A 131,893-nucleotide genomic window follows, 5' to 3' on the forward strand; every position below is an offset into this window, starting at 1 on the left:
ACATTCGTCTGTGAGCAGCTGTGTGTCTGTGAGCAGCTGTGTGTGTGTGCGCGCGCTTCTCCTGTCCATCAGGCTTTGCACCAATGAGTGGGTTGGATGGGATGTTCCACGTGTCATGTGACAATGCCATCATGTTGTGTTACACCTTGCCTTGCTCAGCCAATTAGTTAATGTTTTGAAACTGTGGACTAAAAGATGATGTTCTAAGTTTACTAAGTGAGAGGGGAAAAACACCACCAAGTTCATACCACCACCTCCTGCAGCACCTGTATTTGTCTTGGCAGGCTCCCATCCTCATGCGGACCACACCCAACTGTTTCACATGAAGCAGGGTGCTTTGGCTAGGTTGTTGTAAAGAGTGCGCTAGTTTGTTTAGGAAAAAAAGATATTTCCCTTTTTAATGAAATGTTTGGGACCAGGATAGCTGCATTACTACAGCACCACCTAGTGGCTCAGTTAATTAGACAGTTAAGATCAGATTTCTATTTTTATAGAACAGACATCCGTAACCATCATCAGCAGTTACTTTATTACTAAAATCAGTATTAAAAATAATTTTACATTTAGTAAAGATATTGACTAACCTCCAGGGACCACGTTTCTGGTCCTTCTAGAGACAGAAGTGCATATTCAAGTCAGTGAAGGGACGCAGCTAAGCAACTAAACTTTTTCCTAGTAACTGATGCGCGTAGACACATTTGCCGTATCATTCTCATCCAAATTCTTTCATTCAGTCTCCTCGGAGCTGCATTTAGAACTAGGATCTCCGCATAATTCAGCAGCTGCACCACTACCACACCTTTTTGAAAACATGTTTAAGGAAGTTCCTGGTTTCCAGTAAAATTGCATATCGATTCCTGAACAATCTTTTAGCTACAATGCAGTTTTGGATTTTGTTCTTTTGGACAAAAAGGGCTACAGGATTGCTTGAATTTACTCCATGGTCACAACAGCGGAGATACAGACCTTATTCTCTTCTGACCTACTCTGGGGCAAAGCAGGAGTAAGTCACCAAAGTCGATGGAATTTCGGCAGTGTAGATCTGAAGTGGGGAAATCAGGCCCAATATCAATAGCAGAAGGCTGTTATTTTTTTGCTAGTACACAAACAAGAGTGAGTTTGACAAATACATATAGGTCTCTCCACTCCCCATATCCTGAATTTTGTGAAACTGGGAGGTTTTAAGTTAAACACATTCAGCTCGCTGTACTCATCAGACCAAGTTCACCAATCTCTTCAATACTAATATTCGCTGTGAGTTTTGCCTAAAAAAGTAATAGCTGGTGGTAGCTTCTGTGCAATTACATTTACTCGAAATCAGTTCTCCAGTCCACACAGATTCACTTGAGATGTTGCACATAACTTCATTCTTGGGCTCCTGCCCCTGCAGCTTAACAATATTAAAACAAAGATTCCCTCAGTGAAATACACGATCATGTCAGACTGAAAGATCATAGACCTTGATACAGTACTAAACTAATTTTTTTACATACAAAAATAATTATACAGAGGGATATTTTCAGCAGAATACAATCTTTAAATATTCAAGCGAATTTACAAAGTATTTAAAAGCAACCTGATGGTCTTTACTGTGTAGTCTGATTTAATACATCAACAAGGGCCAGTGTGGAGACAGGTCATTAGCATAACCACTGTGTGCTTGGGGTTTATTATAACAGAAGACTTTAACTACTGCAGTAGCAGGAAGGAATTCACAAAACATTTCTTTATGAAAACCAAAACCTGAAAACTAACAAAAACACACAAACAAAATTAAAATGTACTAAAATTTAATCATTCATAAAAGCTGTAATTTAATCTGTGACAGTAAAACACAAAAGCAATATTAGAGTTGGTTTAGTATATTATATATTTTTGCTTCGAAAGCCATAGAAATCAGTTATCCCAGTTTTTTCCTATAAAAGACCCATTTTTCCAAAGCATTATGCACAAACATTTTTAATTAGAATATAATGGCAGAATGAAAATAATGATATTCCATAACTTTTAAATATAAAATGAAGTCAATGATTCAAAAAGTTATTTGCTGCAGTGAGTTCAAAGGGAAAATTCATATAGTATATATCTATATAGTAATAGATATAAAGTATAATGGTTGAACATTTTTAGTGCTTGACGGGGAAGGATGATGATAAAAAGGTCAATATGAAATAATTTTAATTATAGTAGCAATATCTAACATTTGAAATGCATCCATGCTCTTTTGTATAATTATCAACTAGAGTCAATTATATTTATTTTCACATCTGTTAACTGCTACTGCAAAGGAGAAATACTATTGTCTTAATTTCCAAAAGATATACACAGAGCAATTTCTTTTTCCAGGGACCTTGTGCAAACCATTATAAGATCTAAATTCTTCACATAATATATAAAAACAGGAGAAGCCTCTTCAGATATGTTGTTACTTTGTCATTTTTTGACATCTGGAATGCTGGCACTTTCCAACTGGGCAACAGTTCTTCATTCCTGCAATCTACGATTTGTAAAAGGAAAAAAAGTTAGGGTCTTTCTTAGATCGTCATAGAGATGAAAGATCTTAAACAAAGGCCCAAAGATCATTGCTAACAATTGGCCACAGAAGGAAAAGCTGAGAACAAACATACACCACAATGGACAGCATTCTGACAAAAAGGGGTTATTTCACTTCATCATTGTGATTTGTTTCCACTGTAACTTCTCCATATGCATTTAGAAGTAGAGGAAGAGAAAAAATTGGATTCTTTAGAGACTGTAAACTCTTTGGGACCGAGATTTTTATTTTGTATGTGTCCACAGTGCAGTGCCTTGAAGCCCCTCTCCTGATTGGAACACCTGGGTACTACTGTCATAGCAACATGGTCTGCATTTCATCTGGGGCTACAGTATTCCAACTCATCTGGCTTGTATCCATTCACTAATGCTGGAAATCAGGAATGCAAAAAATGGCATTGCTGTGGTGTTATTTCATTAACAAAATGGCTGACTGGAAAGATCCCTTATGGTTTTCTTTAAATGGATAAGGAGTTAGAGACCTCATTAAAGCCGCTCTTGAAAGCTTGGGTTGTAACAAATCGATTAAACAAATTAATTAAGACGAGGCTCACAAACAATGGCAAGCACAGTAGAGAATCTGATATTTTGAATATCTGTCTCAGACTTAAACATTTCCATTAACACAAAACTAAGAGCAATTCATCAACAAAACTGCATATCCACATTTTTACCAGTAATTTATCAGCAGCATGTAGTCTGCGTGTATACTCACTTTACTCCAAAAGTTGCAAGTGAAACACACTGGCTACACCACGTAACCAATCACAGTGTTCCATTTGTTCCAGTGAAAAGGATACTAGCTGCAAAGCTGCTGCCCTTAAGGACCAGCAGCAAATGACTTCTAGTACTGACAGACCAGCAGATGGCACCTCTTCTAAACGTCACGAGGTAGGTGTGTTAAGAATGGAGTCTGCTTGGCTGATGATACACTGGCTAAATTCAAATCCATAGCCTGAGGTACAGGAAAGGGGAGAGGTGTCTGGTACTATTTGTACCATGCTATTGATTTTTTTTAAACCATATTTCTTTCCCCTCTTTACTTGTAAAGCATTAGGGTCTAGCCTGCAAATCACTAGGAAAGGATAAAGGTAAACTGCATAAAGCCCCAGACCACTAGGAACCAGCAAGGTATTCAGGTGACTGCTCCAACTCTGACCAATCTGAAAGCTATTTAAAGATGAGACATGTTTACATTTCATGAACTAAGTACATGATAGTTATAGAGATTAGAGAGACCCAGGACACACTGGCTGGGCAGAGGACCACTGATTCATGCAATCTTCAGAAATTAAACAAGTCATCTTAGAAATCTTTTGGGAGTTAGTTTTTCCCCAAAGATACATGGCTGCTGCAGGACCAAGCGATATACTGCTTCTCCAGATAAACTCTACCTGTACAATGTTAGCAGAGTTGCAAAACATGCATCTATTGATAGATTGGGGGGGGGGGAAAGCAAGATACGTTGTTGGTAAAGTTTAAGGCAACTTTAAGGAACTGAAAGCCCAGAGCAGCAGCTGACTATGTCCACTTAATGCTGTCTCTAACTCTTTTAATCTAGCTGGGCTGGGCTACCATAGGTCGCACGGTACACAAGAGCATCTGCTTTTCTGGGGTCCTGAGACAGAGGGCGCTCTGCATTGCATCAACAACAACGTAAGATTTTTCTTGTTTTCTGCAGATGGCTCTCCTGCAGAACGAAGTAGTTTCTGGACTGGAGGGGGAGATTTACAAAGTAGCATATGTACAGCCAGCACAGTAGCCTTAAGGGTATAGTGCATGGAAGCAGTGTCACGCCAGTCTCTGTGTAGGAGCACAGGCATGTTTCTGTCCAAAACATGAAGCGTAAGGAAGGATGGTCTCCTTTCAGGAGCACTTTATACCAATGATTGTAGCACAGAGCATCCTGCCGAGATACGCAGGAAGATTATTTATGGCTCGTGTCCAACCGCGGTATTTTTTTGGTGGGCAACTTTTCATTTCTTTGCCATTCAAACTCCTGCCTCTCCCACCTCAATTTGTGATTGTCCATATATCCCCTCAGGCTGCGCAACAGCGGCAGCCACCCCAGAAGCCACAGGAAGGCCACTAGATTTCAGCAGGGGAGAAGAGGGCAACCAGAGGGCTCTGGGTCTTCCTTGCCTCTCACCTGGCTCAGAGCTGCTGCGTGAGGTGGGTCTTAAAGCAGCAGGCATGACTTTTTTTTAGGCTTCTTCTTTTCCACTGGTGTTTTTCTATTTATCTGTCTGACCAGGTCATAAAAGATCTGAAAGAGAAAGGAGCGTTTAGCAAACCACGAGTCACACAACACTTGAATTGCAGAGGAGGCTAACTAGGCTGGTTGGCAAGTTGGTACGTTTCCTTGGTGGCTGAAAACTCAAGTTCTGGAATTAAAGCTTGTGTTTCATTACAAAAGTTAAGGAGCAGAACATTCAGTGTCAACTTGGGTGAGCGCAGGGGGTGCAAGAGTGACTTAAAGCTCACCTTTGCCTCCTCTGCTCCTAGTGCAGGCAGGTCCCCCTGCTCCATGTCAGAGCAGCACAGGGCTGCAGTAACTGATATCAGGCAGCAAACGGCCAAAAGAAGCTGAAGATCAACTTAAGGCAGGGGTATCCTGACTCTTGCACCATTCCCTCTTGGAAGCTGAGCAGGAAGTGGAAAGAGGCCCAACACCACTGGGGATCATCTTTAGATAGGAGCTACCCTCCCGGGGCTGATTAATATGGCTTCAGGGCAACATTACACCAATGCCACAGCATAAAGTAGCTTCATCATATTGGAGCATCTGGCCCTCAAGTTGCTGCCTCGTCTCCTAAAAACCTTCCTTCACTCTGCTCTGTGGGAGATCTGCATTTTTCAAGTTCTGCTTTTGCAGTACACGTTGGGGTTATCTGGTGACTTACCTCATCCCTCTTCTCTGTCCCAAAATCGTGGGGAACCCCAGACTTGGCTAATCAAATTAGCACGAAAGAGCAACAGATAGCTGCCGTGCACTGAAAACTTCTCCAGAAGGCACCAGTCTCAGTGTCTCCTTACTGCTGTATGAGTGCATTTCTTGTTAACTCCCTCTGCTACAGTTTGCTCTGCCTACAATGATACTTAGCAGCTTATTCATGGCAAAACTAGCTCTGCAGGGATGTTTGGAGCTATCTCACAGTATCAAAGAGGATTCTTTATCCCCTCGGAAACCCCCACCCAACTCATTGTTTATTTTTTCCTTTTCCGATATGGCTGATGACTCACAAATGCCTGCTGATTCCAAGGAGCTTTAAAGACAAGAAAAAAATATCTGTAGAAATGAACCGCAGCATCTGGAAATGGAATATTTTCCTGATATTATCTCCTTTACTGCACTGAAACATAGTCAACTGGTTTTAAATTAAACGATAAAGCCAGCGTCATGGTCAAGCTTTAAAAATAAAATATGTTAACAGTATTTAACCAGCCTTTCCCCTGCTAGTGACAAGTAGCTTCCAGTAAAGTATTTATAAGCCAGGGACCAAGATTTTTGGTGCCCAATTGAAACATCTTTAAAAAAGCCTGAATTTCTGAAAGTGCTGAGCAACCCCACTCTGAAAAAGAAGCCGCCTAATAAATCTAGCTAGGCAGGCAAAAATGGAGGTACCCAACAATCAGAAGTCATATTGGAAAAATCTAGGCTCACACTGTTAGGTGTTTTTAGTGGACGTGAAAGATTATTGCTAAATGTTTGCATAGAAGATCACAGCAAAGGAATGACATTCCCTCAAAGAGTCAGCTAAATGTAAGAGTGATATAAGCCACCACAAAGGTGAACTTTGAAGATCTGCTAATGAGTATGTTCAGCATCATCTTTTCAAAGAAGATGCTCAGAAGTTTTGTGTACATGCAAGGTTTAACAGTCCATTTTCAGATAATGGCAAAAGGAATTTAATCCTCCTCGCCTCCATATTTGAATACATTTAAAGAGCATCAAATCCAATATTAGCCAGAAAAATCAAAAGGTTGAATAGCCAAAGTGTTGCCCTTAATAACTCCAGCCTAAACAAACATGTAGCATAATAGTTCACTTTAGAAATGGAGTGTTCCTTCTCTTTGCTTTTCCCAGCTTTTGTGTGTGTCACAACCAGATTATGAAAAATACATTTGTGGTATTGCCTCCAATTCACAAAACGAGAGTGTTGTGGCAGTGTATCCCGTCAGGTTCAAACACTATGGGGATAGGTGTCCTGGAAACTGGAATATCTGGTACAAAGACAAATTTCACAAAACTGATTAAGCTGCCACTTGTGAGTCAAAGAAATCTTAGTTCCCATGACAATGGTCCCTGAATAAATGCATGTGTAAAGAAGCAATCTTGGGTAACTGGGGGTTCAGATGCTTGCCTGGACTATATAAAGATTAAGCCTACAAATTTTGTTAAAAAAACAAACCCTATAAAGCCCCATTAAACAGAGTGCAGACATTAATGTCCATGGTAATCGTCTTCTCTATGACATGCTAGTGGAGTGAATACACAGAGAGGGAATGGCAATATCTTGGTTCACTCATTAGGGATGATTTTATGTAACGGTCTTGTGACTGCATTTGATGCGGTCTCTCACAAGTTAAACATATTCATTGCATACAAGTGAAACTCTCTCCCTCCTGCACAGTTCCTGGTGTATGTTAATATGTTAAGATGCCTCTGGCCACAGAGTTCTCAGTCATCAGTATGTCGAGTGTGGAAATCTTATGTATTTATAAAAAAAAAAAAAAAAAAAAAGGGCTTCTGACTGTTCTGTGAAGCACTCTGCAACTGATGCCTTGGGTTCATGGTATCATTTACACTGCACTGGGGTCCACGTTTTACTACAATTTTAATGTTCACTCAGGGTTGAGTTAACAGTACCCTCCATCTGGGGCTGACTCCGACTGCCACTTGGTGCAGCATGGCGTGCCCTTCTCCTTCTGACTTGTCACCTTTGGTGCTTTGAACTTCACATGAGCTGCCAATCCCAGGTTCTACTGCTTTTCCTCATCTTTAACCCCCCATTTGGGCCCACCTTGAGGGCGCTTCACCCTCCATGGCTGCAAACCTGGGCTCTGTCAGCCAGGAAATGCTCAGTAGAGGCTAAAAAGCTCAGTATTGCTGGAGAGCAAGTGGAGCCTGAATGCCAGAGCCTTGCCACCACAGAATGCTATGCAAGGTACACCTATTTGCACAGGTGTTTTCCAGTTGAACCTGTCACAAACTGCCCTGACAACACTCTTGTGCTGGGACTTGGTCACAGTAAAATAGCAGCTTAAGAGAGGACGACGATGTGTCTGTTTGGTAGGGCACCAAGATACTACAATACAGCTAATCAACATATGTAAAGCAAATTAATTTTGAGCAGAGCAAACAACACGACTAGAAATATGCTGGGAAATATGCAAACGCCAGTATTCTGAAGACGGCATCTTAAGAAGTTACATACCCACTTGGATAAAGCTCATTTTGGGTGAAATCCCTCCATTTATACCCTCCACTTCTGGCTGAAGTGCTGTGCAGGAGCCATTTACACGGAGATGAATCTCACTTTTTGGTACTTTGGAGAGACTGAAGAAGGGCATTTCATTACAGTGAACGGAATACAGCTATTGTACCCAAGATCAAGACTCCAGAAGCATCCTAAACCTAGATGATCAAGGTGTGTACAATGGTCTGAACGCTGTATTAGTGATATTTCTATGGGGGTGGTGAAGTTAGAATACACAAAGGACAAAAGTGATTCACTATTGCCTAGCAATGGAACAGCTAGTACTTACCTCATTAACATTGATTTTAGACTTTGCAGACGATTCTAGAAAGGCACAGTTACACCATTGTCTTGCTAAGTTCTGACCCTGTTCTTTGCCAACTACGCGTTCATCTTCCAGGTCACATTTATTGCCAACCAGAATCATTGGAACCTGTGTGGAGAGACCAAGGAGAAGCATATGAGCAAACACTGTTCCAACAAACACACACTGCAAATAACCTGGACTGGCCCAGAAAAGCCATCAGGGACAAAGGTTATTTCTTCAAAAATCCTTGTCTCTGTTTGACAGGGCTACATTTCATAAGCACAAGAAAAATGATATAAGCTGGAGTATATAGTCCACAGAGTTAGAGCTACATTGAACTCACAGACTAGACTACAGTTCAGGGACTGCGGGAAAGGGGCTGAAGGAAAACTGTGGCATGCAGCCACCATGACCAAGTTTCACTGACAATTAATCACACCGTCTAACAAATGGAAATACTGCAGTTTAGGAGGTTACATTATACAAGGCTTATTTTGAGGTCATCCACTAACATCACGCTAGTCAAAAACATAATGTATTGTTGAGATGCTTTCAAGCGACAAGAGGTTAAACTGCATGCCATCTTAACTTATGTTAGACAACAGGGTATACAGCATATTTCCAGAGATATATGCTGAATGTTGTCAGCCCTAGTGACCCGGCAGTCTGTTGTCAAGCCATAGAAAATAAATGGGGCCACCTTTGAAAAACACTGCCTTGATTTGGAACGAAAGGGACTAGATGCATGCACCTAGGAAAAGATTTCCATGGCCTTCCACATGTGCGGTCTCTTTTCCCATTAGGAGTGCAGGACCATGCTGCATTAACAGTTCTATGCACACAAAAGGGAAAGCCTCCTGCAATAACGAACATACTGGACAATTTCATGTTCATATTATAGAAGTAATTTAGCAAAAATTGCAACTAATTGTTTGTAACAGACTCATAAGAATCGTGATTAGTAGGACTGGATGAAATGCCATTTCTTCATTTAATTACACTCATCTTGTTTTAACATCAAAAACTGCTTACTGCCTTTGTCATATGAGTAACCCGCACCACTGTATCCTAGGCCCACTGTAGTGAAGCTCTGCTCAGGAGGTTCAATGAGTAGAAACAGCTGTAGGTATGGCACAAAATGAGGGCAAACCATCTGCTAAACAGTCTGATGAAGGAGCTACCAACTGCTGGCTGTTTGAGGAGCCACCTGCCCATTCCCTCAGGAGGCAAGACGTGCCTAAGGGAGCCCAGGGTCCCTGCTACATTTCCTGGGGAGTGTTACAGGAACAGCAGTGCCTTCAGAAAGTGACCTTGGCTACAACACACACTTGTTACTGATTTATTTACATTAGACAGAACAGAATGGAGTAGTCTTTACACACATCCAAAGAGCTGGGACAGTTTTTCAACAAACATGAAAGCAAACAATGGATGGAAATGAAGGGTTTTCTTGCACACTGGGAGAGGGCCAGTAAAATTCTTTTCTACTGTAAGTTCTTCAGGGCAGGGACTGTATTTATCCTATATACTGGACAGAGCCACGCAGGTTATCAACATTCAATAAATCAAACATTTCCCTTTCTAAGAATACATTCCCCAAAGCTTCCATGGCAAACAATCAGATGATTGTTTTGACTGTTTGATTGTTTCTACAGTTTTGACTGAACTAATTCTGAGTGTTTTTAATGGTTATCAGATTGTCACAATCCAATACCATGCGACAATCTGATAACCATCAAAAACACTCAGAATTATGAAGTGAGCTGTAGCTCACGAAAGCTTATGCTCAAATAAATTGGTTAGTCTCTAAGGTGCCACAAGTACTCCTTTTTTCAAAAAATGGGAACATTTTTTCCAGCAGGCTTTAGCAGTAAGACACCTTTGAGGTGGTAACAACATGTGAATTTCAGAAGACTTTTCCTGTTTCCCCTCAGCCTTGTGTTCTATTGATGGATATCCCTGCACACCACCAGGGAAGAACACATTTAAAGTGACAGGGAGGAAAGCCAAAAAAGAGTTGGTAGGACTTCATATTTAAAGCATAAAAGAATGTTAAAGAAAAGAGCTCTCACAACTCTACAATGTCTAATCTGTTTTACATCTCCTGTAAATGAACTCTTTAAGCAACTACAATATAGTACAGAAAGTCCTGGGTTGCATACCATTCTTTAAATCCTGCATTTCATATAAATCCCAGTTCCTGAAATACTGAAATGGAGTTAAGGTAAGAAATCTCCAGCTCCTTGAGCATTTTTAAGCACACAGGTAACATCAAGATCTGCACTACATTCCACTTCTGCATTTTACTTACATGCACAATGCATACACCACTGTTTCCCCATAGCACTGTAAGAGACAAAATTACAGAACTGCTGATAGTGGGTGTGCATGCCATTCCCTTTCTGCACACAAAACTGAGCCACAAAACCTGTACTTTCTGGATGGAAAATAAGTTGCTATACGTTTCCTTCAATAATGTATATAAGCACTATAAAATTTCAAATTACTTTTATTATTTAGACTTAATTTCGCACAGAAATGTTCTTAAGCAGAGTCTTAGTCAACTACATTTAAGACTCATTTAAACCTCAAAACAATATGGTTTCAAAAGAGATCAGACAACATTTTATTTTTGGGAACTACGTTTTGCTTATTATAGCAAAACCTGAAGTCATGAAACAGAAACTGCAGGCAAAACAAAATCTCTGTTTCAGATCAAACCATTCTACGATACACAAAATATAGATATTCACAATTACATATGCTTAATTAGAATCTCTCTCATTTTGTATGAGACCAGAAGAAAATATCCATTTTCCCAGACATGGACACTGATGTAGAAATGTAAATATCTGAACACATTCAAAACTAACCAAAGGATGTTAAAAAGCGGTACAGCAGAAAAACGGAACACATAAATGAGGTATACATTTGTCTAGATATGGGGAGGTACGAGACACATGGTTGTTTTAAATGTCAAGAGTTAACTAACTGCTCCATACCAATGAGATTTCTAGACTTATTGCAATAAACTGAATTTGATTAAGTTTGGTTTTGATCATTTTGAAATTCAAACAAGACAGCAATTTATACTTTTCTTGCACATAAAACATTTAACAGTTAAAATGCTGAAATTTTAAGAGACTCATTCTGCTAGCACTAAAAACAAGGTCATCTATATTCTTTTTCTCATGAGTACAAGGAAAAAAAAATCTTGTTGGAAATTTGAATCCATGAACTAACATCCAACTAATTAAAATCAATAAGTAAGTTTTAATTATCATGAAGCAGAATTAAAGTAACCGTGTCCATTGTTTGATTAATTTGACCAACCTATGCTACAAATGCCACGGCAAGCAGTGTAGCTGGTTGAACAGCTCAGTGCATTGACCTAAATGCTAATAAAAGAATCATGCTACCAGCAAGCATAATCTCCACGTAATGAAGCTTAGTTTTATTTACATAAAAAGTTTACCAAGTTAAACCAGAGAGGGGATCAAAATCATTTAAAAAGCAAAGTAGCCAAGGTTAAGGAACAATGAAGATTTACTGGTAAATACAAAAGTTAAGAGACTACCCTCAGTTTCAAAACACGTTTAGCACCACGGTAAGTTTATCCTTCAGAGCAACCTACTGGATTGTTCAAACAGCTTTTTCATGAATGGCTATTTAAATACAATGCCTATGGCTTACTTATGATCTGGCCTAAATATGTGCAACAACTCCAGCTCTGTTTACTGATCCTCAGCATTACTCTTAACTGGATGAGTGTAAGAAGATAAGGTAACAACATGTAAATGAGAAGCTACCTCTAGCATCCCAGCTCAGCTTCAAGGACCATATAAATGACTGAAGCAATCCAGCTTCAAAGAAAACAGTTACTTTTGTCGTCAGTGGTTAAAATCTTTTTCACGCCCCTCAGGGTAAATCCTTGAAAAGATTACTAACTGTATTAGTCAGAGTTTAATTTCAGCTTCCTGTCATCTAAACATAAAATGATGAAGGTCACAAAACTCTACAATTCAACCCAACACTGTCCTGTAAAACATCTGCAACTTCAACTCCATCAGAAGTTTTAGAAATATAGACTTATTTAGAAATATAGACATCATGAAACACAGAACCATGCAACAGAACTAAAGCCTCTAACGACAGGAACAGTTCCATCCACAGGGTCCAGAGGCACAGCATTATTGCATATTATCTCCTCCTACGATGTACAGGCTGATCAGTACTTTGCCAGCTAAAGGATTCAGTGTACGTTCTTTTTTAAATCATTCTTCACTTTTTTTTTTAAGTGTTCTAAAAATTACCTAACCAATAATTAATTTCTATCATTAGCTGAAAATTTTTCAAAAACTAAAAATAAAATTATTTATTCCACAGCTGTTAGACCCTCTTGGGACTATAAGGTTTTTGGAAACAAGGACTCTTGTAATAGAATAGTGGGAGGGACAAAGAAAACTGTCCTGAGTTTATAAGTCTCAGGAGTTTTAAAAGCTATATATAAAAGTAGACCCTTGACACACACACTTGTAATTCAGACTCTGAATATGCATGTTCTCCCTGAGGCCAAAATTCCCACATCTGGGTGCCTAAAGTTAGGATCATAAACCCAGCCATCTAAATACAAGTTGCCAGATTTTCGTAAGTGATGAGCACCCACGTATCCCACTGTAATCAATGGGAGATGCAGGCTCTGAGCATATCTGAAGTCAGGCCACATAAATATGTAGGTACCTAAATATGGACTTAGACCAGTATGAAAGTTTTACTCCCAAGTCCCTCCTCCCAGGGCTACCATACACATGTTCAAGTTTTCTATCTAAAACCACTGTAACTAAAAACAGTACTGCGCTCAGGAAACAGCCCAAGACATCCTGCTCTATTCAACCTTAGCAACGAGCTTTCAAGATGAGCCAGCAGGATAAATATACGATTGAAAAAGTAGCTATTGACAAACTGCCAGTCAAGTTTAAATGATATGCTGTTCCTGCAATAATCACAAGTTGATGGCCTTAATGCTCAAAACCAACACTGACAGGTTCTGAAATACAGCAATGTTTTTTTGTTCATTGTAGAGTAAGCAGCAATGGAAACGGAACAGAAGCAACACAACCTCACCTAGGCCTAAAAAGGATTTATAAAAGTTGCTGCCCAGAGGGCCCTGAAGACTAAAATCCTCTCCTTCAGGACACAGATAGAAACACAGGATTCTCCAGGGAACTGATAATGGGATACAAAGCCTTTACCCTACTGGTCAGTAGTGATTTAAAGTAGTTACCCATTTGCCAGCTGTTTGGTGGCCAATGTGAAAACGACTTCTTGGTGGGCAGGTATACACATCAGAAACACTACCACAGATGAAATCCTTCTCGGCAGTCTCAGCAGAGACCACAGACCAAAAGGCCATGGAAACTGGGTCACCTCCTCAACCCTAGATGCATGCAGATCACATGCCTTGGACATTCATTTCTACAAGGTAAAGATCACAATGAAAGCACAAATGTGGTTGGTACAGGTAGCTTGTTAGAGACTTACAAATATTAACTGTTCAGGTTTGAATTCTGCAATACAGTTTGCTTATGCAAACAGAAACCAAGCTACTACTCAGCGTCTAGAACCAAGACTTCCTGATCAGCAAGTGCAAAATGAATTTTTATTCCCCAGACCAGCTACTACATAACATTATCACTTAAAAGGTTACAATAGGTGCATGACAAATCTCCACTCACCCTAAAATCACTCAGTTGATATTAATGCAAAGTAAAAAAGTATTTTCAATCTCCAGTGAGGACTGGGGAAATTTTCTTGCAGAAAGAAAACTGACTTTGACCCAGTTTATTAAGACAGGAAATTGAACATGTTTTCAAAATAAAGTTTTTTAAAAACTAGTCACTGGCCCACATGTGACTATAAGCTCTTTGGGACAAGCTGTTTATCTGTATTCTGTATTGTTATAGCCAAACAAAAACCATCCAACACACACTGAAATAAGCGAGTCCTTGGTCTTGGTCATGTCTCAAGCGAACTCATGGGGAGAGGGGGGAAGGGGAGAGGGGGTTCAGTATTCACTAGAGCAGGGGTAGGCAACCTATGGCACATGTGTCAAAGGCAGCACGCAAGCTGATTTTCAGTGGCACTCACACTGCCCGGGTCCTGGCCACGAGTCCGGGGGGAGGCTCTGCATTTTAATTTAATTTTAAATGCCACTCTTAAACATTTTAAAAACCTTATTTACTTTACATACAACAATAGTTTAGTTATATATTACAGACTTATAGAAAGAGACCTTCTAAAAACTTTAAAAGTTATTACTGGCACGCGAAACCTTAAATTAGAGGGAATAAATGAAGACTCGGCACACCCCTTCTGAAAGGCTGCCGACCCCTGCACTAGAGTAACAGATCATACAAAACACATCTCTGCCTCATGCAATATGACCTAAGGCTATGTAACTAAGCACACTTCTCAATGCTGCCATTATTATCCATACAGCTGGAATAAAGGTAAGAAGCTTGGCTAACAAGACTTCTTCCCTCCCACATACTCAAGCTCTTATTTCAGTGCTGGTTGCCTCATCTTTAGGCCATACAAAAACATACGTAGAGTTAAAAGAAAGCTTGGCAACACGCTTTAACCAATTTTATCCATCACTAAGTTTGTGACCCACTGCAAAAATTCGATTAATCTTTTTGGTGACTAGGCTGAACACGTCTTTTCCACTTATAGCCCAGGTACAACACATTCAGGATGATTCTTCACATGTAAGCTTCCTCCTCACTCTATGGGAAAATTAGAGGAAAAGAAACTGAAGTACAGTAAAATGTGTTTAATTTTTTAAAACAATAATATTCTGATATAACCCATCTAGAAAAAAGAAAATGCCTATACTGGCAAAGACTATCAAAGTTAAAAACCAACTAAGGACAGATTTCCAAAAAAGTTCCGCAACCAGCATTTTCCATTGTTCTCACCAGGGCCACCTGGATGCTGAGCATGTCTGAAAATCTGGCCAAGTTGTTTGTATGCCCAATGGGAGAAGAGCTCTTTTGAAACAAAATCTACCCCTAATTTTGGATTCTGAGCTCTTGAAAATCTGCTCAATAAAGTCAATGTAAAAAAAAAAAAATTAAGTTTTTCTAAAACATCTAGCACAAGCTTACTACACAGTAAAAAACATTCCTAGGCAACAGGAGTCTTCAGTCATCCATCAGCTTGCTCAAAAAAGCCAAATACCGGCTTGTTTACTTATGGACGGATTTCAATAGCTCACAAAGCAAAAAGTCCTTTACTTACATCTTCAGTGTCCTTAACCCGTAAAATCTGTTCCCTCAGGTCCTGTAAGTCATTAAACGTGGACTGTGCTGTAATAGAATATACTAGTGCAAACCCTTGACCGTTCTTCATATAGAGATCCCTCATTGCTGTAAATTGCTCCTGTAATCAAATATTTTAAAAGGTAATTAATTAGCTATTAATACATATAACAAACGTTTCAAAAGGAATCCTTTTATTCTAATAGAGATAAGAATGTAGTAGCTAACATTACATTTACATTTTTACCCCTTACAGAAATTCAGTGAAGCCTATGAATTTAATGAAAACATTAACTCAATTCCTTCCCTTCTTTCTCGCCCCTCCTTCAGGAGGAAAAACCCCCCTGTTAGAACAGACAAAAATAGCAAGAAAAAAAGGCAGAGGATGCTATAGAATTAAATCTGGTAAATATCTTGCAGTGATAAATATGGACTAATGTACATCTAGAGCATACTACTGTTAATATTTGGTTAATATTTGAAATACCAGTGCAAATGTGTTATTTCGCTGCCAGAGAAGCGACAGTCTGCAAATATGTCCTTGCTCTAGTACTGTGCAGAGACTGCCTAGGTGCCACACACTTGTGGTTTTTTTTTGTGAACACCAATGTGTAGAAGAAAGAGTGAGCTCACATTTAAGCACATGTAACTGTACAGCAGTCATTTGCTGCACGTAAATGGCTTGAAGGTTCAATGTGATGAAACATAAGGGTATGCAAGAACGGGCTGGAAAATCCAAGGACTGACCCAAGAGCTCTCTTTTGTACAAGTCAGTGAAAGAACCTTCACTAGAAATTCTAACCATACTTTGATTTCTATCTGCCTGTGCTACTTTCAACATCATGGTATCCAAGTGCTTCCCAAAACAAACAGCAATTGTGTTTTAAAACTCTTTTAAGAAGCAGATCCTCCTCCCATAGTGTTCTCAACCACTGGAGTCTGTTTGTTTAGTGACCCCCCCTCCCACAGGATGATAAAAAGGCTTGGTAGGCTTTCAGGAAGCTCGCCTCTTAGTGGATGCTAGGAGGAGGGGGATGACAGGGCTTCCCCCAGCATGGAACAGCTGGGCAGCACAGAGAAGCAGCAAGAGGGGCAGTTGATCTGGGCAGGAAGGGATTCCCACAGGAGGCACAAGGCCCTTACATGCTCCAGTAACATGGGCTATGGGGGTGGAAGGACATCCTCAGCTGCTGTGAAGGAGAAGCCTCTCTTCAAATTTGCGCTCTGGACAGGCTGCTGTTTCATCGTGCCCTCCTAACATGGAAAGCAGCTGAAGGAGAAAAATGTCCCTTCCAGCACTATCTGAGGAAGAGCCACAGCATGGAAGGCCCTGTTTGTTGGAGGAGGGTGCTTTAAGAAAGGAGGAAGCAGGCCCAAGTGCAGCGGCTTGACAGGGAACTTTCTTTGTTTGAAAAAAATAAATACATCATAGTTTCAATGATTCAGGACCTTCAAGTCGTGTCCATTGTTAGCTTATGGAATGGTGTGGTTTTATGATGGTCATCCCATACCCACCTCTGTCCTCTTATAGCTTGTTACCATCCCTCATGTCTCTGATTGCCAGCTCTTTGGGGTAGAGACCATATCTTTTGTATGTGTTTGTACAATGCTCAGCACACTGTGAACTCTGGGCAACACCACAATACAATACATTACGAATGATCATCCCTAAATTCTAGCATCGTGTTATAAAGATACCAGTTTATTCCTATGCAGAGTTGATAAGGTGTTTAGAATTTGGAGGAACACTAATCTATTCATATCTCATCTGTGAGAGAAATTCAGCTGGGTAACATCTACAGTCACTGAAGAGACAAGGTGGGTGACGTAATATCTTTAGTTGGACCAACCTGAAACAACCTTTCAAGCTACACAGAACTCTTATTCCAGTCTGGGAAAGGTACTAAGAGTGTCACAGATACACACAAGATCGAACAGATAGTTTAGTGTAAAAGTAGTTAGCACATATTATAAGAGACCATTCAAGGTGTAGTGGCCCATTAACATCCCAATAATCATAGGACAAAAAAGGTTTCAGAGTAGCAGCCGTGTTAGTCTGTATCCATAAAAAGAACAGGAGTACTTGTGGCACCTTAGAGACTAACAAATTTATTAGAGCATGAGCTTTGGTGAGCTACAGCTCACTGCATCCACTGCATGCCTCCGATGAAGTGAGCTGTAGCTCACCAAAGCTTATGCTCAAATAAATTTGTTAGTCTCTAAGGTGCCACAAGTACTCCTGTTCTTTTTTCGAAAACATAGTGATTGTGTGCAGTTTTCCTGGGTTTGGCCGTGTTCAGGTGACAGATTCACCACACTGGCTTTTGGGTTACTTAACAAAAACACTGTAGTTTAGTGCAGCTGCAGTCAATCTAACATTTTCTTTTTGACAGGATGGGGCTATTTCACTGACAAATCCTTCTAAAATGCAACTTCATTTTTAACTTTAAAAATTCTATATTTTAGATTTTTCTTACTGTCCCTGCTGTATCGAGGATTTCAAGCATACACTGTTGGCAGTCTACTTCCACTTGCTGGAAAAAAAGGAAGAAACAAACAGTAAGAAAAAAAAATATAATATGCTCAAAAGTGTGCAAGTGAGAGACATATAGAATTACAACCAAAGAGCCCTTTAACTTACGTTTTCCTTCATCCCTCCTCAAACCCACAAAAAAACAAACTTGTTAAATTTTCCAAGTGTTCCACTTACTAAAAATAATTTCAGATTAAAGAGGGTAATTCCAGAAAAAGCAACTCTTGAATACGAAGGTTTTAACAATTTTTTCGCTTTATTGTCATGCACAAAAAGCACCACTTTCGTTTTCTGGTTTGGAGCCTTTAATCGTGACAACAATTATTCTTATCTCTAAAAAATGTGGTTCTTTACATCAATCTGAGTGGAGAATGCAGCTCTAAGGATAGAATTACATCAAGCCACTGTATCAAGGATTCGAACAAGAGCTTCTGCTTTGTAATTGCAAGCTCATTTCCAAAAAGGCAGTGAAAAATGTCATATGCCTTCAAAGTAAGCAACACTCATTTAAACTAAACAGTGAAGTGGTCTGTTTTTTTTTTTTTAAAACAATGACTATACTTCAGTACTTAAATCTGTGATATTTGTGTTATTTCCTTTACTTACAGTAGGAAACGTTGCAAACACCATGGCATGATAAATTCGGATTCATTTATTTTTAAATGGCAATCAGTGTTATGTCAGCATACCATGAACTAAGACTCCATGACATTAAGGGTATGGCTACACTGTGATAAAAAATCCTGTCGCACCAAGTTTTAGAGCCCGAACTGCGGGGCTAAAAATTGCAGTCTAGACATTCAGACTTGGACCTGAGCCCGGGCACCCTCCCCCTTCGCGGGGTCTCAACACCCAGGCTCCAATCCAAGCCTGAACATCTACACAGCAATTGTATAGCCCAGCAACCTGAGCCAGAGTCAGCTGACCTGGGCCAGCCGCTACCAAGCTACAGGTCTTTTAATTGCACATACCCTAAGGCCCTGATTCTGCAAAGTGCTCTATACTGGCACAGAGAACCAGCTGCATGGATCAGTTTGCAGGACTGGAGGCTAACAAGCCAACGTCACTACACTAACACAGATCCAAACTCACACCCCTTACGCAGACAAAATTCGCAGGACATGGAGAAGTCTTGCCTGAACTTAAAAAAAAGAAGAAAAATAAAAAGAAAGATGCAGTATCAGGCCCTAAAAGGGTTGATAGAAACTAGCATAATTTTATACTGTACCTTTCTGTATGAATCTTCTATTGTGGGGTCATATTTTTCAACAAAAATTCCCTGAACAAATTGTACAGTCTGAAAAAAAGGGAAAACAGTTAAAGAATAAACTCCGATATGGCCTACTGACCTTCAAGTAGCAGCTCTTCAAAAACAGAATAGTGTAAATTCTGCATCACATCAGTATTGCCAACCCAAGCATTCAAAGTCATGAGCCAGGACAAAAATTTAAATCTAATAAAATTTGGGGTTTTTGGTTGTTTGTTTTAGTTTTGAAGTCTTCAGTGTGCACGGTCATAGTTTTAAGAATTTCTCAGCAACCACGAGGGCTAGAAACTTAATTATTTTTTAAAGTGACAGCTGAGTGTCTCACAAAATCTCACAAAGGAACTGGGCCTTCAGGAAAACCACCAAATATTGAGAGACACAATAAAATCTGGAAAGATGTCACCACTGTGAAAGCCTCTGTATTTGAGGACTAAGTTTCATTTAGAGCATCTCAGTCGTATTAAAATGCAGTAACTTAGACTTTAAGCTCTTTAGGGCAGGGACAGGGGTGTTTTGTTCTGTATTTGCGCAGCACGTAGCACTGGGGTCCAGGTCCATGATTAAGACTCTCCAAGGTGTTAAGATAATACAAATAAATAAAATATTAATACTGAAAGATATACAGCAAGATTTCAGAATGACATATTTAAAAACTATCTTTAAATCAATCATTCTCCTCTTAGTAATTGTAATTGTTTTTATAAAAATCAAAAAACAAATAAAAACCAACTAGAACAGTGCACCATACATTCAACTACCACAATTTATATTAAAAACAGAAGAAAGGAGATACCACTCGTTTCAAAACTGAAGTTCTTTCCTCTCCTATGCACGCACTCAGAGTGAAACTAGAATGGGAAGCTTTAGACATGGCTGGTATCTGGATATCCAGTATTTATCTTAAATTTGTAAAGGACCTTATATTTTAACTCTGTTCTTTTAGGGCTTTTGGATGGAAACTTATGCTTTTCCACCAACCATGCTATGATTTTCTACTTTTGCCTTGTGAGATAGATGAAATTCCCTTTCACCTATCCCAGGGCTTCGCAAATGTCTTTCATAGTATGGATCAAATCTGAATAGAAAGGCATGTGCTTTAGATATTTTCTCTCCCATCTGTGATTGCAAAGCATCCCTGTAACAGCAGCAGCAGCAGCATTTGCTTACATAGAAGAGTGAGGTTTTTAGCTTCTTTTAATGCGATTTAATAGCGGGAAATGAGGAGAATGTAGCACCAAGTGCGACCAGCCAGATCTCTGCAGGTCACAATTTGAGAAATTCGGAACTGCTCTATTTTCAGGGTGGCGGATTTTTTGTTTTAACCAGATACTGCTACATAATCTACTAGATAAACTTGGGTCTGTGAACCAGGAACTACTAAATTCTAATGCTAATCTGTCCCTGACTTGCTACATAAATATAGGTAGTAGCAACCTCTGTGCCACACACACACAAATAAATAAATAGCAGGGCTCAAACATGCTTTTGCTCCTAAATAGATGGTTTCAGATTTTGAAAGAGTAGCACACAGCCAGGAATCTGCAAAAGACATCACTATATTCTGGAGAGTACAAAATGCCCACTGGTTTCTTTTAAACTAGCAAGAAAACAATTTTCTAGCTTTCATGCTAGAGAAGATTTCCTGCAGATGGGAGGCATGTGGCCTCACTCAAAATCTCAACTCATTCTGTAGTCTAGAACAGTGGTTTTCAATCTGTGGTCCCCAGACCTCTGTGGGTCCGCAGACTATGTCTAATACTTCCAAAGAGGTACATTATGCACCTCCATTCAAAAATTTTAAAAGGTTGAAAACCACTGGTCTAGAAAGACAAAGTCTCTTCTTCTCTACCATTTCCCTATCACACTGTATGGTGGTTATCTCAAAGGTCTCTTCAGATAGAAGATCCCAGAAATACCACTTTAAATGAGATCATCAGTAACGCAATCAGCCATGGTGTTATATAAGGCAACAGGAGCCCCACCACAACAGACAGAACTCCTTAAGATTGTGGTGATTACATCCAGAGACTTCTGAATGGTTACTACCAAAAAGGGTACAAAGACTTTGTTTTTGGTTAAGAGGCTAACACTGGAAAATGTGATTCAGTCATGACTCAAAAAAAACGACTGTATCTCATCGGTATACTGTTAATAGTTTCCCCAGGTTTGTAAGTCAGTCTTCACACAAAGGTGCTAGAACCTGGCAGACCACTCTGAACAGCTTCTCCTTCTAATGTACTATCCCAACACAACTCATTTTGTAATCAATGTATGGTGTATCTAATAGAAGAAAGTTATTAACTGAATCCACAGGGCCTGGTTTTCAGAAGAAACTATTCAACCGCAGCTCCAACCAAACACTATGGGAGCTGCAGGGATCAACACTTCTGAAAATAAAGTTCCTTGTTTTCACCAGGTACAAGACTGCCCATTACACTGAAACATCACTGTATTTACATTTAACTACACTGTGGCTCTGTTTGTTACCTAGTATTACTTCTTCACCTTCCAAGCACTTTACAATATTTGCTGATCTCCACAACACTCCTATGAGGTAGGTAAATAGTACCCTCACTTTATATGTAAGGTAATTGAGGCAGACAGGAGAAGAGAATTCAGAAGTTCCTGGCTCCCAGCCACACCTTGCTCCATTACTTGTATTACTCTCCCTTAGCACAGAGCTTGAATGTTTGCTCATTTTGTGTTTGTCCAATTATACATATGACCATTTGCAGCCAGATGCTGGTAACTTTACTTTCTCACTGATTGGCCAAAGGATCTTGCTTGCCATTAGAAAGGAGCAGAAGTCCATCACACAACAGATGACTATTAAAAGAAAGCTTTAAAATAACTGCACATCCGTTACTATAAAGGACTTTCATTATACGGCCATTAGTGCCAGAGGGCAAGCCAGGAGAAGTGTTGCACTATCAGCATTATATTGAGAAGCAAGAGTCAAAACAAGAAAGGAGGTTTTGCAATAAAACACCACCACATTGTGTTCTCAACTGTCATTCAAATACAGAACTGAATACCAATACCAGCTTTATAAGTCATTTTAGTTTAAGTCACTTGGGGGTGGGGGAGGAGAGAGAAATTTTAAGATTACTATTGGCTAGGGTGATCAGACAGCAAATTTGAAAGATCGGGGTGGGTGGGGTGGGGGGGGAAATAGGAGCCTATATAAGAAGACGACCCAAAAATCGGCACTGTCCCTATAAAATCAGGACATTGGGTCACCTACTATTGGCAGAAAAATACCATAGTTATATTGTGTTTTAATCCCTTCCACTGTATTATTTTAAAGCCCATCAGAACCTCTCTTCTGATGGCTGTCTTGTAAATAATTTACTATTTTGTTACCTCTCAATGCCATCAGATCTTGACTTGTTTATTGTTAATTTTTTGTTCCCCATTATCAGCATGTTGGATCAATATATCCATATGCAATGCAATGTATGGTTATATAATGTCAATAATGGCATTTGGCTTACCAAATATCACCGGACATGCACACTGACATTATTCTTCATTCATTCCAGTTGTATCACTGGTACAAAGCTGCTGATCAATGGAGTCACCCCCCCACTTTACAGTGTTGTAGGTGAGATGAGAATCAGGCCATCATACATATTACTTATAACAAACAAAAAACAAGTTTATTTGTCCACAGAAAAGATCTGAGAATTAATGAGTCTGAAAAAAAAAAATCTAACTTTTACCTAAAAGTTAAATATTTGGAAAAACAAAAGTTTGTTTTTCAATTAAAAAAAGCTGCGAGACTGAACTGATTTAGATTTTACATCACAAGTGAGGAAACTTCTCCAAAGTTTGACATCTGTCTGACATTTTAGTGGCATGTACAGTAGGTTAGAAAGAGTCTCATCGCAGGACTCCTAAATCACAAATATTATATTCCTGATGGGAAAAACAGACATACCCTAGGGGACTATTGGGGGACCGGGGGGTGAAGAGCCTCATTATTAATTGCTGAAGTTACCATGGAAGAGTAGGGTTTTATACAAACACGTTGTTAAGAATAAAGTTTTACACCTGCATGATACCACCGGTTATTATGGGGAAAACGATTAAATAGTGCATCAAACCAAATGTATTGTTTAACAACCTGTATGCTTTACACCTCATCTGTCTTCTCTCACTCACCCTCTGGATTCTGCAAGTAACTTACCAAGCACATCAGCTTTTCATCTCCATGTGTAAGTGAAAGGATGCAAGAGAAAACAATCTTACTATCCTTAACACCTTATTTTTGCCTACATTAAAAACAATTGGACAGCTACTCCCACCCCTAAGTGACAGGTGGCAGGGTGAATTTGCTTGCTTTAATAAATTCCCACTAGTCCTTCCCTGCCTACTCCTTTCAGTAGTGAGCTGATTGATTTAGATGTGTGATACATAGCTGATGCATGCTCAGTACTACAATGAAGGACTGAAGTCTCCATTACAGTGCATTGGCTTTGCTGTCAGCACTGCAACACAAACCACTGCGAAGCAACACACATACTTCAGAAGTGAGCAGCGCCAGTGTTATCCTGCTACACTACCAGTGGGCTGTTTCTTGCCACACTGGTTTCAGTCTAGTTCCATCTGCAATGGAAAACACGCAGCCTTCGAGGAATGCCAGCTACCCTGCGCCTCAGGCATCCGCAGTTCACAAGCATTCAAGCCAATACTCTGTGCTTCATTTTATTCTAGATTACACATTTTCAATTTACAAAATATATATTTATATGCTAGGTTATATACATGCAAACTGAAAATAAAATAGCAACACAAGTCTTTTCACTGAAAACAATCTCAGTGCTCCATCTTTAAAGATTTGGTAATTTTAAATTTAATACATTTACTACTTGAGCAGTTCAATAGCAGTAATCAAATCAAGTGTTGGGTATGCAGAAAGTAACAAAAATGTCCCGATAGTGTAACATAGTACTATCTGCAACGAGACACTGGTGAAATTTTTGATACTGCCCTCCAATGCACAATTTTCAAGTCAGATACTGAATGCTCACTCACCAAAGCAGACTTCCCAACGCCTCCTGAACCCAGGACCACTAGCTTGTACTCACGCATGATGTGGTCTGTTCAAATACAGGTAATCTGAAAAACAGGGGGAAAGCATGGAATTAGGAGCAATGTTTGCAAGCATCACCTCAGAAACATTACATGTTTTCCCGAAGAACCGCTGTCATAGCACGTTTATTTGTAGGACAGACTAAGTACAAAAATTTCTTGTATAGCTAAGTACAAAAATCTCTTCAGCAGCAGCAAAAAGATTTTTATTTTAAACCTGGGTACCCAAGCAAATGTGTACTTTGATGGCTGTAATTTACTGTACTCAGTGTAGCAACCTTCAAATTCAAAAAAATAAATTTAAAACCCACAATGTTCTTTTCACCAGGATGCTGGTAGATGTACAGAGTCTTTTTATTGTTTCTGTTCAGTATTATTATACGGGCTGGGATTTACCTTTATTTGTTTTACAGACGTTCAGTTATTCACCTATTTCAGGGAACGTGTGAGGAGTCTGACTCTGGAATTCATTTCTTCCCTTGGGACACCAAAACTTTGATATGTATCCATCCATTAAAGAGAAACAATTCTTCCCTAAAATCTATCCGCACAAAATATTACTGCTCGCTTACGGCACCTTTCCTTCACTCTTCCAACTTTTAATTGCATAAAACTACATGCAATTAAACAAGAAAATTGAACCAGTGAAGTAAAAGCACAAGAGTTTACTTCACCCACCCACCCGCCCGCCCGCAACAGGGAATGATTTAGGAGGTCAATATTTTCTTTCTGAAAAAGGTCAGCCCTGACTTCATGCTGCCAAGTCAGAAACCTCTCTGCTCTTCCACGCAACGCCTGTGCCTTTTTATGGAAATCTCTCAACTCCCTATGCAGCACAAGAAAAGTTCTCATTCTCATCAAGATGCCCTGACAAATAAGGAGAATGACAAAGCCAGCGATAAACATTTTACACTACGTTTACATTATAAGCCAGGCTTGGCTGCCCCATCAACAGAGCCCAAGCAAACAATGACCTCACCAGCTAATTATCTGTTCATTCGTCCCCCAGTAAAATAGCACTTTCTTCCCAAGTAAGGATTCAGAAATATGAATGCTATGAAACTGGATAGGTTTAGTTTCTCAAAGGGATTTCAGACTAACTTTGCCACATGATTTATGGGCCTTTCTAGGTATAATCTTATGATTTGTTGTAAAAATAAAGATTTATTCCCTGTAGCAGGATATAAAAATAAACCAACTTGCTCACTGGAGTTAACAGTGTACAGAGGGCATGGTCTGTGTTCCCAGCTCTGCCACTGATTCACTCTGGGACCATCGGCAGGTCATTTATAACCTGTCAGTGCCTCAGTTTATACATCCATAAAATGAGGGTGAAGGTTGTAACACAAAAATTCTTGACAAGAAAGTTGCTCTATGACTGCAAAGAACTACTGATGGGAAACTGATCCTGACTCCAAAGATGCCCTGTAGCTAAATTACCTGGAGTTTATGTTCTTGAACAAGATGAAGAATCCATTAAGTACATCCCCATTTGTTTTTAAGTTCAAAACTGACATAGTATGAGACAGAGAGAAATCTAAAGGCATTACCTAAAATTACCAGGCTGGATGATACATAAACAAGTCTGATGTGTTTCAATTAGAGGATCAAACAGTCCCTCATTATAAAAAACAATAACATCAGCCTTGATGGAAACATGCAAGATTTTGTAAGTATGCATGCAAAGTTGTACACGCACTGTTGAACTCATCCAGCTTGCTCAAACTCTAATCTGCAAGTGCAAGTCAGACGCTGCATGCACAAACCAAAATACCTACAAACGTGTGAACAGATTATAGCACCTACCTTTTAGAAAATTTAGCCCACTACGTTTACTGGCTAGGAACAGTAGGGATGGACTGGATCGTCACTTCAAGATAAGCCTCTCTTTTAAAATGTTACGTTTATAACATTTTGCCCTACGATAACTGCAGTCCTGCTGCTTAAATACTCCATTTTAACCCTTGTTATAACATGCTTGACCTGTGAGCCAATGTTGGGTAACCCACACACAAAACTGATCTTGCCTAACAATCTCTGTTTTATTTATTTCTCGCTTTTAAGCTAGTAAAATTTACAACGGTTCTACCTTCCTCCCAACCTTAGACCCGATCTAGCAAAGCACGCAGGTGTGTCTGTGTGTGTGGTAGTAATGGTGGTGGAAGAGGTGTTTTCTGGATCAGGGCCTTAATGCTCAGCATTTTAAGAGCTCATAGTACTGTAGTGAGCTCATCACTGAAGTGAATGTTCATATAAAGCTATATTAATTTAACAAAATGTATCCTAATAGATTACTACAGTGCGACAAAAAATTAAACTACACTTGTGGAAATAAATACAAGTAATTTTAACAATGTAATACTATAGCTTTTTTTGTTTATACGTTCATTTACTCATTAATTTGCAACATTTGATTATCTGCAGTGGGGCTCCCAGTCAGGGTTAGCTAGAAGATTCTACCACACAATGTCAGTGGAGAAAAATTTACTGCAAGTATCATCTCTGAAGTCCTGTCTTGTGAGACCAAAAACCCACAGAGGAATGCGCCACTAACATTTTTAGGTCAGGTTGATTTATATAGAAGGCTACATCTTATGGCCATTAATGTATCAATGCCCTTTATAACTAAGACAATAAATCTAAAATCTTGGTCACTACTTTAAGGAGCCAATGCAGTAACAACCTACAGGAATTCTTTGCAGAAGTAAGATTATTTGAAAGTTAGCATTTTGAATGAGACCTAACTACTCACTGTGGGATCTGAGTAACTCTCAGACAACGAGTTTATCCTCACAACGTGTTTGTGAAGTAGGGAAGTATCCCCATTTTACAGATGCAGATATTGAAGCCGAGAGAGATTATGTGACTTGCCCAAGGTCACACAGGTCTATGGCAGAGCTAGTTACTGAACCCAGTTTGCTCGAGTCCCAGACCAACACCTTAACCATAGACCATCCATCCATGCTCATGTGGTAATGGATGCATAATACACCACAGAAATCAGAGAAAAGAGACCTTTTAGGTCAAATCCCATCTACAAAGATACATAATTTATGAAAGCTGGACACAAACCAGAATCTCCAACTGTCACATCAGTTCTAGTATGTGCCTCATGTGGCTAGTGTGTTTAACAATTGATTCATCTGTAGCCACACAGAACAGTAAAATATTTTGCAAATAACTCTGCTCACTGGGCCCTCTGGAAAAAGCCTTCTAGTTCTCTGCAGGATTATCCTAGCAGCTTTTATTGAAAAAATAGTTGCAACTGATTCTCTTGAATATGAGACTGTCTAATGAGTCATTGTGGTTCACTGGTGCACAGGACAGAGAGTCAACAATCCAGTGTTCTAGTCACAGTGATTCAATGGCAGAGCTGGAACAACTCAGGCAAGTCACTTCCCCTCTCTGAGCTTTAGTCTGCTCTGTACAACAAGGCTCCTTATGGAAGAAAGGCACTTTGAAAGTGCTAAGTGCTATTAGTTAGTAGAAATCTTACTCCATGTGGTGTGGCCTGAGGCTCTACCTCTTAATTCACACAGGACTCTGCTAAACCTAGGCCAAACCAAATCCATCTCTACAGGTGGGACTCCACCTCCTGCTTTGGACAGGAACTCTGTCCCAATGCAAGTTTCTCACACCAGACCGAATGGTCATCTACTCATCTCTCAAGGTATCCTTGTGCCTTCTTTGCTGTGGCATCAAAGCTCTTGAACGCCTCTTTTTTTTCTTTTCCTTTTTTTTTTTTTTTTTTTTTTTAAACTCCTTGAACATAAAAGCAGGATTAATACCCTCTATGCCGCCTCTGATCTTCAGTGGCCTGGAGTGAATAGCCCTCATAAGTCTGTACATCATTGCGTAACGGTAACTCAACAGGAAATACTAGCGTTTTAGAAATCGTGTCAGTGGACTTGGTAACACGGAGGGAGGGGAGGGAAAGGAAAGCAAAGCAAACCAGGAGTTGAGAGCAACCAAGTCTCATCTTAACTACTAGATTCTACAAAGACACAAGTCCTTTTTTTTTGGTGGTGGTAGAGGAGAGCTAGGGAGGAGTGAACACTAAGGCAAGTTGAGTTCTATGGCACAAAAATTACAAGAGGATCTCAAGTTATTAATGAGCCAGACCACAGCAGCAATGCAGGGAACACACTGAGTACACAAAAAATCACTGACAATGTTAGATGCAAGAGCTTTTCAAAGGGAGAGCAGTACATCCTCACTGGACTGGCAAGATAAAGTTTGTGCAGTCCAGAGTCTGACAAAATACCTGACATCATCCTCTCTAACTTGTTAAACAACAAGTCATTGGGGAGGTCTTCTTATGTTCAGTTCAGGGCCCTATCCATTGGACTGCAGAACCTCTTCTTATGACCTGAACTTGACACAGGCAGAGGTTGTTTTGTTTTAAATCAGTACGCTGGTTTTGAGGGTAAAGATGCATCCAAGTTTTCTTTGAAAACTCATTTTGAATGATGATTTTGCACCTACCACCATTTTGATTTGAGCCTCATTTTCCAAAGTTATAAAATACAAACAATACTAAGGCCAGGTCTACACTACAGACCTATATTGGTATAACCACGTCACTCATTGGTGTGAAAAATCTACACCCCGGAGCGACGCAGTTATATTGACCTAACCCCTCCACCCCCTTGCATGTAGACAGCGCTATGTCAATGGAAGAGCTTCTCCCGGCTAACTTAGCTACTGCCTCTCAGGGAGGTGTAGTACTGTACGTGAAGACAAGCCCTTACTCACCTACCTGTGGCTGTGAACATCTTAAGTCCTGTAGCTCAGATCTTGCTTATGCTCAGTATCATTGTCTTCCCCAACCTCCCAGATTTTACAGCTGGGAAACCCGAGTCAGAGAGGTTGAGATCAACATTAACTTTGGGTGCCCATCCTTACACAACTTGGGGCTGTTTCTCTAGTGCTGATGAGCACCCCACTTTCACAGACTTCCACTTTGTAAAAACTGTGAAACTAAAAGCAATCTGTGCAGGATTCCCCCAGTATGGCAACTAAATATCTAAAACCAGTTGAACAATATTTCCCTGAGTAGCAACATATGCTTCCTTTTTTCAAAACCATCATTTTGGACTGAAAAAAAGAAGGGGGATTCCTTTTAATTAACTGTGGGTAATATCGAAAGTAAAATCTATTATTAGCATTTAAAAGGGAATGGCTTTTAAGGGAAGTATAAAAGCAGCTTGTTTTATCCAGTCTACCCTTTTCTTTCCATAACACCACACTCTGGTCCCTCCCATTCAAAAGCACAATAATCAAGTTAAGGCTTAGATTTAGCCATGAACACTTTCGCTTCTTTTTTTATAATCAAAAACACATGTGGGAAAGTTTCAGATAGGGGTATTACAATAATTCTCACTTTTCTACTGTATTTTCCAGTTATGTTTTTTTTTTGGATACAACAGGAAATCAAAGATCTTGACCTCTTGTGACTAATCTAGGTACTTATATGGCCATTACATGGATTAATTATCCATGGCACGTTTGCAAGATATTAATATCTGTTTATACAGCACCAACAGAGTGCTAGGGGCTTTTCATACAGGCATTACTACTATGCAATATCCTGGCCAATTTTTCATTTGGATAATTTCATTATGTCTATCTAAATTCCCCTTAGGTTTCAGTTAGACACAGTATCATTCATTTCCACCCATAACTTTCTGTAGTGGTACTGTGTGCTGTTAAGCAGTGACTACCCTTTAGTGGTGTATGCAGTGAGTCCTCTGGATAAAAAGTACTTCTTCCAGCTCAGTGATGGAGCACATTCACGAAGCAGTTTAAGAAATCTTGTATTGCTCTATGTATGGTGTGGATAAATAGAAGTTTTCAGTCCCCAGGGCTTTCCATTGGGCACCTATTACAAGCACTAATTCCATTTAAAAATGAAGAACAGAAAAATATATGAGAACTACAAGTCCTCTCTGGGGAACTGAGTAACAGCTGCTTATTTGATAGACTTCCACTTGAAAGGGCCAAGAAAGCCAATAGGCAATCACAATAAGCACACTTAAGTTACAAGACGTATGTAGTAGACAGCATTTTGACCAGCATATGTTTGGTATTATATTAGTCAAATAGGCCAGGATACAAATAATTGAATTAGAACTGCCCTACACACATGCAGAAAAAGCTACCTATTTAAAATAGATACTGAATGGGCAAAGGGCTGGTTTCTGATAGTCAGCTCTTGGAATAAGCAGCAACCCTAAATTACTGAATATCTCAGGAAAGCAACTTTCAAGAACAGCAGTTATAAATCCGCTAGGTCTGGATCTTATCTGCAGCAATGGACAAACCTCATGGTCATGTAGAGAGAGAGCGAGAAAGCGCGAGCGGGAAAAAACAAGTGCTCTACAGCCTTAGCTAACAGCCAGCTGCCCATTAGCTCATGCAGTAGAGGTTCATGCACTAGGCTCCAGACATCCCCAGTTCGATCCCGCCTGCCTACGAATGGAGTCTGTTGGTGTTACAGTCACACCACTGAAAATCTGGCATGGCAAGATTAATCTCCCCTGGCTTGTTACAGTTTTTCACTTGCCCCATGTCTTGACCCAACAATCAAAATGTAGCTGTTTGAAACGATGATTTTTAACACAGAAGGAAGGGTGTTAACAGACAAGACAACTAGGCAATGAAAAGGACCTGTTTCTAGAACCAGAACTAAAATACCCTCTTATTTTCTTCTACTATTACTTTCACAGATGACAACTTCCTCGAAAGCATAAGAAACTGGGACATCTGATTATTTATGGCAAGAAGAGATGGTCCCTTCCCTGTGGAAGTCAGTCTAAAGACAAATTAGGAGAAGGGGAACAAGTGTTATTTTAATACAAGTTAATTAGATGCACTATAGACAGCCTAGCAGAAGTGGGTCTCATAGGGTATGTCCATACTGCAAAAAACTAAACAAAAATCACACCACAACAGCGAGTCTGAGGCTGGGCAACTGATTTAGGCTCACCCGGCTCATGCTATGGAGCTATAAATAGCAGCGAAAACATTCCCACTCCCTCTGAAGCCTAGGATCTGAGACCCACCCCCTGTCACTAGGTGTCATAGCCAAAGCAGGAACATCTAAATGGCTATTCTTGGTCCCATAGCGCAAGCCTGAGTCAGATGACCTGGGCTCAGACTTGATGCTGTGGGAGGCTTTTCTGCAGTGTGGATCTATTCTAAGAGAGACATAAAGCCCCAGTTTAGCAGAGCACTTGAGCACGTGCTTAGGTCCATCCTATTCAGCAAAGCACTTGAACACATGCTTTAATCCCAATATGTTAGCATGTGCTTAAGTGCTTTGCCAAATGAGGGCCTAAATAAGCAAAGCGTTAGGTGTCAGTGCAAAAGGAGTTGGGAAAAGGCATGCATAAGGGCCATGTGGGAGAAGACACACAGGGTATGTGTCCACAGATATTAAATACCTGCAGTGGGCCCAGATCAGCTGATTTGGGCTCGCAGGGCTCAGGCTGTGGGGCTGTAATACTGCTGTGGAGATGTTTAGTTTCAGGCTCCAGCCCAAGCCCAAATATCTACTCAGTAATTTTTAGCTCTGCAGCGTGAGCTCGAGTCAGCTGACCCAGGCCAGCCATGGCCATGCCTCAGGTCTTTTATTCCAGCATAAAAATAAAACCTTTTTAGCAAAAACGCAGCAAAAAGGTTGATGAGATATGTTCCTGTTGATGTAAAGGACGGGACTCCTGCTCACTAGGTAAGTGAATTTGTCTATTTTAAATCTATTTCTCCAAGCACTGTGTATCTTTAGGGCAAAATAAGTCATTCTTTGTTCTGAGAAAGTGCTTCGGTGTATCACTGCAACCATGCTCTCAGAGGATCCCAGTGAGGGTCCAACTATTGAATTATTATTATTATTATTGAATTATTACCAGACCTATATGTTTGGCCAATTGTTAACTCAGCATGAAAGCAGAATGAAAACTGTTTGTTATATTTATTGGGATCCCAAATGACACCATTTTTCAGCAAGACAGCAGATGCCAGAAGTAGCTCAGAATGCCTGTTTTAATTCTCTTCACACAGTTCACACGCAGTGAAAAATAGCACACTATCAGAAGAGGACAATTTTATGTATTGCTCAAATAAAGTGAAGTGGCATTCCAGGTTTAAGAACTGTGTCATTTACCAAGATAAGGATTTAACACATTTGTTGCAATACAGAAACAAACATGCATGTTTGAATTGAAAGGGCTGATCAAAGGCTGATCAACCCTATGAAGGGGTGACCAAGAGCAACGACAGCATGCAGCACTTAAAACAGCTCTTTACATTTTTTAAAACACTCTACAACCACAATTAATCCTCGTATCATCCCTGTGAAGTAAAGTAATACTCATTTTATACCACGTAAAAACCGAGGCACAAAGTAGTAACTAGCCCATAGCCACAGGGGAAGAGCCAGGACTGTAACTTGAGCAATGGACTGGGAGCCAGGAAATCTAGTCCATTACATCATATTCCTTCAGACAGGAAATACTGCACTAAAGGGCTCAATTGCGTTTTCACACACTGTGCTATGTAAGACCAGCTAATGTGCTTGTGCACAGACATTAAGACAGATTTTACACAAGACTTAGGTAAATACATGTACTGTAGCACTACAGAAGCAGAACAAAAAAAATTAAGACATTTGTCAGCCAGCCTCTATTTTTAAAAGCATTTACTCACAGCCATTAAGAGGATTTAAATAATTCTGACTTTATAATAAATACAAGGATGATCTTTGGGAAGCCCTTCTGGAACTCACAGCTAGTCCAACCCCTTTTTCTACTCCCCCCAAAAATTCTAGTCACTCACCAGGAAATTCCTAACCTGCCCCAGGGGAAAAATAAGCAAACCCACCACTGAACAGATGTTGGGTGTAAGAATTTCACACTAACCTGAAATGTGACACAAGCTCCTTCAAACATAACTGTTGAGCACAATTTTATATGTTTGAAGAAGGCGGTTTACGTTTGGTCGGTTCCCCCTTCCTCCAGCAACTGCTGACGGAGCCACAAGTAACATTAGGTATGTGTGTGTTGCTCAGTGTGCGAAGGCCTCAGCAGAAGTGTGGTTTGATGATTTTGCATATCCTGGTGAAATGTGCAGCATGACTGAAGACACGTCCCCCATTTAAGCAAGACAGTGACAAAGGAGATTTTTTAAAGCATAGTAAGTATCTACATTGCTGATTGCCCCTTCGAGAATATAGAGCTGCCCTCACAAGTGCATGACTCGCAACACTGTGAATGGAGATAGAAGTAAAAACACACCAACTTTTTGTAACTGCAGGAAACACAGAGGTTTTTGGGGTTTTTTAAACACACTTGTATTACACATTTAGTAATTCTTAAACCTTCCCTTCTTGCTAATCCAACCCCCACACTTTTATAATTGGCAATCCAATTTAAATATGTGCTGAGAACATGAAAAACTCATACCTTGGCATACAAGATCTCTCATCAGTGTTAACAGCCCTACTGGACGTTTTTTCCAAGCTCCCTACAGGGGATTTGAAAGAATAAAAAAAAATGCAATTTAAAATATTTCAAAACACTTTTTAAAAGGATACTGTACCATACAGTTTACAGAGCAGTCATGGTTTTGGTTTGAATTTCAAGCCATTAACTATTTTGTTCCATCAAACAACTTTTGGCTACTGGAATCAAACTACCCCAAACACACAAAGGTGCGTTGGCATCACCTCTGGAATAATGCAAGTTTGATTGTTTTAACACACATTGAATAATAGATTCACAGATTCTAAGGCCAGAAGGGACCACTGTGATCATCTAATCTGACCTCCTGTGCCCACAGTACTTTCCCCAAATAATTCCTAGAGATCTTTTACAAAAACTTCTAATCTTGATTTAAAAACAGTCAGACTCCACCATGACACTTGGTAAATTTTTCAATGGTTAATCACCCTCACTGTTAAAAAATTACCTCTTATTTCTCATCTGCAATTTGTCTAGCTTTAGCTTCCGGCCATTAGATCATGTTGTACCTTTTGTGAGACTGAAAAGCCCATTACCAAATATTTGTTCCCCAGGTAGGTATTTATACACTAATCAAGTCACCCTTAACCTTCTCTTTTCTAAGCTAAATAGACTGAGCTCTGTGAGTCTATAACTATGAGTTATGTTTTCTAATCCTTTAATCATTCTCGTGGCTCTTCTCTGAACCCTCTCCAATTTATTAACATCCTTCAACTGTGGACACCAGAACTGGACACAGTATTTCAGTAGCAACTGTCCCAGTGCCAAATGCAGAGGTGAAATAACCATGGGTTTATCTTCAACCTTCCCAAGGTCCTCCAAGTCCCTAATTTTTCTCTCCCCTTTCACCTTCCAAGGATAGGCCATACTAGTCCTGCAGAGCTCCTCAACTCAGCAGACCTGGGCACAAAGACCCAAGGAAGAGCCTTGAACACATACTCTTCTCTTGGTACCTTTCTAAACAAAACCATTAGTGTAAAGTACATCCACGAGAGGCCAGGGTCAATTAGGAAACCTGAAAGTGAATACAGTTGCTTTTGAAATTGGAGACAATGTATATTGGAACAACAAGATTTGGAAAAGACAAATAGTAGAAAATAGTTTTATGGTATGACTTGCAAGCTCAGTCATAAAACACTTTATACAATTACAATTGCATCCGATGAAGTGGGCTGTAGCCCACGAAAGCTTATGCTCTTATAAATTTGCTAGTCTCTAAGGTGCCACAAGTACTCCTTCATACAATTACTGTGATACATATAATTAAGGAACTGAATCATTATCGTGGTCATTAAGCTCCTTTCTAAAGAGAAATTAAAAGTACAATGCTCCTAGACAGAGGTTTACAGAAGCTCAGAGAGCAACACACTTCCCCAAATTGCAATGGAACAACATACTTTTATAGCAAGCCTCAATAATTTGATGCTGTTCTCACCAGCCTACCTCCTCCCATTGTTCATTCTTACATCACATTATGCAAATGGCTAAATAAGCGGACACTATAGAAAGTATTGTGTTATACTAAACCAGTGCTACAACGTAAGGAAGGTTTTTACAAAGTGTTTTTATCAATTGCTTTATGTTTTGTTCCAATATTTACTCTCTAAAAAACTCCAAAGGTTTTTGTTTCTGTTCTTTTTAAACTTAAAATCAACTCCACAGTGTGAAGCAAAGGCCATGAAATATTCAGCTGCTCCATAACCAGATATTAGTCAGTCTTCTGAGCAAAAATCAATGAAACACACTGGCCAACCAACAAAGGCAATAAACAAACGCTGAATTGAAGGAATGCCAAGATACCATGCTTTCCAACAGCTGGATTTACAGATACAACATTGCTCTCCAATCCCAATGGAGCTGGGATAGGTCTTCAGAAGATTTCTAACCCACAGAACTGGGGAGGGCAAAACTGGACCTTCGCTTTAGAAGCTAGCAGGGCACATTGAGAGCTACATGATGCTCTTGCTTCAGAGCAAGTATTATAACTTCCAAGAATTACCTGGTTTTCTCCTTTCCCAACAAGCGTGCGCGCACAATTCACACTATCCTGCCAGTGTTTCAGACACTCAGGATAGCATGTTTTTTGCTTATTGCCTCCGCTCATGTAATCTGAGGGCTCCGGAAGTATCATTTTTTTTTACTCCCCAAAGTCTCTCTGTTCCCAAGTGCACCCAACAGCTCTAAAACCAAAATACAAATAAAAAGCCCACTATATATTGAAATCTCATGATATTCTGGGGCCTACCTCAATTTTTGAACCCTGGAGTTGGCAACACTGTACTCCATTATTGTCTGAGTCCACAACTACTCTGTATACTACAAACTTGCCGGTGTGAAATTAACACAGGCTACATTACAGGACACCACAACTTGTATATAGCTCTCTTTATACTGTAGTTTGCCCTGTGACTCCTCACAAACAAGACTTACAAGCCAAAAGGCACTTAAAGAAAAAAAAGACTGGTGGGTACTTAGGACCGTGGTTCTCAAAGTTTTTCTTATTATGGTACATGCTTCCGTATCAATTCACAGGTTATCTCCCATCCAACTGTCCCAATTCAAGTCAGGCAACTTCTCTGTGGCGCTTGGTTATCTGAAACAGTATTTAATAAACATCAAGGAGACAACATTAGGAAAAAATACAATAACTTGATTTAATGCCTTGGTGGTGACGACTGCTTCATTATATTCCCAGTATTTTAGAGCTGCTGTTTATTTCCTCTTTGTGACTAGGACTTCAGACTTAATACTGAATCCTCCTCCTCCCCGTCCCTCCCCATTGCCTGCATCCAATGTTCAGATTGTTAACTTTCTTTAAAGGTTGTGACCTTTAATTTTGGGAGTCTGTAAACTGAATTGCACTTGCCTCTTCACCAAAGAAACACTGAAAAAAACAAAACAGCTGTGCAGAGAGCAGAAAGAGGTTTAGGTTTTTTGAGTTTACTGGATCCCAAAAGCTCTTGAAAATGCAAAGAGCCAAATTAATTCTTAGTGTAAACCGGTCCAGATTGATTTGCAGAATCCTGAAATTGTGCTATATTTAGCAGGAAACTGCTTGAAGACTGAAAGATGCTTCATCACAGGAACAGCTGCAGCTCCATGGACCACCCACAAGTGATGCCATGAACCACAGTTTGAGAACCACTGGTTTAGCCCCACAATGTAACTTTGGGCCTATTAATAAAAATTTTAAAATTTTAACCTCCCAGCACCTCTTTATAAACAGCCCTTTTAGAAATAAACGTATTGAACATAAAAGCTTTCACCTTAAAAAGATTCTCTTCAGATCCCACTTCCTTATACTTAGCAACCACCTCCCCACACACAGGCTACATCATAGCCGTCAGGCTTCTGGTAGATGCGTGAAAAGGATTTTCTTTGGAGCCAAGCAAGTCAACTGCTGAAGCTGACCACCACTAGAAACTCCCTTCCTGGAGCCGATTGTATGGCCCACACAGCACTCCTCGCCCTTGGCTGTCCTGGAGTACAGTCAGACTGGGAGTTAAAGAAGAGAGCCACATCTGGGTTACAGTGTGATGTGGGCCCGGAGTCAGAAGGTGAACTGAAATTGCTTTGTCTTAGCCTAATTTCACCAGAACAAACTGCAAAATAATCACCCAATTTTGAGGAGTCTGTTTCTCCCTCACTGTGCGCAGGCCACTACCATCGCTGTCAGCGGGAGTTTGGGAAATGGAACAGTAAGTATTTAGTGAGCACACTAAACAGGGTCAGAAACACTGAAAAGCCTTGGAGGCACTCTGGTTAGTTCATTTATTTTCTCTTTTTAATGTTGTGGAATTGTAATGTTTATGTTGAAACAGGACTATGTTCCTCCCCAAGCGCATGCACCCAATCCCATGTCCAAGACATCAGAGTAAGGGTATTTCAATTTAGGCCTTGCAGGGATGAGACTGTCAACAACACTCAGCACTGGCCTCCCTCTGCTCCCATTGACTTCAATGGGAGTAGCTTTAGGTCAGCATATATTTGAAAGTTCCATTCTACAAATCACCCTTGTCTAGCACTCCTCAAGCACTCTCATCCTAATGGTATTTTGTTTGCAATGTAGATGTGACAGCCCAGTTATAGAAACGCAGAGATGCATTTCCTAGAATGGCTGTGATGCCACTTCCACACTATAAATAAAACATTCTATAACCCTGGCTTCCCTTCTACCCCACAATGTGCCCTGGTTAGTACTGTAGTGTTGATGGGACATTGTACTTGTGCCTGGATAGAAAGGAAGAAATACTTCTTTATATCTCAAGCCATGGTGATCATCAGCACATTCAAAAACTGGGGGTCATGTGTCTTTTTATGTGTGTCTTAAAATTGGGTATTTAGATGGCTAAATGTTCGCAAATGCACGTACAAAACTGCACTTGCAATTAAATGATAGTATGAGAATAAGGCACAAAATTATTATTAAATAATGATACCTATTTCTTAATTAGCACTTTTCCTCAGTAGATCTAAAAGTGCTTCACAATCTTTTTCATGTATTGATCCTCACAACACTACTCAGAGAGAACCATTATTATCCTCATTTTACAGACAGGGAATTAGGGCACAGATAAGCTAAACGACTTAAGTCACGCAGGAGGGTCCATGCTGGAGCAGGGAAATAAACCCGTCCCCGCTATGGCCTAGGCCAGTGCTGTATCCACTGGACCACTCTTGCTCCCAACTTGGAGCCTCTCTCGGGGGGTGGAGGGGGGGCCCCCGCAGGAAAATCAAGGTCATGGACTTTCAGGCATACAAGCCATTTGTATTTAGTTCAATAACATTAAGGCAAATTCTATCCCTGAACTTTACAGGACAGGGCCATATCATTTCTGTGGTGGTATTTCTCTCACTCTGTCATCCAACCGTCCAGCCCACTGAGGGAGTCTCCATATTGATGATGATCAGCCTAATTATGATTTACAAGTCTAGTGCTTTTGAAAGAATACGAGAATCCTCAAGCACTTACCACCTTGCTTTGGGTAACATATACCTACAATTCAGATATAAGCCTAAAATGACCCTATGTTTCCTCTCTAGTTACCAAGCATCTTGTAAAACGCCCTTGGTATGCACATCAAAAAGGCATCAGCAGCTCAGAGCTGCATTCCAATCCAGTCTTCATCATGTCATGTTAACCAGCGGAGAACCTCCATGACCACAAACTCCCTCGGGGCAGCTTTCTCTGTGTTAGTGCCACTGCCGGTTTCTTTAGAAGTTTCAGTTACTAGCACAAGTTAATTAATATAGGTGTAACTTTTAGTTTTATACAGAAATTCCATAGAAATAATTCTCTTTTAATGGACTCTGACACCTACTGTTTGTCAACCACCAGAAAATGACAGAAATAAATCGATTGTTCAGAGATACCTGCATCAAACACTTTTTGCCAGTCTGTGGAGGACAGTAACATTCTCTCTTCCCATGAATCATTGTAAAATCAATGTTTAAATAGCCTGCCTGCTGTTCCTCTTGTATTGAGCTTTACTAGTCAAAGATGCATGGTATGCTGTTGCTTTTGTCCAGAGTTATTTGTATCAACCTTTCAGTAGCTAGGTTTATTCTCAAATCCAGATACGCTTCCAAAGCCCCGTTCTTTTCCTTTCCCTTCTGCAATACCATCAATTTCTTCCCAATAGAGACATTCACCTCTATTGCTGTCCCTTGATTTTAAGTATCTTTTTACACTATAAGGAATATCCCCCAAGGCCCAAACGGCAGTTGAATGGTCTACCTCCTACTGAAAAATCAATAGGAGTTGGGTACCTAACTGCACAAGTCTATCTTTGAAAATATTCCTCATTTTGTCCATGCCCTTCCCATCTACTACTGAATTTGTTTTTACAAATACATTGAATTGTTTACATTTTCCCAAAGTGCAAATTTGGTAACAGATGGGATGCTTTTCATAATCTCTGGCCTGCAGTACAGAGGGCTCAGTTTGTATCATTTGTCTCTACCAACAACAGCTATTTGTTGTTGTGTCTGCAGGTGTGCGTTTACAGACCATGTTCTTCCTGGTTTATGTTAGCTTTAATTATTTTATTGTAGATTGAAATTCGCATTGCCATAACAATTTTTCAGAGGAAATTCAAAAAGATAAAGAGCTTGCACTTTAACTATCCAAACCATACCCTACAAAAAAAGTCTTAATGCACTTAGTTGTTTAGGTACCTGCTTAAACGTAGTATAATCTAGTAGCAATTTAAATGCTATACATTCTAATAGTAGGGCTTTGGTAACATTTGAGAATTTGTATGTCTAACACTTCCCAACTCTCAAACTCAAAATAATTTACAATCAATCAATCAATCTTCAAAACCTTCCCAGTGTAGTAGGTAAGTATTATTATACCCATTATACAGATGAAGTTCAGAGGTGAAGCAACTTGCCCAAAGCCATGGAAAGAGACTTAGTGGAAGAGCTGAGATAAGAATTCAGGAGTCCCTGGCTTTTGGTCCTGTCCTAAGACCATACCGTTGTCTATTCTCTCCCCCCTGGCCCCAATGTATACACTTTTGCTATTAATATGCTGCCCTCATATGTCCTAGGTTTATTAAAAAAAAAATACAAGCCAAAATGTCAAAATTCAAAATCATGAGTATCAACAAGAAAGTGTTATGAGAATAAGTTTGAAAAAACCACAGCAAGAGCCTCTGGATTTTACACAGGGGAATATGGCAGCAAGAGTCATCTTTGGTCTCAAATACAATGATTGAGGGGAAAACACCTTTGAAGTTTAAATCCTAAGACCCACTAGTCACTATTGAACAACAACTTTTAAGAAGGAGAGAAATAAATACATATTTTGAGAATCATGTCTTCACTTTAAATGAAACAGCCATCAGTCCAAATGCAAGTCATAGAAGCGTACAGTATGGCTATGTTCAATAATGGTAAATAATCTATAGTGCTGAAAGTTAGCTTAAGAGAAATTCTGAATGGGTTCCGAGTGAATGCTTAGATCTTGAAAATCGGAGCAGGTCATATTTATGATTCTGGAAGTGTTCCTCCTGCTGGAATCGCACAGGGATAAACTTAGTGGGTCCACGCCCAAGAAAGTAAGTTCTGAGGTGTCCCTTGTTTCCATACAACTGGAGACAAAACTCATGTGTCAAGAAGAAACCTCCTCCTCCAATAAAGACTTATTCCAGAGAGAAGCCAGTTTCAAAAAAATCTATAGATTCAGTTTATATCATACTGACTGAGTTTCTGAATAACTGCAGAATCTTCTACTTGCATTCGTTCATTGCATTTCTCAGTGCATGCAATGTTACGAATAGCGAGTATGATTTTTAGATATGCTGTGTACATGGCAACTCCCAACGAAGATGGCTCAGTACCTCTGAAAGCCAGCCACAGTATCTTACTGGTTATGTCTTCTCAATATCAAATTACTCAGAAGTATTACTAATCTGCAGTTTATGGTATTTCAGTGATGTCAGCTTGAATATACTACACCTAGGCCTTTCAGGTTATTAGCATTTGCAACAACAACAAAATAAAGTTTTTTTTTCCTGGCACATCACTCCCCGAATCCCAACCATTTAACATTCCTTCAGCAGTCCCAGTTTATGCACTTGTTCTTCAGCTCTGAATAGCTCCAACCCATGAAACTGACTAGAAATGGCATGAAGCAGACAGATAGGGATCAAAAAAAGGAGCATGTTTTTGTGTGAAGTGACCCAGATTCAGAATAACCCAAAAGAGTGATTTTTCCATTTTTGTCAGGATTTTGCAAGTTATTAGTTTAAAAGTTTACAGCTGTTAAGTCTGATTCAAATCTCTTGAAATGTCACACCCACCCACTGGGGAGCTCAGCTGGCAGCTAGGGCAGTTTGCACACTGAACTGTCTCAAATTTCTGCTCCAACATATATAAGCCAGGAAGATCTACAGCTGTAATTTCAGGTACAGCAGCAATTTACCCTATAAGCCTTTAAACACTGGCAAGTGTGCGGACACATTTGGATTTCCTCTTTGTAACGAGTTACTGATGTCAGTCCATTTTCTCTAGTGGATAATGTGGGCACAACTATTCTGGTCAGGCTCAGCAAAGAAGCCATAGATACCAACTACACTCTCACTTTGAAGAGGGCCCTTCGAGAGCAAATCATTACCTGTGTCCTTCCATGAAGGATGAACTGAGCAGATTTCAGCAAAGTCTGCTAGTCTGTGCATAAAAACAGCTAAACAACTCCCGAGGTCCAAACTCACCCCAAAGTCCTCTGTACCATTCCAACCCCATTTAGACCTCAGCTGGAGCTCTGAATTGGAGCTGAGCTGCTAGAAGAAGGCCCCTCTGTACTAGAATAAGTTTCACCCTAGAAAAATTACCCATTAAGGGAAAAAATCTCTCTGAAGAATGGAGTTACAGCTTCCAGATGAGCAAGTTCTTTTTATTTTAGTCACTAAAAAATGAGTCATACGCAAGTAACTTGGCTTAAAAAAAAGTGGGGGAGAAGGGGCAGGAACATGGAGGAAGCTACTCATATTTAAACTCCGACTTACTGAAGCGAACCTTGCATCTTAAACATGCTGTACTATTAACTAGGTAAGACAGCCAAAACAGAGCAGGAAATGATACTGAGGGCGGTGACTAATGCTTCCACTGAGCTTCAAGTACACATCAAATGGGTAGTTTTATACAGACATGGCCACATCTGAAAAGATCAGAAAACTGAACCATTGCCGTCAATTGGAATTATTCAAACAATACTCAGGCAGATGGAAATATTTTGTTCTAAAATTCTGAGTGTTTATTATGCAGAATGGACAAAGCTAAATATTTACTCCTCTCCCACGGTTTTTGTTCTCCCCAGAACACAAAGGGAATTTCATTCTTCAGGAAAGAAGGGTGCTGCTTATAAACAGCCTTCTTCCCTTTGGATTTTTTCACCCTTTTGCAGTGCACCCAGAAACATCAAACTTACCTTGAAATGGACTGATTGCAAACTTGGATATGGCTATTCAGAAGATGGTGGGGAGGTTATTATTGTTGCTACCTTTAGATTTTATTTTGAACAAGCTTTGCACTCAAGCCTTTGAAAGTTTACTTCATATATTCTAGAAGTGTTGCAGAAATCTGGACACTCGGAGTCCAAAAAGGAATCTCTAGTCCACACAATTGGAAACTTTACTCTTATGATCTGAAGGGACATTAGAAAATGGCCCCAGGATAACAAACTTTTGTTTTCAGTGATTACTCTTTGTAAATTTATGAGAAATGTTACAATCGAGCAGTTTGTTATTGTAATCAGATTTAATGTAGGTATCATAGGGACCTCTATTTAGAGTTGACACTGGTCACTAGGTTGCATGTTTTGTTTTTAAAATATGTAAATGCACCCAATATAATATCTGATGGTTGAAGTATCTAAGTTATACATAAGCCACCATTTGTGTTACTAACCCGATTCTCAGTGATGTTATTGTGTCCAATGCATTTTGAGAGATGCAAATCACGTTTACTTACTACAAGGAGCTCATGAGAATAGTTGAATTGGGACAAAATATTTTAAGTTTATGGCTCAATTGTCTGATTAATCTTAATGTGCAGAGACTGTAGCAAAGCCACATGGGTAGATCAAAGTTGCCAAGTGAAAAACTAATTTATGCAATGCCATCTGTGAATTAACTTATCAAAATTGTTTGATGTAGTCTTCCAGAGACTTTAAGAAGAAAACATTCTCATCTCTACAAGAGAAATATGCAGCTTTCCTATGAATGAACAGTAACTTAACACACCAATTGTACTCCGTGTATAGGTGAGTGGGCAGCTCTGCTACTGACTTGTCATGTAACTTGGGCAAGTTATTTTACTTCTCTGCCTCAGTTTATCCAAATGTAAAACAGGGACAGTGACCCTGCCCACCTTTGCCCAGTGCCACAGGCTCTACAGGTGAAAAGCATTGTATAAGAGTTAAGTGTTTATTATCAATAAAGCCAGGAGCAGTATTCACTAGGAAGTACTATTTTAGTCAATGGAACTTAGTAAAATTGGGAATCTAGTTATAGACCTTTCTTGTGAAATCACACTTTCTGTTAAAGAAACAAGAATTTGTCAATACATGTTAGCCAATAACTGAACCAACCATAAACCTGAAGATGAAGGACCAGTCGTCTTGCTTGTTAAGACTGGCCTAGAAATTGGGTTCAATTGCCAGCTGTTCCACAGCCTCTCTGTCTGATACTGGGCAAGTCACTTCATCTGTCTGCGCCTCAGCTCCTCCTGCCTATTTAGATTGTAAACTCTTTGAGGTAGGGACCATCTCTCACTAAGCACCCAAAATAAGGGCTACTAGGTACTCCTCATACAAATAATAAAAAGTCAGGGACTAACAAGAACATGCCACTTCCCTATCTGAAGGTGGAGGAGGATAGGAACTGAATCCTGACCTCAAAAGATTCTTGAGTGGATGTTGCCTGAATGAGTTTGTCATTTGAGTATGGAAAGACAGACCCAGTTATGGCTCTTTTCCGAGATGAGACTGCATCTCTTTACATAACCACCCACTCATGTTGCCAGGACCTTCCCTTTGAAGGCTGCTCAGACTGCCAAAACACTATTGCAAACAGCACAGCTCCCCCTCCTCCCCTAAAACCAGAAGGGAGCTCTCCCAACCTGTTCTCCCTGGTTTGAGTAAGCTGTGCTCCCTTCCGCCTTGATTGATGCAGCAAGAGTTGCTCCACCCTGTTTGCATCTTTATCTAGCAGCTGTAACCCTTTGAGATTGCTCAATCCAGAGTCATAGGCTGGTGACAGGGGTAACAGTCCTTGTCTACAGGATGACAAGGGTGCACGTCCCTCTACATTACATTACTTTCAATTTCTGCTGAAGCTAAAGAAAGCCCTGCTTTGCATGTGTAATATCATGGTGCAACGAACTAATTATGTTTCTTCTCCCACCCCAACAAAAACTACATAGGAAGAAAACAAATCTTTTAGTCAAAGAACTGGAAACAAGAAAAGGCAAAGTTTAGCTCCTACTTACTCCTTCCTTCAGAGAAAGAGAGAGTACACTCTTAACTATTCACTGTCCTGTTCCCAACCCCCAACACATCTTCAACCTTTGTGCCCCATTTACAGAATAATGAGTCTTTCCATCCCCCAAATGTAGGGAGTCAGCCAAGCTATCCCCCACCAAAGGCAGGATTTTTCCCCACTGTATATTTATCCTTTCTTGATGCCTGCTTCCTGTGCGCCAGGACCCACTCCTCTCGTTTAAAACCACTCTTAATAATCAGGACCCTCACAGACTATGTATTCCAGGCCTTTATTTTTTGTACAAAAACTCATCCAAATTACGAAGACAAGGCTCCTGACCTGGGGAAACTACCTTGGGTTTTTGTAAAGCTCTTTGTACACTTGCAGCATTCTACCACAGTTAAATATTAGCCTTTTAAATGCTTTGAAGGGTATTAAATAACAACATGCAACCAGGTCCTCTCAATTTTAAATGATAGGTAGACAACAGCTCACTTAATTATACTGGCTCTGGTTAAGTTCAAGGGGTTCATTAAAAAAATTATACTTGTGAATTATCAGGGGGTAGCCGTGTTAGTCTGTATCCACAAAAACAACAAGGAGTCAGATGCAGCTGAAGAAGTGTTTTTTACCCACGAAAGCTTATGCCCAAATCAATCTGTTAGTCTTTAAGGTGCCACCGGACTCCTTGTTATACTTGTGAATGTGTGTTTTTGTTTTACTTGTTATGGGTAAAACCTAAGGTGTCCAAAAGACACCATTTTACTCTATTCTGTTCAGCTTGTTTTCTTTGTGCATTTGACAGCATTTTGAGTACACCTGGTATCCCTTTCATCTGTGCATGGCCCCGAACCTACAAACAACAGTGCCTGGGCAGATTGCTGTGTTTCTGAGGAGCCCACTAAAGTCAACGGGGCTCCATGAGGGTGAAGCAGTCTGCCCACGTGCTCAGCTATAGGACTGGGGCCCCACTCTGTTTCCCTTGTTTGCACGAGTCTTCTACACAGCAAGAGAAATACCAACTTTTTGTCAAGTTGACAGTGTCTCTTCAGATCTTATCGACCCCTAGTCCCTACCCTTGCTATGGGGTACCAGTGTCCTCCTTGCAGATAGGGGCCCGAGACGTTTTCTTTAACATTTCTCAGAAGTGCTACCACCCGTTAGTAACAGCAATGAGCGTACTAGGATCGTCAGGCTTCAGTTGGCAGCTGCCACTTTAAATATTCTGTTATACAGTCCTACACATAATAAGGCTACATCACAAATAATTGTGGCTACAGGGAGCTCTGTTTACACGAGGGCTCCCAATACTGCTACCCTTGGTGAGAAAACATTGGAAAAAAATGCTAGTGTAGATGCAGACTTAACGGTCTTCAAAGTATTCCTTTTTGGAAGTGCTGACTACCAGACTCCTTCAAAATACTAAAAGCATGAGCACCATCAAAATAAAAATACAGACTACTTTCAATGGAAGTAGCATTCAAATCACACTGGTAAATCATTACACTTTGAACTTAACATTTTCCAAACATGGCAGAAAAAGAATCTACACTAAGACAACGTATATGGTTCTCTTGCTTCAAGAATTTGCTCATAGCTGAGTTACATACACTTGAAAATAGGGAGCAAGAATCAAAGCGCTGACACAGACTCAACTACAGGCTTGTAGACAGAGATGCTATAATTAAACAATGTGGACTGCATTTTTCCTGAAGAACTGCAACCCTTACAAAAATTAGACCTACAACCCTACTTTTAAAAAGTGTGGGGGAGGGAAGAAGGGGAAAGGCAGACACCAAAAGACAACCAGCAAAAACATCAACTCCTACAGAGAACAACAACATAGCCACCAAAATGTTTTGCTTCTACACGTATTTGCACTGCAAACCAAGATTATTATTCAGTATTTCAGTCCTCTGCTGTTCACTTGAAAGGCTCATGTTGTGGCACTACTGAGATAGAGATCAGCTGAAGGGAGGAAAGGAAGTAGAAGGCGAGCAAGCATCAACATTTACCAAATTGGCAGGGAAAAAAACAGATGCTACCCCCTTTTTGTACTCTGGCTTCCACATCCCTTGCAACACCCTCTTATTGTTGGTAGGCTACGTCTGTGCTGAAATCAAAATATTTAATTTTTCAAACGGAAATACGTTGCTAGTGTTTTAGAGTCTGGGGACAGAGACATTTAAATGAATGCCTGTAGATTAAACTGCCACCAGTTCCTTCAAGCTGTCTGTACTACAGAAACAAATGTCACTTTCTCCATTTCCCGCCAAGAGATGGGCAGACACTTGGAACATTACAGCCACGTGTTCTCGTTATTTTTACCTTGGAGTTAAAAGTGATTCACTGCAGCTATTACTATAAACAAGCCTGTTTCATTTTGAACATACGAACCTCATATCACATGCCAAGTTCAAAGTTACTATAAACCAAGTCATGAAAAATTTCTTATGATTTCCTCCAAAAATTAATCTCTCACACAAATACTCAAGCCCCAATCTAAAAACCACCATTTTTGGAATGGGAAGTTGTGTCTTGATCAACACTGTACTAAAAACGGAAAGCCCACTCTTCTTAAAGAGCTGTATACTGAAATGTACAGGAGGAAAGATGGTCTGTGTTAACAGCACAGGACTGGAAACATGAGACCTGAGTTCTACACTCAGCTTTGCCAAAGACCTGAGCTTCCCAAATTGAAATCTATGGACTATTACCGGTCCATTGAGAGATAACAGGACATATAAGCTGGCTTCTCATTTTCAGCTGGTAAACTGTATTAAGAGAAGCTAGAAGTCTATTAAATACTTTCCTAATATGAATTCTTCATGTCAGCAATTGTGCAGTTGCCACAGAATGTTATACAGTCGAGAATGGGAAGGGACGTGGACTGTGTAACCATAAATAGAAGGGAAGGTGTCCATCAGACTCACTCTACAGAGACACTGTTCATATGAAAAAAAAAAATTACTGAGTCCATGGCAGAGATGTCAGCAACACCTCTGGCAAGTCACTTAATCACTACAATCAATTTCTCATCACTTAAACATGCGTATTACATCCTCCACCCCTTGAGAGGTTTTAATGAATTTATTTTTGTGAGGCAAAGACCACCACAAAAAATCACTATAAATAAATGGACAAAGTGGACTCTTAGTGCTATTCTCAAATTGAAATTAAAACATGATTTGACCGATGTCTGTTCATCTCACAGTCTATCTGCATTATTGCAACATCCCCATCTCTGTAGCAGTTGACACTTAAAATTATCTTGTATAGTTACAGCAGTGGTAAGAATCAATTGCGCAAATACTCAAAAGTAACACAGAAGAAAAGTATCACTATTGCTTTAATTATTTTCAACAATGTCATAGCCAATATGGAATAAAGTATAATGCAGAAACTATATAACTAACTATCATATACATATTAGAATTGTTAAACCAGTTAGTTACTATGCAACACAGCAGACTACTTACTCTGTACTGCAGATATCTTTTCAGTTAACAGGGTATTTTTTCCCTTTTAAATTCAATCCAGGTAATGGCCTACATTATTTCTTTTAAGAACAAGAAAACCATTTAGTTCCAGGAACTCCAAAGAGACCGAATTAGGATTTTTGTACATCTGTAAGTTAAACATCAGGCAAGTGTTTTTTTGGACATTCGTACATAAATTTGTTCCTGGGGAGTGCAGACACTTTGTACGCCAACACTTTCAACTCGAAGTGAATCTTCATAGGTGAGTAATAATGCCCTAAAAATAAGACTTAGGAATATGTTAAACAAAATAATTTAACTACTTTATTGAATTGCTTCTTGGCACTGAAATAGTCCAGGGTCTAATTCTATTACTAAGTGTTTAATTCAATTTGAAGTGTACATGGAAAATGTATTATTTGATTTAAAAAAGGAACTTTCAGCCAAGATTGATTTGGTTATGGCAACATTCTAGTTACACTGTTTGCTCAAAATGTATGGTAACCACAACAAATCAGTTTAAATAACTCTTAAATAGGTCAATTAATCTCTGTTTCCAAGTATCAGATACCACAATAAGTTCAGTGGACACATTTACCCACTTGGCAAAGCTAATGACTAGCCAAAAAAACTATCAGCTGTTTGAAGATTGCTTTTGTTCTTCATGTATGTCATTGGATATGTAGTTTTACAATAAAAAAAGGCAATGCTCAGAGTTCAGTATGTTAGGGACATCTCAGGCTACATGCTAGTGCTACTGCTTCTGTACAGTCTCCACTTAGCTCAGCTGGCACAATGTTCACCTTCAAGCCCTCTTCCATGAAACATTCACACAAAAGGCTTTGGACATATCCTTTCTTACAATTCAGCTGAGTATGTGCCCTCTATGAACTACTCTCACAAAGAATCCTAGTTCCTACAATAAACCTTGAAGGATCTCACATTATGCGAGTTGTGAGAATCACTACCACCTGAGACTTTTATAACTTAGGACCCAATTCTGCAATTCACCTGAGCAGTCCCGGTCAGCTTCAGTGTGACTACTCACATGATTAAAGTTAAACACCTGGTTAAAAGTTTTAGTTCTGTACTGCAGTTCATTCAAGATAAATCTGAGAGAAACATTTAAAAGAAGCAATTCATTTAGTCTTTGAAAATACACCTGCCTCAGCCTTTTTCTTTTTCAAACAAAACTTTTAGTCTGTAAGCATCAAAATATGCACTTCTAAGAGACAGACTGCCCACCTCCTTGCCGTGCATTTTGAAATGCTTGCTACCAGCACTTCAGCTAGGGAACAAACACTCTGTGCATCTACAGCCTGAAGTGCTCAAACAGCTAGGGTTATTTTGGGTCCTGTTGGTCTGCATTTCCAGAAAGTTGCTAGGGACATGTGCCAAACAGACAAAGACAGAGGAGAGAAAGCCAGAGGCAAAGCTCAGAGACCAACACATACTGCATCCTCAAATTAGACCAAATCACTATGTCACTGGCTGTAACTGGCAGGCTCCCCTCAAAATGGACTGAAGTACCACTGCAGATTTAATATTAATGAGTGCAACCCTGGGAACAGAAGGACAGGAGCCTACCTAAGATGTGCTTCCACAGGAAGTGCTGTGTATCTCTACTGTGGAAACACAGCGTCACAGTGAATTACACCATTCAAATGTAGCAAACCACACAAGAATAAAAGGTCCTCCTGAGAAGGCATTAACACACAGCTGCATTTTGGCATTTCTCAGCTTTTGACCTCGAGCTACTAAAAGTTTTCAGAACAGGATTTTTTACAATATGGAAAAGTTCTTGAGGAAGACGACTCAGATCTTTCCTTTCTCCCTCCACCATCATCAAAACAAGTAAATGTTACAGGATACAAACACTAGACAAATTGATTTTGTGAGTGGTCATCTTTAATTTGTTGTCTGCTGACTTGTACCGTATGTCATTCATTTCAAATCATATATAATTTTCATGTTTCTTCATAAGGTTGTTATGTAACTATTTTGAGATATTTGGTAAAAGATTCAACATGGAGCAGAGCTGAGGTTGCTTTGTTGAAATGTGTTATTCTTACCAAGTAATTTGTTATATAGACAGGGTAAGATTGATGTTTTTAACTGTTCACTTCCTTGTTTATGTACTTAGGTTTTTTACATGACATGATAAGATGGTAGATGGTCACTCAGCAACCTTAACTGGTTTTAAAAACAATGATGTTAGTTCTAAAACAACAAGCAGTCACAGATAAACCCACTGGCTTACTCTCTTCCAAAAATGGCATTCATCTTAAGAGGAGAATTTTGGCAAAAGACGACTTTACGCCGTTATTTCTTTAATCCCATATAATGTATCGATACAATATTTTTTGCCAGTGAGATACCGGAGGATACAAGTTCTTAAGTTTAAAGGATTTTTTTTAATTCAAATTATAGTACAACACGAGGTTTTAAAAGCTGAGTTTTCATTCTGCAATTATTCCTCGAAGGAGCATTTTAGATTCACACTACATCTTAAATATGAATATCTCCCAAGGTTAAATCAGTGTTTTTTGCAGCAATTAAGAAAGGCTCACTTTAAAGAAATGCATGTATGGTTAATATGAAATAGTATCCCATCAACTGTACTTAATGACTGTTTAACGCCATCAAGGAGTTTTAATGAGATCAAACAAAATTAAAGTGAAAGAAGTTTGTCCAGGGCACTATTTAACATGGTTAAAAAGCTCACCTTGTCTAAACTGGTTGCCATTTAACTCCTTCTGTCTCTCTTGCTTAAATCTCTCATCTTCCCCCTACTGTGCACTTTGTCTTTATCCTCTTCCCCCACCCCGGTGTTTTCAAGCTGTCCCTAGAAGCAATCTGCCAAGCCACAGGGAGGACACTTTGGAAACTAACACTGACATGACTATGCATTTTAAAATTTCTTTTCTTCTTCTTGCATTCAAGCTACCACAGCTTTCAAGAAAAACTTAGGCTACCTCACAAGAGCTGTATGTTTAAATGTAAGTCTCAGTGGTAAAGAGTAAAGTCATGGACTTTTGATGAAAACAAAACATTTTTAGATAGCAAATCTTGCCAATTTGCTCATCCACCTGTTGTGTGTGATTACTGGTTTGTGTGTGCAAGTTCTCAGCTACGATGTCTATACATACAGAGCTACAGCTGCGTCACTGCAGTGCATCTGGTGAAGATGCTCAGTGCCAACGGGTCTCCCGTCAACATAAAAAAAACCCACCTCCGCAAGCGGCAGAAGCTTTGTCGGCAGGAGAAGCTCTCCTGCTAACATAGCGCTGTGCATATGAGTGCTTGTGTCAGTGTATGTCGCTCAGGCGATGGAATATTCACAGCCCTGAGTGACGTAAGTTTTGCTGACAGGCTGTAGTGTAGACCACAGGTTCTCAACCGTTTTCTTTCTGAGGCCCACCCCCACCCTCCAACATGCTATAAAAACTCCACGGCCCACCTGTGCTACAATAACTGGTTTTCTGCATATAAAAGCCAGGGCCGGCATTAGAGGGTAGCACGCAGGGCAATTGCCTGGGGCCCCATGCCACAGGGGCCCCCGCAAAGCTAAGTGCTCAGGCTTCTGCTTCAGCCCCAGGTGCAAGAGCTCAGGGACCAGGGCTTCAGCCCCACACGGTGGGGCTTCAGCTTTCTGCCCTGGGTCCCAGTGAGTTTAATACTGGCCCTGCTTGGTGAACCACCTGAAACCTGCTCTCGCCCGCCCAGGGGGCCCCGGACCCCTGGCTGAGAACCATTGGTGTAGACATAGCCTAAGTGAGTTCTCATCTCGGTAAACCCTCATTACATTACTCAATACACCATAGCACATTTACTAGTTTTTTTATTAGAACTGGGTGAAGGAAGGAAATTCCAATACGCAGAGAAATATTTTTTATTACAAAATCTGGTTTCATTCCAAATCAGAATGAAATGCTTAGTCTAACTAAAGTCACGTTTGGGTCACATTTTAATGGCTGTGATATACAAGAGGTCAAACAGATGCTATATGGTTCCTTCTGACCTTAAACTCAAACTCTATACAATTCTCTGCAAAAGGAAAAGGAGTCCTGGCTCCAGGACAGTCCACCTGGTGAGCTGACCCAAAGCCACAGACCTTGGGAGCCTGGGCTGTTGAAGAGCTATGAGGCAGCACATCCAGGACTTCCAGGTTCCTATCAGCTCACCAGGCAGGCTACCAAGGAGCTGTGAGCCTGGAAGCCTGGGCTGCCATGGAACAGGGTGGGCAAGCTGGCGGGGACCCTGCCTGGATTCTGTCGGAACTTAGTCAAAAAACAGTCTCCACAAAATGGTTCAATTTTGATGAATGGGCAAATTCAGATAAAAAAAATTTCATTAGAATTTTTTCCAACAGGCTGTTTGTTATTAATCCAAAAACAGCTTCTATCCCAAGCGGATGACAACTGTATTCTCATTCAATTTTGGTGTAACGTTGACACTTAAGTATTCTGGACCTCTGATCCCCATCTGTAAAATATTAGCAGTTCTCTACCTCATCAGGATGTTGTGAGGATAAATACATTAATGAATGTGAGGCACATACATATTATGGTAATGGGGGCTGTAAGTACCCCTGGCAGAGTGAAGAAAAAGAAAGAGGAGAGAAGACAAGACGCCAAGACAGAAGGCAAGGAGGGAAGCACCCTTTGCGCACGACAGAGCTGCCATGTATTCCACATTAAACATTTAAAATGTGTTTTACATAAGAGGGAGGGAAAAACGTTCAGCCCTTAACTCTAGGTCAGAGTCTGCTACATTATAACTAAATTCCTGAAAATACTAAGATTCCTTGAATAGCTGAAGCTGTATAAATCAAATGTATATACACATTATGCTATGCAGCCTGCTCTAAAGGTCATGTTTGCAAATGTAAGTCTAGGGATTCTCACTACCTTAAAAAGCGCTTCCAAGTTTACTGTATAAGTAACACACAAGCAACAAAACTGTCCCTACCCTCTACGCACATGGGCTAATTAAACGTCTGTTCTAACGATTATTGTTGAATGAAAAACATCCACTTTATGGTAATTAGCTAACAATTTTATGTGTACCATTTTATATTTCAATGCCTTGGGTGATGAGCACCCATTTCAGAAAAAGAAACCCCTAATAAAAACAAAATGCAGTGCTAAAATAAATTTATTCCTAATCAAAGATGCACCTCTTAAAGTTCTTTCACTAAATAGCAAGAGTAACACTGAGACTTCACAGGAGTCTTGCAGTATGTTAATTACTCCACAGAAAAATAGTTTTAATAACTTCCTTTTATTGCAAGTGAGAGCATCTAGTATGCCTGCTAAATCCTATATTATTCATCTCTCTCATTTAGTATTATTCCCAAGAGCCTGAGAAGAAAACCACACACACACTTCATTCCAGCACTAAAAGGCACTGAAAACCCATACACAAAACATCAAAATACCAATATCTACATTGAGCATAAAAAGCTCGGTTTTCCCCTGGAACTCTCAACAAGCAGCGCAGTTTGTCTTAATTACCTGTTTGGTACAGCGTTCTGAAATCTTTCAAGTCTGCTTTTAAACTACCTATTTTGCTCATAGCACAAAAAACTATGGAAGCTTTAGGTAAAACTCAAATATGTCCTCTTCATAAAGGGCTTTGGTAACTTGAAGACTACCCATCACCCTGTATCTGTGAATCAGTTCGAGGGGATAGCCAGGCGCAGTGTGAGCAGGCGGTACCTAACTTGCTCACATAGCTCGACTGCACCTCCATCCATTCTTGTGAGCCAACACCCACGATATTCCAGTTTTGGGCCTTTCTCTAGCAGACACTGCCAACTGTGTGGTAGAATTGTGAGAGATGCAGGAATGAAGGCTAGGAGGAGACCAAGTTTATTTTTGCTTGTAACCTAAACTTCACACAGCTCTCCATATGGTAACATGAATTTGAAAGTTTAATTCGAGTATACATTCTGTACAGGGCATGTGGCCATGCTTTCACAGGGGCCTGGCTTTATTTGGCACACGCAGTTTAGGCTGGACTCAGTCACATGTGAAACGGTCATAAACCTAAGTGAAGTAAATGTCTCTAAATTGCCTACCTCCCCACAAATGATACCGGCAACACCCTCAAGCAAAATATTTGCCACTGTAAAGCACCAGGATTACTTTAACCCCTAAATTAACTAAGATCTTCTTTTATATAAGTAAAGGCTACACAGAGCAGGTGGTTCCACACTTGATGACACCATGACAATATTTATACAGCACTTTTGCAAACATCTGATTAAAAGAGGATATATAGATGGGGAAACGAAGGAATTGAGAAGTTGACTGTCTCAAGATCACACAGCGAGTCAGTGGGAGTGGGGACCACCACCAAAGACTGTTCTGCCCTTTAACACATGCTACCTAACTGCACTACCACACAAGTGACCTAGGTTCTATTTTTAAGGTTGGTCTCTTGCTTCCTTGGGCCAAGCCCTGCTATCTTTACCCAGGAAAGACTCCCAATGACTTCAAAGAGAATTTTGCCTGAGTAAGGACTAGAATATTAGCTTTTGGTTTACAAGGACTGAAAGCATTGCTGGGAAAAAAGACTAGGTCACAGGGAGACAAAGGGTGCTAAATCACACTGTACTTACCTCTCTGGCCAGTCTTGGAACCATATTGCCAGCCTAGAGTTGGCTGGAAAACTCCTGAATTTTTTTTTTTTTGGTGACAAAACTGAAATTCTCTCTGATGCTAATTTTAACTGAAGGAATATTCAGTTTTTGACATCTCTGTGATTGATTCTGAGGAGAATCACATTCAGTCTTTCTTGGGCAGCAGAAGGTCCTACAACACAGGCCTTAAATGTTCTAAAAAAGGGGTACCATTACTTTCATGCTGTGAGTTTTAGACCTCTTGCCAGATTCTCTTAAAGATTTAAATCTTTCCAAAGCTGACAGGCTTAAGTGGACAAAACAACCTTGGCAGTCCATCCCTAAAACTTCTTAGGGAAATTAATTTTGCACCCATCCTCAAAAAGGAAAAAACCTTCCCATAGTTTAACACAGTTTTGTAGAGTCAGTTTTAGCTTCTAAAAAAGATCAAGACTCATTTCAACAGAAACAGCTGTTCAAAAAAAAAAAAAAATCTTATGGACAATCTGGTTTCAAAAGATGACATTGAGTTTAACTTAGAGGAAAAAGAGAAGGCATCAATAATCATACACATCTAATCAATAGACCAGGTAAGCAGCAATGGCAGTGATCCAGAAATACTCCCCTGCTCAACAACTCTCCTAGATGGAATTAAAAACCATCTCCAATAATGGCAGTTGCAGAAGTAATATTTCAAGAGAGGTTAAATATGACTGAGGCAGACAAAAGCCAAAAAAGAAAAAAAAGTCCCTTGAAATGATAAACCACAAGCAACTAGAAAAGGAAATTTCACCAGTTTTAGTGCTGGAGATTCTTGCTGCAGTCAAAAAAAAAAGCTCACAGCTTAAAATGCTTGAAAAGAAAGCTAAATTGCACTACATATAACCTTACACAGAGAACTGTTTTGCCTTTAAACTATCACATTCACTTTAACTTCATAGTAGATGGCATATTATTATATATATATATATTATATAAATAAAAGGGTATTACCTTGGATGTCAGTTGTTTGTAAGGAAAGGGTTTTTCTGACTAGCCTCTCCCTAAAACTGCAAATGTATTCACATTAGAGAAGAGAATGCTATAAAAAGGGGCACAAGAAGTGCCAATTTGAACCCCCTACTGAAGTCAATTCAATAAATCTAGCTCAACTCCTCCTCTTCCCACACGGGCCTTTCCAATTTTGTGAGCAGTCCACCATAAGCTCTATTTTCAAGTAATTTGTCAAAAAAAGGTACATGATACCATCCAGGTCAACCGTATGAAACAGCAGAGTTCATCATAGCCTGACTTCCTGAAGTGCTGAGTGCCCACAACTGGGTGACGGGAAGGAGAGCTGTGGGTGCTCAGAACCTTTGCAAAATCAGGCTCTATAGCTATGAGAACACATGCAATATTGCAGTTTCAATGACAAATGTGCATGTTCTAATACTGAAAACATTCAACATGGGTGATATCTTTGGACCCAACAAATACTTTAACAAAAACAAACATTCCAACAAGCCTCTAATCTGTGGTTTCAGCCACTCAAAAATTAAATGCAACCGGTCTGTTCTCCTGTAGTGCTCTCACAAGCAGCGAAGTTATGCAATGCGGCTGATTGACAAACACAGTAACTGCTACTAGGTGTAACAAATTTCCAGAATATAGTCTCCTCCAACAGCATTTGACAAAACGGTTACAGTTACCTACTATTCACTCACTCGTTCCAGTCCCTCAACACATATATTAAACACTGAAGCTGCATACACATTCAACAGTCCCGCTTAAAATGATGCAATTAAATTTATCTGCTTCAGTCATTATCTCCATCACTGTGATCTTTTCAGCAACTCCACGATAACAGAGCTGAAACTCCTGTAAGGCAATATAAGCTCTGCTTATTGAGAAAAACAAATAAGCAGGCCCAAAAATCACATGTATGCCAAGTGCTCACATATGAGGATAAGCACAACACCTAGACACACTCTATCAGGGTAATCCAATTCACTTCCCAACAAAGGACTGAGCAGCACAAGAACTAGTCTCAAAAACTTCTTTTCTCTTTTAGTAGTGCCTCTTAAGTGACAGTAAGACAATAAGCTATCATTGCTCAGAGCAACATCACATAGCACCTGTTCACAGAAATGTTTCACTATAGTCTAGGAAAACGCACAATAAAGGCCTAATAATAATAGTAGTTGGTTTATTTGCGCTTCCTTAAATCCAAGGACCTCAGAGCATTTCACACACATTGAGTTAAGCCTTGAAACACACTTGAGAGGCAGAAATACACCGAGGTCACAGTTCACCTAATGTAAAGCACCATTGAAGGCCTCACTTAATTAGGCTAAGCAGCTCTCTCATCCAGTTGCAAAAATGATTTAGCAAAGCTTCATTTTAACATTAAAAATTTTTTACATTACATGTATCCGAATAATAATTAAAGACGTCTGTCATTAACTCTCTCTCTCGTTAATGGAGTAATTCTTTGCAGAGGAGGTTTTATTTAAGTGTCAGGGATTCAAAATGTCACTTTAAAAAAAAACCCGCACAAAAACCAGATTAGGCTCTCATTTATATCAGTGCCAATCTGGAGTCACTCCACTGACTTCAGGTAAGAACTGAACTTGACCTCAGTTGAAAACTGAGTTCAGTGGAGGCACTCTGAATTTACACAGTAACACAAAACAGAATTTGGCTTTAGATTTTAAAAAGTACCTAAAAGTAGTCAGTCAAATTCATTTTTAGAAAGTAAAGGTCAAAGTCAATTACTGTATGTACACATGATCTTGCCCTCATCATATACTGGGGTGGCCAACCTGTGGCTCCGGAGTCACATGCGGCTCTTCAGAAGTTAATATGCGGCTCCTTGTAAAGGCACCGACTCTGGGGCTGGAGCCAAAGGCGCCAAATTTCCAATGTGCTGCGGAGTGCTCAGTGCTCAACCCCTGGCTCTGCCACAGGCCCTGCCCCCACTCCACCCCTTCCCGCCTCCTCCCCTGAGCCGGCCGTGCCCTCACTCGTCCCCCCCCAGAGCCTCCTGCACACCACGAAACAGCTGATCAGGAGGTGCAGGGAGGGAGGGGGAGGTGCTGATTGGTGGAAGGCTCTGGGAGCTTGGAGGGGGCTAATGGGGGGCTACTCATGTGTTACTGTGGTTCTTTGGAAATGTACATTGGTAAATTCTGGCTCCTTCTCAGGCTCAGGTTGGCCACCCGTGTCCTATACGGAGTCAATATTTTAAATCTGACCATGGCACCCACTTAATACAGTGATGTGTACAGTAAAAAAAACCTAGAAAGATGAAATAACCCAGGTATAGTAGATAGAACATTAACTCAAAGGATAGGGCTGACCCAATAAATGGGCAGACTACTCTGTGGTGTTATTGGGACATGAAAGGCACAAGTTTCTCTGCAAGTTTTGTACCTCGTTTAGTTACAAATCCCAAAGTTACTGTAATAGAACCTGGCAAGGAATGTATATCCCATCCCCCACCCCCAGTGTTTTCAGTCTGTTCACTCTGTGCATTTGACAGCATTGTGTGTGTAGAATATTATTTTTCACTGTTTCCACAGTACATTCTGCTTCTCCCTAGCGGCAAAGACCATTAGAGCTAAACCAAAATAAAATGATTACTGACCAAAAATAAGCCATCCCTCCACTTCTGCCCTTAACCCACCCACACAATTTCAAAATGAGACTTAAAGGTAAACAAACTTTCTGTCAAAACCAGTGCAAGTTACTAATGTAATAGTCAAGGGCTCCTCCCTGAAAATCTTACCGCGCCCCCAGCCTCTTTAAGTTAAACGCATTAGCTAGAGCATGTCAGAGAGCCTTAAGTACCATGGTATCATGTGGGGAAAGGTAGTCTCTCAGAAATCAAGGTCTGACCCATTTAAAGATGTGATAGATTTAAACTATCATTTTATACTGCATCTGGAAATGAACAGGAATAAGTATCTAAAACACAGGTATTAGGTGCTTCAGCAAGAAACATCAGTTACCAGCAGGTGGTCAGCTATACCCTAAAACAGATGAAGTTTCACCACCACCTCCTCCCTCCCCTCCCCTCCCAAAAATGAGTTTAGAGAATGGGCAATAATTAACCAGATTATCAGAGTCACAGGGAAGCTGGGACAGTCCTCGAATAATGGGCCTGTTATCTCTCCATAAGGTTTTATCAACCACCAGAGACATTGACCCAACTGAAAAGTGGTAGCTTGGGGTCCCCGTGCCCCACCGCTACAGTAATACCAATTGAAAGCCTAGCAGTGAAGACCTTGCTCTCCACAGAAGCTAAAAGCTCAGTCTGTTCTAATTGATCTTATCATCAATGTACAACAAAGGTTCCTCATGGTAAGCAATGCTCTGCTGCCAAAGACTGCAGTCAGCAACCATTCGTCAAACTATCCACCATTCGATATAAGCCCACAGATCAGAACTTTCTGGATGCAATGGTGGAAGCAAAGTCACAGTTTTTCATCCTAAACAGTCACAGCAGGAGATGAACAGAAATGTTACAAAGTGGTTTCATAAGCCTGTGATATGGGACCAATAAAATAAACCACCTGTCCTGATGGGAGAGGAGCAACCCAACCTCAGTATCCAGGAAGTAGTGGTTAGTCTATGAGAAAGGTCTGGCCCTCTGCCCCTTCCATTTCCATAAAACAACACTCCTCAGCTAGATGGAGCAACTGTGAAAGTCCTATGGTTGTCATGGCAGCCATAACAAGATACTAAATAGTTTTACACTGTTTGAATAAACTGAAAATGTAAGATGTATGGCCTAAATTTTCAAACTAACTAATGATTTTTGGGTGCCCAACTTTAAACGCCTTGAATGAACCTAGTTTTAAGAGAGTGGGTGCTGAGCATTTACTGTAAAAATCAGGCCACTGGAAGATGTCTCAATTTGGGCACCCAAAATTACTAGTCACTTTTGAAAATATTGGTCTACGCATCAGAGTCTTTGTTTAATTGGAGTGAGGAGAGCTAGAGAAGAAAGCAACTTGTCAAGCATCCACAACTGCCTGGAGATTTTTAATAAGATGCTTTTAAGAGTCTACCTTGACCATCCATGTATGAACTCCTTTAATAACTTGTCAAATATGCTCGATTTCCAATAGTGTAAGGTAAACTGGTCTTAATGTCATTAGCTATCTGCTTTATCTACCAAATCAGGTTTAGTATGAAAGAATTTTTAGCACATGCCAGTCAATGTACACAGAAACCAAGTTGCCAGCTATACAAATAACAAATCTCATTTGACCTTTGAAGATTCTCTGTTGCGGCCTGCTTAGACACTTATTAAGAAAAGCACGATCAAATCAATTCAGAACATATTCATCTGGGGCCTTACAGCTTAGATTAATGCCATTTAATCTTGTAGTTTTTTTCAAACGCTGGAGATTCTCTATGGAACAGAATTGAGACAACGTGATTTATATACTATAACCCGGTTTTATTCTGAAAGCCTTATATTACAACAACCAATACTATTTCGACTAGTAAACATGACATTTAACATAGTACCCGTGGAAGCAGCATATTACATGTCCCTTTATAAGGATCAAAACTTTTTTTTCCCAGAAACCTAAATTGATCAGACACAACCTATTATATGTTGCTGGAGGAAAGGAGAGTTAGAAAATAACCTTTATAGAATAAATAAGTTAAGATCAAACTATAGAAAGTAATCTCCTTTGTATAATTCATAAAGAATGAACTAAGAAAATCTAATTAGGAAGGACAGAATTGTACATGTTCACAGTCATCTTCGCAGTTTCTACCAAGCATAGTGGTTTTCCACAGCATGGCTGAAGTGGGGCATTGGGCCTATATTATTAAGTTAACATAAATAGAACTACATCAAGAATAAATTTGGTTTGTCTCAAGTCTTGGAGTCTGAGTCCAGAGATATTGTAGAAATGGTAGCTCCCTGCCAAAGTGTCTCCATCCACAGACATCTAGGATTTTCCATGGGAACCCATGTTAGTATTCCAAGGAGGGGTGGAAGAGAAACAAATAAAGGCCCAGAATGAAGGAGTAGGGGGATCTTTAGGACCAGAACTGGGCACAAAGCCAAGTTCAGATCTGAGAACCTCCACTTAAATTATAAGGGAGGGGTCACCAGAAGAACAAACTTCAACTGAATATTTTATGTTTTCTCTAATTAAAATAAATTTGATGCTCAAAGCTTGTAACATTAAACAACATCCAAATGAGTAACCATTTCTGCAGTAACTTGCTTATACGCCCAAGGATACTTTTATTTTTCGTCCAAAATTAACCCTGAAACTGTCAGTGTGGAAGAAATGATCTAGCCATTCTAACATCCATTATTTCAACTTAAAATTGATAAGATGATACGCTGACAAATCTCATAGATATGCAATAGGGTTACTTCTTTTAGTTTGTCCCCTAAACTAAAAAATTCTAAATTTAGTCAAAAGTAAAAATTCAGCAAGAAAAGAAAATAAAGGAACTTAACTCTATGACTAATGACAACTTCTGTTCTTGTACAAGTGTGAAGAAGGGGGAACAAGTTTATTTCTAATTGTATTGATTTAAGAAATCAACCATGTTTGAAAACACTTTACACACAAAATTAAGTCCCTTCTATTGGGCTGATCTAGTCAAAATCATAGGGATTTATCATTAATATGTATCATATGTACAAGATTGAAAAATTCATCTTGCACAGTGTTTTATGCTCTATTTGAAATACAGTGAACTTCATTATATTTGCAGTCAGCAGCAGAAAGCATATTACATTTTCAATCATATCCACTATCAGCAAAAAGCTAATAATGCTACAATCCCCTTTCCATGGTATGTCTTTACGTAAAGAGGCACTTCTTTCTTTGTCCGCACTGCACTCACTGTAAGAGGAAATAGTACAAACTCATTTGAAGTGTGGGCTTTTAGGACATTAATTGGCACTCTAGAGCCAACATGGTAGTTTAGCAAATTAATGAAATATTCTCAAAGTTTGGTTGCCACCCACATGGGCTATGGCAATAAATAAACAAACAAACCCTAACCTCTCTATGTATGGCATCTGAACATAGAAAGATTGAATCAAATAAGGTAGCCAAGTAAGATTCAATTTTCTTTCCAGCCTGTGACACCCTTACTTATGGGATTTGGTTGGTTGGGGGGCATGTGCCCAAAGGCCTGGTCTACACTATAGAGTTAGTAAGGCAGCTTATGTCGACTTAACTCAGTAAGCATCTATGCTAAGATGTCACTCCCACCGATGTAACTTGCTGACTTACACCGACTTAACTCCACCTCCGCGAGAGGTGTAGCGCTTAGGTGGACATAGTTAGGGCAACACAGTGTCAGTGTAGACACTGCATTGCTTACATTGCCTGTTGCTGCCGTTCAGAAGCTGTCCCACAATGCCCCACACTGACAGTTAAATCGGAGCAAGTGCTCCTAGTGAGGATATGCACTACTGATACAAGGAGTGTGGTGTGGACATGCAAAAGCAATTTAATTACTACAGTGGCTATAAGTCAACTTAACTTTGTAGTGTCGATTTGCCCAAGGAGTCATGTTTCTAGGATCAGCAGCTTTCACAAGTTATGTACACAGTTGGCTAATTAAACCAAAAGTGGACTAAGGCACAAGGTTCACTGAGCACTCTTCTAAAGAGAAGGTTTCATGATAGTTGTGCTTTTTTTCTTATCCTTCTGCTAAATAATGACAAAAATTTCAATTAAGCTAAACCATATGAACATAAATGTCATGAGTTGATTCTGCAGTTGTCCAAAAGCATTCTTAATAAAATACCTATCTTACTGCCACATCAGAAAAACACTAAAAACTTAACTGTTGCTCATCAAGAACACTTGCAACTGCTGTATAAACTGTTATGTGAACACAGGCTACTAGACAAGTTGTCTTCAACAGAATGAAAAGAAAGAACTTTAATCAGAGTGAAAAAAAATCCATAGCTATCTCACAGCTTAGTATAAAGATATACTCTTGGGGGAATTCTGTACCACTGCACATGAGCGGAATTTATGTCCCCTGCAGATTTCTTTGCTTCCCGACAGAAAAATGACTTTCTGACGGGGAAGCAAAGGGAAGCCACAAGGGTGGTCATGCAACCCTCCCCAGCAATATGTTTCAGGGGCCCAGGGCAGCTGGAAGAAAAGTACACCACTGTGCGGCAGGAGGTGGGACTGGGGAAGGCTCAGCTGGTAGTCGCAACTGGGCTGGGAGAACAGGACTTCCTCTTCCCCTGCACAGCATCCGGGGTCAGGTCAGACCCACCCCCAGATTTCTCCTCCACCTGAAGGAAGCTCTGCAAACTTCCCCCCCACCCGCACGCTTCCTTCACCCATTGCTCCTCAGCTGCAGGGGGAAGGACCCCTGTACAGGAGCTGCTCTCCCACATCCACCCAACCCCTGTGCATCCAGACCTCCTCACACCCAGACACTCCTGCTGAGCCTCACCCCTCCTGCACTCAGAACCTCCCCCCAAAATGAGCCCCACTCCCCCTGCACCACCCCAACAAGACACCCGCACCTGGATCCCCACCATGCCCCAACCAGCTGCATCTGGACCCTCTTTCCCCCCCTCCCCCGGCCACTGAGTCCCCCAGACCCATACCCCCCTGCCAAGGTCTCTTCCCCCCCACACCCAGACCGCCCCTCCCCCACTGAGCCTCAACCACCTTCACCTGGACCCTCCTGCAGAGTCCCATTACCATTGCACCCAGAACCCCCTAACAAGCCCCTGTGCATCCACTGAGCCACCCACACCCAGATTGTCCCACAAAGAACCCTCTCAACCTACACCTGGATCCCCCCACACTAAGCCCCTCCACACTTGAATCCTTGCGCTGTGTCATGGTTGGGTGCAGCCTCACCGCTGAGTCCATGTCCCAGGGGAGCTGTACAGTGATCTCCCACCTCTGTGCAGCCAGTGGCCTGTGCTCCCCAATGCCATGCTGTAGCCTCCACATTTATTTGACAAATAAAATGTGCAGAATTTTAAAATATTGTGCATAGAATTTTTATTGTTTTGGCACAGATTGCTCTCAGGAGTAAGAGAGAGACTTCAAAGAACTGTACTCTAGTGAGAAAAAAGCAACAACAAACTTCCCTTTACAAACAAAAGTAGGTCTACAATGGGAAAACAACTATCTATCCAGATACAACCCTGGGACTGGTTGAATCAGGTTACCTGCCTCCAAAGTCCATTTCTATTAGAACTAAGTACACAAAGTCATCAAAAGTGCTTAAGGAAACTTGAGGTTCATACCACCTCATATTAGAAAATACAAGGACATGCATAAATACAGAAACTCTCTATAATAAATAAAAATAATAATCATCTAATACCACTATTTTTTCAGTCCCAATCCTGCAATCAGATCCACAAGTGGATCCTTGCACCCATGCAGAGGGTCAGTGAACTGTCTTCAATAGGGCTCCATACGGCACATGATGCTACCTACAGCAATCTGATTGCAGGACTGGGGAACAATTTTGAGTTCTAAGTGGGCACCTCTGCAAACAGTATCCCAAACATATGGAGTAAAGATTTAAACTTTAAATATGTTCAAAAGAGATTCACTTCCTGCATCACTAAAAATAGACACACATTCTTATAAACCAAGACACTATGGTTTTTCTTTTAAAAAATAATTAAATTGGTGGTTGATAACTTGTCTGTGGTTTTATACAACATTAAGTAATCTGGAAAAGAGAGACTATGTATAGATCCATTAAAGAATATATGTAATATTGCACTGAATGAATTTATTCTCCAGATAACACATCATGTCCTCTATGTGGACGTAGTATTACTTCCTTCCTGTACTATGATGCATCAGTACATTCTAAATTTTAGATTTCATTATGCATGAAGACTGTATTTCAATGTATAGTTAAAACTCAGACATTATAGTATGCTCACGTTACATTAATGCCATCTAACTAAATTTCAATTCTTTAATTATATCTGCAATGCCATCTTCGTATTAGGTGAAGATGCATCAAATATATCACAAAATAGTCTACATATATCAGTATATTTGAAGCCTTTGGTTTCAATTCTAAACTATCCTGACATATTGTGTAAACAGCAGTCTCCAAATGAAAACATTAACATGTCACTGGAACTACACTGTGCTAGTAAATTATGCCCTGTTCAGCATATATTCCTCTCTAAAATCTTACCAAAAGATACCTGACCTAAATACCACCAAACTGAAGCCAAGAAACATGATTAAATAGTGTGTGTTTGGTTTAATTTGAATCCTCAAACCCAAAAAAACTTTGCTCTTCAAATACCAAGTGGGTCTACTAAATGCTAGCAACGTTTTTGCATTTTATGTAGCCCCTAGGTTAGTTCAGTTACAAGCTTTTAGATTCAGCTATCCTAAATTTATAAACACCATGAGACATAGCTATGAAAATATAAGGATAACTCACTTCACTGCTGAGGATCTTAGTTTGATGCAACACCAATATTCCCCTTGTCCCCGTGTGTCCTGCTTTGATGAAAATACTGTGTATGAAAACAGATTATTTTTAGACTCAGTATGTGAAAGCACAGTACTTCCTGTCTCAGCGCGACCTTAAAAACTACACTCTTTTTGAGTTCTACAGCTAATATTTCATATCCCCTGCTATCAAATGCAATGGAGGGGATGTCGAAGGGACAAGGTGTTAGAAACTTGAAATGTCAATTCCCTAGTCCATAACTCAGCACAAGAAAAGTTTGGTTAAAATACACTGTCACTCTTAAGGCAATCATGTCATATTAAAACGATGGCATTTTTATCTGTCACAGCTATGAATAGACTCAAATATTTTTATTTATAACACTGATCTTTTCCATAGCAACAGGATGTGAACATGGCATTCCCAGTATAATGAAGTCACTATAGCAACATGATAATGATGTCAGAATAATCAGAAAGTATTTCATACTTAGGAGATGGTGCATCGCACTAGCTGTGTATAAATTAAAAAGTTACAGATACTGTAGAATCTAGCCTGTTCTGCTTTAAATTTATCTTTCACTTAAAACTCACAGAAACAACATTAAGGTATATAGTGTGTTTGATTATTAATATCTGTTTCTTAGTGACTTCAGTCCTTATTGTCTCACAATTTCAGAAACGTCCATACTAAACATATTTCGCCTCTTGAGGAGTCTGCCATGGCCAATTGGATAAAGAATCAAGTGCTATTCCATTAACAAAGGAGGAAAATTTTTTCAAAATATTACACAGCAAAACAGGGCAGTTCACAATTCAACCCTGGTCTTCCTCAAATAATTCAACCCTGGTCTTCCTCAAATAACACAGTGAGTTAGATTACTTGATGCTGCTAAAGTTCAAACACATTTGGTGCCACATTTTAGACTGCGAACAATACCCAAAGCCAAAATTACAAACTACTACTCTGGTTAAAAGCAATTTAATAAATACACATACAAACAAGAAGTTGTGGTACCACATTTATAGATTATTGAAAATGAAAGAATTTTTAAAAATCTGGTTCATTACCTGTGGTGTTTGTTTACTGTTTGCAGTTCATTCCAATATATGACTAGAACAATGAAAATAGACAAGTCAGTTTCAATTTCTGTTTTTCAGACATTAACACAAGACTGCAATGCTGGGTTACAAACATTGCATAGAAAGATTTAAACTCAAACTCAAAATTATCTGTAATTAAGTTTTTAAAAAAACATACTGGCAACATAACTATAGCTATTAGGTTTTGCCAAATTTCCTAAACAAAAATACCCATGAAATTTGGAGCTAAACAGCGTGCCTTTCACCATGAATAATTTTTGCAGTTCGATGAAGGGGGAAAAATTAAATTTGATGGTGTCTGGAGGCATATAATAGTTTTTTCTATTGAATACTACTGGAAAGACTACCCTATTGGTAATTCTTGTGATAGTCAGCTCCCTATTTTAAAAGTTTTAGAGTGATGTAGATAATGTAACACAACCCATGCCCAATAAATCATGTGATGTTTAAAAGTTTCAGTGCCGAGCAGAGGTACATACTATTCTATGTACATGCCAAAGTTAGCCAACAAAAAATTCTGAAAGATTCTTACAAGTCCGAATTTAGCTATCAATAATGAAAGCAGCCCTTGAAATATATACTTTGATGTCATATACTACCCAGACTTGGAGGGCTGTAACTTACAAAATTGAAACAACCCCGTTTACCCTCACATTTAAATAGAAGACTGGCGGAAGGCAAGGAGAGAAGACGATCCCCCCTAGAGTGACACCTTCAGAAAAGTGACAATGTAATAAAATGTTTGAAAATAGGAAGCACTATAAAGACATGATCATGCAAATGAAAGATGATGCTCTTTTCCCCTTTCACCTACTGCCCAAAATAGTAATCCACAGCTAGCTTGTTGCTCTCAATGCCTTGATAATTCAGGTAACATTTGTTTTGTTTTGTTTTTTGTTTTGATTTAGGACCACAGAAAACTTTAAACCCATGTTGGAGAACAGTTTACAAACTGTCTCAATGGCCCTTCCCAAACTTTCCTCTTCAAAGTCAGGGCAGTAGGAACAGGAAAATAAACTCTCAGAATCGAACATTCAGAAACACAAATCCAAGTATCACCCACCTCAAACAGATATTTCCCACACAGACCACCTAAGCCTTGTCTCACATGTTAGCCCCAAGTTATCTTCAAAGACAAGGTATGAGAACCACAGCAGCCTTTTATGTCCCCTTGCAATGTCTTTGGGAGCAGTGAGATGGCCTGTTCCCCTTCAACTTGGGTTCCTTGCCTCCCTCTTCAGTCTGGGCTGTAAAGCCCCTCTAGGACTGAGAAACACCCCAGACTCCATGGACCAGTAAGAGAACTGGAGGATTTTCTAGGCCCAATTATACAATCTGGGGAGAGTTTCTGCTACTGCAACACTGAACGCACCAATACTGAAAAGGCAACAGGAAGCAGTGAAGAGTCCAGGAGCGAGGTGGGTATGCCAGGTTGCCAGACAAATTCACTCCCTCCGCACACCCCAAAATAGGGAAATGCAGCATCCTTGGCATCCGATTGTCCCCACATCTGGAGGTCTGAGAGACGCTGGGGAAGTCCTGGTTTCACTTCCTCTATTACCATGGCTAGCATGCACTAGGTGGGTCTAGGAGGTGTGGGAGAGTGGCTGATGGCAGCATCTCAAGGAATGCACTAAACTACCCTGCTAGCTCCCATGTGGGGCACGGGCACGGCCCACGCCGGGTCAGGCCATCCCGAATATGCCTGACGCCAGCCAAGCGCAGTGCCAACAAGGCAGATGGGCAGCCCAGGCCCAGTGCCCACCCCCACGCCTAGCCCCAGGAAATCACAACAGAACTATTTGTATGGGAAGGGAGAGAGAGACCCGCTGCCGGGCAGCGCTGCCAGCCCAGGGACGCCCTGGGGGCAGTGCCCCGGCCGCCTCCCCCTTTCTTCCTCCAGTCAGTGCCCGGCCCCCACACACACACCCCCGCCCCGCTTCCTAGAGCCGAAGCCTGCCCCGGGCGCCCCCCTCCCCCTGGGGGTCAGCGGGCCCACTGCCTGCCTCCCTCCCGGGGCCCTCGGTTTTCCCCTGGGGGCAGGAATCCCGCCCCCTCACTCCCCTCCTCCTGCAGGGCTGGGGGAGGACACAGGTCAGCGGCCCCCCAAGGAAAGGTCAGGGCCCTCTTTACCCCTCACTCCCAGAGGCCCCGGGGGGCGCCCCCGAACCCGCCCCCGGGGTCAATGAACGCCAGGGCCCCTCCCATGCCCCCTTCCCCAGGGGTCCCACTGACTCGCCCCGCTTTCCCCCGGGGGCCCCCACCCGGCGCCTGGCTCCCTCCGGCTGGGGGGCTGGTACCCCCGGGGGTCCCCGACCTCCCCCTGGCTGGAGGGGGCCCGGCCCGGCCCGGCCCTTCCCCCGGGGACGGGCCCCCTCGGCCTCGCTGCAGGGGAGCGGGGAGCCCCGAGCGGGCCGGGCCCGGCCCGGCCCAGCGCCGCCGCCGCCGCCCGACTCACCCGCCGCCGGTGCCCGCCGGGCCGCCCCGCCGCCTCCTTCCGCCGGCCGCTCGCGCTCGCTGCTCCGCTCGGGGCTCGGCTGCTGTGCGCGGCGGCGCCGCGTCCGCCCCGCCCCGCCCTCCTCGGCCTCCGCCTCCCCCGGCCCGGCGCCCGGCAGCGGCCTGGGGAGGAGCCAGCGGGGCGGGCCCGAGACGGCCGGGAGAGCGGGGCGCTGGGAGCCGGGGTCCCTTGGAAGGATCTGGGGGGGGAGCTGGAGGGGATGGGGGAGGTGGAGGGGTCCTGGGCTATGGGGGGGGGGAGCTGGAGGGGATGGCGGCTGTTGGAGGGGTCCCGGGCTATGAGGGGAGTTGGAGGGGGCCAGCTGGAGGGGGCAAGCTGGAGGGGTCCTGGGCTATGGGGGTGGAGCTGGAGGGGATGGCGGCTGTTGGAGGGGTCCCGGGCTATGAGGGGAGTTGGAGGGGGCAAGCTGGAGGGGTCCTGGGCTATGGGGGAGAGGGAAGCTGGAGGGGATGGGGGCTGTTGGAGGGGTCCTGAGCTATGGGGGGGATCTGGGGAGCTGGAGGGGATGGGGTGTTTGGAGGGGGATGTGGGTAGGTGCTCAGGCTGGAACTTTTCTATTGGAAATTCCTGTTAATTTATCTGGTTCCTACTGTTCTGAATCATTGACCAGAGTGAGGGCAGAGCGAACTGTGCTGCTGGTTTTTATTTTTCCTATCACTTCATGTCATGTTTTATTTATTTATGCAGGGCCCTTTGTGTACCTCATGCTTTACAGACAAACAAAATAAAAGTTTCCTGCTTTGAAGAGCTTATAGTCTGTCCCCAGTTCTGCTGTCACTTGTTCTGTGTGGGGGGACCTCTCCCCTCTACTCCTCCAAACCCTGCCCCATCCCCAGACTCCTCCAACCGCCCGTGGGTGGACCCCTTCACCACGGTGGGGCACTAAGCAGGTCCACCCATCCTCTCACATGGAACCCACAACAGGCCGAAATGAAAACAGGCAAAACCAAATATACCCAGGGAGGCAGGGCAAGAGGAAGACATCAGTGACTACACACAAGCGATATGCTTTGATGGGGGCTTGCATGTTGTTTTTTGTTGTCAGTAGTACTATTCCTATGCGTAAGTGCTTTGCTGTATCAAGCCCACATGATCAGCACTTTGCAGGATGAAGCCCCACCTAGGAGTAGCCTGGGAAGAGCAGAATATATCTAGTGAGCATGATAAGCTAGTTTTAGCTATGCCTTCCACTTGTGTAGTGTGAAATTCACTCCCATGTGTCGGGCTAGCCCAAACCACCCAGGACCCTCTCTGAGTGGTGCTTAGGACTTGTATCAAGAGGTAGCCATGTTAGTCTGTATCCACAAAAACAACAAGGAGTCCAGCAGCACCTTAAAGACTAACAGATTTATTTGGGCATAAGCTTTTGTGGGTAAAAAACTTCTTCAGGTGCACGATACCCACACAAGCTTATGCCCAAATAAATCTGTTAGTTTTTAAGGTGCTCCCGGACTCCTTGTTGTTTTTGTAGGACATGTACTGGCCCTCTGCAAAGAGGTGCATTCCATCCGTGACTCTGGAGAAGACAAGTAGTTCTTCTGTTGTCTCGGGGGGCCCACAGCCCATTTTTTCAGCTAGCGCTCGGCCTCATAATTTTTATTTCAGCCTGATTCAAACCTAGAAACACTTCTCGGCTTCAAGCATGGATTTTTTGGATAATGTAAGGCAGGGGTTCTCAGCAAGCCTAGGAGTGTGACCCGCCTTATAAACACATTTTTTAAATATATTTATAACTATAATAAATCCTGGAGGTGAAGCGGGGCTAGGTGGTGGAGGCCCCGACGTGACCCTCCACGTAATAACCTTGTGACCCCCCTAAGGGGTCCCGACCCCCAGTTTGAGAACCTCTGATATAAGGTGTTCATTATGTGCACATGATTGTTAAATGGCCCACTGCAGTTTCATTTGCTTTTCATACATAAATTTGCTGATCTCTTTCAAAATTCTTTCAATTTATGACTTAATTAAGACTTAATCTATTTTGTTACACAATCAGGAATAGACCTGGCAAGCCAAACATAGCTGCTGGGCCGGGACAAATTTACAGACAGAAAAAATCATACCAATTTATTTTGGACCATGGTGTAAACCATTTAATTTTAATGCCATAACTCCGGTTTAATAAATATAATCTCAGGAGAGTATGAAAGTGCTCATAGTTCAAGAGTATGATTGGATTTACTGTAGCAGCACAGTATAATCATTAAATATTGTGTTATAAACAGCACTTTACACTGAGAGATTGTCAGGCTCCAAAACAATGTAAATATTTATATGGAGTTTCCTAAACTTCCAGTTTAGTTGAACTAGTTTTTAAGCCCCAGTTCTGTTAGTATATTAAACTCTCAATTGATTAGATTGTTTTGGATGTGCTGCCTGGGTCTGTTCTTTGTTATTTTTTCTTTTACAGCACCCAAAAATGCCTTACTCCTTACAGCACAAGGTAAATTGCTCGTAGTTCCTAACTTAGAGAGTTTGTACTCCTTTCACTCAGGATGTAACCAGGGAAACAAGCAATTGGCGGAGGGGGGTACTGCTGGCAAAGAAACAGCTCACACTGTAAGATGACATTGTTACTTGTTTTTCAACAAAGGCATATGGCTCAGCATAGTTATAAAATAATGTAAATAAATATGTATCGCAAATGTCTCAGAGTGAAATTCACCTTCTACAAAGGGTCAATTCAAGGCCTATTTAAGGTTGAAATCTTAAGTGGGACTTGAATGGGAAACAGGACTTTTGCAGGGTGAATTTCATCCTAGTAAAGCAAGAATGTGGTTGACCCACTTCACATGGCTGTCTTGGTAGAAGTAGATCTTAATGAGGAGTGGGTAATGCCACTCAGTCTTGCTTTAGTTCTCCTTTTAGCCCTGTCTACTTCCAGATCTCATGCTGGTACACCAAACACGTTCTGCTGAACTAGATTCATCCATGGTATAACTCCTGGCTTCCCTACACAACAGCAGGTAGGAAAGTATTTAAATAACAAAGACAAACATCATGAAACTAACATGACGTTTGCTACTATCTCCTTGTTCATCTTGTATATTCTATCCCTTTCACCTACCCTTTGTCTGTCTTCTCTCTTTAGAGCAATGGTAGTCAATAGGCAGACCATAGGCCACATCTGGACTGCCAGATGCTTTTGAATGGACCCCAAAATCATTTTATTTACTTATTATTTTTATAATTATTTTCTCTGGAGTCTGGACCTTCACTATACCTTGACCAAGAAATTTGAACCTTGACAAAAAAATAATTGACTACCCCTGCTTTAGACTGTAAACTCTTTGGGGCGGGGGCTCTCTCTTATTCTATGCTGTACCATGCTTAACACAGTAGAGGCTCATTCTTGACTAGACCCTACACACTACTATAATAAACGTGATAAATAATAATAGAAAACCCTGGCTGGTCCAAATTCATTTAAGGGGTGGACCAAGGAAAGCTGAGGAAAGGGACAAAGTAGCTGAGTGAGGACATCCCAATCAGCATGAGAAGACACAGATAAGGAAAGAAAAACACCCTCTCACTTATCTATCAAAGCAATGTGTTGACAGTTAACAGTGCAGGGTGGGGTGTAATGTCTGCAGGAGGTATTGTGAAAGTGGAACCATATTGAAGAACTGGTGACATGATGTAAAGTTTTAAAAATCAAAAATACATAATAGGAGAGCAGTAACATTGAAGAACAGGAATATATATTCTTTCATCTCCTTCCTATTTTGTTTTTATGTTGATTTTCAGTTAGACTGTAAGCTTTCAGGGGGACTGGGTCTTCTGTAATATGCAGAGAATCTAATTCAAAGCCCACTGAAATCAATGTAAAGATTCTCATGTTCTGAGGGCTGTTAGACTTCTTCCCCAGTTCTGTGTAACTTATCATTCATCTGTAAAATATCGGTTTGAATTTTGCTCAAGACAAGCTCAGATGTAAGATAAACCAGTTTTAGAAATTATGCAGAATGCCTGTTTTTGCCAGTTTAAAGCTTTAAATGCCCCTGAAAGTAAAGCCGTTCACTCTCTCTAAATTTGAATGTTTAGCTCTCAGTGAGTATTACTTGAAAACAATAGAAATATCTCTATGCATTTTAAGCACTGCTTTTTCTAATTACATAACCAGCTGTCAAGAGACATAAGAACCGCAGCCACTACCTCTGGAGATATTCCAGGTTAGGCTACACAAAGGACTCTCAGGCTGCTGAGAGAGGTGATGCTAAGCTGCCCTGCAGCAGCTGCAAGCAGATAGAACGAGATGACGCATGGTCCTTCACTATGCCCCTCATTTGTCTACTCTGCTCCTATTTCACTTGTGAACTTCAGTGGATATGAGTAGGAGATTTTCATGAGGACTGATTATAAAATAGTAGTACTTTGCACTTACATTGCCTTTCATCCAAAATGCTCTAACAGAGATGGGTACATATTATTAGTTTCATTTTAGAGAAGCAGAAAAGGAGAGGTTAAGTGACTTGCCCATAGTCATACAACCAGTCAGTGGCGGGGAGACAAATAGAATCCTGACACCCTCCTCAGCTCTAACTACTAGATAATACTGCTTTTTCACTTCTCCTTTCTGCAGTGGAGATCTATAATGCAGCAGAATTTTGCTTCTAGCTGCAATTCATGGGTTTTGATAATGAGCTATAAAGCCCTATCATTTGGGGCTTGAGTCTTAGCTACCTGGAACTCATCTCTCTCTCCCTCCTTGTACCATCCTGACAGATGAATCACTCTTGCTCACCATCCCTCGCTTTGTATGGTTCAAGGCAGGCTGTTCTCAGCAGAGGGCTCTCTGAATTCACTCCTCCTGTAGATCTAACAGAGTGCAGACTAGCTAACCTTTAGGGCACTATTGACTCAGGCTTTTGTCTGAGAGCGGTTAGTATGGAAGGAGCTGATGTCCTTAAGGAGAGCTCCGACTACAGGGTGGGGATGTTCCCTTTGAGTTTATATATATATTACTGTGGAATCTGTGAAATGTAGGGAGTGTTCTTCTGACAGAAAATTACTGGCTGCATAAAGTCAAAAATAGGGGGCCAAATCCTGAAGCCCGCTCCTTACACAGGCAAACAGTCAATGGGAGTTGTGACTTTAACTGCTGTAAAGTCAATAGGGGTGAAATTCAGTCCTGTGTAGAGGGCCAGCACAGGGGCGAGGTATGACTTAAATTCCCCTATTCCCTCAATGGGGCTTAATGGAATTGAAGTGCTACATAAAATTTGTGCTATGCCTTGGCACAAGGGTGAATTTCACCTGAGGCGTCTCTCTAAATATATAATAAACAGTGCCCCTGATATCCATCCATCCGTCTCCTTTCAGACTCAGCATTACTGACTCTTCCTTTACTGCACCCAGTGAGTCATTCACTGTTATCTATTTCATATCCAGCATTTGGGATCATATTCTGTGTTTCAAAACAATAAGGAGGGCTGAGGCACTCAGAGCCTGATTCAGCAACAGGACCTGTTTAGCTTATGTTGCTGGGAAGGTTGATTTGTCCAAGTTTCTGCTGGTTTACATAGAACCTGAGCAGATTGATTGCTGAGTCAGACCCTGCAGGTGTGTGAAATCAGATCTGATGGAATATGTACTTTGGTAACAAAGCAATAAACTCTTTTAAAGAGAGAGAGAGAGAGAATGAATGTAAGGCCAGTTCCAATGTATTGCAATTAATGGGAGTTTCCTATTGAGTTCAGTGGTGCTAGACTGGGGGCTTAGGTCTGGTAAGATGCACGATCCTGACATCTCTGGAAACGGGATTCCATCCATTTATCAGCAGAGCAGGTATGGCAGCAGTAGCACAAGCCTCCATACATAGGGCCTGACTCACCCCTACGTTACCCCACTCTCCCTTCTTCGCTGGTAAGGAGACTGAGATCGGCTTACAGTGGTAAATATTGTAAACGCACCCAGCATCTTTTTGAGACTGGCACGTTCTCTAAATGAAAACAAATAAACTCATTGCACACACACCATTGAGCAGCCACCCCCTGGTACCAACTTGCAGGCCTAGCTCTCGGGCTGGATTTGAGCCAGCATCCTTGGCACAAAAGACTGATTTGCTGCTGCTTTGCAGTTTGTGTCACTACTTATACCCATGACCTATATCCAAATGGTAAGAGATTTACTTACACTTTGCAGCTTAGGTGTGGGGGTGCTGCCAACCCACCCACCCTCCCCCCCGGCTTGAAGTGGATTCCATCAAATACAGGGGTTAGAGTTTGGTTTGGCACCCCCCACTATGTAAGTATTTCCCAGCGCCCCTACTTTGCAGCGTACATGACAACACGAGCTGCAGGGCACAGAATCAAGCCTTCTATATCCCTGTTACCCGAACCCTGAGCCTTCCACTCCCTCAAGTGATGCTGAATTTTACAGTTTCAGCAAGTATCGAAAACTAGCTTCAGTCTTATTTCTACAAAAGACCCGAGTTGTTGCACAAAATCTTATTTCCAACCAAATCCATCCCTGGTGTAAATCTACCGATGTCAATGAGGTTATTACACCAGGGATTGTTTGGCCTGCTATGTTTTGGGATGTGGTAGGAGTGAGACTAAATGCAAAACATGGTCATCCTGACCCCCTGCACTGGGCTTGAAACCCATCGCCTGGAAAGGCTTCACCGGTCTGTGGGTTAGACGGATGTTCATACAGACAGATGAAAATGAATCAATCCCCTGGGATGGTTTTTAAAATTACAATTGCCCAATTGGATCAATTATCACAACTTCAGCTGATGCAAACATCTAGTTAATATCCATTTGCCAACTTAATGAAATCCAGAAACAATTTGCAATCTCATAATGAGCCTGGATTCCTAGCTGATAGAATCACAGGACTGGAGAAGAGCGGTCAGCTCAGCAAAACAGATCAATGGTACATTTAAATGAAAATGTGTTCAGCACTATACAGGCTCCTAATATGTTGTTAATATTATTATCATCATCAAGTGAAGTGCCGACTTCATTATGACTGTTTGAGCTATGCAAACTGTGCAGAAACAGTTTTTTTTTACCCCCTCCAAGTTTTGTGTTTGATTTTTAAAAATATAATCATTAAATAATTGTTACAAACAAACTCATCATGAGCCTTTAAAATGCAAACAATTTTTCCTTAACATATTTATTGTAATGTATCATTAGAAATGATTAATTATATTAGCAATGCATAATAGCTAGCATTTTTATGGCTCTTGCACATAGCATGTGTGCGTGTATATAGAGATCAGAGGCATTGCAAGTGCACTTTGCCTCATGTCACCATGCTATGCACCACCGTGATGCAATGCACCAAAAACATTCCTGCTGGAGGTTAGATGATGAAGATCATTTAAAGTGCGCCAGCAACCTGCAAACTGTCTGGAGGAAGGTGAACTGCTAACATACCAGAGACATCACAAGATCAGGCAGATGGGATCAGATGGGCTCCTAAACTGAATACGTCCAATGCCTTCAGACTGTGGTGGGTCTAAGCATATGCACTGGCCTATGACCCACAGTATGTGTGAACCTATGTGGCTAATCATTCCTTCCCCCAACTTCTGGGAGTAGAGGAGACCCTGATTGGATGGGTCACTCCAAGGGGGCATGGTGGTTGGGGAGGCAGTGTTGATTCCAATGCATCATTCCCTCGTCTGCTCCCTGGTACCCTACAGAAGCGCCTCTGCCAGCATTCAATGTGGCTGCTGGGAGCAGGGGCTGGGGCCAAGAAGAGAGGTTTTTGCTCTGTGCCGTTCTCCTCCAGAGTCAGCAGATACATCTTCAAGCAGCTTTTTGGGTATTAGGGCTGGATCCCAGTGGGAGGCCTTGGTTCCAGTGGGAGTTAGGGCTCAGTCCTGGGAAGTACTAGGCATTCCTAGCTGAGACTCAGTGCCTGCACCTGCAAGCATGAGGCAGGTTCCTGGAAGAAGGGGCCAAAAAAGCAGTGTGGGGGGGGACTGACCATTCACAAGGCTGGGGCTCGCTTCATCTTGGAAATGCAACATCCAGCAGGGTTGTAGTCTGTGACCTTCACTGCTCTGTGCCCTTGAGGGGAAGATAGGAAGGGAACTCCTTAAGATGACCCTCAAGGAGTTTCCTCCTCTGCCTCAGCAGGTGCAGTCTGGCGCAAACTCTCCTTTCAAACCGGCCAGCTTGAGATGCTGAGCAAAGCATTGTCTCATGCCCCTTTCTTGGTGCATTTGCACAGGGAGCTGATGTATCTCCTCAGAGCCTGAGTCTTGCCTATAAAACTCCCAAAAGGCAGCGAACTTGCTAGGGAGGGCAGCATAGATCAGGCCTCCTGCGGTTTGACTCTAACAAGACACTGCTCATAAGCACAGACAGTTTCCCATTTTTTGGGCGAATGGGATCTTAATGGCCTGATTTTATTATTTGCCCTCCACAAGCAACAGCTTCCCTGTGTGAGGCTCTGAAAACGTGCATTTGCTGCCAAGATCAGCTGTTGGCAATGGGAAAAGCCCAAGTGAGCAAAGGATATGAACCTCTTAGCTCTAATTATGTCCCTTGCTTGCTTTCTAATCACAGCCATTGATTTCATAGCTATATTTAAAATAGTTTTCCAAGCAATTTGTTATCCAACCCCTCCCCATCTCGTCCTGGCAAGTCTATTCATGGAAGAGAGATGTGCTTTCAAAGTAGAGCTTGGAAGGTTTATTTTTGGACAGTAGAAGCAATTTTGTATTGCTTAGGCGTCAGCCAGCCAGTGGGAGAGGCAACAGGCCCAATTCTCCCCTGCCTGCCACCTCCTGCAGTCACTCGTGCAGAGTGGGCGTAAGCTATTACCACCTCTGGGAAGACATGGAGAATTCCATGTGGGGAGAAATTTACTCCTGCACTGGGCAGGTTTAAGTGGCTAAACCAGGTGAAATGCCACAGAGAATGGGGCCATGGGAGTCAGGACTCCTGGGATGTCCAGCCCAGTACTGGGATGGAGCAATGTCTAGCAGGTAACAGGAAGGGACTGGGTGTTGAAACACCTGGGTTCTGTTCTTATCTCTGCCACTAAGGTTCTGTTTGTCTTTGGGAAGCTCCCTTTGCCTGTCAAATGGGATGGCAGGAGGTTTAATCAGCTAATGTATGTAAAGATCTTTGAATTTCTCCCCTAGTGCTGGAGCAGTGCAGGAGAACAGAATGAGAAGGCCTGGTGGGAGACCTGAATAACGAGCTAGCACGCTGCAGTCCCAGAGGGGCATAGCCAGACCCTGGTTTCTCTGTACCCACGCTGCTTTCAGCAGTAAGTGCTTTTCCATTTCGGTAAGAAGAGCTGCGGAGTACCTTGCCTGTGGCACCAGAAGTCATGTGATGGCTCAGGGACTCTCCACTCAGCTGCTATTGTTGTTCCACCGTCCTGCTCCCAACATACTTGTAAACGCAGAATTTTGGAGAGAGAGAGAGAGAGAGAGATATCACATGAGCAGTGGTGCAAAACTGCCATGAAAATTTAGCAGCCCAAGCACACACACACACACAAAAAAAAATCTACGCATCCGCCCTTCTCTCTGACACCTGGTGGAAATGAAAATAATGAATAATATTTTACTCATCCGTAAAAGAAGAAAGGTACTCACCCCCAGCAAGAAGAATTGTGTGAGGCTGTATGATGGCATGGTGTGGCCCAGTGTTCATTTAGAGAAATGTAACGAACAAGAACACAGCAAACAGTGAAACAGGCATTTATACAATATTTGACAACACATCAGTCCTAATCTTTATGCAAATTCTCTGTAACATCTTCAGGCATAAATCCAGCTACCTGTTTCCTTCGCTACAATATATCCTTGGACCTGACTCTGCTCTCCCCTTTGCACGGGTGTAACCTGGAATAACACAGCTGAAGCCAATGGATATGCCTGGTGTGAATCAGGAGTGAAAGGAGAATCAAGCCCCTAAATCTACAGAGCAGTTCTGACACCAGTAAAGGGTCACTGAAGAAATTCTCTCAAGTGTGCAAGGGCTGATATGCCAAGTTCAAAATAGAGAAAGGAGAAATATTATTCCTTCATCTGGCGTCAAGCTGCGTTTGCTGATTCAGTGATCAAAGGCAGTTGCAGGCACAGTTTCTGCCCTCAACCAACTTCCTGTTGCACCGTACTTTGGATCCTAATATTCGCTCATTCAACTTTACTCAGTGCTACCAAGAAGCAGTGTCTAATCTCACCACCCATGATCACCTTACAAACTCTTCTTTTTGTCTGCTCAAAGACAACATGAGATGCAAAACCTTACATGTAAGCTCACATCCTGACAAGGTCTCTTTCTATCTGGAAAGAATTTCGGCCTTCATGTTGCCAATCAGAGCTGAAATCAGGGAGTGCGGAGGAGTGTGACCATGGGAAGGGGGAAAGGTGGGGAAAAAAGGAAAAGGTTGAGTGAGATTTTATGAACTTCAGGAAAAGTTTTGGAGCTTCAGTTTGAATTTGAAGCAAAGTTCCTCATTTCATACAAACAGGGACTGCAGGAACTAACAACAAAACAGCAATGGTTTGCTTATACACAGCACTTTCCATGCACTAGTCTTCAAACACACATCTCTCCTTGCACACTGCTGTCTCTCCCTCTCTCAGGGGTAGGGCACCACATTGTTATCCCCACTTTACAAAGGGAAAACTGAAGCATAGAGAGCTCATTCTCTTCTCACACCAGCATAAAATAGAAATAATCCCTCTGAAGTCAATGGAGCTGAAATTATGTGAGAACAGGGTCTGGCCCAAACAGTTCCCTTGACTTTCTGAAGGGCACACAGCAGGATAACGGCAGTCAGGAATAGTACCCAGGGTCTGGATGGAGGGAGTCACACTTGTGCAAAGGCAAAGTAAAATGCTACAAATTAAATGGCACCAGTTCACTCTCATTTTGCACTGGTGTAAGGCCCCAATTCAGCAAAGCACAGAACATACTTAGCTTTCATGGGACTTAAGCATGTGCTGGAGTCCTTTGCCAAATCAGGATCTGAGCGGCTCCACAATGTTCAAGCCAATGTAAACCCAGTCAGCTTGGATCAGGTGCCTGACTTCTCTTAAATCTGAGGTGTATGTAAGTCACTCTTCTGATCCAGAGCTGGTGCTTACTGGTGTCAGCACCTAAAGATTACGATGAAGTGAGCTGTAGCTCACGAAAGCTTATGCTCAAATTGGTTAGTCTCTAAGGTACCACAAGTACTCCTTTTCTTTTTGCGAATACAGACTAACACGGCTGCTACTCTGAAGCAAGGAAGGAAAGTGTGAGCCCTCAGCTACTTCACTTTCTGCCTCCACTCCTGACAACCATCCTCCAGGAGCATTAAAGATGGAGCATTTAGCACCTGGCTAAATTAAGTGAGGCAGGAGACCTAATTGCCTGGGGTTGGTTTGGGCAGATGTCACTGAGGCTCCGTGGCTGGGTTTATAAGGACAGCTGTGAGTTAATGCAATCACTGGTAACTGGATAAGAGAAGTGGGTTTTCATGTCAGGCTGCTGTGATATCCAAGGAGGAATTATTCATCCCACAGCCTTGGTAGCCATCTGGCATGCAACGGCAGGGCCTCCCCACCTCTGCTCCTTCAGGTGCGGTTAGCTGCAGTGCATCCTGCAGCAGCTGTTTCAGAAAAGCTCATTTCACCGCTCTTCCTATTAACTATTCCACTATAATTACATTTAAATGTTAACACTTAGCCTTTATACAGCACTCTTCATGCTCTGGAAGCAATTGGAGGATGAGCCAATAATAAATATTTGTGTTCTGTTTCTCCACCCACAAAAGACAAACAGATACGTTCATTCAGGGTGGCCTTGATTTTAGGCTAAGAGAAGAAAGCAGGAAAGAAAAAGTGCAGCCTGCATGAGAGAGAGAGAGCGCGCGCGCACAGTACATGTGTGTCTCCTCTCACTGTCTGCATGGAATTAGCAAAAGAAAAATGTCTGCTGAACTCCGCACTCAGGGGGAGAGTGGTTAACACTTTAACCATGTAGAAAACAAGGCTTCCCCACCGTTGCAAATGGTGATTAACACCTCCTGAAAAAGGATGGTCTAGTGGTCAGGGCATTTGGCTAGGCAGCATCAAGAGATGTGGATTCTACTGTGCCCCAAAATGTCTGTGCCTTTGGATAAGCCACTTTGGGGCTGTCTATGCTGTAGCTGGGGGGTAGATCTCCCAGCTTGGGTAGACATCCATGCACTAGCTCCATTCGAGCTCACCCTCTAAAAATAGCAGGGTGGCGACAGCAACTCCGTTCAGCCCCCAGAGTGCAGCCCCTCCCAAGATCCTCGCACGCACCCAGGCGGCTCGCCCAAGCTCCCGCCACAAAGGGACTGGTTGTACTTGGGGGCTAGTCCAAGTGGCTGCTGTCACACTGCTGCTTTTAAAGCACTAACTCAAGCAGAACTCCTGCATGTCCCCAGCTACAAATCACAGCACCCCGCTGCCGTGTAGAGGTACCCTCACTCTGCCTCAGTTCCCCATTGGTATGACAGGACAATATTTCCTTGCCTCACAGGGATGCTGTGCAGATGAATACATGAAGGGGTTCAGCTCCGGGGTAATGGGGGCCATATAGTGTAGAAAGGGCACTGGGGGACGTGGTTATCCTTACGCTGCATTGTCTGGACTTGCTCAGAGCAGGTTGCAGCTGAGCTCAGGCCAGATTTTCAGGCACTCAGCACCCAGCACAAACGTAGCAGGCTGAGCTCCCCTGAGATTCCAGCTCATGGGTATGACAACTCCCGCAGCTGCATGAGCCTGGTCTGTGTTGGTACCTTCATCATTGCTACTACTGGGGACCTGCAACAGCTGGAAATTTCTGGCAAAATAAGCCTAACGTAGATCCTCCCAACTTGTAAGGCAAATCCTGAATTCCTCACTGGAGTCAACAGCTTCCTCCTTGCCCAGTAAATAGGCTAAAAGCTGAGAAACATTGAGCAGGTCTGATTCCCACAGAATTTAGCGCCTGCCCAGTCAACTGGAAATAGGTGGAAGTTTTACCAGAGTAACAGCTGGATGGTTTGTCCCTAATTCTCCAAACCTTTTGAGGCTTCCCCATCAATAAAATAAACCCATAGGGTCAAATTCTGCTCTCACTTATATCAGTGCAGCCCTGTTGGCTTCAGATTGTTTGCTTGACTGTAGTTCTGAGCCAAACTCAGCTCATGGTACCAAAATACTTTATCACACCATGTGCTGACCTGCATTCCCACAGCAGAAGTAGAGGGGAAAGTAGCTGAATCTCCATGAGGTTACCCACCACCTTTTTCATTAGCACAAAATGCATGCATTTCTGCAGCGCCTTTGGCAAAACAGAATGGCTGCATTTTGGACTATTTTGGTGTGTTAGCTTTCACCACATTGCTGAGGCTGTGCTGGGAGAGGAAACTGTTTGCATAAATAACTGATGGATTTTAAAATAGCTCATCTACCATCCCAGTGTTTAGCGACAGAAATGAGGAAAGATAACACACTAGAATAAGACATTAGAAATATAGCAGGTGGGCTTCTGAATAGCTGGCCATCCCTTGCATTGCTTTCTAGTTATTGAGCTGCCTTTGTGTCGCTATCCAGCTCCAGACAGTGCAGCAGATCAGGCCAGATTGCTTGTTTCCTTCTAAGATTCAGTTACACGCATTGCAGCTATTAGCACTGACAATTTTTTCAGCATGTGGGTGAGCAGTTGACAAGACAGAGGCAGCCATAGTGCAGGGAAAAGTTGAGCAAGCTTCCCACATACACCTCTCCCAATGTATCTCAGCCCTGAGAGGCAATACCTCCAGATAGCCCTGCCTTTTGCCATCACACGGCAATACCAACGTACTGCAGTGTGACAAGCAGCATTTCCTGCTACTCCCATCCTGCTACTCCACATTTCAGCCCCTACCCCTGCAATGTGCTTTATTCCAAACCAGCAGCACTCCTGCTATTCCAGTTCTGGGGCCTCGCACAACTCTCTAGAGTCACCTTAATCCCAGTTTGTGGCAACCCGGCTAGTCCAGTGCTGGGCACCTTTTGAGAATAGACGGCCAGCCACGCTACACTGGATGTAGGTGGTGTGACTTGGGTAAGTGAGGAGACTAAAATGCAAACCTCCATGTTCACTGAACTTGTGACCCAAGGCAGGGTTTGTGACACTAACAATGGGATCAAGGTACCTAGAAAAAAAAAGCTTCCTAAAAAGCTGTTTGCTAATGATTTCCACATTAGAAGGAAGAATTTAATGACACTACAGTCCCATTGAAGCAGGGCCATTTTAAAGACCATGTCTGAGGTGAGAAGATTTACACTTGAACGACCCCTAGATCGGGTCTGTTCATGACCAGTCGCAGGATACATTCGTTACTTTCCCTGCGTACACAAGCAGGGATGAGACCTCTAAAGCTTCAAGCCTTTTCCTTCACTTTGTCAATGGTCTTAGTTCTTCCCAAGATACTAGACACACAAACAAGATGGATAAAAACGAGAACCAGCCTTATCTTGCCTCTAAACTCAAACCTGATTGAGTCGGTTCCATCTTGAGGTGCAAATGCAAACGTCTAGTTAACTTTATTGCATGTTTATTTTAACTTTTGTGGCTTGTGCTTCTTGCTTTCAGCCAGGAACAGAAGCATCAAAATGGCTTGAGAGAAGCTGTTCAGACCTCAAGAGATTGTGAATCACCTGGTACCTTTTTCCTCCTACTTTCAAATGATTGATAGGCAATAAGAGGAGACCTTTCTCCAGTGGGCATCAAGCCATCATGGTTTTGTTTAGTGACTCATCATTCACTTCAGACATATTTTTGTTGCTGCTGCTTTTTCCTCTAGCTTTGTTGAGAAAAGATCATCAAGCCAGATGAAGAAACTCAATTTCTGCTTTGGGGAAAGTTCACGTCTCTATCCAGCTGACGTGAAATTGTGAGCTGAGTGATTTTTTTCCCCCCCCCATTTCAGAAAAGTAACAAAGCATTTATTATAAACATTGTTTCAGGCTTTGGCTACAAAGCATGGCTCAGCTGCTAGAATGATTCCTAAACTTCCTACAGCAGAGACATGGGAGGACTAATTTACAGTGTGTATATGAAACTTCACAGAGTATACACCTAGAACATTCCTGCACGGTGATCTTTCAGAAGGCACAGCGTTGTCATTCATGTTGCTATTCTGTTCCCTGTTTCCCCTCATTCTATTAACTAATAAAGGCTCCTGCTTACCAGAGAAGAGGATGATTTTTTAATTAAATATTTTTGCATGTGAATTTAGTCCTGGTGAAAACATAGACTTGACATCCATAGAGATTAAAGCCCATAGGCCAGGTGTAGCACAGACAGCATTGTCTGGTGCAACTATGGATACAGCATTAGTAACCCCTTGCTAGTACACCTCAACCACATAAAAGGATAATTCCTTCTCTGTGGCCCATACACACTCACAGCCCCAGTTTCTGCCAGTTCTGGGCATTAATGTCATGATGGAAATGGAGCAAGGTCATTGAACTAATAGCACATGGGCCCAGGGTGACCAGCTTTTTGATGCTAAGTGAGTGGGTGTTTGAAATACCTGGTACCTCAATTGGGGTGTGTAACCAGGCTCAGACTCACCAGCAGCACCTCCTGCTGGTCATCTCAGTGAATTAGCATTCCAGCCTCCAGAGCACCCTCTTCAGGCCAGTGTCTCGCCTTGCTGCTAGCTCCCATGTCCCTCCCAGGACCCCAGTGCCCCTTTCACTGGGTGCTGACCCCTGGCCATACCCCACAGTTCTGGGTCTCCCCCCTCCCAGGGGAACCCCCCACCCACTACCCCTACCTCACCTCAGTTGTAGGCTCCTGCCAGTCACCAGCTAGCCCCCACACCCTGGAGCAGACTGCAGTGTGAGCCACACATCACAGGCAAGGTTGGGTTTGGACCTGCTGCCTCTGCCTACCCATGGCTGCCCCTGCAACACCCATACCTAATAGACCTAACCAGGCCGTCAGCCTGGGGCTTTCCTAGGCCAGAGCTCCCAGGCTCCCTTTCCCCAGCCTTCCTCCAAACTAGGTGTCCTGCTCAGCACCCTGAAGCCAAGCCCTTCTCCCTCTAAAGGTAGAGAGAGACTTTGGGCTTCTGGTGCACAGCCTTTATAAGGCCCACTGGGTCTGTTTGCAGCATGGCCCCCAGCTGTGGCTGCTCTGCCAATCAGCCCAGCTCTTCCCCTGCTCCAGCCCGCTCCAGGGCTATCTTAAACCCCTCTGGGCCCCACCGGGTGTCCACCCTGCTACAGGGTGACACCACCAAAATACATGCAGGCAACTGGGTATCCCACTGGCTGCTTAATACTCCAACAAATAGTCTGTGCTGCAAGCAATAGCATTGTGAGCAAGACACAAGTCCTGCAAGAATCATTGTAAGGCACATAATAGAACTGTGCTCATGAGACCATCATCCCAAGGAACAAATATGCTGCACATGGGGGACTTGTTTTCCAGTGGCTTTTAGAGTTGTTTACCTCCCATCAAATACACCAGCTTTCAGGGATCCCATGATATCCACCAGCTCATAAGCTGGCAGGAAGCTAAATCTTCAGTTACTATGCCTTTAAAAGGCTTCACTTGCATTTGCAAAACTAAAGCGCAAATACAGCAAAGATATATCAGGCTGTTTAATCTTCCTGTTTTATTGGCTGCAATTTATTACGCATTAAGATACGGTACCTGACTGACCGGTTCTCACTGCAACAGCTTTTAAAACCATGAATATATTATAGCTGGGGAAAAATACACGCAGCATTTCAGACAGAGGCAATCAGGATTCTCTTGTACTAAGTGGGCATACCCATTGCTGATTATCTCTACAGCATACACCCATGCTGATTTCTCTCCCATACAACACATCTGCTGTTACCACAGGACTCCAGCCAATGTAGCTATCTCTGCCGTTCTGAATCCATCTCATTGACATTCTAGCTGTGACACTGATCTGCCCTTCGATGGGCAAATAGAAACGCTTCCTATCGCCCAAGTTGCTATGTAGCAGACACACCCACGCAATTGCATAAGCTCCAATCAGATGTCAATAGTCCTCTGACTCATACCATGCTGGGGCATTGGATCTCTCTCCACTGGTGTATCTGGATACTTGTCATAACCATGTAACAGATGTTCTGGAAACTAACCATTTTTTTCCATTGTGGTTTAATGCTTAAAGAAGGGCTGATCTCCCCATAGGTAGGTGCTGTGAAAATGTCCCCTGCATGGCTCTATCAGTGCACATGAATTTTGACCTGTGATATCCCCTATTGTTCCATTACAGATTTGCCAGTAGCATGGAACCTGGGAGGGGTGGCCTTGTGACTTGCACATGTGTCCTCATGGACCAAAATGAGACAATCACATTCACACTTGTGACAAAGTCCACTTGGAGCTGAGGGCAGCAGTGCGAAAGCCCCGATTCACTATCCCACAGCACCACTGACTAACTTGTGGATGAGCCACAGCACCATCCACCTACTAGTGCACAAGCGTGCTGTACCATGAGCTAACAGTGAGCTAATCCATTGTGTTCTCTATTAATTAGCGCACTAGCCCTCCACACCATCGGTCCACCAGCACCCGATCACATTTGGCCAACTGTCCTCTGCTCAGATCCCTTTTTAAAGTGCAGTGTTTTCCTCTGCTGACAGTGATGACATCAGAGATGGTGAACAACAGTGTAAACAATTAGAGTGAGCTGTTAAGGCTTCAGACTAAGGTCCCCCCCTAAAATAACTCTAATGGAACTAGTACTAGGTTTGTTCTGTGTAACGCCGCAAAAAGGGGAATTCTGTTGAAGGATGATCCGGTGGGATCACTAGCCAAGAATTCAGGTGAGCTGGGTTCACTTCCCTGCTCTGCTGCAGACTTCCTGCATGACCGTAGACAAATCACTTTGTCTCTCTGTGCCTCAGTTCCCCATCTGTTAATAACAGCACTTCCTGCCCTCCCTGTGGTGTTGGGGGGATGGGGTCCATAGAAGATCCTGTGGGGATGGGCCCATAGAAGTACCTTAGAAAGAGTTGGGACTTGAACCTAAGAGTCTTGACTCCCAGCTCTGGCAGCTCTAATTCAAGAGCACACTCCATCCCAGAGCTCTGCTCTAGGCATGAGAAGGCACTGCTTTCTAGTCAGAGCCAGTCTTAGTCATGAATGAATTACTGGCTCTGTTCATGGCAAATATGACCTGCCTAGGAGATGCAATAGGCAGGAAATGGACCAGGGCCAGTTTCCTTTCCCAAGGGGGAGAGAGGCAAAGAGAGCAGAGGGGCTGGGCTACGTTTTGCACCGCTGGAGCACATTTCTGCTGGGCTGGATGGCAAGGGTGTTGTTCCTGGGCTGTGGGTGGGTAAGCTTTGCCAGCAACAAGACCAGTGGCCCTCAGGCTAATGAGCTGCCACTCTCTCTGCGAGACTCTTCTCTTCCATTTCACTCTGGGAAAAGCAGTTGCTTCAGGACTGTCCTTGTGGGAGGACAGGATCTGATCTGAGTGCTTCCTAACTGGCCTGGTTTGTGGTGCTGAAGACAGACAAATGTGTGGGTGTGAGTGAAGTTCTGACCTTTCCAGCCCATCCAGTGAGGGGAAAGGCATGGAGGTGAGCTGGGCTGCATCTGTAATTTACCATGGAGCCATCCTCCCTTTTCCTGCTAGCAACAAAATAAAGGCTCTCCGAGCACGCTTCTCTACAGAGCAAGGCTATTTGGTTCACCTTCGGCAACTCCTTCGCTCACCCACAGAGGATCCGCTTTCCAAGTATTGAATACAATTACATTACACAGCGTGTAGCAGCCTCTCCGAGCGGGCCCCGTGGCCCTCCAGCTTTGCTGCAGCGCTCCGGACTGACTGCAGCAGAAATGTAATCCGCTTCGTGATCGCAGCGAGTGGAATTGAAAGTGCACTCTCCCAGGCTCTGCTATGCTCAGCGCTGCAAGGTAGGAGCCCACAAGGATGCAGGATGCTCAATGCATGATTTTTTACCCCCCCCCCCCCAAAAAAAAAAAAAAGGAAAGAAGGAAGGAAGTGAATGTAGTGTGGGAGGAAGGCACTGGGGTTTCAGCCCTAGAGAATGAAATGCACTGGCTGCAGAACAGGTACAGTAAAGGCAGACACTTCCCCGAGCCTGGCCTAGAGGGAGCAAGTCTTGGAGTAAGCGGGTCATTCAGTGTCTTTGTCTATTAATGACTGTGGCCATGTCTACAGCAGCACAGCGACGGCACTGCGACTACACCACTGTAGCACCGCGGTGCAGACCCTTCCTCCAGCGACAAAAGAAGATTTCCATTGAAGTCGTTAATCCACGAGGCAGTAGCTAGGTTGATGGAAGACTCCTTCTGTCAGCCCAGCCGTGGCTACACCAGGGGTCAGGTTGACCTAACTGTGGTGCTAATCGTGTGACATTTTTCACAGAGCAGCTAGGTCGATCTAATTTTTAAGCATCGATTAGGCCTGAGCATCTCCTCCGTGAATGCCAACAAGGGTGCTATTTAATGCTGCTTGTGATATGGACATAAACAAAAGGACTCCAGGGGATGTAGCCACCTGTCTATAGCAGGGACATGTGTCGTGCTGCATTGTATCTCCAGGGGGGTGTACACTGGAATAGCTTGATCAGTGTAGCTACACCAGCACAAATACCCCTCTCTTCCACTCCCTGCACAGACAGACCATAAGAAAGGGACACTTAAGTTGAACATCTAGAAAAAGTCACTAACAGGCAACTCTTCTAGGGGGAAGCGTGGAAAGCTCCATCTCTTGGACCCTTTAAAATTGCACGGGACAAAGCATTAAACAACAATGCTGGCACCAAAGTCTTTCACTGTGATGAATGCATAACAGGAAACATAGTGCCTGCTTCGTCTTTCCTTTGCTGCAATTTACACGACAGTAATTCCATTGACTTGGAGCAGAGTTACTCATGAATTGCACCAACATGAGAAGAGAACGAGGCCCATACATTTGAAGTAAGAGCACTCCAGAATCTTATTGATTGTATTTATGTTGATTGATCCTTATATATATTAATGAGAGGTAGATTTCTGTTTGATCACAGCTACTCTCTAGCTAGCAGTGTAGCCTCTGGAAAAGCGAAATGATAGACACTCTGCTCCTCATTTGTCATGCAGTCAATATCACCCACACGATATAAACAGGACTAGTCTTGGGCTAAAAGAACCTTTTTATTTTGCTAGAAACAGTAAAAAAAAAAAAAAAAACACCTTAAAAGCCAGGTGACATTTGCTCAGCGTTATGCCAAACAAGGTTCTGGATACAGTGTGAAATGAAGCTGCAGCTTTATATTCCAGGTATGTTTGTGCTGAGCTCTGCTTAACAAATGCTTAAATAGTCCCCAATTAATCTGTAACTCATTTTTGCCTTGTAAAATGCATGTTCAAGTCAAGGGAGCTCTAAGTTAAACAGTGAATATTTGCTGTCAGAGAAAAGGAAATTATTTACTACGCCTAAACCAATATTTAGAGAAGGAATATGGAAAATTTAGTGCAAGCCAGAGGGGGAGCACATAAAAATAAAGTGTGTGGGATAGCATAGCCCAGTGGTTAGAGAAGGGGGGTGAGCACAGGACTCGTGGTTGAAAAGCTCACAGGAGCAAGCTTGCTAGCGGGATTTTGACTACATCCTGATTTCTGATGGGCCAGAGATACAGTGAGGAATCTTTTCTTGGGGTATTTAAGTATTTCCACCTGTGGACCCAGCTGACGTCAGAACTGCAGAGAGGTATGCTAAAGCATCCACTCTCCACTTATATAATCTCCACATGTTCTAAGCACTGTCCCAATATTCATTAATCCTCCCAGCAATGGGAGGGGAGTGAGCATTATTAACCTTATTTTACAGATGGGGAGACTGAGGCACAGAGATTGAGGGCCTGATTTACCGCAGTGCTGGGTACCTGCTGCTCCCATTGATTGGAGCTGGAGTTTTGGGGCTCATGACTCTACAGTCTAGACCACACTGCCACTCAAGCACAAAGAGAAATAAAAGTCATTTTCTCTAACCTAAAAATTTTTTTTAAAAAATAAAATCACAGGGCCTCAGCTGCTCGTCAGTGTACTAGGAGGCCTCTCAGTTCATCTGAACCAGTTCCGCAGGCCCCAGCTGGCCAGCCTCCCGCCCAGGCCCAGAGGTTTTCTGATAGCTCAAAAAACTGACTAAGAGCTCGAAGGTGCCTAACCCTCCAGGTTTCAGAGTAACAGCCGTGTTAGTCTGTATTCGCAAAAAGAAAAGGAGGACTTGTGGCACCTTAGAGACTAACCAATTTATTTGAGCATGAGCTTTCGTGAGCTACAGCTCACTTCATCGGATGCATACTGTGGAAATTGCAGAAGACATTATATACACAGACACCATGAAACAATACCTCTTCCCACCCCACTCTCCTGCTGGTAATAGCTTATCTAAAGTGATCATCAAACTGGACAGTCTCTACGTAAAAGAATAAATGGACACAAATCAGATGTCAAGAATTATAACATTCATAAACCAGTCGGAGAACACTTCAATCTCTCTGGTCACGCAATCAGAGACATGAAGGTCGCTATCTTACAACAAAAAAACTTCAAATCCAGAGTCCAGCGAGAAACTGCTGAATTGGAATTCATTTGCAAATTGGATACTATTAATTTAGGCTTAAATAGAGACTGGGAGTGGCTAAGTCATTATGCAAGGTAGCCTATTTCCCCTTGTTTTTTCCTCCCCCCAGACGTTCTGGTTAAACTTGGATTTATGCTGGAAGTGGCCCACCTTGATTGTCATGCACAGTGTGGGGAGAGTGGTCAGTTTGGATGAGCTATTGCCAGCAGGAGAGTGAGTTTGTGGGGGGGGGGGTGAGAAAACCTAGATTTGTGCTGGAAATGGCCCACCTTGATTATCATGCACATTGTAGGGGGAGTGGTCACTTCGGATGAGCTATTACCAGCAGGAGAGTGAGTTTGTGTGTGTATGGGGGTGGGGGAGTGAGAAAACCTGGATTTGTGCTGGAAATGGCCCACTTTGATTTTCATGCAGGTTGTAAGGAGAGTGGTCACTTTGGATAGGCTATTACCAGCAGGAGAGTGAGTTTGTGTGTGTGGTTTTTGGAGGGGGGTGAGGGGGTGAGAGAACCTGGATTTCTGCAGGAAATGGCCCACCTTGATTATCATACACATTGTGAAGACAGTGTTCACTTTTGATGGGCTATTACCAGCAAGAGAGTGAGTTTGTCTGTGGGGGGGCGGAGGGTGAGAAAACCTGGATTTGTGCTGGAAATGGCCCAACTTGATGATCACTTTAGATAAGCTATTACCAGCAGGAGAGTGGGGTGGGAGGAGGTATTGTTTCATGGTCTCTGTGTATATAATGTCTTCTGCAATTTCCACAGTATGCATCCGATGAAGTGAGCTGTAGCTCACGAAAGCTCATGCTCAAATAAATTGGTTAGTCTCTAAGGTGCCACAAGTCCTCCTTTTCTTTTAACCCTCCAGGGAGGCCCTGATTCAGTGCCCACTGAAGTTAATGGGAGTATTTCCAGTGACTTCAAAGGGCACTGGATCAGGCCCTGAATGTGGTACAGTTGGTCTGGCCATGCACTCAGGGGAGCACAGGGACGGACACCTCCATATTCCCGGGCCACAGTGCACTGTGCCCCTAAGAGTGAGGAGGAGGCAGGACCCTGGCGTAGCCTACTGGTCAACATGTGTCATGCATCTGGTCTCAGAGCAGACTCTCGCCTGGCAATCAACTTGTGGTTCAGTGTGGGACCCCAGGATCTCCTCATTTGGCTCCCACTGCTGACAGTTGCTCCAGGCCTGCAGCAGTCTACTTCTTTCTCCTTACTTTCCTCACCAGCCTGGTCACATATGGTCCTGCCCTTTTTGGGCTATGCCTATAGCCCGGTGGTCTCATCCCAGGTTTCCAGCCCAGCAACAGATTTCAGTCCTTTCCAGCCCTTATTTCCTGGGCTTCCATGCCACCTTTGTCATTGGGCTGGTAGGGGAACCCACACCTGCCTCTGCTCTCCAGGCTAGGGACCCTGCGATAAACAGCTACGGTCTGCCTGTTCAGACCCACTGCTTCCTCCCGACTCAGAGACCTGTCTCTAGCCCTTTCCAGCAGGGCCTTCCTGGGTGCACAGGCAGGATTGTGTCATTTGTCTTAAAGGGGGGCAGTACATCGCATCCAGAGCAAAACAGAATCCTCTAAGATTGGGGTAAGGAGCTGACTTTTCCTCTGTCTATCATAGAATCATAGAAATGTAGGGCTGGAAGAGTCCTCAAGAATACACAAAGTCCAGTCCACTGCGCTGAGATAGGACCAAGTGAACCTAGATATTGGCATATGCCATTGGTAAGACCATTACTGGAATACGGTGTCCAGTTTTGATGCCTACACTTTTAAAAGGGTGTAAAGAATTGGAGTAAATTCAAAAAAGAGCCACAAGCATGTTACCAGGTTTGGAAAATGTATCTTACAGAGAGATACTTGAGGAGCTCCGTCTAGTTAGTTTACCAAAGAGAAGGTTAAGAGGTGATTTGATCACGGTCTACAAGTGGTGAGAAGATCTCTGATCATAAACATCTCTCTAATCTAGCAGACAATGGCATAACAAGGTCTCAAAGGATGCCATTTTTTAACAGTGAGGATAATTAACCCTTGGGATGGATTACCCAGGGGTATGTTGGATTCTCCATTGTTTGACTGCTTTAAATCAGGATTGGATTTCTTCCCAAACCATTTGCTCTAGTTCACCTACAAGTTATTAGGCTTGTTGCAAGAAACACTGTATGAAATCTCATGGTCTGTGTTGTGCAGGAGGTCAGACCCGATGATCATACTGGTTCTTTCTAGGCATAAAATCTTTGAATCAAGCACCCAAGAGTTTTAATGAAGGGCTTTGTATGATGTCTTTAAACTTCCCTCTGTTCTTTGCAATCAAAGACAGTGTTTCAGGGCACAATTTAAGGTGGCTATAAATCACCCATTTACCCGAGTGACCCACTATTTTGAGAGCTGATTAAAATGTTTGCCTCTGGTAGCCTAGTAACCTGCAATGCTATGATTTATTCACCTACAGCATTATCTTCCGTGGACCCTTGGTTGCATGCTTGCCAGACGTATGGTAACATAGCTGCCTTGGAGAGACTTCCTCCCTTAATGACGTTGGGCAGGCAGTGGGAGATGGGATTTCCTCAGCAAATTAAACTTCCAGAAGATAAGGAAATCAAACATTTGCTGGCAAGCAGCAAACAGCATAATAAAAGGCACAGTGCTGCTAAATGCCCCAGAGACCTTTTGTTCCATGGAAGCCTCACTCCGTGTCAAACACAGAACTCAGATATGAATTCTGGGGCCAAATTCTGCACTGGAGCCAATGTACTGGTGTAACAGAGAGCCTAATGGATCCATAAGTCCTAGGGCCTGACTGTGCGACCATTAGTCATGCATATGGATACTTATTCACCTGAGTAGTCCCACGGAAGCTATATCCGAAATGATGTAGCAACCCATGTGTATGTTGTCCACAGACTTTGTCCCATCTCAGATGAACACCGAAAGCTGCTCCCCAGAGTTGCTGCAGCAGCAACACAGATCCTTGAACTTCAGGCTCAGCGGGGAAGAGTTGTTCATTTTGCCTTTGGGGCTGATTGTCGTCATCTCCTGTCGAAGCTGCTGAGGTGCTTAGCACCTTGCAGGATTAGGCCTCGTGTTACTAGGGACCCGTTCATCAAGGCGTTGAGCCACTGACTTCCATGACTCAGGCCATTGTCACCCACATCTCAGCATTAATGGACTGCGTTTCCGCTCTGAAAATGGATAAAGCTAAAATTAGCAGGTTCCCTTCCCCCCAAACTTTAGGCAGCATAAGAGGAAGGACCCAAGGAAAGGAAATTAGTGATGCCTTATCTTGCTGTATTTCAGGACACACTTTCCCCCTATTTCTTCTTTAGCGAAACCTTAATGATTGTGCCTGCACCACCTCCCATAAATACAGCCTGTCCGTCACCTTGCAGGCTCCTTATTGGGCTCTGCTGTGCTATAAAGCACTAAATCCCATTCACAAGCCCCTAACAAATGTTTCATTATTATTTAGCAGGCAATCCACGTGGTTTTAATTCCCCTCCACTTAGAGGGAGTATGTTGCAATTTCCCCAAAGCCACCTTAACTTATAGCAAGCGTTTGATGCATTTTTATGAGGCTACGAGATTTATCATTGAGAAAACGAACAGTGAGCAATCTATTTCCCTAAACATTGCTGCTGAAGTCTTGGCAGGGAGTGAGGTTAGCAAAACTGAGTTTTCTTCTCCACTAAAGGGAATGTGCCTGTGTGCGTGTGTGGCTGCAGAGATTTTTTTTTTAACTTAACTCTGTTTTAGAGGAACAGAGTCCCCTGTCAAGATGCTTGGAGATGAAAGGAAGTTGACAAAGCCTCCATTTCTGGTCTACATAACGGAAAGGATTGGATCCAAAAGCAGAAATTAAAAATAAAATGATATAAACAGTGTTTCCTTCCCAGAGAGCTTCCCCGGCAAACTCAGAACACTAACAAATTCTCAGCTATCAAGGTGCATCCAGTTTATCTTCTTGTTTGCACAGGGACTAGTCCTGAAAGGTGCGGCCGAGCTCGCTTTGAAATTCATGGGAGTTCCACGCACTCCAGACCTTTTCAGGATCAGAAAAAAGAAAAGGAGGACTTGTGGCACCTTAGAGACTAACCAATTTATCTGAGCATAAGCATAAATCCAATGAAGTGAGCTGTAGCTCACGAAAGCTTATGCTCAAATAAATTGGTTAGTCTCTAAGGTGCCACAAGTCCTCCTGTTCTTTTTGCGAATACAGACTAACACGGCTGCTACTCTGAAACCTTTCAGGATCAGAACTCTGGAAAGCAATTTGCTTTCAAAAGTGCCTGTGGTGCTACCAAAGAAACCCTTCCTTCCTCCCTGCTTCACTACTCACATCCTCGTATATGATGTCTCTTTATTTTCTTCCCGCTGGAGATTGTTGCTGGTATATATGTGTATAGATATTGGACACGCTCATCCCTTTGCACTTAGAGTCAGGTTTAACTTTCTTATTATAAAATATTTATTTCCCCAATACCCCCGGGAACTAGCTGACTACGAAATGAACGTTTCTGTTGCAAGGGACACCACCATTGGATAGACTTATCCAGCTAGGGTTAGGTTTTCAAAAGTGCCTAAATGATCTAGGAGCACAAATCCACGTGACTTTCCATGGGATTTGTGCTGCAAAATCACTTACACCTTTGAAAATTCCACCACTAGGTTCTTACCTAGCACTTGGCCCCTTGGTATCTGAGGGATGGGAGTCAGGACTCCTGGGTTCTATATCTGCTTCTGCCAAAGACGGATTATGTGCTCTCATGGGGCAAGTCACATGACCATTTGGGGCTCCAATTGGCTCCCCTGTAAAACGGGTATAATAATAATAACAATACTTTCCTACCGTGCTGAGGAGTTGTGGGGTTTTATTATTCACGTTTGTAAATCAGTTTCACACAAAAAGGCTACATACGTTTAACTGACGACTCTTTGGGGGGAAAGAAGGTTGTGCCTCAACCTGTGAAGAAACAGACACAGGAAAACACTTCTTCCAGTTATGGCCGTGTAAACCCAGAGGGATTCCAAGTAGTCCTTCCAATTTGAAATCGTTGGGGCTACTCTGTATTTACACTGGTGAAAGCAAGCACTCTCCTAACTCAGCATTTTGCTCAGAGTATTATTTTGGGCTAGAGGGAAGCATTTTAAAGATATGCAGAAGAAACATAAGCTCCAAGGCTCTCAGATACAATGGTGATAACCATGGTATAAGAACCTAGAATAATATAGAATAAAATAAAATAGAATCATTACCCTTTCTTGATAATTACTATTGTGAATAATAATATCTAGCTCTGATATAGTGCTTTTCATCAGTAGAATTCAAATGCTTTACAAAGGAGGTCAATATCACTATCCCCATTTTACAGATGGTAAAACTGAGGCACCGGGCAGGGAAGTAACTTGCCCAAGGTCACCCAGCAGGCCAGTGGCAGAGCTGGAAATAGAATCCAGGTCTCCTGAGGCTCTGTCTAGTACTTTAGGCTGCAGTGCCTCCCTGGTGGCCTAACCTAAAAATGCAAGTCAGAGAGCAGAGCCTCACTGCACAGTTAAATAACACAAAGACACTCCTTGTCCCACAGGCCTCAGAATCTAAGAAGTAGGCAAAACATGACCGGTGACTACATAGAGAAATGGAAGGGTGGGGAAACATCTGGCCAATTCCTGCAATGCGTACTCACTCCTGACTCAGGCTAAACTCCTACTGAAGTTAACGGGGGAGTATCATAAATTGTCAAAGTGGGCCAACTCCTGGCAAAACTGTAACGGGAGGAGGAATTAGCTGAGACGTGTATAGGAAAGGGGGGGATAATCTTGAGGTTGCAGAGAACGCTGGGCTTAGAGATGAGCAATATGGTTTGGATAAAATATGAGCAGAGTTAGTTCTTGAATCCAGGCGCTCAGCAAAATTGTTTTGAGGCTTAAAATAGTTCAGATCATTTGTTCCCCTTTATTGTTCACTTCCAGGCACCTCAGCACTTCCTGCTTATGACCAGGACCAGACGCAGAAATGCCAAAATACCATTTGAGAAGTTTGCTCTTGCAAAATGTATGGCCATGTTTTGCAGGGGGCTTGGATAGTTCAGAAAGGAGCTGGAGAGCATCTGAATTTCTGGCTGCTTCTCTGGCACAATCATACCAAGCTCCGTCCATCATTAACTCAGGCCTCCTGTGTTTATTAAAATATTCATTTTTTATTTAGCATTTATATTGCCCAGAGGCCCCAGTCAGGATCTGGTCCCAGTGGGGCTAAGATGTGGAAGTACATAATTTTTCTCTCCGGCTAGCCAGACAGCAAAGCAGAGCCCTTTGAACAAGGGAAAGGACAGAATATTGGAATGCAAAGGTTCTGCAGACTGGAGAACTCGGAAAGTTTGACTCTGGATGTGGTCAGTAGGAGTGGCAGACAGAACTGTGCAGAGGGAACCGGAGGGCTGGGAATGACTGTTGGGAGGCAGAGTCTGAAGCAAGTCGAGAAGGCAGCAGAGTGAGAACCACCACTGAAGAAAGGTGAAGAGGAAGCACAGTGCATGCGAAGAAAATGGTCAGAGCCATGAAAATGAGCTGATGAAAGAAAAAAGGGATGGAACCAAAGAAGAAACCAACAGAATCAGGGAGCAAGTGAGAGCAGAGAAAGTGGGAGAGAAAGAAAACCAGATGGGAGAAACCCCACCTGCGAACATAAGTGAGCCCCTGATTACTATCTCTCAGTGCCCTGAATGTGTGGGAAGAGCTTGCATTGCTGCCGGGCTTGTCCTTTGTTTGCCTAATGATCATTGTCAGTGTTTACCCAGCTTATTTAATGGAGCACACGTGGCAAAGAGCGAGGGAGATTCCAGAGCATGACATCATCCATTGTAAAAGCGAATGCTCCCTCCATGACCAATGATGACTGGTGTTTGCTTTTCTCTGCAGGAAACAGCAGCCGGTGTCTCCAGGTGTGAGCCTGTATCATGGAAAACCTATGAGATTAATTAACAATCTCTGTCACAAGGACCAGACAGCCATTTGAGATGAGAGGTGTTTACACTGGCCTTTCTGCAATGCATCTAGGTCTCTCCAGCAGTGTCAACGGGCTTTAAATCAGGCCCCTTCTCCTGTTGAATGGAATTAGATCCACTCTTACTATTTTTGCTTCGTCCATAAATCCCTTTGTTAGCTGTGGGGTTTCTGAAGGCTTTCCCCCTCTTCATTTGTGCAACTTCACTGGCAGTGGGGACGGGGAGGGAATTATTTCCAGGGGATTTTGCTGCACAACTGCAAAATGAAGCAGAACTGTCACAAACTTTTTTGCTGGAGCAATTAAATATTCAGGGAAAATTTGGAAATACAGTGACCAGGCCCATTTGTGTAGTCAGGTTACATGACTGTGCATGGAAGGGAAGAGGTCTTCCACAGAGATTTCTGATCTGGTGAGATCGGGGGGCAAAATCTCCTGAAGCCAGTTCAGAAGATTTCAGAAGCTTTCTAATCTGAAACCCTAACACTGGTTCAGCCTCAAGACCACACCCCACGCCCTAGTTTTAATTTAATCTGGATCTGCATGGGGATCCAGCTGCCACAGCCTAAATCTGTTTGAGTTCTTACATCATGCCCATCACTAGGATGTATGAGCAGCTGTGTGGTACTTGAGGGAATAGTTCTATCAGCCATACGTTTCCAATGTTTGGGGCCTGAGTATAGCCCCTGTCTGAACTTCCCATGCATCGAAGGAACAGCGAGAAGCGCATTCTTGGCTGTCACCACAGCAAAATGTTACAACAGCTCCATGATCATATTAACCTGCTCTTTTCACCGCCTCTACCCTCTGCATCCAAAACTGAATTTGCTCTGATCTGTTCTTTAATTCCCCCACCCTGGGGAGCCTGCATCTGCATCCTCCTCCTCCTGCTGCCTCCCCACTGGCTGAGTCAGCATGTGTGCCTGCGTGTTGGCTCAGAAGGGTTTTATGTGTGCAATCCTGGCACTACTTTGTGTTAGAAGTGAAGAGCTCCATGCGTTACAGTTACTGTCAGCCAGCTGCAGCTGCCAGCATCATGACTTATTAGCTGAGGAGTTGGGCAGTGGGTGAGCAGCAGTTTCTCCAGGAGCACATGCCAGCGCTATTATTCAGAGAGACAGCAATCCAAGGAGGCAAAAATAATGTGGAAGCATTGCTATCTGCTGCTGTCTTCATTCCCTTTGAGTGCACACAATGGATTTCACTCCCGTGCCTCTGACCTCATGGGGTGAAGACTTCATCCTTCAGTGCATCACACATGGGTTTAGTTAACACTCTTTGGCCCAGGGTACAGAATCAGAGCAGCACTTGGCTTTGTCTAATGCTGTACACACAGAGTATCCCAAAGAATTGTTACTAAAGCAGTGAGCTACATCCTGGCAGAGCCGTGACTGTGCCGGCAAATGCAACAGCCATACTGAATTCAGCAACAGCAGCCGGGGACATTAGAACTTGTCTTAGTGAGAAGAAATGATCTATCCATCCATCCATCAACTTTTCGATCTTTCTGTTTTCATATATGCCTGCCTGCTTTCTGCCTCTCTATCACCATATATAATCCTCTGCCTATTTATCATGGTATCTAAATGCTGTCAGCCTGGCTCATCCTCTACATTACCCAGAAAATAACATGGGATCTTTCTTTTCCGTCCCGGCAGCCCTCCCAGAGAGGATCAGAAGGAACCCCGGCTTGCGTACCTCCTCCAGAGGGAGGCAGAGATTAAATGAGATATCATTTCTATTTCTTTCAAGTCCAAAGCCCTGATTCTAACGCTTAACCTGCAGCGTAAGTGTAGGGAAAGCCAATGGAGTGACTCCAAGTTTACACCAGTGCAGCAAAGAGCAGAATTTAGCCTAAATATTTCAGAGGTTGCACAATTCAATCCCAGATCTCCACAGGCTCCTATGCTTTGCCTCTGAAGCCCAGACAGGCTTACGGAGTCATTCCCCTTGTGATAAGGATCAAAGGGGTGGGCGAGGTGGGCTGGCTGGTGCCCATCTTCACATAGAGGCAGATGGGGGTTGTAGCTGAGCTGACAGCAGTACTCCTTTCTGAGGCGATACAGGCGGGATGGAGGTGGTGTGGGATAGGGGATGGGAGGGGAGAGGTTTTCCTTCAGAGGAGCTCAGAGGGATTGACTTACAGCTGGAGCTGCCTGTGTATCACAGCCACTCATCCCTGAGCTATGAAGTACGGATGCAGATCCGAAATTCCCAGCTGGCCCCGGAGATCTGGCTCAGGCCTAACTAAGGAGATATGTCAGGTTTCAGAGCAGCAGCCGTGTTAGTCTGTATCTGTAAAAAGAAAAAGAGGACTTGTGGCACCTTAGAGACTAACACATTTATTAGAACATAAGCTTTCAGGATGAGCTGTAGCTCACGACAGCTTATGCTCCAATAAATTTGTTAGTCTCTAAGGTGCTGCAAGTCCTCCTTTTCTTTTTAAGGAGATATGTGACTCTCTTCAGATAAAATAAAATGTCCTTCTAAACTGGAGGCGAGAACTCAAAGTGAGCTTGAGCCTCTGAACTTTTCCTCAGGTGGGAAATAGTTTCGTCAGCTTTCCCCTCCACGTCCCACTAGATTCCCTTTTCACCATGGAGCCTCTGGGGTGAAATCCTGGCCCCATGGTTGTTAATGGCAAAACTCCTATTGATTTCAGTGGACCAGGATTTCACCACAAGTTTCCAAGCAGGCCAGGAGCTCCAGTGGTGAAATACAAGGAAGAAGGCTCTTCCTACAGTATTTCCAGCCCAGGAGGGAGCAGGAAGAACTGGAAATGCCACCTGGAAAAGGAGCCTTTTATGAGCCTTCCAGCCCCATTTCACAGACTCACTGCATCTGGATTAGCGCCTCAGATTCTGGGGTTTGTCCAAACGGGCCCTCTAGGCCTTCAGCAGATAGCTGATTCTTCATCATAAGGGGCCATATCATCTCCTGTACTTCCATGCGCAGAGGAAACACACACAGGAGGGGACCTTAGGGTCATGTTTTGGGGGCATCACAGAAGAGGGAAATGCCCCCTCTCCTGCATTGACACCCTGACCCCGAAAGTCCCACAGGACTTTGGCAAGTAAGTTAATGGCAACTCAGTCAACTTTTCCTCTCTACCCTGTACATCCTCTCTCAGAGGAGGTTGCAGGGGCCAACCCTTGCAGAACGGAGCACGCTCTTTGGAGGGCTGAAAACAGAAGGAGAACCCAAGAGGCAAAGATAGCTCTGTGCCTTTGTAAATCCTGGGGGATCTGCTGATTTTGTGAAGGACAAGCCCTGTTACTTCCTTGGCGGGACAAACCCAGCATCCTGAGGGAAGAATGCAGAGGGAATTGTGGGAATGCAAACTCCAGTGTGGGGAACATGCTGCATACACAGTCGCTGTCACTTCCCTTCCTCCAAGCTGATTGAGAGCTCAGCTTTGCCAAGAGAAAGCAGGCTCTCAGCAAGTCAAGCAGCATGGTGTGGCATGGATTACCCAGTTTCTCACCACTGGACTTGCCATGTCATCCCTCATCCCTGGGAATTAAATGGCTCTGTGTCGGCTTCTAAACCAGCCACAATGATCTGACTGACGGTTTGGCTGGGCCAGCTCAAGATGACCGAAATTTGACCCTGGGAGCTAATCAACCAAGAAACATAACCCAGACTTTGCAACCAACAAAACTTGCCTGAAAAACCATTACAACACCCCTGACTCACTCCCGGCCCTGGTGAAGATTAGGAGAGTCCTTTCTTAGGCATTTTGTTGCTTGTTCTCTTTAGAAATTGTGTTTATTTGCAGCTGGACAATAACTGCAGAGGAATGATGGAGGAACACTTGCAAAGAATCACAACAAGGAGACAGGCTCAGCTAGGCAGAGGTAATTGGTATTTGCAAGGAATCAGAGATTCTGTATGAGATTTTTTATTAGCACTCATAAAAAATATCACATTTTATATTGAATGTGTTCTCTTCACCGTGAAGGAATCCAAAGTGCTTTACAATCTATACTTGAGGATCACTTCACTCATCACTGCACTGTAGCCACCTCTGGAGTCGAATGGACTGCGGCAGCTATTTAAAAGCGCACAGCAACACTACAGAAAAGTGTAGGGCTAGAAGAGTATCAAATCCAGTTGAATCCATAGAGGGATTTAGGGAGGTGGAATGTAATTTACCTGATTTTAAATGTAGTAGCCAAGACAATGGAGTTAAGACTTCAACTTTCACAGAAAGTTTCCATGGGACTTTAGTTTTACGTCTGACCCAAGAGGTTGGATCTTCAATCATTTGTCCAAATTTTAGATTTTCAGTAAGAAGAAAAAGCAGGTATTTTAAGAGTTGGAAACTGAACAAGTGCTGTGCAGAGCACTAGTTAAGAAGCACTGATACAGACTATTACCTGGCCGCTTTCTGCAATGTACAGGTGTGTTCTTTATGACTCTGCATTTTTCAAACCAACCAAGAGCATTTGTGGGTTATGCTATAGATAAACATTCAAACCTAAAGAAACATACAGTGTACATGATTGAACTTATAAATCTACTGAAGTGCATACAAATGTGGTGTGTGTAGGAACTTCAAGAGATTGGTTTATCTATACCGTATATATAAACAAGGGAAACAGATCATTCATTCTTTAATCTCATTGACAGTGAGAACTTCTGGGGCCCAGGTTTGATCGTGAGCGAAATGAGTTTGGGGTAGGATCAACTCAGCCAATAGTGGATACTTAGCCACATCAAGAAACTCCTACGCAACAAGTTTATAACACATGGTCTTGAATAACCAAGGGCAAGAAGTGCCTCCCAAAAACTAACCTGTGATGTTTGTGGGGGAGCAGGGAGGTAAGTGAGCTTTGGCTAGTACTGTTAGTCTGCACCAAGTTGGTTTAAGAAAGGAGTATTGATATCCCTATTTGAGAGATGGGGAAACTGAGGCAAGGCACAGTTAAGTGATGTGTCCAAGGACGCTGTCAGAGCTAGGAACAGAGCACAGGTCTCCTGCCTCCAATTCCTGAGCTAAAGCCCTGCATCATACTCCCTCCCTCTGAAATGTTAATTTCATCATGGTTAAATGTCAGAGTTATCAACCATCAGCAGAGATGCTTGATTAAATGTCAAAACAGTTTCTATTGTGTAATCCAGATAATCTGGCTAATTTATTGGGTTGATTTAAAGGCCTAAACCTCTCCTCCAGCACCTCAATTTATTAATTTTTTTAATGAAGAGGGAATGAAGGAAACTCCTGGGCTACGAAGTGTCGTATTCATTGAGTTGCATATGATTGACAGCTGCCAGAACCCCTCCAGGAGAGTTTGTTTGCGGCTGCCTGTCAGGTACTTGGTAACAAGAAAGTGGAAAGGCTTTCAGAAAGAAAGTGAGAAGTAATTTCCTCTAATGTTATGTGGGAAATGAACACTTAAGACTATTATCACTTGATGGGTTTTGTGTCTGTGTCTCCTGTGCACCGGGCTAAAGTATTAATCCCAGGAACCAAACATTCTGAAAAAAGTTAATTTACTGAGCATTACAAAATAGCTAGAAAGAGTAAAATAAACCATTTCAGTCCTGTCTGTGTTTCTTCAAAATAACCACCTGTTTATTATCATTGTGCAAATAGGAAATTAAATAGGGAATGGGAGACATGGAATGGAACACTTGATGATTACCTGTTCTGCTCATTCCCTCTGGGGCACCTGGCATTGGCCACTGTCTGCAGACAGGATACTGGGCTAGATGGACCTTTGGTCTGACCCAGTGTGGCCGTTTTTATGTTCTAAACTGAGAGAAAGTGTGACTTTGGCACCCTCCCCTGGAAGTGTAGAGTAGTGGACAGGGAGTCAGGAAGAGCTGATTTCTATACCGACTCTGCTGTTCTCCTTATGGGTAAGTCACTTCATCTCTCTGTCCCCTGTTTCCCCTCCTGTCCCTTGTCTATTTAGATCCAAAGCTCTTAGGGGCAGGGATGGTCTCTTGCTATGTATTTGTACAGTAAGTAGCACGTTGGGGCCTTGATCTCAATTGAGGCGTCTGTAATATAGTAATAATGACATATAGTGCCTTATTGAAAAGTCTGAAAGAATTTAATAGGTTAAACTAATAAGGTTCTGGAGAAGTTACTCTAAACGCTATAAAATATCAACTCAACGGTGTATTTTCTGTAGTGTTTTTTTAAGCATTCTATAGAATTCTAGAGCAGGGACATAAGTATTAAATTGTATAGTCTGGTCCAAACAACTTATAATTTCCTATTAAATTCTACAGGACTCTGTCCAAAAACAAAAAACAGAACTCAAAGGTTTGCAAGGGATCTAAGCCCTCCTCCTTCCAGTCATGAATCAACCTCTAACTAACGCGGGATAAGGAAGAAACGTCCTCTGGAGGCAGGTTAGCCCACATTTTCCCACTACTGGATTTCTGACACCATCCTCAGAAATAGCTGGCTCTGGCCACTGTTAAACATGAAATACTGGAATGGATGAAGCTCAGGTCTGATGTGGAAAATGAGACAGGTTCAGCTGTATCCCTATCCCAATGGTTTGAATAACCTAATAACTTAATGGCCTGCATAAAACGGTGTGTGTGTCTGTGCAGGAGGTGTCAGTCTCTTCCTTTGTAGTGAGCTACCCATTTCATAACTGACTGTAACTGGCATCACCTTTGATGACAGCCTCGGCTGAGAGGCCAGGTTGTGCCTTTATCTTTTGCCCCACACCTAGTGCTGGCTGGGCAGTCAGGGATACGTAGTAAAGTGCACATTATGCCTTTACTCCACAGGTTGTTGCAGTTCAGTTGGGGACTGGTTAGGTGCTCCGATGCTGGGGTAACAAGGGCCATGTAAGCACCTACAGTAGATATTTAGTTTAGCTCCTGATTGGAACTTCCTTCCTAGTTTCCCCTGCTGAGTGCCTATGGCTGCATTGTGGGGCAACCATATTGGCATATGATTATTCCAATACTTTGTTACCCTGGAAGGCTTAACACATGGCATGCAGGTCACGGCAACACGTGCAACCGTCTCACCTCTTACTGGTTGGAGGCCAGCATGGAAAATAAAAATTTCCTTTAATCTTTAAAGACAGCAACAGGATATTCCCCTTTAGCTCTAGCATTAACAGCTACAGGGGTTTGGCTGAAGTCCCTGCAGGAGACAGATTCCCTCACTGAATGTAGGGAAATGCCAAGTCTCAGAGATCCCCATGCTCCAGTTTGAAAGCTGTTAGAGTGTTTTCAAGCTGGGAGCTTTAGACATTTATGTTGTATGATCGCAAGGCTTTAGTTATCCAGGATTTTTCACAAAGGGCATGTTGCAATCGTTTGGTTGGCAGAACTGTTATGCATTAAGAAAGGGAATGGCTTTACTCTGTAGTCATGATTTCAAGTAGCAGACAAAGGGTATTTTGTTAATGCGCTGGCCTGGAGGAATTAAATGCATTTTTGCTGGAATGATTTGGGTCCATTTCGTCAGGCTTGGCAGAACTGTTCAGTTTAGATCTGAGACAGAGCTGCAGATTCAGCAAAGATGTAGCCACCTCTCCCATATCCCTTGGAATACTGTGATTGCTATCACAAACAGTCGCACACTCACACGCATTTGAACAGGTACTAGTATGACACCTGATACACTGGGGGTATCTAAAATAACAACCAGGCTAGGGAAGGATTAGTTCTTTAAATGGTCAAATTAAGGAGAACACACTTAGGACTAACTTGGCTTTCCTCATAGGGTACATACACAGGAGATCTGATCTCAACTGAGAGGAGGGGATTAGATTATCCCTAGCTCTATGTTATTTAACTTGGCTATTTAAACAGCTAATTATCCACCAATGGGTCTACTTTGCCAGATATCACATTTTTATCTGGCTGAGTGGTTCTCAAACTTTTTCAGACAGATTCGTTCTTTCTTTCTTTCTTTCTTTCTTTCTTTCTTTCTTTCTTTCTTTGAGAGTCCATTCAGTTCTGTGAGTACAATAGGAACATTCATAATTACACGCAAAAAAACAATTAATAATGTACAATACATGTGTCAGGGATGCAGAAAACTTTAGTAATCAGTTCATAATCACAAATGACCCTAATAGCATTATTTGTGTCCTACAGTTGGTAAAAGGTGCGAAACAGATAATAGAATCCTTGCTGACATGATATTTTAGTTTTCTAATAGAAAATTAATTACTTTTGGTTTTGTAACTTGTGTCAGGGATGCCTGGATAGACACCCTTTTCTATAATTGGAGAACTCCATCATCGTCATCACAATGATAATAGCAGCCACAGATATGAGCACCAGTCTCAACTCAGTGCCAGCAAGTAATGAGTTAATCATAAAAATCATAGGACTGGAAAGGACCTCGAGAGGTCATCTAGTCTAGTCCCCTGCACTCAAGGCAGGACTAAGTATTTTCTAGAGCAGTGCTTCTCAAGCTACCTGTTGTGGGGGACCGGCAATTTTTTTTTCCAATGTGCTCGCAGACCGGCACTTTGAGTAGCACTGATCTAGACCATTCCTGACAGGTGTTTGTCTAACCTTCTGTTAAAAATCCCCAATGATGGAGATTCCACCATCTCCCTAGGCAATTTATTCCAGTGCTTAACCACCCTGACAGTTAGGAAGTTTTTCCTAATGTCCAACCTAACCTGCCCTTGCTGCAATTTAAGCCCATTGCTTCTTGTCCTATCCTCAGAGGTTAAGAAGAACAATTTACCTCCCTCCTTCTTGTAATAACCTTTTATGTCCTTGAAAACTGTTATCATGTCCTCCCTCAGTCTTCTCTTCTCCAGACTAAACAAACCCAATTTTTTCAATCTTCCCTCATAGGTCACGTTTTCTAAACCTTTAATCATTTTTGTTGCTCTTCTCTGGACTTTTTCCAATTTGTCCACATCTTTCCTGAAATGTGGCGCCCAGAACTGGACACACTACTCCAGTTGAGGCCTAATCAGCGCGGAGTAGAGTGGAAGAATTACTTCTCGCGTCTTGCTTACAACATTCCTGTTAATACATCCCAGAATGATGTTTGCTTTTTTTGCAACAGTGTTACACTGTTGACTCATATTTAGCTTGTGGTCCACTATGATCCCCACATCCCTTTCCGCAGTACTCCTTCCTAGGCAGTCATTTCCCATTCTGTATGTGTGCAACTGATTGTTCCTTCCTAAGTTTAGTACTTTGCATTTGTCCTTATTGAATTTCATCCTATTTACCTCAGACCATTTCTCCAGTTTGTCGAGATCATTTTGAATTTTAATCCTATCCTCCAAAGCACTTGGAACCCCTCCCAGCTTGATATCGTCCACAAACTTTATAAGTGTACTCTCTATACCATTATCTAAATCATTGATGAAGATATTGAACAGAACCGGACCCAGAACCGATCCCTGCGGAACCCCACTTGTTGTGCCCTTCCAGCATGACTGTGAACCACTGATAACTACTCTCTGGGAACAGTTTTCCAACCAGTTATGCACCCACATTATAGTAGCTCCATCTAGGTTGTATTTCCCTAGTTTGTTTATGAGAAGGTCATGCTAGACTGTATCAAAAGCCTTACTAAAGTCAAGATATACCATGTCTACCTCTTCCCCCCATCCATAAGGCTTGTTACCCTGTAAAAGAAAGCTATCAGGTTGGTTTGACACGATTTGTTCTTGACAAATCCATGCTCACTGTTACTTATTACCTTATTATTTTCTAGGTGTTTGCAAATTGATTGCTTAATTATTTGCTCTATTATCTTTCTGGGTACAGAAGTTAAGCTGACTGGTCTATAATTCCCCGAGTTGTCCTTATTTCCCTTTTTATAGATGGGCACTATATTTGCCCTTTTCCAGTCTTCTGGAATGTCTCCCATCTTCCATGACTTTTCAAAGATAATTGCTAATGGCTCAGATATCTCCTCTCAGATCCTTGAGTATTCTAGGATGCATTTCATCAGGCCCTGGTGATTTGAAGACATCTAACTTGTCTAAGTAATTTTTGACTTGTTCTTTCCCTATTTTAGACTCTGATCCTACCTCATTTTCACTGGCATTCATTATTTTAGACGACCAATCGCCACCAACCTTCTTGGTGAAAACCAAAACAAAGAAGTCATTAAGCACTTCTGCCATTTCCACATTTTCCGTTATTGTCTTTCCCCCTTCATTGAGTAACGGGCCTACTCTGTCCTTGGTCTAATATACAAGCACAAAGGGAAATACATATTTCTGTAAATAAATGATGTTATTTATAGGCATGATGCAACCAGCTGCAGAGTAAATGTGTTTTTCTAACATCAGTTGCAATGTACACATTATGACATGTCCAACCTTCACATTAAATGATTTATTCTGAAGGCTGGAAATGTCATAAGATCATCCAACCAGCAGTGAAAAAATGTCTAAGAAATGATAGTGCAGATTAAAGAGGGGAAGCCAGGGGAGGGGAAGGATACCACAGAGAGGGCAGGGAGAGATCAAATCCTGAAGACCAAATGAACTATAAATGCTGTTGGAGAAAGTTATAGAAGGTGACATGGCTCAACTTTTTTTATTTTATTTTTATGCACTGGGAATCATTGCCCTTATGACATTGCTTGAATTATTCTCTCACTCATTTTAATTGTTTTTAAAATATTATGACCAGATTGGCTGAGTTTCCCTTCAGGACAATGGGCTGGCAAGAGAGTATTAGAAATCAGGGAGGGTTTTTATTTTATTTTAATGCTTTGTTGATTAATTTAGAATTCACTAAGTTAATTACAAAAAAAGCAAAGAAGCATCAGAAACGGTAAACATCCTCTTTTTGTTATAATGGTGACATGGGGCTGGCCTATATACAGCTTGCACCACGATTTAGGTGTGTCCATGCTAGGAGGGTTTCACCAATGTAACTAAATCTGTTCCGAGCAAAAACTGTGTCTTATATAAATTGTCTCTGATGACACTTGTCTATTGTTTCAAAGACATTCCCTCACAACAGGTAGGGAAATAAGTGCCATTACCCACATTTTACAGGTGCTTCATCAAAAAAGGTCAAGTGATTTTCCCAAAGCCATAGAGGATTCAGTGTCAAGAATTCAGTCTTTAGAACTCAGGGTCCCAGAGCTAGGGTCAGACTATATTTTCTCTCCCTTACGGAAATTATCTTTGATATGAGGTTTTCTCCAGAATGAGATGCAACGTTTTAATTAGCAGCAAATTTGTTATGCTTGATTGGCGGTGTCAAGGCATGCTACATGAATGGGATCTCTGATGACAAGTCCTCACCTACCTGTACAGAAGCATAAAACAAAAACCAAAGGAAACACTGTGCTTTCCACTTGACTTCCCCACGTGACGGGATGCAATGAGACAAGGACCAATTCGTCTCCGTGTGATGTGTCGCAATGCAAAATATCAGCCTGCACTAATGGAAAAGGAAAACCATGGCCTGAGAAATCGGTGAGGGGGTTAGATACGTGCACAAATGTAGGTCAAGTGCTTGCAATGGCACCTGATTCTTTTTGGCAAGTAACGATTGGGTCAGTAGGAAAACACAGCACAGCACAGTACTCTGTCAGCCCAAGATATTTCAAGGGCACCAAATCCAATGGGACAATAAGCGATTGGATAATCGGGGGGAAGGACACTTTCATGCTGTTGGGACCTAATTATGACCCGGGTAAGATGGATTTCTAGTGAAACGGGCCCCTGCGTTACCTGCGGCACCCAAAGTCTCAATTTCACCCGCTTAAAGAGATGCAGCCATTGAACACTTTTAAAATGCTAATTACAATGTAATTAAATATGAAATATAAACAATCATCCATCTTTCCTTCAGAGTTAGCACCCCTTATCCTTCAGGACTTTGCACTGCAGCCATCTTCCTCAGATAGAGAGTGAGGTTTGAACATCGGGAGTCCTTGCAGAGCCCCCAGAGGCCACCCCACTATTGTCCAGGGGGAGTAACCATAGAGCAATACATGTGAGGCACCCCTTCTCCTCACTCCACAGGGGTTGTGCTTTACAATTGCCTGAACTGAAAAAAACCCAGGTCCAATCATGCGCAGGTTCCAGGGTGTTTAAAATCCAAAGCTGAATGACATGCCCAGGCGGAACTGTGTGGGGTGCATCGATTCCCCACCGACTCTAGAAGCCCCTTGTGTAAAGGTTTTGCTTTTGGGTCAGATCCCCAGGGGTAAGTGTTCCGTTCCCAAAGACACGCTGACTTGGGGGAAGCATCCACCATAGGCAGAATGTCTTGGTGCTACTGTGTTTCCCTGCAACAGATCAGGGATCTCTGTCTAGCTGTGTCCTCAGAGAGCACTGGAGCAGACAGCCACTGAGAGGATACTTCTCCTGCAATTGAAAGGATGCCATCCCCATAAATGGAAGTGGCCATTACAGTGTGAGTTTTCCCAGGTCCTCTGTACTTAAAAGGAGTTAAGTTCTTTTTGCAGCCAGTGGGTGGGGGCTGAAACTGGCAGCCTGCTCTCTGGAGGTCCTAGGTTCAAATTCACTTGTTATGAAACTTCTGTTCAGTCCAGCCTCTTTCTGCTCACACAACAGAGCTGTCAACAGCCCGAAGGGCTGGGGCCATGTTTCTTAGAATTGTCAAGTTGTCAAGCAATTAATCCACTCTGGAGTGTCTCGTGAAGTCCCTGGGAGTGATGCCGGAGGCTCTACCGCTGTTTACAGTATAAAATGTTCCAGAGCGGGAGAGGCAATGCCAGGTTTGTGAATGCTGTGTCTATTAGCAAGTGAAGGGATCCCTTCAAGTTAAAGAAATAACCCAGAAGTGTCACCAGATCTTAGCTCACTAGAGCAGAGAATCATGCCCTGAGGCTCCAGAAGAAGGGAATCCTTTGTCACATACGTACACAGGATCTCACTTGGGGGAATGGGGAAGGATTTATTAGTAAATTGTTATTGAACCATCCCTAAAGAGATGACTTTGACTAGATGGCAACTCCTGTTCCTGTTCTTCCCTCAGTGTCTAAGACCTCGCTCACCATTGATCATTGAACAGATTTGTATTGTGAGCTCTCTGGGGTTCTGAAAATAAGGTGCCCTGCTGTCTCTGCAAATGTGGGGTGAAGGTTGCTAGATCAGTTATGGGGCTTAAGCCGCAATAAACAACCTTTTCTTTCCCAGGACTTTTGAATCCCCAGCAAATTCAAAGATCAACTCACACTTGTCAGATATTTGTCAGATCACTGCTGTGATATTTTTTGAATAAATTATTTGACTGCTATGTTCTTCATTGCTCCCCTGGTTCTGTTCAGGGATCCTTTCAAGATCCCTCTTATTAATGATTCATATGTTCTGTTTTCACTCTTTCTCCAAGGTCCCAGTTCAGCAAGGCATTTAAGCACAGGCTTAAGTTACTCATGAGCTTAAAGGGGAAGTAAAAAAACGCAGACACATTTTTCATTAAGGATTCTGACCGCTCCATAAGCTGATTGAAAAACAATAACAATATTCCATGAAAAGTTTTGGGGGAAAATGTGCCAAAAGTTTCAACCAGCTCTGCTGCTAAAGTGCTTTATCAGCCAGGGCCTTATACTTCTTCCAAGCCCTCGCCTGCCACCTTCACTTCCTGGCATACATGTCCTGTATCAGGCCAGGAACCTGCTCACTGACTATACTATTCCCTCACTGGGGAGGGGTCAGCAAAGTCATCAATACATAGCACACTCTTAAAGAGCCCACAGAGAAATACCCAGGGTGTGATCCTGCCAACGTGTGAGTAACCTGAACCATGGAGTAGTCCCATTGGCTTCAGGGGAACTTGTCCTGTGAAAATCTGGTGCTTAATGACAGGTTTCAGAGTAGCAGCCGTGTTAGTCTGTATTCGCAAAAAGAAAAGGAGGACTTGTGGCACCTTAGAGACTAACCAATTTATTTGAGCATAAGCTTTCGTGAGCTACAGCTCACTTCATCGGATGTTTGCAGGATTGTGCCCTTGAGGATCAGTGGTTTAGGAGGCAAGTTTCTTGGGAAGCCAAATAAAGCCCCAATAGTGGTATCTGAGAACCACTTCTCTCAGCACTTGTGTTTGCTTTCCAGGAGCTTGTTCTAATGCCCCAGGAAGTCAGTTAGGAGACAAAAATAGTGTAACGTCTGGTCTTGTCACAATATCTCCACCTCCCAGGAACTGACATACCAAGCGAGCACTGGCGATTGCATTATTTTAACCCTATGGTTGGATCCTTGAGGCTAAGAGACCCATGAAAATGGGAGAGCAACAAAGACGAGCACATTATTGTCATGATCACTGCTAGGGCTCAGCTTTGTTTACTTTATGATGTTTTAATTATTGTTTATTTACTCCTGTACTTTAATTGCCTGTGTGTCATCCTCATGGGCCTGTGGTGGGGTTATGAATAAAATTATTTATTCTATTACTAATTATTATTCATCTGATCTTTGCTTTTGTGAAATCCCGGGCTGATATGCTCTTCTGTTGTGCTTCATTTGCATGGGCTGTGATTCTGCAGCATCCATAGCTGTGGTGTGCCGGGTAATTTAAAGAGAAGGGGCCAGCCCTTCCGCAAGTGGAAACCAGCATCACTCCATCGCAGGCAGCCGAGAAAAAGGACTTGGTCACTGGAGTTAGCAGAGCTGTGGCAATTTATACCAGCTGAAGATCCATCCCTAGATGCTACAACAAAGCCCTTCTCTGTGTATTGTATTGTACTGACTATTATGTAAAAAATTACAAGCTGTCACGTTAAATCCTGCGGGGTTGCCTGGTGCTGCTTGCTGGCTAGTGTGCCCTGTAGGAAAGCGTACGGATCTGTGTCTTCGGCAGTCAGTCTGCAAAAAGCCCCAGCCTATAGTAAGGTGGCGTGAGTTGTGGCTGTTTTAGGGGGCAGCCTGCTTCAACTCTCTCTCTTTCAGGGTACTTGTGCATTATCGTTCCGAATTCTAAGAAATAAAGTAGTTACACTGCAACATTGCTGCAAGAGTATTTTATGTTTTTATCTCCCTTTTCTGGGTGTAGGCCCTGAACCTAACATTTCTAACACTGAGCAGATCTCTGGGCTGGAAGTTACCTTCCCTCAGCCAACATATCTTATCGTCTTTCCTGTTAGTGTAATTGACAGGGTGGCTGTAAAACTACAAGCAGGACTAAAAAACAAAAGCTACAGTCTATCAGATTCTTCCCGTGGATGATCCCCAGAGTCCAGAGAGGCTCCTGCAAATGGGTACTATTGTTCGACTAATTTTTGTCATGACTCTTTTTTCATTAGTATTCAGCAAAATAGTATCCTATAACATCTACCTGTCTGTCTGTGCTTTAATAAAACGCTCAAACAAACACGTAACATTTAGAAGCAAAGTACAAAAGAAACAGTGAGCCAGATCCTCATCTGGTGTAAATGAGCATAGCTCCATTGCGTCTTTTTCTTCCTTGGCTTCAGTGGAGATTTGCCAGTGCACAGCAGCTGAGGATCTGGCCAGTAGGACGTAAGGTCTGTGCATGAACAAGTTGGAACACCTGGGTAATTCTGGAACCCTTTGAACTTCAAGGAGCTCAGTTCTGGGTCAGAGTTTGAATGTCACAGTTGAGGCTCATCTCTTGTATTGTCATTCCCTTGCCTAGTGGGAGCAGATGTTTGGAGCTTTGAAGATTGACTTCCCATTGGAGGAGAAATCAGTGACATAGAGTCAAGGTATAGTCGTAGTGTAACTTGTGTATTTTACACCAGTTCTTGAACAGAAGTGGTCACAAACAGCATGCGGGAAATCCCCTCTTTCAAACCTCTCAGCAGAGTCCCCAGTGGCAGATGTCAGGAATCTACTCTGTCCCAAGAATTGATTGTAACTAGAGAGATTAAGGCATAGAGCAGCCTCCCTTGCTGCTTGCCACAGTTGCCATATAACAAAACCACCTCACAAAACTAACACTACAACATTTCTTCAAAGATTGCACAGTGCTCAGACATGAAGAAAAGTGTAAGAACCCTATAACAGAGCCATCTGGGGGTGCCAACCATAACAATATTAACCCTGGGGTGCACTTCGCACCCTGGCTCAGTTTTATTGATGGCTGTAAATAATGCAGGACAAGATGGACAGAGACCCTGCGCAACTCCCCTGAGGATAATTTCCTTTAGGGAGCATAAGTTTTGCTTTTTATTCTTCCTTTATGTTTGTGATGAGTCATTTTCTATACCAGGAGCAAGTATTTTCTATTGAAAATGGCTCATGGCAACGAGATGTGTGTGTGTGAACATGTATGAATGCGTGACACTGTGCATGTGTGTGTGAATACGTGTGACTCTCTGTCTGTTTGATATGCAGCAAGGACGCAGTGATAAGCTCTGGAGAGAGAACACGTGGATAAAAGTTTGATCCAGCTGTCACTCCAGCCCATGTGCTCCGCTGGGCTCTGTTCCTAAAGCAGAAGGGAAATGCTCAGGAGAGTTGTTTCCTTTCCTTCAACCCTGAATGCTTTCCTGGCTGCACATGCAGCAGCCACTCTTCCCATTGGAAAGTGTCACCTCTAACCAGCAGTGACCCCATCATACCTCAACGAGCGCAGGGTCGCACGCTGCAAAAGAAGGAGGCATATGCATCCTGGGCTGGAAAATAGGTATTGGGGAAGGAACCAGGGCTGGCCTAATGGCTCCTGGGGTTGATCATGAGACATGGATCCATTTACCTCTAAGTCGATATCTAGAATCCAGTGGTGGCCAAACACTGTTGCAACACGATGGCTGTTCCTTTACCGGTGTAAGATGAATTGGGGGACACTGTGGGGAAGCTGGCACTGCCAGTATCTGGGGTGGACGGAGGCTGGTCAGGGCCAGAACCACCAAAATGTAGGATCTCCTCCTCTTTCGCAAAATACAAACTTCTCCCCAGCCACCTCCAGGCCTTCCTCTTATTCCCCCACTCTGTTCCTCTTATCCCCTTCCCAAAGGTCATTCACTCCCAGCACCTGGATTTGACCAGGATGGGGAATTCTGGCCCAATCTGGAATTCTCTAGAGCCTAGCTTAAAATTCACACCTGTGCAGAGGGCCCTTTGGACTTAAGTGAGGCTTATCTTGTGCAAAAGCCTTCAGTACAGAGATAGCTTCACCCCTAGCCTGCCTACTGCTGGTCAGGGAATAAGGGTAGAGAATGTTGGAGGATTTTTCTGAGGGGAGTTGCTCCTTTTGACTGAATGTCCACACTGGATCCCAGACTGTCACTGGTTCTGTACCCATCCTGAGGATAAACAGAGTAGTTCGCTCTCCCAGAGGCTTCACCAGCACAAGATTCATTGGAGAAGTAGAAAACCGTGTCAAATTGCTGCGGGGAGCAGCTAATTCACCTTTTGTTCATGAAGAGAAATAAACCATGGATAGGAGGAAGCTCAGGGCACTTTGTCTCCATTACAGGGGTTCCGAATCACTGGGTTTCAGTAGTGTTTGGAACAAATAGATTTTCACTGGAAATTAAATGATGTGACTTCAGCAGCCAGAGGTAGGTGAGGTGACGGGGATGGGTCCATCTCATCTCACCAGCCCAGCACGTCTCGCTCTTGAAAACAAATCAATTGTGGATGAATCAAAAAGCATGAATGCCTGTCAGGGTTCAAGGCCTTGAGAGTGAAATGTGGAAGGGAAGAAGATGAGTTTTCTGGCTCAGCTCTGTCTTTCCAGTCAGTTTGCTCTCAGTTACAATTCTCTCTGGAGCAGAAGGCAGACTCTAAGAGGAGACCAAATAGTTTTGTCTTTCTGCAAAATTTGGCAGGGGGAATTTCCCATGTTTTCCCAGAATTATGTACGGGCTCCTACGGTAATTATGTCTCCATTTTTGAGGAGTTTGGAGTAATTATGTCCCAATGTTAAAAGCTTCCAAATAATATGAGTACATCTGAAAAATAATAAAATCCTGCTGTTATATAGCACTTCTCATCTGCAGATCACTGAGCACTTTTTTACAGCTGGGGAAACTGAGGTAACAGAAACTTGCTTAAGGACACACAGCGAGGGTGGAGCGGAGCTGGAATAAAACCCAGGCCCCCTGAGTCCAAGACCAGTGGACCACACTGCCTCTCCTGTCAAATGGACATGACCTCTGTTTCATGTTTACATCCTGCTTCTGCTTTGTTTTCCTTTGAAACACAGAATAGCAAACAGGGATATTAGTCTCCATTCACTAAGTCATGTGGTATGAATCTTTCTTTTTAAGACCCAAAATCCCTGAAAAGCTCCTGTACACCCTCTGGCACAATAGAATGAAATCTTGCAATTTAATAACATATACAATACAACTGTCTAGGAAAGCAGAACACAGAAAAATATCCCCCAGCTGCACACTTGTGAAGTGTTGTGAGTGCCTTGTATTTGGAAAGGCTGCCCGGTGGCTATATCAGTCTAAACGTTAGCTCTCCTTTGCCAGCAGTTGCTAGGATCACATCATTTAGTAGCATACAACCTCCCCTGCCATGCTTTGTCTTGGAACTTTCAACCCGGTGTCCGAGCTCAGTTCCAATGACTGACAGTCTGTCTGTCTCCTGCATTTTCAGTCAGCTGTTTCCCATCTGTGCTTCTTGTTCTAAACTGTCCTGCAGCATTGCTCCAAGCTTTTAAACAGCTGCCATCTTCTGCCCCTGAGGTAACTGGGTTTCAGTGGTGGATGTAGGAACACAGAAGTTAAAGATGGAAAGGTCATCTTGTTCATGCAGCCTAAGGCCAATACAGATCAGTTCCCTAAAGTTTATTTGCCAATGCATTGGCCAGTCTAGTCTTTGGCACAAGGCTTCCACCACTTTTCTTAAAGTATTCCATAGTCTCATGGATTCATAGTGGCAAAGTGATCCCTGAATATATGGGGCCAGGTCTCCAGTTGATGTGTATCCATGTTTATCAGCTCTGTTGACATCAATGGAGTTACACCAGTTTTCACCAGTCAAAGATCTGGCCCAACATCTGTAGAGCATTTTGGGGAGCTTATGGGTTTTAAAGGTGCTCTGGAAATATAAGACATTGTCTCCATCTGGAAGCCTGAAGTGAACATATAAAAATAATGTGGTTGAAATGGCACCTACATACCAAGGTAGCTGGTGCCTTATAAATACCTTGCTGGACTAGAATGGGACATAGGAACTGCCATGCTGGACCATGGTTCATCTAGTTCAAGAATGGCCAGTACTAGACTTTGGGGGTAACACCACAACTTGTGCGCAGCAAAATACTATGGCTCCTGCTAGGTCACATGATGCTGGAGTCCCTGTCTCCAGCCCCAGCTCCTGATTCCTCCTTTATTGCTTACATTCCTCGCCACTAGGAGAAGGCATGGCAGTTGGAAGTGGCATTTCATGCGATGGCCAGGGGATAGGGGCAAAGAGAAAGGGAGAGCAGAAGACCCGGACGGGAGGAGGTAAGAGACAGGGAACACAAAGGGAAAGAAATGAAATTAAAGAGGGAAGCAATCCACAAAATGGGGGAGTAAAGATAGATGGATATGCCCAAGCACCAAAGCAAGTGAGGCAGTGATGGACAGAAAGTGCATTACATCACCAAAGGAGTGCAGACTCCAGGAGGAACAGACAGGAGCCCTTATCTTGCTCTGTAGTTGGGTGAGATGTCAGCTCTGTCTGGAAGAATGCAGCTTTCTTTCCCTTGCAAGTATTTAATATCCCTGCCAGAACAAAGGGGGGATTGTTGCCATTGCTGAGTCACATGATAGCGTCATTGTTACAGGACGTTTGTTTTTTTTCCACATCTGTGTGTCACTTACAGAGAAATATTTTCTTCAAGAGCTGTAGCTAAGATTTAAGATATACTGTTCCCTTTCTGATCCTTATCTGACCAGGATATAGGAGCCCCCCTCCCCCATCCACCAGCATGCAAATTGGAGAGGGGGCCATTGGAGCCTGTTGTTGGATCCATAGAAATGCCTAGCAAACAGATTGGAGCTTTAAAATGGCTAGTCCAGCAAGCCCAACCACAGCTCCCCTTGGACTCGGAATTAAAAGTGAGCCAAGATCACCATCTGCTATCTACCTCAGTCTAACTGACACAGTCTAACCAGCAGTTAAGACAAGGCAGGTTGTGCTCCAGATAGCTCTAAAGGACCAAGTTAAAGCCCAAAGCTGTCCTCTGTGCTTTAACGCAACCAGGTAGGTACATTATAAAGTACAACTTGCCTTGTCTACACTGGAGTTTTAGAAGGTGCGAGTTAAATTCAGCTAGCTACCGTGATCTAAAAATGCCTCTTAAAATCCTAAGCAAGACAAGTTTCAGAGTAGCAGCCGTGTTAGTCTGTATTCGCATCCGATGAAGTGAGCTGTAACTCATGAAAGCTTATGCTCAAATAAATTGGTTAGTCTCTAAGGTGCCACAAGTCCTCCTTTCCTTTAAGCAAGACAAGACCTTTGTGGCAGGGTTAAAAACAGCAGTGTAGCCGTACGGGCTCAGGCTGGGCCCCGGACTCTGAAACCTGACGAGGGGGGACAGTCCCGCTGCCTGGGCTCCAGGGGCGCTGCAACCGTTTTTATAGTGCGGGTGCTGAGAGCCACTGAGCCAAACTGCAAACCTGTGTCTGATGGAAACCGCTTCAAGCCAGAGGGTCCTGCCACATCCCCAGCACCCGTAGTTCCAGCACCTATTCTGGGCTCCAGCCTGAGCCCAAATGTGTACACTGCTATTTTTAGCGCTGTAACACAAACCCCACAAGCCCAAATCAGTTGCTCTGGGCTCCGAGACTCACTGCCATGGGTTTTTTTTTGCTGTATAGACATACCGTTAGCCTGCAGAAATTAGCCCTTCTTAAGGGGTGCAGTGCTGTAGGGCCTTGGAGAGTGAAGGGTGATGGGGAAACAAAAGGGATTATTAGATTCTCACCCCAAAACCTGCTGTGCTAAGATAACAGTGTGTTGTGTCAGCCTGGCTGAAAGCACTAGCTCCAGCCCATGACCCCCAGAGGCGATGAGAGCTCTGCACTTGCACTGAAGTCAATGGGGACTGATAGTGTCAAGCACTCTGTGTACCAGGGAGCACTGAGGAGGTCAATTAGTCTTAAACAAGATCTCCTTGTGCCTGCTCTTCACAGCAGACACTGTGGGTGCCAACAGTGGCTGAAGCTTGCAGGGTTAAGGTGGGGGACTGTGGCTGTCAGGGAGGTTTCTCCGCATTAGCTTGTGTTTTGTATTTAGTGAGCGATTGCATAAGAGGAAGGAAGGAAACGAGCGTGGGGCAGTCAGTGTTCCTGTCCCATGTGTCAACTGCACAAAGCTGCTGAGAGAGTCAAAGGAAGTGGTGCATTCTTGCCCGGGGAGGGTTGAGAGGCCACAGTGAGAGTTGAGGTCAGAGCTCTGTGCATTCTGTGAAATCTTGGGGAGGCAAATTATCAGCAATGGGAGGGAAGTTGGGAGCTGACATACAGCAGAACAGACCATCTAGCTTGACATCCCTCCTCCTGCCAAGCCAGAGCAGATTACCAGTAGGTCCAGTCTGTTGCATCGAGGATGTATAGTCTATTATATGGCCTTGTCCAGTGGCAAACACCTGCCTGATGCTACCGGGGAATGAGAATAATAAATACCAGGCATAACCTCGGCCAAATTCTGCTCTCCGTTAGAGCTGGTGAGCTTTGCTGTTTTGGGACCTGCTAGGAGAGGGCTTCACGTTTTTCAAGAAGTTGAACTTTGATGAAAAATCTTCTCCTTGAATTTTTTTTTCATTTTTCGACAAGTTCTAGAGTCAATAATTCAAGCCATAAATTCCCTTGAAAAAAGCTTTGGCAGCATCAGTGCCAAACGCTCTCACAATGGTGTAACTAACTGCAGTTTCAGATTATTACTGTGGGTTTGTTTTTCTTTTTTTAGAACATAAGAAGGGCCATAGTGGGTAAGACCAAAGGTCCATCTAGCCCAGTATCCTGTCTGCTGACAGTGGCCAATGCCAGGTGACCCAGAAGGAATGAACAGAACAGGTAATCATCAAGTGATCCATCTCCTGTTGCCCATTCCTAGCCTCTGGCAAACAGAGCCTATGAACTCCATCCTGACTAATAGCCATTGATGGACCTATCCTCCATGAACTTATCTAGTTCTTTTTTGAACCCTGTTATAGTCTTGGCCTTCACAACATCCTCTGGCAAGGAGTTCCACAGGTTGACTGTGTGTTGTGTGAAGAAATACTTGCTTGTGTTTGTTTTGTAAGGGATTACTCAATGACCCTCACCCCCACTCCCAAGAAGGAATCATCACCAAGGTCTAACTCAGGACCAATGTGCAAATCTCTATTGATTGAGCTAAAAGACTAACTCTATTAGCTTGCAGCAGTACCAGGCTATTATCCTATATGTGATCCAGCTTCCAGAAGGGCACATGACACAAACTTAAGGCTCCAAGAATGAGTTTAATTTTATTGAGAGCTAGTAAATGAGGGGGCCCTTCCTCAGATGTCTGACTACTTAAATGCATCCCGTCTATTAACAGTGAGAAGGAAAAATAAATACAGAGTAGCTGAATGCCACAAGGAACCAGATTACAAACCTCAGCCTCCTGCTTTCCTGCACAGAGCTGGGGAATTTTAATCATTTCACAAGTTGTAAAATCCCAAGCTCGCTGTTTCCTGGAGCCGGTTTTGAAGAAGCTGGGTGGGAAAGGGAGGTGGGTGCCCAGTAAAACAGGAAGCCCAGCCTGGGAGAGGAGAAATGTGACATCTGCTTGCAGTGGTTTCACTCTGGTGCATGAAGCTGACATGCTGAGGACATGTGTGTGTGCGGTCGGTAGGGAACTCCGGAGAAAGGAGAGGGTTGTGAAAGGGTCTCATTTGCTCTGTGGCAAAGGAGTCACAAAAGTCCAGCAACCTGATTGTTTAAGTTAAGGGCAGGAAACAGATGCTGCCTGACTGAGGAAAATAGTCGTATTTTGCAGCATCCATGCCAGGAATGGTGTGGGAAGAGTGGGTGTATTACACTGACAGTCACTTGGGCAGGTGCAGCTCAGAGGGCTTCAATGGAGTTGCACCGTGTGTACCAATGGTGAGGTTGGCCCAAAGAGACTGCTTGGTTTTATTTCCTCTTTGAATAGCTGGGCAGCTGACACGTAATAACTGGAACCTGCTTCTTTTCTATCCCCACGTGCGCGACTGATGCGTGGGTTTTAAATCCTCATTTGCACTGCCCTTTTTACGTAAAAGAATAAATGGACACAAATCAGATGTCAAGAATTATAACATTCATAAACCAGTCGGAGAACACTTCAATCTCTCTGGTCACTCGATTACAGACCTAAAAGTCGCAATATTACAACAAAAAGACTTCAAAAACAGACTCCAACGAGAGACTGCTGAATTGGAATTAATTTGCAAACTGGATACAGTTAACTTAGGCTTGAATAGAGACTGGGAGTGGATGGGTCATTACACAAAGTAAAACTATTTCCCCATGTTTAGTTCCCCCGCACCCCACTGTTCCTCAGACGTTCTTGTCAACTGCTGGAAATGGCCCACCTTGATTATTACTACAAAAGGTTTTTTTCCCCCCACTCTCCTGCTGGTAATAGCTCACCTTACCTGATCACTCTCGTTACAGTGTGTCTGGTAACACCCATTGTTTCATGTTCTGTGTGTATATAAATCTCCCCACTGTATTTTCCACTGAATGCATCCGATGAAGTGAGCTGTAGCTCACGAAAGCTTATGCTCAAATAAATTGGTTAGTCTCTAAGGTGCCACAAGTCCTCCTTTTCTTTTAACAATAGGGTAGGCACTGTTTACGCACACCAGAAGAGAAAGCCCTGGTCCCGAAGGGCTTTCACCCTAAGAAAACGTCTAGATCTATTATACCTCTATTAAATTCTATAGACTGGTTCAAATAAAACCCTAGAGAAAGAGTATCAGTCTCTGTTGCATACTGTGGGACTTTTCCATAAGGGTAGGTGCTGCTGCGATAAGAAACATGCAGTAAGAATCCATCCGCAAGGCATCCTTGTGCAATTCAGAGCGGCTAAGCCTCGTCCCAGTGTATCCCCACCTTTCTAGCTCCGATGTTGGACTCCACTCAGTTCTGTTTCACTCATCAGCCACCTTCTCGCCTTTTAACTCTGAAAGGAGAAATCCGACAAGGCCAGGGTTGGGCTTTTGTAACGTTCTCTAGTGGCTTCACATGCAGAGCGATGTTCGCTCTTTGGCAAAATACCAGGACAATTCTTTGTAGCTTCACTGCCTTAAGGAGCAGCTGCCTTAAATAGAATTGAGAAGACAAAAGGGAGCACTCTGAAAGGAAGGACGGGTATGGAGGGGAAAATGACATCTAGGGCCAAAGTCAGCCCTGGTGACAACCTGCTGGAGTCAACAGGCAACAGCCTGGCAGAATTTTGGCCTGATATGATCGAGGTCGAAAGGGTGGATTTTATTATTTTCCATCACATGTCTCAGAATTGCTAATTCTTCTAATTTATTTGTATTACCGTAATGCCTCAGAGCCCCAGGCACAGAGCAGGACATCTTTGTGTCAGGTGCTGTACAAACACAGAACAAAACCACGTCCCTTCCCCAAAGCACTGATGATCTAAGTGCAAGAGGAGAGGACAGGGGGAGGACAACGGACAGGCAGGGGCAGCACGAAGAGACAGAACTGGTTAGTATGATAAGCAGCAGTCTCAGCCCACCAGCCATCTATCCATTGGCCAGGCATCACAGCAAAGGGAACCTTTGAAGATTTAATTGTCACGTTAGATACTGAACACCCATGAAAGGGGAGGACTAACTGAACAGGTCTGACTCTTTATACCATAATTCCCTCTGCTAGCACTGGTGTTAATCAACTCACGAAACTCAACGGAGACATTGTCTGTCCAGGGTGGTTTGATTCAGGAAAGTACTGCCATCTTATGGCTGTTTTTCAGAAAGTTTCCCCATAACCCCTTTTTTTTTTTTTTTTTTTAATTTTAACTCATTCTTTTTCCACCCCTGGATCAGCAGTGAGATTAACAGCAGCTTTGGATGGACTAATGGAAAGTAGCCTCACGCTGTATAGTTCACGGCTGAGATTCTTCAAAACTACCTAAGGGATCTGGAGGCCCAACTCTCATTAAGTGTCCAAATCCCCTAGAAAGCTTTGAAAATCTCAGCCCATATTACTAGCTGTGTAGCGTCATGCTGGCCACTGATTAGCAAGTCTAAGCAATATGCAGGGTCTGGAATTTGGGGCCAACTTTTCAAAAGTGCTGTCTAAATTTTGGAGGACCAACTTTTGATATCTAGGCCCCGGATAATGAAGTGCTGAGAACCTGCATCTCCTGTTGACAGTCACTGGGTGCTCAGCAGCTTTCAAAATCCAGCCTAAATTGGTGTTTTAGTGTCCAGTCTCAAGCTGGGCTCCAAAAAACGGAGGCACCCAAATCAGTGACTACTTGTGAAAATGTAAATCCTAATGTAGTGGGCACCGTCCTTTAGAGACCAAAGATTCTCCTACATCCAGGGCTCAGCAACCAGTGAGACGAGGTAAACCAGGCTTCCAGGGACCTCTGCGTCCAGGACAATTGGAGCAAACACTTTGTAGGAGCTGGGCCTGAGCATTCCAGACTGCATGTTTCAGACTACGTCCCATCCCAGACCTTGTTCCTTCTGACAATCCGCCTGTCTGTGGTATTTGTGGAGCACACAGTGCTTTGATAGATGGGCATTGAACTGTACGCAGAGTTTATAAACATGTTGATTAAAAATGTTTTAGAAACAAATAATCTTTACTATCTTTCAATCATTTTGCATCAATGCCACTGCTCATTACATTGAAACTAGAGATGGATCTGGCTCCAGGCCAGAACAGAGAGCAGCTTCCTTCTTCTTCTCTCCTTTCATGGATGTGCTTATGTGTGAACCAGTGGTAAAGCTTGACTTGCTCAAGTGTGTATGTGTGTGTGTGTGTGGGGGGCAGGTGGGGGGGAGAGGGGGATGCAAAGGGACATCAGGGTTTTAAGTTTCCTAATAGATGTCATATATCTTGACTTTAGTAAGGCTTTGGATACTGTCTCAAATGACCGCCTCATAAACAAACCAGAGAAATATAGCCGAGATGAACCTAGTGTAAAGTGGATGCACGACTGGCTGGAAAACCTCACTTTGAGAGTAATTTTCAATGGTTCCTCACCCACCTTGTCTCTCTAATATCCTGGGGCCGACATACAGCAACACAGCATACATAAAAACTATTTGTGTGAGACTTGATTAAACAAGACCACCCGAGGGGTCAGTCGGAGACATTCGTAGTTCTGCGGTCATTGACCCTGTCCCTAGAAGGAGCTGAAAGTTGGCTAGGGTGGGATGTGGGGAAGTAGCACCTGTTTACACAGGAGTTCTAGATCCTAGTGTCTTCAAACACTAGGCAAAAATACATGAGCTTCAGGAATCTGTGACAAGGCAGAAGGAAAGTGAGTGGGACTTATTCTTGTAGCTCATAAATCAACAAACCTTTAACTCAGGCTTGGCTACGTAGTAACGCCTCCACTCAAAGACTGATCTGACTCCAGCCCACCAACCTTCGTTATCTATCGGCTTCTAAAATGCTTCTCTCTGCATTGCAGCTCCATGCGTGTGAAGGGGGATTCCTACCAGGTATCTGCTAGATTTGGAAGCAGTTACAGACAGTCTGATAAAGTTATCTCTTAACCCTATCTTGCTGCAGAGCAGCTTGGTACAGGCTTGCACGATGTCATGGCCTCCGGCTGACTGATCTCAACACAAAAACACCACTCTCCCCCACTAGCCTAGAATGCCATCCAGGTTGGGCTGAGCTTGCTGGGAGCACAGGAATCGGCTGACTGTATCTATACGTTGCGCACATAATAACCTCCCAGATACTCCCCAGCAAGCTGGAAGCCAACTCTGTGGCAAGAGTCCGCAGCATTCTGAGGCAGCAGGTGGGACGTGAATGAGGCAGTTGTTACACCACGCACTGGGGTGGGTCAGCAACAGCCGGGAACAAATTTGGGATGGCTACATCCAAATACACAAGCCTCTCTTGCCCAAGCTAAAAGACCTGGCTCCATTAGCCAGAGTTGCAGCAGGCTCATAAATCATAGGCTGTGCATGAATTGCTGGCTTGAGAAGGCTAGCCCCCAACCCCACCCCTTCTGCACTGTCCCCCTGCCGCCGGAGGCCAGCCCCATCACGGCTGCTGGCCCCTGCCCCAGGCTAATGCCCTTAGCCCTGGAGTGCTGGAAGGGCAGGCAGCACAGCCCCAGCCCCAGCCCCCTTCTCCCCCCGCATCCCCAGAGTGCTGGGAGGACGGTGCGGCTCCAGCACCAACCCCAGCCTGAGCCTGGGCCATGGCACAGGGGAAGAGCCACCCGCAGAGCAGGAAGCAGGAGGGGGCTGGGGGCGGAGCCATGCCTGGCTGTTTGGGGAGGCTCAGCCTCCCCCAGCCTGTAATACCCACCGCCCATGCTCCTCAACCTCAGCTGAGCCAACAGTCGAGGAAAATAGATCACCACACTGCGTAGGTGTGGGTTCTAGTGTTACTTATATTAACATTCATGTCCATGTATTGAATACTGTCCCCCCATTTTCAGCGTTCAGCTTGGCAAGGCTTTCGGAACTAACAATGCTGAACTCTTTTGAGGCAGTTGCTGCGGAGATCTGGGAAGCTGGAGAGGAACCAGTTGTGGTTTATGGTGACCAGGGAGTGGGTTTGGATTGTGAGTAAAGCACATTAGCTGGCTCTCTAGTGGAACACTGCACATTTCCACTGAATGCATCCGATGAAGTGAGCTGTAGCTTATGCTCAAATAAATTTGTTAGTCTCTAAGGTGCCACAAGTCCTCCTTTTCTTATTGCTGACAACGTTACTCTGAACCCGAAGAATGCAATTAATACCCCACACAAATGAATGTTATGGGTCCCCCCGCTCAGAGCAATTGTTTCAAGCTGTCTGCGGACTCAGGAAGATGTTTGGTTTATATTTTCAAGGGTTTCTTCTCTGCCCTAAGCACCATTTTTTCAATGAAAAGTGAGATTTTGTAACACTATTCTGTGGAAGATGATGGATTCCATGTCATATTCTGCTGCCATGGAATACACAGGGCCACACAGAAAACACTTTTTAAACTAGAGATGGGCCTGAACCAAAACCCAGTCCAAATACACCTGAATCGGTTTGGGATGGAAGGAAGAGCGAGTGTTAAGAATCCAAGTGTTGTAGAAGGGCCCTATTTTAATAGTGGGCTGAACTGAACAAATTCTGTGAGTAAGGTAACCACTGGGAAAGTAAAATGTTTCTTTCCAGGAGACATTTCTTTCTCTTCTGCCCTGTGCTTGCACTTATGATAAGTTGGTAAAAACTTGCACTCGTTACTAACCTGGCCCAGATTTGAGCTGATGGCCTAGAGAAGAAAGATTCCATATCCAATTATTGGTACCTGGACCCATTAGCCTACCACCTCGGCCACAGTAACCAAGAATGTACAAATAACTGCTAGTCCAGACAGTGGGATTTAGAAAAGCATGGCTTAGTCTGAGCTATTTCCTACCACTCTAGCTACTCCCATATCATTAGGCCTGGTGTACATTACAAAGTTATGTCAACATAAGTGTTGGGGTTCCCCCAAGACCTCTTTCACTCGGTTCCCCAATAACTGAATTAAACTCCAGTCTTCTCACTCAGATTTCTCTATCTGGCACACAGCAAAGCTATGCTGAGTTGATTAGACTAATACCCACCCCCTACGCTTGAGTCTCATCAACTCAGCGTAGCTTTGCTGTATGCCAAATAAAGAAACCAGCAAGTTACCTTGCATCAACCTATTTGTGCACGTGTCTACATCCAAATTTGTCTCCGACTGATGTAAGTTAGACAGTAACACCACCTCCCCAAATGGCACTGAGCCATGGTCAACCTAATGAGGTCAATGTCGTGAGAGTGTAGGCACTGCATGACCGATGTAGCCCCTAATAGTCCTCCGGCAATTGTCCCATAATGCCTAGCAGTGACTGCTCTGGTCAGAAACGTGAACTCCACTGCCCAGGGGTCATGGGGACCAGAAGCCATTCCCTACCCCACTCTAACGCCCCTGTGTATTTTTGAAATGCCTTTTCCCGATTGCCCACCTTGGTGAGCATGCCCAGCTGTTCCTTGGTTGTGTGCGACTACCCAACCCACCGTGCCGGCTCCGTACGCTAGACGCACTCCTGTCAGGATCTCCTGGGCCTACGGGGAGAAGGCACAGCTACGGACCAGCTGCAGAAATGTGGACATTTACAAACAGATTGCACTGGGAGGCAGGCTAAGGGGTACGATAGGGACCAGCAGCAGTGCCACGTGACAGCAAAGGAAGTGCAGCAACATACCACGAGGCCAGGGAAGCCAACAGTCCCTCTGGTGCTGAGCTGCAGACCTGGTGCTTTTACAACAAGCTGCATGCCGCACTTGGCAGAGACATCACAAGCAGCACCACGCCAACCACTGTGGATCCCTCCGTGGGGCCCGAGACAGAGACCCCTGCCATTAACAGCAAGGAGAAAGGGGATATTCCTGTGTGACTCGCTGCTGCTCCACCACGCATTGCCAGCATTTCCCAAAAGACAGGGTGCTGGATGGGGGTGAGTCGCATACTGGGATACCACCTACCCCAGGTGCACCGCACTGTACACTGACACGAGCACTCCTGATCAGTACGCACAAAGCCAGTGCAAGGAGCCAAGTGTGCATGCACACAAGCAACACACTAGCTGCAGCAGCTTTATCAGCTCTCAAAAGTTGCAACCACCAAAGTATGTAGTGTAAATATGGCTTAGTGAGGCTCTTCTTGTTATTAATCGTGTTTGTCACAGGAGTGCCTAAGGACCAGCCAAGAATGGGGCCTCTTGTGTCAGGCGTTGTACAGACAGAATTACACCGTAGTAGCTCGTCCCTTCCCTGAAGCACTTACAAGCTAAATAGACCAGCGAGCTAGGAGGTGGGGGAAGGTGCAGAATGCACCAGGAGCGTGAACAATGTGATGGCAGCAAACAGCATATCAGCTCCACAAGATTTTACATTTTGGAGTGAGTTTACTAAGGAGGGGATCAGCTACATGGAAAGAAAAGGGAAGGGAAGGAGCATGAAGGGGACAGGACAGGCGAGAAGAGGGTCGGAGGGGTAGTTAGTTGTGGGGTGAAGCTAAGGTGAAGAGACTGTGAGGCCTGGAGCAAACAGCCATTCAGCAGAGGGCAGAGAAAACTCAATCAGAACTGTAGAAAGTTCTCAGAACCTGCCTGGCTGGTTCTGCTCCCACCGGCTGGACTCTGGCTGGCTTCTTTCTGCAGTTTTCCCCCCAGGCCACATGGCAGAGGCTAGGGGAGGCACCTCCTAGTGGCCCCAGCTTGAGGGGGTCTCCTCTGTAGAGTTCTGGATCCAGGAGAGTGTCCAGAGGATGGGGTGTTCTTAGCTGGGGTCCATTATATCTGCTCCCCGTTAGTGCAGCAGTCCTTGTGGTTCTATTCAGTGTGGGGGTTGGGGGAATTCAGTCTGAGTGACAGGTGCTGGGAGTCTCATGCTGCCAGTACTAAAACATCCTCACAATTTCTGAACATTATCGATAAAAATTTCCTAACTCAGAAAAGTGTTGCATCAGCAGGGGGAATTCTACACTAGACCTCGTCTTGACACATAATGAGGAATTGCTCACAGACCTAAAAATGCCCAGGAGTTGATCACATTTGTTGTGTGCAAACAGAAATAAAGTCCATACCAGTAATATCTCAACTTGGTGCTTTAAAAGAGCCAATTTCACAAAGCTGAAAACAATTATGAGGCAAATCAAGTGGGAGAAGATTTGAACAGAAAAATGTGAATGATAATTGGGAAGTATTTCAGAATATTTTACTAGATACCCCAAAGTACACCATCTCAAGGTCGAGAGAGGTGACTACGATGTTAAAAAAAATCAACCACCCCCCCCCGCCCCAAACAATATATTACACATAGGAAAAAGGAGAAGTTGATGCCAATGAATATAAAGCAATGAAGATACATTAGAAGTTTGGAATGATAGAAAATTGACAAGGGAAACAGAAGGACACAGAGAGAAATCTAGGGCCTGAAGAGTAAAGGACGATGAGGAGTCTTTTAAGTATATTAGGACAAAAAGAATCCTAATAATGGTATTGGTCTGTTATTAGATGGAAATAGAAGACCTGTCAGTGAAAAAGCAGAAGTGTTCAATACATTTTCCGTTCTGTATTTAGGAAAAGCCTGACAACGTATTCATATCAGATGACAGTGATGATAGACTTTCCATTGCAACAGTAACTCAGGAGGACGTTACACAGCAGCTATTATAAGTTTAGACAGTTTGACATTTTTAAAAATCAGCAGGTCTGGCTAACTCGTACCTGAGAGTTTTAAAAGAGATAGCCAAGGAGCGCACTGGATCATTAATGCTGATTTTCAATAAATCTTCAGCAACCTGGTTGGTTCACAGTCTATCCCACATGTGCACACATCTATCCCTATCAATCTGCTGAATGCAGCATACTGCAGCATACAATAACAGGAGACAAGGTCGTTCTCGGCAGGCAAAGAGGAGCGTGGGTTTGTCCATACTCAGTTTTACTTATAGCGGGGTAGGTGAGTGAAGCATATATCTATGCTGCCCACCAGGGCTGGGGAAAACTGTTCCAGTTGAAATTGCTGCTTCTTCTGAAGACAGCTGGACAAGGGAATTTCTGCAGATCTGGATGCTTGCTGTGCTTATTTATAAGCTAATTCCTAGCATGCACTCCTTGCCCTCAGCTTTCTCATTGCCAGACTAGAATCCACGCTCTAGGAGCACATGGATAGTATGTGTAGATGACGTGTGCCTTGACTTCTTGTATGTGTTCATTGCAAGCCAGAACTGTGTCTTTGAATGAGGCTTATTCTCAGCATAAGTAGTTTCTGGTATGGCTCCGCACTCTACAAGGGCCTAATCCTAAATCTATTGATGTCAATGGAATGGATATGACTGGGGTTCACTAGGGACCTGCTCCATTGGTTTTGGTGGGCCGTAGACCAGACCCCTAGCAAACCTCAGTCACATCCCAATGCAGCAGATAACAACCAGATTAATGATCATCATGTCTACTGTAATTTTACTAAGCAGAGTTCTTCTCTGACTTGCATCTGGGTCAATGAGGAGTGATGCCACTGATTTCAGTGAGGTTACACTCAGGATAAATGTGGCCCGGTGTCTGTTTTTACTGGGCACACTATGCAGAAGTATCTTTGTTTTTTCATTTTAATTTTCCCCGAGTTGTCTTATCACTTAAGATCCTGGGCTGATTTCACTTCCACTTCATGGGTTCTGGTGCCAAGCTATGTCAGCTTTGAGACAACAGACATTTAAGGAAGTGAACACTATACATGTTGCCTTTCAAAGATTATGTTTCATTCCATTCTTTTTATTATAGTATCGTTTATTATTTACATTAGGAAGATAAAGTTACTCCCCAATGAGTGAGCAATATAATATAGACCATTACAACGCAAGCAGTTAAAGGTCAGGCATGGTAGTGGGATTAGAGGGCACTGGAAAGGACATCAGGGGTGGACCCTGAAATAGCAGTGTCACTTGGGCTGGATTTCTGTTTTTTACAGGACACTTCTGGAACGTGGATAAAAGTTTGGAATTTACGATGGTTTTCATCTTCCCATTCTGCCTTTCTTCTGTGGTTTCTGTTTGCCTGTTCTGGGGTGGCATGTGTCTGTCTGTATGTCTGAGTACCCAGTTACCATGAAATACAAATTTAAGGGTCACACAAATGCTTTCCCATAACAAACTCAGATATTTTCAGCTTGGTGTAGTTATTCTCTCTCTCTCTCTCTTTCCTAATTCCCTGCTGCCTTTCCCCATTACTTCTTTCCTCTATCCATGAACAGTGCTGGCTCATTCTTCAGCAGTTTCATGGTGGGGAGACCTTTCTGCACCTACATACCATGGTGATTGGTGCAAACTAAGAACTGAAAGAACTATGCATTGCTCTCTGAATATGGAGGAGGCTTGAACTCATTCTGATATCTAGCCCTAATGAATGCCACAGCTCAGGGCCTTCCATTGAAAGGCTTTGCCTCTACATCATGACAGGACATCCTAGTCACAGCAGTGTTCCACGGTGCACAGCTGTCTCAGAAGGTCAGCAGTGCTGGCAGGGGGATCTCCAAGATAGCTGGGCCCACCCCGGCCCATTCAGAGCTTTAGTTGAAGATTAACACACCAGGAGCTGAAAGTCAAGTGGGGAGCTGAAATCAGACACAACATTCTGGTGACTTCCTCTTAACTGCCTCACTTCCTAAGAAGAATAGAAATTGCTTATCTAGAATCAGATGTGGTTAACTGACATGGGTAAGTCTAAAGAAAAAAAAAGTTCACAGCTCTAAAATAGCATCACTGGGGAGTGACAACAGCTAGAGCAAGTGAAGGCAGGTGGGTTTTTGGCTGGGTTGCTACAAGATTTCTGACCACTTCAAAATAAATTTCCAGAGTGCTCGAAGGATATTGAAGGAACCACAGAGATGTTCTGGCATTAACAAGGAGAAATCACAAGGGAGGATCACATGGCATAGATATCCAGGTGCAATTTACCCTTGTGCAATGCTAAGGAGGGGTAACAGCCAGTTAACTGCATGATTCCATGGCGACAAAGTTCTGCACAGTTCTGTAGTTATTGTGAGGAAAGTCACTGGGAGAGCTGAGTTTTGGTGCCATTGTGGAAGAAAAATCCCACTCAAGGTCCTCCTTCCTTCCTGCCCTTGAGCCTGCAGAGGAGGCACCTGCTCTTCACCATGACAAACAGCAGCTTGACTCTAAGCAGCCTGGATGCAGTTTACATCACCATCGAGTTCGTTATTGGGATATCGGCGACCCTGGGCAACATCCTGGTCATCTGGACGGTGAAGCTGAACCCAGCTTTTCAGACAAATACCTTCTACCTCATCGTCTCCTTGGCACTGGCCGATATAGCTGTGGGTATCCTTGTCATACCGCTGGCCATCGTGGTGAGCCTGGGAGTCGTCATCCACTTCTACTCTTGCCTCTTCATGTGCTGCCTGCTGATGGTTTTCACTAATGCCTCCATCCTGTCTCTCCTGGCTATCGCGATCGACAGGTACCTGAGAGTGAAGCTGCCCACTAGGTGAGTCAGTCTGTTTAGGTTGTTGCATTTTCAAGTTATTGTTCATATTACATGG

The 131,893-nt window shown here is 42.9% G+C and overlaps 2 protein-coding genes across 6 annotated transcripts in view; one reads left to right on the forward strand and one right to left on the reverse strand.

The window, feature by feature from the left end:
• Window positions 1-565: 565 nt before the first annotated feature.
• On the reverse strand, window positions 566-69,255 carry RAP1A (RAP1A, member of RAS oncogene family). Of its 5 annotated transcripts, XM_074935944.1 has the most exons (11): window positions 69,174-69,254; window positions 66,683-66,725; window positions 65,601-65,676; window positions 34,015-34,075; window positions 24,497-24,580; window positions 19,421-19,489; window positions 18,137-18,193; window positions 15,640-15,780; window positions 8,323-8,466; window positions 4,703-4,819; window positions 570-2,497 (listed from the first exon to the last, which is right to left on the reverse strand). In XM_074935944.1, exons 5-10 carry the CDS (start codon window positions 24,551-24,553, stop codon window positions 4,733-4,735), a joined length of 555 nt encoding a protein of 184 aa, XP_074792045.1. In that variant the 5' UTR covers window positions 24,554-24,580; window positions 34,015-34,075; window positions 65,601-65,676; window positions 66,683-66,725; window positions 69,174-69,254; the 3' UTR covers window positions 570-2,497; window positions 4,703-4,732. The 5 variants fall into 5 exon arrangements, with proteins under 5 accessions (XP_074792049.1, XP_074792047.1, XP_074792048.1 ...); XM_074935946.1 differs by lacking the exon at window positions 34,015-34,075 and having other exon boundaries at window positions 567-2,497; window positions 69,174-69,255; XM_074935945.1 differs by lacking the exon at window positions 65,601-65,676 and having other exon boundaries at window positions 569-2,497; window positions 69,174-69,207.
• A 62,233-nt stretch (window positions 69,256-131,488) lies between these two features.
• Window positions 131,489-131,893, forward strand: part of ADORA3 (adenosine A3 receptor) — a 3,783-nt gene continuing 3,378 nt past the window's right edge. The window contains exon 1 of the mRNA XM_074936098.1: window positions 131,489-131,838. Coding sequence (XP_074792199.1) covers window positions 131,489-131,838 — 350 coding nt within the window. The remainder of the gene's footprint in view (window positions 131,839-131,893) is intronic.

The sequence above is a fragment of the Natator depressus genome, chromosome 21 (genome assembly GCF_965152275.1).
Source record: "Natator depressus isolate rNatDep1 chromosome 21, rNatDep2.hap1, whole genome shotgun sequence".
In the NCBI taxonomy this organism is placed as follows: domain Eukaryota; kingdom Metazoa; phylum Chordata; order Testudines; family Cheloniidae; genus Natator; species Natator depressus.

Coding starts and splice junctions, on each gene's coding strand:
- RAP1A (XM_074935948.1), bottom strand. CDS start 24,553: ATGCGTGAGTACAAGCTAGTGGTCCTGGGTTCAGGAGGCGTTGGGAAG. Junction 19,490..24,496: donor GCGTTGGGAAGTCTGCTTTG/GTGAGTGAGCAT, acceptor CCTTTTTTTCAG/ACTGTACAATTTGTTCAGGG. Junction 18,194..19,420: donor TAGAAGATTCATACAGAAAG/GTACAGTATAAA, acceptor CTTTTTTTCCAG/CAAGTGGAAGTAGACTGCCA.